The 143,835-nt window shown below is 44.0% G+C and overlaps 4 protein-coding genes across 9 annotated transcripts; 2 read left to right on the forward strand and 2 right to left on the reverse strand.

Moving 5' to 3' along the window:
• The first annotated feature begins 39,384 nt into the window (after window positions 1-39,384).
• On the forward strand, window positions 39,385-63,958 carry CORO2A (coronin 2A). Its single transcript, XM_063128492.1, has 11 exons — window positions 39,385-39,591; window positions 44,078-44,194; window positions 47,458-47,607; window positions 48,485-48,664; window positions 49,872-49,988; window positions 52,952-53,056; window positions 56,745-56,841; window positions 58,066-58,178; window positions 58,285-58,375; window positions 61,388-61,647; window positions 63,487-63,958. The coding sequence occupies exons 1-11, from the start codon at window positions 39,394-39,396 to the stop codon at window positions 63,616-63,618; spliced, it is 1,560 nt and encodes a 519-aa protein (XP_062984562.1). The 5' UTR covers window positions 39,385-39,393; the 3' UTR covers window positions 63,619-63,958.
• A 5,591-nt stretch (window positions 63,959-69,549) lies between these two features.
• Window positions 69,550-86,436, reverse strand: ANP32B (acidic nuclear phosphoprotein 32 family member B). Of its 2 annotated transcripts, none has more exons than XM_063129058.1 (7): window positions 86,138-86,436; window positions 77,058-77,207; window positions 75,439-75,561; window positions 72,645-72,831; window positions 71,238-71,353; window positions 70,795-70,855; window positions 69,550-70,169 (listed from the first exon to the last, which is right to left on the reverse strand). In XM_063129058.1, exons 1-7 carry the CDS (start codon window positions 86,189-86,191, stop codon window positions 70,096-70,098), a joined length of 765 nt encoding a protein of 254 aa, XP_062985128.1. In that variant the 5' UTR covers window positions 86,192-86,436; the 3' UTR covers window positions 69,550-70,095. The 2 variants fall into 2 exon arrangements, with proteins under 2 accessions (XP_062985128.1, XP_062985127.1); XM_063129057.1 differs by having other exon boundaries at window positions 71,238-71,356.
• An 8,747-nt stretch (window positions 86,437-95,183) lies between these two features.
• On the forward strand, window positions 95,184-111,476 carry HEMGN (hemogen). Of its 5 annotated transcripts, none has more exons than XM_063129062.1 (5): window positions 95,188-95,382; window positions 98,732-98,825; window positions 101,125-101,399; window positions 103,850-103,957; window positions 110,781-111,476. In XM_063129062.1, exons 1-4 carry the CDS (start codon window positions 95,301-95,303, stop codon window positions 103,933-103,935), a joined length of 537 nt encoding a protein of 178 aa, XP_062985132.1. In that variant the 5' UTR covers window positions 95,188-95,300; the 3' UTR covers window positions 103,936-103,957; window positions 110,781-111,476. The 5 variants fall into 5 exon arrangements, with proteins under 5 accessions (XP_062985133.1, XP_062985132.1, XP_062985131.1 ...); XM_063129061.1 differs by lacking the exon at window positions 110,781-111,476 and adding an exon at window positions 106,881-107,261; XM_063129063.1 differs by lacking the exon at window positions 110,781-111,476 and having other exon boundaries at window positions 95,184-95,382; window positions 103,853-104,047.
• An 881-nt stretch (window positions 111,477-112,357) lies between these two features.
• FOXE1 (forkhead box E1) lies at window positions 112,358-114,462 on the reverse strand. The gene is made up of 2 exons (XM_063128444.1): window positions 114,164-114,462; window positions 112,358-113,714 (listed from the first exon to the last, which is right to left on the reverse strand). Exons 1-2 carry the CDS (start codon window positions 114,460-114,462, stop codon window positions 112,358-112,360), a joined length of 1,656 nt encoding a protein of 551 aa, XP_062984514.1.
• Between the last annotated feature and the right edge of the window lie 29,373 nt (window positions 114,463-143,835).

Genomic DNA, 143,835 nt, shown 5'->3' on the forward strand with positions numbered 1-143,835 from the left:
CTTCAATTCCCCTTGTTGTTCTAATTTCTCTCTCTTCAACTTTATTCTTTCTATTTCAAGTTTTTCCTGCTGTTTTATCTTTTCTAATTCAATTTGTCTATTAGCCTCCTGCTGTTTTATCTTTTCTAATTCAAGTTGTCTATCAGCTTCTCATTGTTCTCTTTGTTGTTTTATTTTCTCCATTTCTAGCTGAATGTATTGAGACATTTCTACAGGCACTTGCCTCAGAGGATTTACCTCAGTTTCACCTGCAGCATGAACTCTGTAATATTCTATAAGAGCCCATTTCATTTCATCAACTGACTTTCCTTCAGTTGGCAAATTTAAACGCTTACATCTGTCTGAAAGGGCACCTTTCTTCAACGCTAAGATATCCATTTTTATCAGACAGAGACTTAACCTTAATAAATAAAATGGTACTGGGAGTTTTTAATTGAGATCAGGAGTGGTAAACTTGATATTTTATAATATGTATCTCACCACAGACAAAAATATCCTGTCAGAGAATTGTATCAGCGCAACCTCTGACTTAGGTAATATGTGACTTTCACAGCTAAGGACCTCAGAGGTGCTTTACAGTAACCACCCTCTGTCCTGTTCACAAATAAAATCCTTTTTGACTTCTGTCACTATAAATGAACAGAGTCTACTTCGGATCCCGACGCTCCCACAGTGTTAGGATTGCACCCGAGGAAGCCTCCTCAGATGAGGAGGAGGCAAACTTACAAGAAGTAGAGGGTGTTTCCTCCCCCACAGCCGGACCAGAGACCAGTGCGCAGTTGGTAGGGAGACATTCCATGGAGGAGAATGCAGGTCCCGTGGAGAAGCCACGGGCCAGTCAGTTGCTTCCTCTGCCTGTCGCTCCTGAAGCTGAGTCAGAGACAGAGGTGGTTCGACCACCCAGTCCCCGCGAAAGGAGACGAAGGAGAAGGGCAGAACAAATGCAGGTGGTGAGGCGAAGTATGCGCCTGCAGAACAGGCAGGGAAAAGACGCTGAACTGTAGGAGGGGGTTGGGTCAAAAGGTGGAGGAATGAGGCACAGCTGGGATCTGGGTGGGGTCATGCTGGCAGGGTTTGAAAAGGGAGAATCTGACCGCTGGTCTGGTGTAGCAAACACCTTTCGTTCTTCCGGTTGCTACTGTGCCCCGACGCCTTGCCTTTTGACTGTGACTCTGGATTGCTGACCTGGACCGGCTTGATTGACTCCGCTTGAACGTGTATCCCTGGGACTCTGGACGACTGACTCGGCTATTGATTTAGGACTGGACTGGACCTTCACTTACTCCTGGCTCCTTGACGCCCACACCCTCTGTTTTGGTGCTTCGACCCAGACTGATAGGCTTACGCTGCAGAACGTGCCTCTGGCTAAGAACTCTTGGACTCTGTTTAAAAGACTGGGCTGTTCTTAAAACAGCAGCAGCTCCCTCCTGCATTCTTGGCCAGAGATTTATGGCCGGGTAGTTGACCATAAAACCCTAAAGCAATAAAACCATTTAGAGGAACGCTTGACTCGCGGCTGGTCACTGAAAGACTACCTATTATGCCACGACACAGGCTCTGAACACCAGACCTCACATCTGCCACCACTTCTCATGGGGCGACACAGGCTCTGAACACCAGACCCGGCCGAGGCTACTCCCTGCTCAAGCCAAGCACCACCACTTGGTACGTCTGAGGCAAGGGATAAAGCCCACCTCCCTCCAAACTATGTGGAGAAAGGGGTTTAAAATGGAGAATGGATTTTAATATATATAATAATGCGCTGTGAGTTATATCTGCTTAGGAGAATGATTGTCAGAGTGGGTGCTGAATGTGTAAACTTAAGATGATAAACGCCAAACAGACACGTGGGATTTTTGTGGTAGTTTTAAAACAAACAATCAAAATTTATTTTTAAAAGTTCATAAGCTTTGTTTCAAATAACAACATTTAAAAACCTTTTTGAAACCTTTCATACAATCCGGTCACTCATTCACATTCGCGCTTTCCTTTTTCTCACACAATCACTCTTGAACTTTCTTTATTATCAGTATTGATTAATATACTTCCACTACGTGCACACCACACCCTAAAGACACCACGCACTACACTGACCTTCAAATTTCCCAGAACTTAAGTACCATAAATACAGAGAGCACTACAGACTCTAAGAGTACCTAACAAGTCTCCCTGAAAAGGTTCCCTGAAAAGAACCTTGAAAAGAATTTCCAATCCCCTCAGTCATTCCCTTATATATATATCACTCCTCCCCCTCCCAAGACATTCTAACTCCGCCCACTCAGGCCAACATTCTAAAAACCACAGACTTACAAACCGCAGACATACATTTGGAATTGACTTGTGGGGTGTAACGCCACAGTGGTCTTCAGCAAGAGTCTTTTTGAGCCTTACCTGAAGATGCCAGGATTGAACCTGGACCTTCTCCTTGCAAAAGAAGTGCTCTGCCTCTGAGCTATGGCCCTTCGCCTCTGCTATAGCCCTCCACTCCAACTGACATGAAGCCTCAGTACACGTAACTGCTGTCAGTATCCCCCCCACACACATCCCTATCTGGCCCCACTGTGGCCTTCCCCATTGTCAAAAGATTTGATGTAAATTCCTTGAGAAGGACATGTCTTGTGGAGGGGGTTGATCTTAGTCTGCAAAGCACCACCTTCATTGATGACGCTATAATGATGATCACCAGCCATCAATACTAGTGTTTCTGCCTCTTTGATTGATCTGTTTCTTAAGCTGCTTTCCTTCCTTCCTTTTGGAACGCAGAGTCTTGCTCGAAAGGCAATGGGTTTGGGATGTGCTAACTTCTGTTGGCTATTTGTACAATTTAGTTGAGTACAAGTGGAGGCTCAGGGACCAGACTTGGCCTTGAAAGGCTCCCCCTGATCCAGGGTGGATTTGATTTAAATCATGATTTAAATTACGATTTAAATCACTACTCAGAAAGACTCGATTTACCGTATTTCTTTGATTGTAAGACGCCATCGATTGTAAGACGCACACTAATTTCAGTACCAATATCAGAAAAAAAAACCTAAGACGCACCCGTGATTCTAAGACGCACCTCATTTTTAGAGATGTTTATATGGGGAAAAAAGTGCATCTTAGGATTGAAGAAATAGGGTAATCATGTGACTTCCCTGCCCCAAAAGTGCACTCTATTCATTGAATTTTTCAAAACTTAGCACAAGAGGTAAGGGGTTGATTCTGTGTACATAGATTTGCAAAGGAACAATGGGACTGTGATCTCCGCAGACACAAATTCACAGTTTTGAGAACTGTAAAACCAAGCATCTGTGATAATACCTTCTAGATAGAAAAATTGGCCAATAATCTTACTGAAACCTCTGGAAGAGCATGGCATTGTGAATGGATTAATGGAATTCATTTACCAAAAAATTTAAACGTTGCGTGAATATACAGCCTCATGCTACATAATTAAAAGCTAATCCTTATTTCATGATGAATAACCTTTGGACTATAATTTATCTTAAATAGAAAACTGTCTTTAGATACATTTTTCCTCAAAAAGCATTTTATTAAAAAAAATACGATTTAAATTTAAAAAATCTGATTTTGTTTTGTTTAAAAATCATTGATTTTTATCCACCCTGTCCTGATCCCAAGGGCTGCCCCTTATATTCAGTCATTTCCCCCCTAAGCCGTGACACAGGCCAAAGGGCTCTTTAAATCTTTGTCTTCCAGTGTGAACAGCAACTGAGGATTCTCCCTTTACGCACCTCAGTTCCTCACTCCTGTCTATTATTTTATAAGGCAAGACAAAAGCAAATAGTAGTGAGTAGATGACATACCTGTTCAGGCTGGGAGAGAGGGGGTTAATGAGGAATGAGTGACAGAGAGATGTCATTGTTGTTGTCCTTGATTTGTCACTCACTTCAAAATATGGCCACTGGAATAATAGCCAATTTAGGATTTGCCCTGTGTCAAGTCACAGTTTCACCAGTGAGTGTTAAGGAATGCAAAGGGCATAGCCAGTATCCTGTTCAGCCATGAAACTCCATGGATGGTTTGGGGCAACCATAGAGTTGCTATGTGGATAAAATGGGATAACCCTCACTTGTACTACCTTGAGCTCCTTTGCTATAATAAATTAAATAACTATTTGCTGCCTTTTAATTGTGCCTCAACTCTGCTGCCTAAGGCTATTGATTCACTTGGCCCTCAAAGAAGTAGTACGGCTGGAGAGAGTCAGGAGCAGAGTGATGCACTGATAAGTGATATCTGGCCTGGGCAAAGGTGTAGTGATAGAGGAGCTGTTTTCCTTTTATTGCTCTCGCTGCTACAAACTCCCCCCCGCCCCATTATACAGGTTTCTGTATAAAGAGTTGATGTTGCTTATTTCTCTGGGTTGTTTCATAACCCTCCACCCACCCCCCGCCCCAAACACAAGAAAGAAGCAAGTTAGATAAAAAGGCTATATTACAGGGGACACTGTAGTGTCCCCTGTGTTATAGGCGATCAGTAAAAAGAGCATTCCACCATGTTACCCTGTAAATTGGGGGGTGGGTCATTCTAGCGTTCATAAAATGGAAAATGTTTCACCAATCTTTCTGAAAATACGACCTGCCAGAAAGAAATGCTGGTTTTACATACCCTGGCAATTTCAAGAAGTTTGGTGAAATATTGAAGGGGTGGTGGCAGTTGAAAGGACGAAAGTAAAAAAATCCTCTCTGACTCAAAAGTGAAACTGAAAACTGGGGTTGGCGACTTTTTTTTTGCGCAGGGAAAGCTCCGAATTGGGACCCTTACCCTCCAATCCATTGGTGGGATCGTGTTCCCCAGTCCATCTCGTTGATGGAATGGCCTTTCTTTTTTTAAAATTCCCTTCCATTGAATTTTAATAATAAAAAAATTGCCCCATTAAAGTCAATGGAGGCCTCATAACACATCGCATGCGCAGTAGCGGCGCTCTCCCCCCTCCCTCCTGTCTTGAGGGCTATCCGGAGTAGGAGCCAGCCCGGGGGCTCGCTGCCCAGTCCAGGATACACAAAATGTGGCTGCTGCCGCTGCCCCTCCTTCCCTGTCAGCGCGACCCGGCAATTGCCCCAAGATGGCAGCGCAGGCCTTGCAGCAGCAGCAGCCTAGCAACACCTGAGAAGCCCCGGCCGGCTGGGGAGTGGAAGGGGGAGCCGGGCGGAAGCGGAGCAGCAGGACCGGAGGCAGAGCCAGAGCAGCAGCAACCCAACAACGACCAGACGGAGCAGCAGCAGCAGCAGCAGCAGCAACCCAACGACAACAACACAAACGGCTGCCCCGCCTCCTCACGGCTGCTCTCCCGGGGAAACAGGCTCCCATGCAGGGCCTCGGCACGAGGGAGCACAAGGGAGAGAGATCAGCGCGCCACGAGGTCTCCAGGGTGCTTACTTTAAAGAAAGTTCTCCTCGGGTGAGTGCCTGGATCCAGCTCACCTCCTGGCCCTTCTCGTGTTTGGAAGAAGAAAGTCCTACAACTCCCAGCATCTCCAAGCCTTAGACTGGTCTAGCAGCTCCCTGGGAGTTGCAGGGCTTTTTCCCCTTGCCGAGCAAACCTGCTGCTGCTGCTTGTTGTTGTTGTTGCTGCCGCCTCCTGCAATCCTGGGGCTGCAATCCTGGGCATGCCTCTCTGGAAAAAAGCCTCATACAGACCTGCACAGGATTGCCCTGTTAAAAGTATGGGGAGGGGGGGGGGGAGACTGCTTAGGCTTCCTGCTGATTTTAAAACTGGATTCTAGGTCTACTGCAAATTAGATCCTGGCTTCTCATGTTTTGGACTACAATTCCCATAAGCCCTCACCAACACAGCCAATGAGTTGTAGTCCAAAATATATATTGAGGGTAAAATCCAAGGTAAATCCTACTTAGAGTAGACCCATTGAAATGAATGGAACTTAACTTGGTCAAAACTTACATAAGTCTTATTCATGTCAATGGGTCTGCACTACATAGGACTCATGTGGGATTCTACCCTCTGTTGCCTACCACACTTAGAATCATAGAATAGTAGAATTGGAAGGGGCCTAAAAGGCCATTGAGTCCAACCCCCTGCTCAATGCAGGAATCCACTCTACAGCATACTTGACAGATGCTTGTCCAGCTGCCTCTTGAAGGCCTTTAGTGTGGGAGAGCACTTAACCTCCCTAGGTAACTGATTCCATTGTCGCACTGCTCTAACAGTCAAGAAATTTTTCCTGATGTCCAGTTGGAATCTGTTTTCCTTTAACTTGAGCCCGTTATTCCGTGTCCTGCACTCTGGGAGGATCGAGAAGAGATCCTGGCCCTCCTCTGTGTGACAACCTTTTAAGTATTTGAAGAGTGCTATCATCTCTCCCCTCAATCTTCTCTTTTCCACGCTAAATATGCCCAGTTCTTTCAGTTTCTCTTCATAGGGCTTTGTTTCTAGACCCATGATCATCCTGGTTGCCTCCTCTGTCTGCGTCCTTCTTGAAGTGTGGTGCCCAGAACTGGACGCAATACTCCAGATGAGGCCTAACTAGGGCCGAATAGAGAGGAACCAGCACCTCACTTGATTTGGAAACTATACTTTTATTAATGCAGCTCAAAATAACATTTGCCTTTTTTGCAGCCATATCGTATTGTTGGCTCATATTCAGCTTGTGATCTACAACAATTCCAAGATTCTTCTCATTTTTAGTATTGCTGAGCCAAGTATCCCCCCCCCCATCTTGCAACAGTTCATTTGGTTTCTTTTTCCTCGGTGTAGAACTTGGCATTTATTCCTATTAAATTTCATGCTGTTGTTTCCAGCCCAGCGCTGCAGCCTATCAAGTTCACTTTCAACTTTGATTCTGTGTTCCAGGGTATTAGCTATCCCACCCAATTTTGGCTTAGCCTACCTCACAGGGTTGTTGGAGGGGGGGCTAGGAAGGGGAGATGTTATTTCTGCCCTGAGCTCCTGGGAAGGAACAGAAGTACCATAGATGCCTTACGCCAGGTCAGATGATTTCATCACCTATTCCGCTATTATATGTTTTCTACTCTAACTGCCAGCAAAAAAGTTACCTTCTTTCCAGCAGGCTATCTGAAAGCACACCCAAGTCATATGTAATATGCACATTTGATTTTTAAAAGATTTAGAAAGTAATGCTTCCAAAAACTGCATTAGCCTTTTATGCTGCAACATTACACTATTGGCTCACATTGAGAAATTGATCAAAAATGGTCACCTTCTTTCCAGCAGACCCAAGTCATATGTAATATGCACATCTGATATTTAAAAGATTTAGAAAGTAATGCTTCCAAAAACTGCATTAGCTTTTTGTGTGGCTTTTATTCCTGTGTGTCGTTTATTACATACTAACCCTGTTCAAAAGGCATGCTAAACCACAGTGGTTAAGCATTTTGAGCTAAACATTATGGCTTAGAGTGTCATGTGAACCATGACAATTGATGGAATGAGACCCTTACTCATTAATCCAGTGGTGGTGTCTTCTTCGGCCTTCATTGTAGTTGGTGGAATGACTTTTCTTTTTTTAAAAAAATCCCTTCGGTTGATTTTTAATTATTATTGTTTTGCCCTAGAGCCTCAATGTTATTATGTAAACCATTGGTTTTTTGTTTATTGAATATAATATATAGGGTGGCCATCTTGATTTGTAAGCATGCTCAGTAGTGCCTCCTCCCCCCCACCTGCCTCAGCTATATTGGAACATTGAGAGAAAATGGCTGCCTCCTCTAGCAAATATTGTCAGTGTCTTCTCAGAAGTACGTCCCATTGAATGTAATGGTCTTATTCCCTGGAAAGTGTGTAGGGGATTGTAGCTTTTTCCACACTCAGTACACAGAAATGGTTTTTCACCTCGGTGAATTTATTTATTTATTTATTTATTTATTACATTTTTATACCGCCCAATAGCCGAAGCTCTCTTTGATGTAAAGTAAGGGTGAACATAATTTTAAAGCTTTCCCACACTCTACACATTTTTATAGTTTCTCCCCTGTGTGGGTTCTTTGATGTCTACTCAAGGTCCCACTAGAGCTGAAACTTTCCCCACAGCCCATACATTTATATGGCTTCTTTCCTGTGTGGTCATCCGTTACACAAAACCATGAAATTCCATAAACAAAAAACCTACGGTTTACAAAACAACGTTATAGGCTGTACAGTTTTCAACCAAACTCCAAAAAGCAGGGAAATTGAGAGTTAAGGCTCACAGGCCTATAACGCCACATCCTCCCTAAGGAGGCAGAAAGTGCCAGTGAAATTCTCATTCTCCCAAAGCAGATATAAACCATGAGGACAGGATGGAGAATAGGATATGCAGAGGTGACTGTGGGGTTGTGGAAAACTGATGACGAACAACTTAGGGCCACCTACTTTTTGTTTGTTTATTTATTTATTACATTTCTATACCGCCCAATAGCCGGAGCTCTCTGGGCAGTTTAGAGCAGCCCTTCCCCAACCTGGTGCCCTCCAAAGATGTTGGACTACAACTCCCATCATTGCAAGTCAGTATGTCCCATGGACAGGAATGCTGCGACTTGTACTCTCAAACATGTGGAGAGGTGACTATGGGATTCTGGAAAACTGATCGGGGAATGTTGTTCTAGAGCAGCCTTTCTCAACCTGGGGCGCTCCAGATGTGTTGGACTACAACTCCCAGAATGCCCCAGCCAGCTGGCTGGGGCATTCTGGGAGATGCAGTCCAACACATCTGGAGTGCCCCAGGTTGAGAACCACTGTTCTAGAGCAAGGGCAGGCAAAATGTAGCTCTCTAGATGTTTTAGCATTCAATTCATAAAAGTCTCTGTCAGCATGGACAGTGATCAAGAATGCTGTGACCGCAGAAGAATGCTGTGACCGCAGAGGATTTTTCTTAGTGTTCAGCAGTGTGAGATCAAAGGCAGAGCTACCACCTAATAGATTCATGTGTAAGGAAGGATTATTTTAAAAACTATTGATGAAAATGATTTTCGTCCTCACCATAACATGGGAGTTGCAGCGCAGCACATCTGGACAGCACCAGGCTGGAGAAGGATGGTTTATACTTGGGTCCTATACATGTCTTCTCAGAAGCCAGTGCCACTGAGTTTACTAGGGCTTCCCCCCAAGTGGTATAGGATTGCAAACTAATCTCATTTGAAAGGAGTTCAAGACACCCAAACTAATCCTTTTCTGTTCCTCTGTCACTCTGATGAGATGATGTATTGTGGAGGGATTGTGGGGAGTGAACAGTATATTTTGTATGAACACATTTTAAGAAAAAAATTGGTTCTTTGAAGGGCAGGGTATTTACGAAAAGCTGAAAGTGCCAGCTCTTGCTCTGGTTCTACATCTCCAACAAATAGTGCCCCTTCTGTTATCAGTCGTGCTGCTCTATGCGAGATGTGTGTGAGAAAAAAATATTGCGCAGCCCCTGTATTTGGTAAGGATATAGAACAGCATTCCCTCTCCTGCTGTCCCAGCTTTCCTGACCATGGGACATACTGACTTGCAATGATGGGAGTTGTAGTCTAACACCTTTGGAGGGCACCAGGTTGGGGAAGGGCTGCACTAAAAAAAAAATAGAAGTAGGTGGCCCTAAGTTGTTCGTCATCAGTTTTCCACAACCCCACAGTCACCTCTGCATATCCTATTCTCCATCCTGTCCTCATGGTTTATATCTGCTTTGGGAGAATGAGAATTTCACTGGCACTTTCTGCCTCCTTAGGGAGGATGTGGCGTTATAGGCCTGTGAGCCTTAACTCTCAATTTCCCTGCTTTTTGGAGTTTGGTTGAAAACTGTACAGCCTATAACGTTGTTTTGTAAACCGTAGGTTTTTTGTTTATGGAATTTGCTCTTAATCGACACAGATTCTCTGCTATCTTTGTGGAGTGAAACTCACTAGGCTCATAAATTAAGGGTCCGGAGAGTCTGTTGGAGGCAACGTATAAAAGAGGCGGAAGTCTTCACCATTTAATTGTTTGAAGCTTCCCACGAGCAGGCTTTGATTTTTGTGAATGGCATGTTGTTAGGATTATGGCAGCTTGCATGGAATTCACAAGGACAGTAGAACGATAGCGTTATTCATCCCAACCCAGTATACAGAGTGGGAGCTTTTGAGTTACATTAAGGATGGCCAGCTGGCAACTTACAGATGCATCCCAGGTCCTCAGCACCTCTCAGCTGGGTGGCACCTTGTACACTAGGACCATGTTCGGATGACATTCTAAGCCATGCTGGTTAAGCATATTGAGCTAAACATTATGGCTTAGCGTGTAGTGTGAACCATTCCTAACTATGGTGGCTGCATAACCGTGGTTTAAACTTGCTCACTAACTTGCTGCAAAAGGGTTAGTGGCCTAACCATAGTGTGTTGTTTAAACAGCCCCTCTGGGTCAAAAGTAGATCCACTCTCAGGCTTACCTTTCAGTACTAAAGTGGAGAATTCCTCAAAGCCCATTTATTATCCCCTCTCCTTCAGTGCATGAGGCTGCAATTTGCTAGGTGTGTTGCCCAGATGTGTGTGTATGTGCGCATGTGTAGTGGTCTTCATACGAACCTTCTAACACGTTGAATGAACGTATGCGGAGGTAATGGGTCTCTCTTTGCAGATTTAGTGAATTCAAGCTTGGTTCAGATGTAATGCCAAACTGTGATGCGATGTGAATGAGCCTTGAAGTACTCTTTGGAGTGCATACTGCGTTTGCGTTTCTTTCCTGGTGTTACACAGATCTGGCAGGGGGCGGGTGTGTGTGTTCCTTAGCGGCAGACCCCTTCTGTATAAGGGTTCCCCAAAAAAGAATTACTGATAGGTTGGCACCAGTCAGGTAGAACCTCCTGACACCCTAGTCTGTCCAGCTGTTTAGGGAGTTCAAGGCCCTTCAGCCACGCTCTTGGGAAAAATAAAAAGAGAAGGACTTGGATTGTTTTGCCCAAAGCCCAGAAACACCCTTATCTTAACAAAAACATTGTGAAAACTCTTGGAATGTAAGACCTGCAATCATGCAGGCCTGCATGTGGAGTAGGTTTTAGCGAGAAATTCCCCTTTAAAACACAGCCAAATGTCTGAATAAAAAGGACTTCGGCGGGTGGGGAGGAAAGAGGGAAGAAGTCTGATCTTGTTAGATGTTGTTAGGAAGATCCAGAGAGCAAAGCCCCATATATATGGGAACCTGAAATCAGTGAAAGTCAGCGTCTTATGAATGTTTTGTCCAGTAGTGCTGTGCCTTCAATTTCTGTTGTCATTGGTCTAGCCAGCAAATCAGAAAACAGACCTAAACTTGGATCTCAAAAGAGCTGGCTAGTTTAAACTAGGTGGACTATTTTTAAAAAGTGTTTAGCCTGCAGATTTTTATTGGAAAACAAAAAAATAAAATCTGACCTATTCAGGATTCTCAGCATGATGCCTACTTAGCAGATACTGGCCTGGTTCAGACAACATGCTAAACCATGCTGCTTAACCACAAAATGGTTAATGGGATGCATTCCGTTAACCATTTTGTGGTTAAGCAGCATGGTTTAGTGTGTTGTCTGAACCAGGCCGCTGTAGGGGGCATTGTTGAACTACATCAGAACATAAGATTTTTGTCACACCTAGTATGAGGCAAACTTGGTTACCCTGCTTTAGTCCGAACCAGCAATGGGTAGCTTGCGTTTACCCTCCAAACCAGCATCAGAAACCAGGATCCCATCCTGGTTTACAATGGCAGACATGTGTTGTGTTATCGTGTTGTCCAAAAGCAGTGCATTTTTGCAGGATGGCTTATGTTGTCTGAATGCAGTGCATTTTCCACAGGGTGGCTTGTTAACCATGGAGTGCAGTTTATTTTTCTCAAACAAGCCACCTTGAGGACCCATGGCTTGTTGTTGAGTTGTTCAGGGTAGTTAACAAGCCACACTTCATGTTTAACGAGAAACCTTGTGGAAAACGTGCTGCATTCAGACAACATGATAACCCACCCTGAAGAAAACATGCTGCAGTCTGACAACACTATAACCCACCTTGCAGAAAACTTGCTGTGTTCAGACAACATGATAACCCACGGTTCAAAAATAACCTACACTGGGTGGGTTAGCATATTGTGTGAACCCAGCCTTTGCCAGTTTAGAGAAAATGGCACACTATAGTTTGCCTCAAATCAGAAAGGGAGGGAAATCAAGATGTATAAGCGGTGGATTTACCATATCAGCCCAAGAATTCTTCAAGGCTCATTCACAGAGCTCCAAACTATGGTTTGACAAATGTGTGAACCAGCACTTGCTAATATTTAATGATTTGGTAGCCTACAAGCACGGATGTTAAACACTGTCATGACTTTCACTGGGCTGTTGGAAACTTGGCATGACTACAATACTAACTTCATTGCACATTCTCTCTCTACCTTTATACCAGAATATCAAAATAGTGCCTTTAGAGTTGATGTGGGAGGTATTTTTTATTAATGAAAAGTACACTCTGCCCTTGGTTCCTCAAAATTGCTACATATGAGAAAGATTATTGCAGTGTAATAAATATTGTTTGGTTTATGGTACAATAACTGTGTGAATGTGTAGTCTTCTTAAAAACTTTGCTTTAAGAGCTGAAATGTAAAGATAAACAATGTGTTTGCTCATGAGAGCTCACGGGATTTGTCTACTTCAGATATGGTGAGAGCATTGCTCTCCTCAGGGATGAATGCTGAGCCCAGCCTGTGGCTGACTCCTTAGCAACTCTGATAAACAAAGATGATTTCAGATAACTTGTGGTCAGCACTCAAGATGTTCTGCTTGCCTTTCCATCCCTAGTTTTGTTTTTTGAGATAAAACAGCCTATCAGGAAATTAAAGCCCTCTTTAAAATGAAGTAGAAACCCATTAATATTGCTCTTTTTATATTTCCTGAGAAAGGCCAGGCCAGCCAAGGTTCTATCAAGACTTCTATAAAGTTAGTGGATGTCATTCTGGTGGTTTCAGTCTCCATGTACAATACTTGATGCTCTGAGGCAAATACCTTATATTGTTTGGCTCCCTTGTTCCTGAGCAGACTAGACTTATAGAATCATAGAATCATAGAATAGTAGAGTTGGAAGGGGCCTATAAGGCCATCAAGTCCAACCCCCTGCTCAATACAGGAATCCACCTTAAAGCATCCCTGACAGATGATTGTCCAGGTGCCACTTGAAGGCCTCTAGTGTGGGAGAGCCCACAACCTCCCTAGGTAACTGGTTCCATTGTCGTACTGCTCTAACAGTCTGGCTTCCTGTAACTTGTGCCCATTATTCCGTGTCCTGCACTCTGTGTGGCAACCTTTCAAGTATTTGAAGAGTGCAATCATGTCTCCCTTCAATCTTCTCTTCTCCAGGCTAAACATGCCGAGTTCTTTCAGTCTTTCTTCATACAGCTTTGTTTCCAGACCCCCTGATCATCCTGGTTGCCCTCCTCTGAACATGCTCCAGCTTGTCTGCGTCCTTCTTGAAGTGAGGAGCCCAGAACTGGACGCAATACTTAAGATGAGGCCTGACCAGGGCCGATTCACATGATTTGGAAGCTATGCTTCTACTAATGCAGCCCAAAATAGCATTAGCTTTTTTTGCAGCTACATCACACTGTTGGCTCATATTCAGCTTGTGATCTACAACAATTCCAAGATCCTTTGTAGTATTGCTGAGCCAAGTATCCACCATCTTGTAATTGTGCATTTGGTTTCTTTTTCCTAGGTGTAGAACTTGGCATTTATCCCTATTAAATTTCATTCTGTTGTTTGGATAGGTTTTGTTTCCTTTGGGGATGAGTAAGCACTTGAGGCTAGTTCACACAGGCCAGTATATCACAATTACCCTATAGCTGATGACTGGCGGAGGAGTATGTGTACCAACACCATTAAAAGCATTGCATTTTAAGTACTTTGGAAGTTTTATTGTAAGACATTCTGAGACATTTTGTCTGTGGCAGCGTATAAATGTCATAAAATCAATAAATAAAGTCCTGTCTGTGATGTTAGGTCTGTGATGCCCTTCTGTTCTAGGCACTCCCATTTCAATTTTATAAAACTACATTTTATGTTATTAATATTTAATACAATTACGAATTTTAACAGAGTAGGCCACCTGCATTAAGTGCTGTATATTTTGCATTTCTTTATTGCCCCTATCATGCCCGATGTACCTTTAGGCCCTTTCACCAACAAATATTCTGGATACTAGCTGGACCCGACGTAACATACGCCGTTGTAGCATAGCTTAAAGTTTATTAATTAAATATAATTGCGGGGGCGGGGGCTGCCTGGAGGCTACCGATACAGCGCCATCTGGCAGACCTGGGGGCAGGAAGGTCGGGGCGAGGGGGAGCAGGTGTCCCCCTCTCCCTGGGGTTCCTGTCAACCTTGGGCCACCCGCCCAGCTTGCATGAGATTAGGCTGGGGCCTGGGATCACAGCAGGCGAGCGGCCTCTCACCTGGCCACCAAGGGCCCCGGCCGTGCCTCGCTCATGATCTGGACCGTGGTGCTGCCCCCTTCATGGGGGGGAGCAAAGAGGCAGAAAGGGGGGGTAGGATTACCTTGGAAAGCCCGGAGGAGTTGGGCGAGGGGCTTAGCAACCTGTATCAGCTGACATTACACGTTATTACTGTTGCTTAGCAACCTGTATCAGCTGAAGCCTGTACGGAAACATACCTAAGCGTTTTATATATATAGAAGATAGATAGATGGACTAGCTCCAGATGGATGAAAACAGGGTGCAAAGTTGTATATGGCATCTGTGATGACACCTAAAGAACAGAAATAGAAACTAGTGTGGGGTTTCCAGAATAATCTGTTTTGAGCAGCAGAATCTCTGAGATAATTGGCATCTTCTGTCTCTTGAACATCCATTGCAATGAGCCTCTGGATTTGAGCATTTGTGAGAACTGATAATCAGCCCTTTGTTTTCATTTGTCTTTGAGCTCAGAACCCTTCTTCCTAAACTGGTTTCTAATTGGACTGTCAACTCATTTAGACACTCTTTATTCAGTTATCTGCATTTTAACAGATGGATTGAAATGAATTTGTATATTACCAAAGCTTCAATATAGATGTCTTTAAAAAAAAAAAAGGAGTGTGAGATAATTAACAACTTAATGGACAAAAGCCTCTCAGTGATTGTTTGATGCAAAGCAGAACTTTACTATTTTCCCTTTCTGTGTCCTGTGGAAATAACACACCAGGCCCCCGTCTTTATGACAATGGACCTCTACTTCCCTTACTCGGCTTCGTCCTTTTTTCTTCTGCTGCCCCTTACACCTGGAACGCTCTTCCAGAACACTTGAGAACTACAAACTCAATCACAGCTTTCAAAACTCAGCTAAAAACCTTTCTGTTCCCTATAGCTTTTAAATATTGAGTTTGTTCTGACTCTATACTGTTTAGCTTCACCCTACCCAGTGCCTGTTTACACTTCCCTGTGCCTGTTTGCATTCTCTTTCCCTCCTTATTGTTTACTACAACTTTATTAGATTGTAAGCCTATGCGGCAGGGTCTTGCTATTTACTGTGTAATCTGTACAGCATCATGTACATTATTATAATAATAATAATAATAATAATGGGATTGCTCCTCATTAAATATATTGATTCGAATCTAGGAAAAGAGCGTCACACTGCAGCAGCAACAGCAATTTATTTCCTGTTTTTTTATATATAGTGCAGTTATAAATGCGCACATGCGCATGTACGATGCTATGGAGTAGAGGCGACAGAAACTATAAAGTTTATGTGCAGAGCTCCGCAGATTCATATAACAGGGAAACCGGGAGCCGGGGTGGGAGGAACAAGGCAGCAGAGAAGGATGCCTGTTCCCCCTCTTCGTTTTAATAAGCTTTCTCTGCGGAGTTCTGCAGAATCAGAGAATTCAAACTAAAAATGGTGCGAAGGAAGGAGGCAGCCGATTGGTGGGAAATCGACCAATCATGTTGTCCTACCCTCAAAGCTCCGCCCACATGTCAAAATGGGATTTAACTTCCCCCAAAGACACATAACCATAACGCAGTGCAAACTCAAATGTGATCTAAAAGTCACGGTAAATTGCGAATGTGAAGGTGCGCATTACCACTTAAAAAACTCAGCATTACAGCAAATGGACGGCTGCGTCATGTGTCCTGAAATGCGAATGTGCGCATTTAGGTCAGGGTAAACAAGCCTTATAGACAAGCCCCAGAATCAAAGCACCTTCAAAATAAATAGGTAGTGCTGAATTTGCAGCCTGTGGGTCTGACCAGCTGAACGACAGGGGAGCGGGACTGCTTAAATCTTTCTCCTAGGGCCGTTTTTTCCATTCAAAATTGCAACCCTGTAACTTTTTCTCCTGCAAGGGAAAAGAAAAGCAGCTGTGGGGGGTTTTGAATGGAAAAAACCGAAAGGAAAGGAGAAAGGGTTAAACTGCTCCTCATTGCCCATGATTCTTCTGTTCAGACTTGCAGCATACCAAGGCTGGAAATGAAACAAAAGCAAGAGAACAAGGAAAGAAACATGCGAATGGCAAGTAATGTCTAGTTTGGCCCTAACCTCTCCAGTGTCAGCCACAGTGAATGACTACTTCTCTTCAAATGGCTTTTCAGTGGGCAGCACACCCAGCCTGGAGCAAGTCAGGATGATGGTTCTTTTTAATTTAACGATCTGATCATGCCGGTAAAGAGCTCTGCATCAGGAGCAATTAGGCAGGAGGAAGAGAGGCAGAGTGTTTGTAGTGATGATGCAATGCTACTTTCGGGTCTGGGATGCAAATTGGTTTGCAGTAATAGCATATATTCAATAGTCTCTCAAAGTTCGTGCCCTTAGGGGCCAAAGTAGGCATTTTATGCCAGTTCCAAGTTGCCTTTCTCATATTGTTCTTTACGCTTATTGACGTTGATGCTGCTGCTGTACAATGCCAGTTCAAGAAGAGGCTTTTGAATGTGGATGATAAGATTCCCTTTGCTCGTTCCTGCATCATTATCACCTGCTGACTTGTTGAGTGTGTGAATGAATCTTCACAAAGTAATTGCGAGAGGGAGGAAGGTTTCAGTTGCCTTGTCCCATCTCAGATGCAGTGCTTTTCAAAGGATTCAGTTGTACGTTGAATAAACTCAGTGAGGTACATGCATGTGTGAACAAGACTTTGGTCCCTTAATCCTTTCTCCAGACTTTCTTTTAGAGAAAGGATCTCGGGAGGTCACCTGAATTTGTGGCCCCCAAAGATGATACGTATTTGATACTCAGTGAGCTTTTAATTATTTCCATTGAGGAATAAACCTCTCCCTCTCAGGCCAGCTTGCCACCTTTCTATCAGGTTTTGCATTCATACGGTGCTGTTCCCACTCCACCTTGAAGTCTCTCTCACTCTCTTTTTTTACAATCAGTATCAAGCCTGGCTCAAGGCAAGTCCCCCTCCCACCCAATCTGTCTGCCCACCCACCGGCTTACTATTCCTGGTGCCAGTGCACTGCCCATAAAGTGTTTCCACCTTCAGGAACTGCGCAGCGCCTACGTGAGGTCAGACAAAGTATCACTGGAGATCCTGGAACTTCTGGGACCTCTCGTGATACTTTGCCCGACCTTGTGCAGGTGTTGTGTGGCTCTTGAAGGTGAAAACAACTTATGAGATATGCGTGTGCATGCCAGGAAAAGTAAGTCAGCCAGTGAACAGGTGGGGCCAGCTGTGTTGGCTGGCTGAGTGGGGCAGAAGACACATGAGTGGGGCAGGAGATTCTTTGGGGGCAGACCCTTTGGAGGGGGAGACCGCCACTCTTCCCATATTCCGCCACCTGCTGTTCCCACATCCTCCTGCTTCATAGTAGGGCCGGCCTTGATTGTTATTCAGTCTGCATGTTTCAAAGGGGAGATCAGATAGTGGGCATGTAAGAGATAAAACTCTCTACAGCTGTTGACTTGGCCAAATACACAGCCTGAAGCCAGTGAACCAATTTGACCAAAGGGACCTTTGCTAGGCTTCCCTGTGCTTGCAGTTCAGGAAAAATGGCTATTGTTAATCTGCGAAATGTCTAGTGTCAGACATTTATTCTCAGATATTTGTCCAAATCTGAAATGTTAGAGAAATGACTAATGAATTGGAATCATTCCAGCTTTTCTCTCTGAGGAAGTGACTTTTACAGAAGATATTTTCAGCTAGAGATGAGCAAGCCTTAAAACACAGTGGTATGCATGTTGCAATTGGGAAGAATTTAGCTAGCTTTTAAATAACAATGTTACATGCTCCCCGGTTCTGGGCGGTGAAAAGTTCCAGCAGCAGGACCCAGTTTCCTTTGTGTGCGAGAGTATTGGAGACATGGAGAATATTTGTCTAATTTTGATTACATAAGCACAGCATAGTGGGGACAAGTAACCTCCTCTAAGCAGACAGCACCGCAGCTAAACATGTATGAGGTCTTACAAAAACAGCAATTACACCCCATGGATGTTTCATGCAATATGAATCTCTGTGTCTGATTCTCTTTCCATCTAAATTACTTTTCTTTCCTACACACACGCCTACACCTACAGAGCTCTGGTCTTGGATCCAAACCCCTGTGGATAGGTTGCTCACTCGGGAAAAACATCTAACAATGAGTTTCCAGTAAGGGGAATTAAAGCCAATTATACTGGACTGTTAGCAAGCCATCAGCCTACCAAGGAATAGTCTCCCAACATCTGTTAGTATATGGTAGCTGAAGCCCCGCTCTGAGCTAATCTAAATGAGCGATTTATAGCACACTTATGACTGGCCACTCGCCAAAGTTTGTGGGTCATTGTGTCAACACTTGACAACACTTGAGGGAGTGCCTCTTCTTATATATGCCTTCCTGAGACTTGAGATCTGTTGGAGGAGCCTCTCTCTGCATCCCACCAACACAACACATACGCTATGGTGAGACAAGGCTTTCTCTGTGGTGGCACCCCGACTGCGGAATGCCCTCCCCTTGGAGGCCCGACTGGCGCCAACGCTGACTCTATTCCGGCGCCAAGTAAAAGCATGGCTTTTTAACAAAGCCTTTAATGGTTAAATTCACTAAGATGGCACATTGTTTTAACTGTTTTGTTTTGCTGCTTTTAAATTATATATTATTTTAACTTGGTTCATGGTTTAATTTGTTTTTAGCTGTGTATATTTACTGTTTTATATTGTATGCTTTTATCTGTACGCCGCCCTGAGATCTTAATGATAGGGCAGGATATAAATGTTTTAAATAAATAAATTCCTGGATTCTGTTTCTTGGTCACACTAGAGTGTGACAGAATGATGGGGAAAAGGATGGTGTGTTTGGAGCTGGATTTTTCTTATACATAGAAAGGAGCGTGTTCTGTCCTCTAATTGCAGATAGTCGCTATACAGTCCAGAACTGGGACAATGGTTGTTTGTGTTGCACTCGTGGTTGGCAGTGTGAATAAACCCCTTTGTAATAAGTGTGTGTGTGAGAGAGATGAGCTGTAAGCTTTGCTGATCAAGAAGACCTGTTTGGTGTCGTTGTACTTTGGGATTAGGGCTGTGCAAACCTTGGGCCTCGGATTCAGAAATCCGAATCACGAAGGCCATTTTATGGTGGATCCGCCATTTTCTTGCACAGTCCTAGGCCTCTGTAAGCAAGTTACAGCCTACAAATCCCCACTTCCAGTGCCTGGGAGGGCTGCACTTACCAGGGCCCAGGTACGGTGGGTACATGTGTCCTTGCCACTGCTGCCACCGTAATTACCCGCTCCTTGGCCCAACTACTGTCTCCTCGGCATGATCGCCTCCTCCTCAGTGTGATCACTGCCTTCTCGGTGCAATTGATGCTCCATCACAATCCAGGATACTCCAGTGACCCTGGAGGGGTCCCCACAGCCCCCTGCTCCCCCTGAGAGCCGCCCACTCTGGTAAAGGAAGTGGGCGATTGCGCTGAGAAGGCAGTGAATTTCGCCAAGGAGGCAGCGATTGTGTTGGGGAGCGGGCAATTGCAGCAGAGGCAGTGGCGAGGACACGTGCGCCCACCGTTCCTGGGCCCCAGTAAATGCAGCCCTCCCAGACACTGTATACTGGGAGTTGTAGGCTGTAACTTGCTGACAGAAGTCTAGTGGTGTGTAAGAAAATGGTGGATCTGTCATAAAATGGCGGATCCGCCATAAAATGGCTTCTGTTATTTAGATTTCTGAATCTGAGGCCCGAGGCTTGCACAGCCCTATTTGGGACTCTTTCTGTCTGCCTGTCTCTTACTTACCTGAAGTTTCTTCCCTTTAACATAATGGCAGAATCCACCTTTATATTATCATTGCCTAGTACAGTGAGGTCTTTATTGGCAACTGAGCTGCTTAAAAGGGTGCCAATTATGGAGGGTAAGTCTTCCTGCTTGCCCCTCCCTCAGTGGGGCAGGGGGATTAGGAGCGACTTACCATATCATACATTCTGCACAAGCCAGCGCAACTTAAGATCCATCAAGCCAATCTCAGCCCACCAGAGTCTCAAAAGTCCTCCCATTCTTTCCATCTGATTGAGACTGCAAAAATAGGTATGGGTGGGTGATCAAGCACCTGGCAGGCCACCACAATACATGGCTGGTAAACTGTGTTTGACATAATAGGTCATAAGTTAATGCCTTTAGAAAGAAATCAATGGCTGGGTTTGCACATAATGCTTGTTGAATTCTGGGTTGTCATGTTGTGCAAACCCAGTTGCTCAGACAAACCTATAGTTTGTGGTTGGGTTGTGAATTCTGAGATGTTTAAACAATGGGTTGTTGGTACTTGCGAACTGAGAACTATGGGTTGTTCGTGGGTTGTTTTGCCAGGCTACAGAGGTGATGGGCAAGAGTGGTAAAAACAACAACACATCAGCTGCTCTGCATGATAGTACTACAGTGCTGCAAATTCATTTGAGATACAGGGAGAGGGGGGTGGGTGAAGGAGGAGGGAAACACCCAATCCAGAGATTAAGAAAACAAACCACTGTGTGTTCAGTTATCTGCCAGATAAACTCTGGGTAGGGCAACAAACCATGGATTAAATAAACCATGGGTTAGTGTTATGCACGAACTAGCTCTGTACGCCACCCTGAGATCTTAATGACATAGGGCGGGATACAAATGTTTTAAATAAATAAATAAAATAAATAGGTCAGTAGTTTGCTTAACTAGAAGGTGGATCTTCTGTGGGTGGGGTCTGAAAACAGATGATATTGCAAAGAGTTTGAAACATCCAGTCAAGTGATTGTGGTAGAATTTTGCCTTTAAATCTTTGCCTACTGGGGCAATCTCTCTCTGTTAATGCTGCCAAATGATACTGCTTCCTCCATAATCCTTTTAGGGCAGGAATCCAAACGAAAGTACTCTTTGGCATGGGGAAATGTTATGAATTTCTGCCAGTGGGAGCAGCTTGTCTGTTCCTGACAGCCGTGCACTGAGGATCTGCAAGTGATTTATTCTTTCTGAGACAAAGCTCTGTTAGGTCTTCGTGCATTTTTCTCTCCTTTTTCATGCTCAAACTTATCTCCTCACTTTTTAAAGTTGTTTTGCACATGATGGTCTTCTAGTTTTCTGAGTCATGTATCCATCAGACGAGCATTTTATTGCACGCTCATTGCTGGGCACTCATGGATTTTCACAGGCCCCTCTCACGACATCGTCTGCCTCCCGCACACCTCTTGCCCCTTCTGCCCTTTCTTGCGCCACAAAAAAACACCCAGTAATTCCGATATATTTTTTAAAAATGGAAGTTGACGCTTTCAGAACGCCCCACTGAATAGGCTGCGTGCATGTTGTTTGCTTCCTCTTTTGAAGATATTCCTCATATATATCTTTTCTATATATGATATATTCCTCATATATCTTTTGAAGATATTCTTTTGAAGAGGAAGTATCAAGCAACAAGTGTAGGGTTGGAGAAGTGACGGTAGGGAAGTGTGATTTCCCCCGTCTGATGGAGCTCATGGGGGCTAAAAGAAGCAACAGAGGTCCACTTCTCACACAAACTTTTGACGTGATAAGGCTGTTATGAGGTTACAACTGTTTTATTATGCTAAAGTAGTTTCTGAATTCCCCATGTGGTAATACTTTGACATTTACGTAACTCATATTTGGGAAACTCATATTTGCAGTAGATCTCTAGGCTGTATCAAACACCATTTTTTACCACATTTAAAGGGAATCACATTCAGAAGAAAAGATTCACCATAGGGGAATGTGATGTGGGGAGGGTAATGGCTTTACTCCTGTCAACAATGAATGTGCGAGTTGGCTCTATTGTACCCATACCTCTCTGACATTAAGGACTTCTTTAAAGGGAAGCCCTTAAAGGGAAATCGCAATTGCTTATCAGTGCTTTGCGTCCTGCTTCTCTTCTGCAATTGTAATGAGCTGAATTACACGAAAGGAAAGGGACAACCAAGTGGTCTGTAACTGAAAACTTCAGTGTTCATAGCATCAAATGAGATACCACCCTCTAGTGGGGTTTTTTTGTACTGCAACCTCTGCTGCACGCTGTAGGAAATTCTGAGATATTGCAAAAGAATCAGGATATCCATGAAAAAAACAAAACAAAAAAACAACGGAATAACCGGGGGAAGGGGCGGAAGATGTGCAGAAGGTTCATGACAAAGTCAAATGGCACATTAGAATTTTCCTGTGTGGAACGTGGTAGTAGACACAGTAAAGCTGCTACCAATAGGATTTTATAAGGGTTGTTTTTAAAAAGTAGGTAGAGGGTAGTATCAGTTGGTATTGCTGAAGAGTGTTCAGGCCCTTCAGCTTTCTGATGACTCCAAGCCTTAGATTCCTCCTTAGCCATTAAGGGATTCTTCAGATCCATTAAGGAATTGTTCTCTTTCTCCCCCCTCCCCCCTCATTTGGAAGGCATAGATCTGGGCCATTCAAATGGGGGTAATGAGACATAGTAACAACATTGCGAAGTCTTGTGCACATTCTGGTAGATGCTACCCAGTAGATTTGGATCGACCCAGTGCTTTGAAACAGTTTTGCAATTTAAGAATGTGGTAGATGGGGATATGGAGTTAACAGACATTTCTCTAATCTGCCTTTTCTTTTAACATTGTTTTAGAATCCCTCTGATTTTTGAACACTAGATTTTTGTCTACCCAAAGTTCCCAGGGAAGACTCTGGGACACAGAGTCTTTTTTTTTTTATTAGGACACAGTTTTGCTCCCTTTTCCCTGGTTGGTTGGAAGCGTAATGTTTCTTGAATAAGTTCCCTTCAAAGGGCAAGGCCCAGGAGCAAAGGGCCTCCATCAGGAATAATATCATCTCCAAAATTTAAAGGGGAGAGGCAGACCATTTTTTGCCCACACATACCTTTTGGCTATGGACTCGGAAGACCCAGGTTCAGAGTGCCACTCAGCTATGGACTTGGGCCGGTCACTGCCCTGGTTCGCACATAATGCTAAGGCATTATTTAACCCATGAGTTGTTGAACTCTGGGTTGTTGTAATGTGAGACCCCGTCTGTGCTAACAAACCATGCTTTGTTAACCATGAACAACCCAGAAAGACAACCTATGATTTGTTGATGGGTTGTGAACTCTGGGTTGTTTAAACCATGGGTTGCTGCTATGTGTGAATGCAGAACCATAGAGTGTTCATGGGTTGTTTTGCTAGGCTACAGAGGTGGTGGGCAAGAGTGCTAAAAAACACACCAGCCACTCTACGTGCCAGTACTACAGTGCAGCAAAAGTATTTGGGATACAGGGGGGAGTGGATGAAAGAGGAGGGAAAGAAGTAATGCAGGGAATGAGAAAACAAACCATGGCTTGTTCAGTAGTCTGCGAGACAGACCCTGGCTAGGGCAACAAACCATAGGTTAACTGTAAACCATGGGTTAGCATTATGAGCGAATCAGGTCATTATCTCTCAGCTAATCTTCCTCCCTTGATGCTATATTTGAGGAGGGGTTCAGGGTCACACACTCGTTTCCATGGTCACCATTTCGGGTTTCAGTGGGCGGTGGGGTAAATGATTGGGGGTGCCCTATAATAGTTACAGCATTGTTGTCAACATCGGCACCCTTTTATTAAGGTGAAAAGAGTTGTGCATTTGGCATGCATACTTAGGACACAAGTCCTCTTTACAAACAGTGGACACACGGTGTATAGAACCAGTGAGCTGGCCAGAAATAGAGGTGTTCCTGAGAATAATCACACGTGATCTGAAGCACAGAGGGGTGGGAACTCCTTGCCTTCTCTAAAGGGTCCATCTGCTTTTTGCTTGACCTAATTGAACATTTCCCCCTCCAGGTGACTACATAGATGTCATTCTGAGCTTCTAGGGAGAAGGGCGTGAAAGATCAGCATTTTTCACACGGTGGGCGAAAACCACCGTGCATCTCAGCAGGAGTGGGGGGGGGAATGAAAGAAAGTGGCAGTGTCGCATAGGTTGCAAGTTAGAGGAAATCAAGCAGTCAATTAAAAATATTTACCTTTGAACCCAGTCATCCAGCCTGGTTGTGAAGAAAGGGCCCACATTTTTAAACGTGGGTTTGAAAGCGGGTTGCCAGGTTGTGACCTGGAGATCGTCAATAGACCTTTCACTTTCTCCTCCTGCAGCAGGAAACAGTGCTGCCGCCATGCTTCCCATGCTGGTATTTTGCACGGTCCTGCTGCTCACCCCTATCCCCTGCTCCTGCAGAGCGAGGCAGGGGCCCTATTTGCTTAAGCAGCCAGAAAAGGAGGCTGAACGACAGGACTGGATAGGAGGTGCAACACCCAACATTATCATCATCTTTGGGTTGTGGCTGGGCAACTCCTATATGGAATCATTAGTGCATTTACTCAGAAGTAAGTCTTTCTGTGTCCAATTGAATTTACTAGGGTGACCATATGAAAAGGAGGACTGGTCTCCTGTCTCTTTAACAGTTGTATTGAAAAGGGAATTTTAGCAGGTGCTATTTGTATATATGGGGAACCTGGTGAAATTTCCTCTTCATCACAACAGTTAAAGCTGCAAGAGCCCTGCCCTCTTTTAAATCTGGTCACTCTAGTATAGCTCCTGCAGCTTTAACTGTTGTGATGAAGAGGGAATTTCACCAGGTTCTCCATATATACAAATGACACCTGCTGAAATTCCCTTTTCTATGCAACTGTTAAAGATACAGGAGCCCTGTCCTCTTTTTCATATGGTCACCCTAAATTTACTCACTAGGAGGTGTGTTTACAGTTGCATCCTTAATCTCAGCCCTGTGGAAAGAGGTGGTGGGTTTTCAAGACTTGGCAGCCACAAGCAATTGGTGTTGCTAAAGATGCAGCCCAACCATATTGCCAAGGGAGTATTACAGAACAAACAGGTAAAATGAACTATTTTCCATGGCTTTCAGGGAATGGGGTTAATATTATTTATTATTTATTTAGAATATTTATATACCGCTCCCCATTTCGGAGCAGTGTACAAGGTAAAATGGAAAAAAAAAAACCAGAATAAAATCAGTTAAAACAAAATTTAAAAGAAGCAATAACAGTAATCCAAGGCTGCATGTTAAAGAAAATCTTCTTGGAATAAAGATGTTTTCAGGAGGCACCGAAAGGAGTACAAGGTTGGCGCCTGCCTGACCTCTAGAGGCAGGGAGTTCCACAGGAGGGGGGCCACCACGCTGAAGGCTCTTCCCCTGGTGGATTCCAATCGGAGGATGGATCTAGGTGGAACCACCAGGAGCAGGCCCTAGGATGACCTCAGTGACCGGGCAGGTTGGTAAGGGAGAAGGCGCTCTCTCAGGTATCTCAGGTATACCGGCATTAATTGTGAGAGCCAGTGTGGTGAAGTGGCTAAAGTGTTGGACTGGGAGTTGGGAGATCCGGGTTCGAGTCCCCACTTGGCCATGGAAGCCCTCTGGGTGACTTTGGGCCAGTCACAGACTCTTAACCCAGCCTGCCTCACAGGGTTGTTGTTGTGAGGATAAAATGGAGAGGAGGATTATGTACACTGCCTTGGGTCCCTTGGAGGGAAAAAAGGTGGGATATAAATACAATAATAAATAAATAAATAATTACAAATGTGCATGATCAGACCTACACATGATTGCTGTGGCCAAATTTCTTCAATGAATCCTCCAATATTATTTATTGGTGTGTTGTAGTTGTGTGCATTTTGCCCATCTCCGGGGCTGTCTTTCTCTCTGCAGCAGAAAGAGATTGCATGCCATATACTCTGGCCTGCATGTCTTACATTTCTCGCTGTTTTTCCCCTCACAAAAGGCGCCTTCCCTTTAGGTACAGCAACCAGTGTAATATATCAAGCTGCAAGCGAAGGGAGCAGATGGCAAATGCCTGGCAATTTTGTAAGTATTGCAGCAGCCTCCGAAGGAGTCAAACAGCTGAAGGCTGCCGTGTTACCAAGCTGCCAGGGTCATGTTTATGCTGAAGTGTGGGACACTGAACCAACTATGTCCAGGTGCTGCACATGCAAACAGTGCTGTTTACTCTGATACTGTCTTAGCATCCATGAAGGCATCTTACATTATAGTGGTAAATCAAGACCCACAAGTGGATCCATGGTGGGTCACGCACACCATTGTGCTGTTACCTACCTTTTTTAAAAAAGAAAGAGAAGAACTTTTTTCCTCCTTCCAAGAGGAGAAAGAGTGGCAGAAAATGGCAGGGAGAAAAGTAGGCGACAAACGAGGGAATATCTACTACAAACTGCTATTGGTATATAATAGTTCAGCTGTTTTATACTTTGGCTTGCTACAAGGAATCCTGGAAGCTGTTCCTTGGTGAGGGTGTTAGGAATTCTCTGCTAAGAGATCCCTATTTCTCCTCAGTTCCCAGGGTTCCTTAGGGAGAGGGAATGGCATACACCTAGAGAAAGACGAACAAATGCAGGTAAACAAAAAGTGCCCCATGTTGCAAGTTGGAGTTAAAGGTGGGTCCTGAATTTGAAAGGCTGCGGCATTACAGTTCTGTTCTGCTCCAGTAGTTGGACAATGTCTAGAATGAAATAGAAGTGACCCTGAAAAACATAGGACATCACCACAGATTATATATGCAATATTTTTTAACCCAAATGGTGGAATGATTAAAGCTCTCTCAGCCCTTCTTGCCAGGAACTGTTCTACATGAGTCCCATCCCAGTTTCTGTTGGTCAATGTGCCCGGCGGCTTATGTTCCTCCTTGAAATGAAGGCTTCATTGTATGAAATGTGATGAATTACTTTTCCTGTAACTATGGGACGTACAAACCCCATGGTATCAGGGAATTATTTCCTTCCTATCCTTTTTGAAAAACAAAATAAAAGCCAGGAGACCAATCTTGTCACACTGGGCATGATTCTTTACTTCCAGGCAATTCTGCAAAAACAGAAGTAAATAAAACGTCTGATCCCAGATTTGCAGCATTCAGTGGACATTGCTCCTTGTCTTTCATTTTATGAAATACCCAGTTGTTTTGTATTTTTACAGCCTACAATTCTTTGAGCTGTGCAGCCTAATAGGGGTTCAGTCTGTTACTTTATGTTGTTTAACTGGGGTCCTTTTTCTCCATTTGTGAGAAAGTTTTGCCCCCCCCCCCAAAAAAAGTGTTGGTCCATGCCAAATTTGGATTCTGGTTTGTGGGACGTTGATAAAGCCTTTGGCTAATATTAGCTGATGGCGTTGTACGGCTAAGGGGAGACACAATAGAGAGAGGTTGATCAAGTTATGAATGGTGTGGGGGAAATAGATAGCAATGCATTTTTCCTCCTCTCTCATAATGCTAGGCCTTGGTGATGTTCACAATGCATAATTAATTTAGGGAATCCACCGTCAACGTGCAGTGATGGGCGCTGGCTTAGATTAGCTGTCCCCAACCTGGTGCCTTCCAGATGTGTTGGACTACAATCTCTGAGCCTCTGCCATAAATATGTTGGCGTATCGTGGAGTCACACAAGTGCCCATAGCAGTTCCATTGATCTGTAGATATAGGTTATCCCCAAATCTGAAATAGTTGTGTTTGAGTACAAAGTGGCTTAGTTTGGTAGCCAAGTGGGGTTGTGACATCACTGATGGTATTGCTTATTGCATGTTGTCCCATGTATGTTAGTGTAAAGAGCCTCTACATCCATGGTTGCCAGGGTGGTGTTCTCAGGCAGAGGGTCAATAGACTGCAGTTTCCTTTGGAAGTTTGTTTGTCAAGTTTAACACATTGGAACTTGGCCTGAACAGATCATCTGAATGGCTTAAAGCTCCATCCAACAAGGGTTTTATTGCATGCTCGTTACTGGGCACTCATGGAGTTTGCTCAGGTCCCTCACATGACATTGTCTGCCTCCCGCACGCCTTTCACCCCTTCTGGCCTTCGTTGTGTGACACCCCGCCCCCCGAGTAAGTCAGATGTATTTTTAAACACGGAATTGCTGCTCTTTCCTGCTGTGTGCAGGAGAACCAGTGCCATTAGAACAGCGGACTCAATGGGCCTCGTGCTCCTGGTGTACTTCCTCTTTTGAAAGAAGAAGTAACTGAAGAATGAAAACACGGGCAGAGAAGCGAAGGTAGGGAGCGTGTTAACCCCCGGTGTGATGGAGCTTTTAGTCAATACAGTGTGTTGAGTTCACGTCCCATCTTGCAGTTCACTTCCTTTAATATTGTAAATGTCTCTTTAAATTGAAATGGAAAGTTTGTGCTCTACCTGCCTGTAACTGACTTTTCCATCTTGTTTCTAGCCATTCCTGCATCTGACGAAGTGGATTTAGCCCACGAAAGCTCATACCTTACTAATAATAATTTAGTCTTTAAAGTGCCACAGACTCTTTATTAAGCCACAGACTTAACACTGGCCCTAAAAAAAACTCTCCCAGAACTTCCTGGTGCTCAGGGAAGTAGGAATCGTAAAATATTATATTTTTGAGGGGGGTATTTTTGTACTTAATGATTTTGGCCAGAAGGGGGCATTTGCCAGCTGAAGGAATCAGTCTCTCCTCAGTAATGGCAAATCATGCCGTTATTTTGATGCATTTCCTCTAAAACAGTGGTTGCAACTACAGGCTTCAGCATAAGGAAAATATCTTCCCTGGTTTTTCTGCAATGTACCCAAGGAAAGAAACAAATCCAAGCTGATTCACTTAGTGGGGTTGTTATTGTCCATGCGTGGAGGCATCCAATTAAAAGAATGAGAGAAAGAACAATCTATATTACATATGCTACAGTGAATGTCAAACTTTTGATGCATAGTGACACTCACTTGCGAGTACTGACAATCCCAGATGAATGTTGTGTAAACGCGCACATAATTTCCCCTGCTGTTGGACATCCACTGGTGGAAACTGGCCATGTTGTGACCTGTCAAAAGACAGTAAGACTCATTAGGAAGCTATTGGGAAAGGCCTGAGAGTAATAGATTTTCCATCAGCAGTACCTCAGGCCTGCCTATTGATCCTGGGAAATTGTCAGCCAGCCACTAGCTGTCCCCAGAAGCAGAGAGCTGACGGTGCTTAAAACTTCCTGTTCAGCAATCCACAATGACCACAAAGTCAGCATCTTTCTGGAGGTGTTTGCAAGCAGAAACCTGCCTCATTCTACGTCAGTAAATGTTCAAGGAAGGCGTGTGCGTGAGTGTCTGTGATAGGAGTTATTCTAATGGCAATACATTGGGCTAAACTTCCCAGCAGTGATCTGGGGGGGGGGGCGGTATAGCTCAAGGGGAAAGCATATGCTTTGCATGCGAAGGATTCCATAGCTATAGTATAGCTATAGCTATACACATATGGATACACACACGTACGTACACATACATACACTAAGGGTGCAATCCTATTGGTTGTGGCTTTGCCGCTCGGACGTCCCCAAACTCAGAAGCAAAAAAAAGCCTCCCTTGGTTGTAGGGCAGTCTGGACTTTCGAGAGGTAAAAATTCCTACATGGCCCCAAATTGAAATTGGTGACCAGGATATGCCACGCTGTATCAAGTGCTGATGGTCAAATGAATCCATCCTTCTGACTGCCGACTCGGGTCTGACTTATGCCAAAGGAAACGTCCAAAAGTCAGCACCCACTTGGGAAGCAGCAGCAGCAAGTGATGTGTTCTTTGTTTCTTCAGTACACCCACAGAACCACCACATGCATGCACAGTCCTGGGCTGATTGGTAGCGTTGGCAAAGCAGGGTCAAGCCATTGCAAGCACCTTAAATCCCAGGGAAGGGCCACTGGAAATCACAACACCCTCAATCCTGCTCCCACCTACTTGAGCCTCTGTAAGGGCCGCTCCTGCCTGGCTTCACTTACCGGTCCATCAGCCAGAGAGGTCTTTGTACTCTGGTGGACATCTCTACTGGTTACAGCCTACAATGAAGTGCTGAATGGCGGCGTGGCGGGAATGTAGACGCAAGGCCTTCCTCAGGGTCTCCTTCATCTGGAAAGAGGCACACCCAGTTCTGGAGAGCCTACTCAGTCCTGGTCACTGAGTAGGATCTCCAGAACTGGAGAAACGCAAGAGAAGGGTATCTTACAGAGTGGACACTGAGGGGACCCTCCCCGTGCCTAGAAATGCACCACATAGAAAGGGCAGGGCCTCGGAAGCAGTCAAAGGGAAACTTGGGGCCCATTTCACCCCACAGACACCCTGATAGTGTGATGAGGAGAAACCCATCCCAAATATCACAAAATGCCTATGATAATTAGGCGCACCCCATCCCTATCTGTCCTCCCCAGCTCCACCTGCTTGGAGGGAAAGTGGAAGAAAAGGGATCAGAGCCGTTAGTAGAAATATGGGCTGAACTTTCTACCAACTCGTTGATTCCACCTATCCACCTGTAGGAATATTTTGCCTGTTCCTTCCCACCTATATTTCCTCACTTACAAACGTGGTAAGTGTACATAGTGTCTTCAATGAACATGCTGCCATTCTTATGCATCAGGTGTCCTGGAGGAATGTGGGAGCACAGTCTGAGCCATTCATGCCCACACAGTCGGTTTCCCATCCTTCACAGAGGTAAGCTCCAGAGGTCCCTACCTCTCTGACCCCTGTGAAATCCGAGACAACCTGAACAACATCTCCAGAGACTCGTATTTTGCATTGGGCCTTTGGGAAATTGCACAGGTGGTCCTATCCAACCATGTGGTGTGTACTTTTTTGGACATACCACATCCTCCAACCCCATGCCCTAAACTCAACTTTGGTCTGGGGCTGCCCCCTAATGGAGACCCAGAAGTTATATTTCCATTACCAAAGAACATTCCATTACTTCACTGCGGAAGTACGTCAGGCACAGTGTAAAAGATTTTAAAATACATTAACAGATCTACAAAAAATGGAAACATCCTGGCTGAGAAGAATGGGAGTCACATCTGGAGGGCACCAGGTTGTAGAAGGCCAGACTAGATGGACCAATGTTCTGACATACTTGGTCAGCTTCCTATGTTCTTGCTGAAGCTGCTTTCATATTTGCACACAGAAAGGAGCCATGGAATGGCAGCCAATTCAAAAAAGTGTGCACTTCACCAGACATTTTCAAGAGAAAATATTGTTACATATTTTTTTGCTGTGGAGAAAATTGGAAGTCCGTCTTAATTTTGTATGTGGTTTATGGTTTGTGTGTGTGTGTTTTATTTCTCTATTTGTCTCACCTTGAGTATTTTGTGTTTGTTAGCTTGTTATGATTTGAAATAGTAATAATATATATATATATATATATATATTTGAAATAGTAAATATTATGAAAATATAAATCAGACATTTTCAAGAGTCTCCAGCCACCCTTGAATGTAGGTCCCAGAATCATTAAGAGGTGAGATGTGAGCTAAGGAAGTTACTCCCGCTCCATAGTCCACAGAGTAGAACATTGACCTAAATAAATGAATAAATAAATAAATGTATATAGCAATATTTGAATGCCCAAAGACCTTCACATACATTGGTGGCTTTCTACATCTCAGGAAATCCTTTCCACATCAACTCGTCATGCTGACGACTCCTTGCCCATTTCAGAGGATTCTGGGAAGGTTTTTTTTTAACACATGCCCACAATTTATGCATAACACTGGCCAGGGCTGAAAGACCTCACTGTTAACTGAACTGCAACGTTCCCCTGTGGGAAGCTCTATAGCTGTGTGCACAGTGTCAAGGGAACTTGTCTTCCATTGATCTACTCATCACGGAAACCCTGATAAGCTTCTGAGAAACCCCAGAATTCCCCAGAAAAACAGTTAAAAATCATTGACATGTGTTAAGGCAGCAATCCTTTTTTTCGGATTTGCCATCACATTTCTGATATTGGAAAATACCAGAGAAAAGTGCTTGGGTGGGACAGGCTGCAGAGAGTTAAGATGTGTCAGGCGGAGAATTCTACACTCCTTACCCCTTTTGCCATTAAAAACAGTCCTCCACCCTCTCTTTTACTACGATTGGACCAGTTCTGTGTTTGGACGCACCAATCTCCTGTCATCATTGCTAGTTTTGTTCTTATAGGTGCTAAAGTGAAGTGAGAGGCCTTTGCGTATAAGTTGCAGTTGGAGGGAGAAGTGATTTGTATTATATAATTTATGTTTTGATGCCCTCCAAATCACTTACCCCCACCCACTGAAATCAGAAATGGTGATGGTGGGAAAAGAGAGAATGTACCTGATCCCCCATGGCATTATGGGAGGCCTCTGTGCTGTGTGTCGAATGGAGAGTGACAGTTGATATGCCACTGGTTACAAAGCTGTGTGGTTGAATGGTGAGGGGGTTCTGGGTGTGAGCTTTCAAAATTATGACCACATCAGAGATATAAATGATTTTACTCTACATCAGACCTGTAGAACCTGCCACACCCTGCCCACATCTGCACCGTTCCTGCTTTTTTGCAGGCCTAGATTGTAGCAAAAACAGGAGATATATAGTCTCTTGTGGGCAATCTCTAGTGGTCAATGTGCTGAATGTGACTTGGTGCGTGACAAATTTTGCAGGCCTGATCTACATGGTAAATTTAATTCAATCTGGAATAGATTGCTGCACATAATCTTGACATTGAGGTCTTTTGGGCAGTATCGATACTACTGCTCCTAGCCCTATAGTAGGGTGTCCATATGAAAAGGAGGACAGGGCTCCTGTATCTTTAACAGTTGCATAGAAAAGGGTATTTCAGCAGGTGTTCAGCAGCATCAGAACAGTGAAAGCTGCAGGAGCTATACTAGAGTGACCAGATTTAAAAGAAGGCAGGGCACCTGCAGCTTTAACTGTTGTGATGAAGAGGAAATTTCACCAGGTTCTCCATATATACAAATGACACCTGCAGAAATTCCCTTTTCAATGCAACTGTTAAAGATACAGGAGCCCTGTCCTCCTTTTCATATGGTCAGCCTACCTATAGGAAGATAGCACTTCCTAAAACGAAACCTGGAAATGAGTAGAAATGCTCATTTCTGCAATGGGACAGGTCTGCGAAGCTTCTGTGAGCTTGTCTTACCTGCTCTGTTCTGAAAACAAGTTTTTCCACTCGTTTTTGTTTGCTAAGGATTCACTAACTTCCTGTTGCACTGGTGGTGGATCGCACTTATGCACAGGCAGCATTGGATACTGCCCCTTGGAACACCCTGCAACTACTTTTGTTGTCACTGCCATGTCTTAGCAATGTGGATAAACCAAAAACCTTATTGCTTTCAGCATGTGTGTATATTTACGTAGGATATAGCATCAAGGGAATTAATTATTCTACCACCACCACTGGAGCATGGATGATTTAATGTAATCTGCTTTATCCTTTTGCTTGTATTAGGAAAAGGAATGACGGCGGGGGCGGGGAGAATGAAGAGAAAAATGAAAAAATGCCATCTACCGTGTACAGGAAACTGGCTGGCCCAAGGTGTGCCTGTCTTGAGGAGCAATCCCTGCTAGAAGCCCTTGGCATTAAACTTGAGCTTTGGCTGATGCCCTCAAGCCGGTTAATCAAACAACAGGGTAGATAACTGATACCCTGAGGTCACAGGTAAACACGCAAAGACTGCAAACAGAGCTGATTCACCTGACTGGCAAGGAGGCAGCTATGGCCACGCCCAAGCAGACAAGGTTTCAGGTTCCGATTTCTTTGTTTTGTTTGCTCCATACACACTGGACGAGCAGCGCAGGCCGAGGGTAGACGCCTGTAGTCAGCATGGGCTGCTGAAGTCCTCTGTTCCTTCTGATCTTTTCCTTCTTTTTTATTTTATTGCCATTCAACCCTCGTTTTCTTGAGAGTTGCACAGCGTAACGAGTTGGAGCTTCTAGAAACTCTTAATTTGTTGTGAATAGATTGCAAATAAATGAAAGGTAAGTGGTTTCCAAAGGTACTGTTTTTATTTGGGCTATTTATCATCAATGTAACAGAGGCCTACACTATTTGTGACCCACAAGGGCCGGCCCACCAGCCTTCCAGGGGTGTGATAAGCTTCCTGTTTTTATTGCTGGCCTGAGGCTCCAAGAACAGGGCAGCTACTTGTGAGGCATATGGTAATTCACAACATATGGCGAATAGGTAGAGTTGCCATAGGACTGAAAAAAGCCTTACCTGGCCTGCTCTTGTGCCTTTAACTGCAGTTTGAGCTGCAGACATTAGTAGGGCAGGTGAGGTTTCACCTGCTCACCACCTTGTCAAGGGCCGATAACTTATTCCATTTTGCAGGCTCAGGTCCGAAACAGACATTAGTTCAAATCCATATCTAGCAGCTACATCTTTTGTTCATTTTCCTCTAGAGTAGGCACAGGGCCCCCTCGGATCTGAATGTTAAAAGGCCCCCTAATGTTATGCTGGGGCCACTATGTCTACTCTAGAGTAAAAACAAAAAAGCTGTAGCTGCTGGACACAGATTTAAAGTGATGTCTGTTTGAGCCCTTGGGGAAGTAGCCAAAAATGGGGCGTTTACCACCCTGGTAGTGGGCAGAGTATGGCTTGATGGATCACAAGATGTGCAGTACTGATGTAACATAAGTTAGAAAGGCAGGTCCCAGCCCCGAGGAACTTACAATCTATATTTTAACAATAGGGGGGAGATAGTAAAGGGAGAGATTGAAGGAATGGGAGGATCAACCTTAGCATAACTGTCTTCTCTTAGTTATCTTGACGAGTAGTCTCCAAAGCGCTGGTCTCAAATTCCCATTGTCTGTGTGAAATAACCAACGACGAATCGAATTTACCGAGTGAAAATGTATTTGAGAGTTGCCGGTTGAATGAGCTGTAAATCATCCAGAAACATTGTTACCTGCGTAGAATGCCAGTGACGAAACAGGCAAAAGGGGTACAAAATATAGAGTCGAGAAATTGGATCTCTACTTGCTGGTTGCCCCAATTGCATCCATTTTGGGGGTTGATAGTTGAAGAAAAGGGCTCTAGTGAGAACAGTAGCGAGAACTACTTGGGGCCAAACTAGACTTGGGAAGCAGCCTTGTGCTATGCTCTATTCACATATAAGGTGGGAGTCGGGTTGGTCTGTTATTTATGTGAAGAGGAGTGGGCAGACTGGGGGTGTAGTGAAGACGGCCCCTTCCACACCTTATCTTGCTCTGTTGCATTATGAGGCTTTCTGCCAGCTTTGGCTCACTTCCGGTATTAGATCTGGACTGAGTGAAAACTCTTTAAAGCAGTTGAGCAAATGTACTTTTTTCTGTATAAAGAGTAGGTGGGGTAGTTCAGCCCACAGGTATCTAGTTTGGTCCTCAGATGCTTGAAAAAGACAATATGGTTTGGGTGTGGTTCCACGCTGGGCTTTTCAGATGTAACTGTTCTGGCTTGCAGAACCATGGTAAAAACAGGCCAAGAAAGAGCTTTGGGCCTGCGCACTTCTGCTCCCCTCACCTTCCCCATTCACACCTGGGGCTTGTCTATACGGCTTGTTTACTCGCGTTTTAGGTTACATGACGCAGCCGTCCGTTCGCCGCAGCGCCGGGTTTTTAACCCGATAATGTGCATCTTCGCATTCGCGATTTACCACGACTTTTAGATCGCGTCCGAGTTTGCACTGCCTTATGGCTATGTGTCTTTGGGGGGAGTTAAATTGGATTTTGACATGTGGGCTGAGCTTTGAGGGTAGGACAACATGATTGGCCAATTTCTCAATTTCGCACCAATCGGCTGCCTCGTTCGTTCGCGCTGTTTTTAGTTTGAAGTCTCTCTGCGGAGCTCTGCAGAGAAAGGTTCTTAAAACAAATTTATTTATGTATTTATATATTTATTGCATTTCTGTACCACCGAATATGCGAAGCTCTCTGGGCGGTTCACAAAAACAAAGAGGGGGAAACGGGCAGCTAGACGAAGCACACATGTTCTGCTGCCTTGTTCTTTTCCCTCTGCTGCCCCATTCCTCCCCGCCCCTGGTTTGTCTGCCCCCGTCTATATATGAATATGCGGAGCTCTGCATATAAAATGTATACCTTCGCTCATCTCTCCTCCGTAGCTTCGTGTATGCGATAATGCACATGTGTGCATTTATAGCTCACTATTAAAAAAAAAATTCAGGAAATAAATCACTGTTGCTGCTGCAGTGTGATGCTCTTTACCTACATTGGAATCAATGAAAAATTGGGTTTATGTTTAATAAGGAGCAATCCCGTTGTTGTATAGATGGGGGCTTAAACTACAGTTTCCCATGACACCCGAAACAGAGAACAGTGGTTTAATGCTGGTTTGCAAAGGCTTTTAAAATCCTGGTTAGTAACTCACCGGGGCCATTTGAATGACATGGCAGCCCATTGTGAGTTATTTAACCCATGGTGAGACTGTGGTGTGTGCGGAATGTGTGTGTGTGTGGCTGCCATTTTGAATATGCAAACCCAGCAAGCATGGTTTATGTGAGAGTTTAACAACCCATGGTCTTTTTTAGGGTTTCACGAGGGTTGTATAACCCTTGCATGATCCATGCTCCCCACGTTTGCATGACACAACAATCCCTGAGCGGGGATTGGATATGCAACCGATGAGCTGCAACATGTCAGCAGAACCTGGTGACTTTAAAGCACAGTTTCCCAATTTGGATGTAATTGAAAGCTGTAGTTTCAGCTTTCCAAGAGAGAAAGGAGTAGGCAGATTGAAGGAGGGGGGAGTATGTGGGTCTACATTAATTCCCAGCTTAGCAGCTGAGGATGTTGTGTCCAAAGTTCTTCCAAATGAGGGTTTTATTGTGCAATTCCCCTATCTCATTCACAGAATTTTACAGGGAGTCTGGATGACATCATCTTCTGTTTATAACCCTCCAGTATTTTCCCTAAATTTCCTCTAGATTTTGTCTTTCCACAAAAAAAATCTAATTTTATTGATTGATTGATTGATTGATTGTATTTCTATACCACCCAATAGCTGAAGCTCTCTGGACGGTTCACAAAATTAAGACAATTCAAAACAAAACAGCAGTATAAAACCATAATATAAAATACAATATAAAAGCACAGCCAAGATAAAAACAGCAGCAATGCAAAAATACAAATTTAAAATACAAATTTAAAACAGCAAAGTTAAAAATTATTTATAAACTATTAAAATGCTGGGAGAATAAAAAGGTCTTCACCTGGCATCTAAAAGCATATAATGTAGGTGCCAAGCGAACCTCCTTAGGGAGTTCATTCCACTGCCGGGGTGCCACAGCAGAGAAGGCCCTCCTCCTGGTAGCCACCTGCCTCACTTCCTTTGGCAGGGGCTCGCGGAGAAGGACCCCTGATGATGATCTTAGGGTCCGGGCAGGTACATATGGGAGGAGGCGTTCCTTCAGATAGCCTGGCCCCAAGCCGTTTAGGGCTTTGAATGTTAATACCAGCACTTTGAATCGGGCCCGGACCTGGACTGGCAGCCAATGAAGCTGGAAAAGGACTGGCATGATGTGGTCTATTAAGGAGGAAAACTAGGAATAGCTGCACAGTGCCTTTTGATTGGTAGTGCTACGTGCTGTCTATCCAGAGGCACCCCAGGTTTCTGTATCCAAAATCAGCCCCTCCTGAGTTGAGATGTTGCCCTTGATAGGGTGACCATATGACAGGAAAAACCCGGATTCATCAGGATTTTTGGTAACAAATCTGGGAAGGGGGAGGAATTATGAAATCAGAAGAAAAATCCGGATTTTCCCATCCTCCCCACCCAAAGGGCAGCTCTACTTTAATGGGAATTAACAAATATGCTTACAGCTTCACCATTTTTAAATATAAAGACATGAAACTTGGCACCATGATAGCTCTTAAGTAGGACTTTAGCCATGCCAAGTTTAAAGCACATCTGTTCATCTGTTGATTTTTTAGGATTTTTTTTGAGGTTTTAAATTTATTATTTTTAAAAACCGCTGGGGCAAACAGTCTACTCTCTTTAAAGGAGAGATAACCACCTGTTCTCTGTTTAGTGCCAGGAAGTCTTGATTGTTACATTCCTTTTTACTGTGTAAAGAAATCACCTAGCATATTCACAGTTGCAAATCATAAGGAGGGATTAAGAAAGATGTTGGAATTTAGCCTCAAATTCTACTTGACCTCTTCAAGTCATAATATGCTTCTGAATAATTTTTAAAAAAACTTATTCAGCTAAGCCCATTGGAGAAGGCATGGGGTGGGCAAAGCACTTAGCATGGTGTTGCCTCCCCTACCACCTAAATCCTAAAAGGATTTCCCACTGTTATCTCCAATCACTGATTGGAGATAACAGCAGAGGTTCCTCTCCCTGTTGCCTTTGGGTGCTTGGGGTGAGATGGAGATGGAGAACCTTCTAGGCTGGCGAACCTCTGTAGGCCTGCAGGCTGGAGGTTTCCCAACCTTGGGTTAAGGCACAGTGGTATGTATTCCCATGCCACCACCTTGCTCGCATGAGGACCTGGTCTAATTACTGCAGTGTACTACATGTGACTGCCCTTGAAGACTGTCTTATTGGAAACTTTAGTTGACTCAGAAGGCAGAGCTGCCTGACAGTTACTGGAGTCAGATGCATGGAGCATATTATATCTTCATTGTAAGAGTTCTACTGGTTGCCAGTCAGTTTTCACTCACAATTCCCGGTTCTGGCATTGACCTCGGTCTGTAGTTTCTTGGGGAGCATCTTTCTCCTCCACAACACCATATATTAAGTTCATCAGTTAGTCTGATTTGGAAGACTGCCTTCCTGATTCCTGATTTGGAAACTAATCCAACCCATCCAGCTCAGTGGGCCTTACTCCCAAGTAAGTATGCAGCATATTGCAGCTTGGGTCTGTTTTTAACACGCCTGCTTCAGAAGCCAGCTTGGGTCAGGTTGTTGCAGGATGAATGAATACAGCAGTCAGCAAAGAACCTTGAGCAATGTTTAGTGGTGTGTGTGTGTGTGTGTGTGTGTGTGTGTGCTGGAGAGGCTCAGGCACAGTGGAGGCTGGTGGCGCCAATGTCAGTAGGGCTGTGAATCTGCTCTGGGTTTCAGACAGAACTCTACTTCCACACGTTGGATAGCTCCTTTAGAGTTCAACCCAGAGCGGATTCACCGTCCCGCTGGCATCAGAGCCACCAGCCTCCACTGCTCAGGCAGTAATCAGAGATGTAAGAATGGTAGTTTGTATTATGCATACAGAAGAGTGACCCTGTTTTCGTCTGTGTGGAATGTTAAGAGGTCTCATGGCTTCATGCTGGTATTCTATTTGTACATTGCAGATGTCATGGTATCCTCAGTATCGTTCAAAATTCCGCCATGTTTACGGCAAGGCAGCCAGTAAGGAGAATTGCTATGACTGTGTGCCTATCACCCAGAGCGTCCATGACAACCAGTTCTGTGCTGTGAACCCACATTTCATTGCTGTTGTGACGGAATGTGCAGGTGGAGGAGCCTTCCTTGTTATACCAGTAAATCAAGTAAGTACCACATAAGTCTGTTACATATAGATCGTGTGCATGGCAGAGATGTAAAACCAATTTCTTCTAAAGCCAGAATTGACAAGTTATTTTTAATATGGATCTTGTTTGGAACTGAGCAGGGGCTTGAAAGTCTCACAATATTGGCTCCATCTACTGACACGCTCTCTCATGAGCCGAGACATAAGCAAAGGGCTCATTCACCCCCTCCCCATATGAACCTCATATACACTTCATGTGTTCATCACACATGGCTTTCTACATAAGGCATTTATTGTATGATCACTTCTGTGTCTAACGAGCACTTTAGGCGAAGTTTTTTAAAGCAGGGGAAATGTATTTAATTGTGAGAGCAAAAGTAACTGCTTTTTTCACTTGTGTATTTGCTCTATTCTGCTATACCATGGTTCCATGCAGAGGTTATGTAGGAGGAAAGGAAACTCTCTCCACGTAGTGCTCGGATCTGAACTCTGTGATGAAACTGAAAGTAAATATAGTGGATTAACAGCTGATTAACAGCCTCATGTAGAGAAGCTGAGAATTTCCTGGTATCTGTTGTCCCCAGTATGAACAGCAGTAGAATTCTAGCAGAGTTGCTGTTCGCTTGGGCGAGGAGTCAAAACTAAAGAGCCCTTTTCTTTTTGCCTAACTGAGCAGCTGAAGTACAGGATCTGAAGAGCGCTCTGCCAACGCCTCCCTTATCCATCATACTCGTGAGCACTACCATTTCGCCCATCACGCTCCGCAATCTTTGATCAGAGGCTGCTTATGCAAAGTGGAAGAGGCGCATGTGCAGCACGTAGCCCAGCAAATGAATCCACGATTTGCTGCCGTTCTGTGCAAACAGTGTCAATCAATGAATCAGTCAGTCAGTCAATACAGCATGTACACTTCCATTGTATAACAGAAGAGCACTAAGCCTCTGAAGAAGTAAAATATAAATTTCAGCTAAGAAATCCTGATGACTGCATTTTCCATCATTCCTTCGCTGCACTTAAAAACTCCTGTAGTTCCTCAGAGAAACGCACCCATCTTTTTTACGTTCCTTGTGCTGCTTCTAGCTCCCTCATGCTCCCTGTGCCATTTATTTATTTATTTATTACATTTTTATACCGCCCAATAGCCTAGGCTCCCTTCAAGCCATTTCTGCCCGGCCCACAGTGTGACATACAGTGCTGGGCTTAGACTAGAGAGGCTTGGGTTCAAATCCACAACCAGTCATGAATATTTCTTTATTTCTTTATTTTTATTTATTACATTTTTATATTCCCCAATAGCCGAAGCTCTCTGGGCGGTTCACAAAAATTAAAACCATGAAAAGCATAATAAAACAACCAACAGTCTAAAAACACAAATATAAAAAGCACAACCAGGATAAAACCACACAGCAGAAATTGATATAGATTAAAATACAGAATTAAAGCAGTAAAATGTAAATTTAAGTTAAATTAGGTGTTAAAATACTGAGAAAATAAAAAGGGTCTTCAGCTGATGATGGAAGGAATACAGTGTAGGTGCCAGGTGGACCTCTCTGGGGAGCTCATTCCACAGCGGAGAAAGCCCTCCTCCTAGTAGCCACCTGCCTCACTTCCTTTGGCAGGGGCTCACGGAGAAGGACCCCTGAGGGTGACCTTGGGGTCCGGGCAGGTACATATGGGAGGAGGTGTTCCTTCAGATAGCCTGGCCCCAAGCTGTCTACGGCTTTGAATGTTAGTCTTGCTGGCCAGTCCCTGTTAGTAAACGTGTTGCCCTGTTTTGTACCAGCTGAAGTTTCTGGACTATTTTCAAAGGCAGCCCCACGTATAACGCATTCCAGTAATCCAAATGAGAGGTTATCAGAGCATGGATAACTGTAGCTAGGCTGTCTCTATCCAGATAAGGGTGCAGTTGGTATATCAACCTAAGTTGATAAAAGGTGCCAATGAGTTCACCTGTGCCTCAAGTGACAGTTCTGGATCCAAGAGCACCCCCAAACTATGGACCCGATCCTTTAGGGAGAGTGCAACCCCGTCCAGAACAGGGTGAACACCTCGCCGGACAGCTGAACTACCCACTAACTACCTTGAGCAAGCCACCCTCTCTCTCTTTCTCAGGCCTGCCTACATTGCTGGGTTATTCTGAGAATAAAATAGGTTGGCCCTGTGTATTTGACCCTGAGCTCTTCAGCGGAAACACAGGTGACAAGGGTGGCCAGTAGCAGGGCCTTAACTAGGAATGCTCTGAGGTTATGGAATGAATTACCTCCCTTTTTGAAGCTGGATTGCTCTTGTGACATTTCAGACAGGATGTAAAACCTTCCTCTTTCGGAAGGTCTGGGGCTGCTGAATAGGGGTTCCCATTATGTAGTACTGCTGCTGTTGAGTGTATTGTTTGTAGAGATGACTGTTCATAAGATTCCAGAATCCACTGTCTGGCAATGCCTTTTTTAGGAACAACAAAAATGTCACAAAATAGTGAGCAAGCTTTCAAGTCCTCCTGAGCTCTTCATCAGGCTGGACGTTAAAGGAGGGAAGAAAGTTGGGGTGATGCTGAAGCCACAAACAGCCCTTTTATGTTACTCACTGAGTTGCAGAGGCAGCAGGGATGCACTGCTGTCCCCTGCCCCTGATATCCATACACTGATGTATGAGTACCGCACGGTGGGGCCTTAAAGTCTGCATTTAACAGCAGCCGTAAGGCAGGGTGACCCTATGAAAAGGAGGACCGGGCTCCTGTATCTTTAACAGTTGTATTGAAAAGGGAATTTCTGCAGGTGTCATTTGTATATATGGAGAACCTGGTGAAATTCCCTCTTCATCACCACAGTTAAAGCTGCTGGAGCTATACTGGAGCTGTACTGTGACCAGATTTAAAAGAGGGCAGGGCACCTGCAGCTTTAACTGTGGTCATGAAGAGAAAATTTCACCAGGTTCCCCACATATACAAATGACACCTGCTGAAATTCCCTTTTTTAATACAACTGTTAAAGATACCGGAGCCCTGTCCTCTTTTTCATAGGGTCACCCTACGTAAGACAGAGTGTTGGCAATGATAGCCGACTGAATTGAATCAGGCTCTACCTACTACTTGTTATGCAGGTTTCAGGTTGCACCTAGGACTGTTGGGAAAAAGCAGCAAATAATGGGTGATCAGGATCTAGATTTTATATTTTCAAAAGTGGGGGGGTCGACCATTCTTTTCTCCTTTGTCCTGGCTGTCCTAGGTGCAACCTGAAACCTGCATAGCACCTAGTAGAGACTTATCCAATTAAGTCTGCTATTTCCTCCTACACTCCATGCAGTCTTTATGTCTTTATACACATCAACCCGGCTTTTTCTCTCTTCCGCCATGCCCTGCTTTGCTTCACATCCAGACACCCCCTTCTCTTCCTCCCCCCAACCTGGTATTGTTCTTGTTATTTTATTTTGCCAGTCTCGTTTTTATATCTCCCAGGGCCATACGGTTAGGAGTGGGTTTTTCACTAGAATTGCCTTCTCTCCTGGTCTTCCTGAGACGCACATGCAGCATCTGTGCTGCCTTTACCCAACAGATAAATGGTGTAATCTAAAGGGCCGTGGTATGCAACCGCCTTTCCTTACCTATTCAGTGTACTCTGCTTTGCCACACCCCTAAACGCCTAAGTCTACTACAGAGCCCTTGTGATAAAGAGGGGGAAAAGGGGGTGTGTGTTAAGAAACATGCTTTAACAATACAGTTTAGTGCGCATTAATGTTAAGAGGAAATCATAAGGCCACATAATCCAGATAATGTTGTTGCAGCAACAAAAACTGCCCACTCCAAAACAGAAATTGGACATTTGCCTTCCCAGTACTTGAGATGTTTTTTATTCTTAGTAATGTTACTATGTACTAAATTAGATATAAATATATAAATAAAACATTTGATGATTTAAAAAACAAATAATAAGTCGACCTACTGTGACGCTGGTGCTTGCGTAAGACTGGGAAATGGCTCTGAGGGCACAATCCTATGCCTTTTTAAACAGAAAAAAAGTTCTACAACTTCCTGCATTCCCCAGCCTGGCATGTGCCCACCCCAAGAAAGAAACTGGACATTTGCATTCCCAGTACTTATTTATAATATATGTAAATTTATAATATATGTACACTCCTTGCAGCCTTTATGGCGTCAACAGCAACCCAGACTTTTTCTCTCTCTTTGCTGAACATCCACCACCACCTTGTCTTCCTGCCCTCCGTTGTTATTTTATTATTTTATTTTGCCAGTCTCATGTTTATATCTCCCAGGGCCATCTGGTTAGGAGTGGGGTTTTCGCTAGAATACTTACTGGGTAGGGAATGTTGGATGTTGTCAGACTTTTTTTTCTTTCTAGGATGGTGCCTTAAGAGATGTATTAAGGTGTCGGGATAAAACCAAGGAAGATGGTACGCTTTGGAAAATCCAGCTTTGTTTTGCTCATGGTCAATTGACAGGCTTCCTCAGAGACCTTGTAGTTTGGGGACTAAATCTTTCTATTTGTTTCCAGACAGGGAAGCTTGACCCGCATTACCCTCGCATCTGTGGGCACAAAGGGAACGTTTTGGACATTAAGTGGAATCCCTTTGATGACTTTGTAATAGCTTCATGCTCCGAAGATGCCACTGTAAGTTTCTGGAAACTCGTGCAGAGCCATAACACTGCCCAATCTCCCAACCATGTTTAGAAGATCAAGAGTATCCTAGAGGCCAGTGGAGGGCAACCAAAATGGGGTGGAGTGGGTGGGTGGATGACACCCCACCCCTCCGCCGCCTGAATGACATAATTGGTGGATTGTCCTCCCAGCATGACAGCTAAGAACTGGCTTCGCTGTGCCTGGCCTGCACCCTCTCCCATTGGGGACATAATGTGGGGAAGGCAATGGAGGAGCAGGGCTGGCGCTTCCATAAAGGCCAGTTAGGCGGCCGCCTAGAGCGCCAAGTTTGGCGCCCCCGGAAGTCGCCCTCCCACTCCCAGAGCCGCTCTGGCCGAGTGAGGGCAGCTTCCGGGTGCGCCGTTCCAAAGCCTTCCGCCCTGCTCCCCAGCGTCCCTGGCTTGGCTTCAGCTGGGCGCCCGCCCAGCAGCCGAAGCCAACCTGGGACACTGGGGGGCGGGGGCGGGGGGCTCCACGTTCTGACTTCCGGCACGCGCCGGACGTCAGAACATGGAGCCGTCTGACTGCCCTCCCCCAGCTTCCCGGCTTGGCTTCGGCTGGGGGCTCCCAGCCAAAGACAAGCAGGGATGTTGGGGGCGGCGGCAGCGGCGAACGGACGGAATTAGAGCTGCCCGCCCACCCCACCGCAGCGTCCCGCCAAGCTAGGAGGACTTCAGGCGAGGGACAGGTAACCTGTCTCCGCCTACCTGGGGTGGTGGGGATACGGTGGGGTGGTGGTGAAAGCAGCTCACCTTGCCTAGGGCGCAAAAAAGCCTGGCACTGGCCCTGTGGAGGAGCCAGCTCAGTCCAGGATACTGGCAATAGGGAAGATGTCCCATGGGCAAATTCCCTGTTAACTTGGAGCTGTGATCAGAGATAACAGCGCAGAGCATTCCAAGAGGCGGGGCTTGGAAACTATGGCAACAAGGGAGAGGGCCTTTTCAGTGGTGGCCCCCAACTATGGAATGATCTCCCTGACGAGGCTCACCTGGTGCCATTGTTATCTTTTCAGCGCCCTTTTAAGACCTTTCCCTTCTTCCAGGCAGTTATCAACATGGGCTGAGTTTGTTTGTTTCTAACTGACCCCAGAACAGCTGTTTTTACAAGGATACTGTTGTTTTTATGCTTCTTACGTTTTTAAATTTTGTATATTTATTTTTAATGTTTACTGTTTTTAACTTTTGTAAACCGCCCAGAGAGCTTCGGCTATGGAGCTGTATATAAATGCAGAAAATAAAATAAATAAGTCCAATATGGGGAACTCCATGTGCAGGGTTAGGCCCAGGGCTGGAGGTTCTCCTCCCCTGCTCTAGGCTCCGTCTTCACCTTTGCTTTCATAACCAGTGTTATGGCACCACTAGCTATTGCCAACCATGGTTAGCTCAAACCACAATGGGGAAAATTTGTTGCTAACCATGGTTGCAAACCACACTTTAGAGCTAACTACAGCTAGTAAAAATGCTGATGGAGGCAGAACACTGGATCATGGTTAGCTCTGAAAATGAAAAGATGTGGAATTCATATGGGAGGGAGAGGGGAGAGGTTAGGAGACTGGGGAGCTTCACATCTACCTTGGTTCTAGAGGTGACATTCACTAGGAAGGTTCAAATCAATAGTTGCTAATGAACCAGTGTAGTATTATGGTTAGAGTATTGGGTTTTGATGTTTCAAACCAAAATTCTTACCCTTATGATGTCTCCGCCTAACCTATCTCCTCGGGTCGTTGAGAGGCTAAAATGCCGTTCTTTAGAGGAAGGCTGAGAAACGAATGGTGACAAAGAATGATGGAGGAAATATTTCAATTGGCCAGGGCATGTGCCCAGAGAACACGTCTTAAGTACTCTTCAAATACTTAAAAGGTTGTCACACAGAGGAGGGCCAGGATCTCCTCGATCCTTCCGGAGTGCAGGACACGGAATAACGGGCTCAAGTTACAGGAAGCCAGATTCCAGCTGGACATCAGGAAAAACTTCCTGACGGTTAAAGCAGTACGATAATGGAACCAGTTCCCTAGGGAGGTGGTGGGCTCTCCCACACTAGAGGCCTTCAAGAGGCAGCTGGACAACCTACTGTCAGGGATGCTTTAGGGTGGATTCCTGCATTGAGCAGGGGGTTGGACTCGATGGCCTTGTATGCCCCTTCCAACTCTGCTATTCTATGATTCTATGATCTTTATTTGGTGCTTCCATTCTAAATCAGAAATGTAGCAGATCCAACAAAACAGGACCACCACCACCCAGACCCCAGTCTCTTTGGGTTGGATGTAAAGCACAGTTGCTGCTGTACAGGTGGAAGCACGCTCCCTCTCTCCTCGTCTACATGAAAGGTTTGCCCCAGGTTGGCTTCACAGTAGCAGCACGTCATCTACATGATGCAGCCGCCATTGCGAAGCCATCCGGGGGCAAACCCTGGAAACTCTGCTCCAAAAAAGCCGGGCACTTACCCTGACTTTTTTGTCAGTGAAGCCCATGGCGCCCCCTGATTGGTCGCCATGAGCAGCCCCATGCCTGTAAAAGTAAAATAAAAATAAAAACGGGATGTGGGGAGGAGATGAATAGGGCTGTTCTTTCTACCCTTTTAATTTTTTATTATTATCTGTACCTCCGCAGCTGCGCAGATACACATAATAAAAATAAAAAGAAATGGCAGGGGGAGGAACGGGCAGCCAGAGGGAGTAGAGGTGGTTTGCTCTGAGTCCCTGCCCCCTCTTCGTGTTCTCCTCTGGCTGCCTCTTTCCTTCTTGCCTGTTTTTTTTTAAAAAAATTATCTGTATCTCCGCAGCTGCGCAGATACAGATAATGTTTTTTTTTAAAGGGGGAGCAGTGGCCCTGTTCCTCTCCTCCCCCCTTTTTTTTCCCCTTGTAAAGAGGGGAAAGTTCACACTTGCGTTCCTTCCTGTGTGTAGATGCCCGGAAGGAACACCAGTGTGGGAGCAAGGCGTCTCGTGGCGCCGTAAAGACAGGGGCTTGGTTGCCTTTGTCTTTGTAATGGACATGTGGTGACAGTCCGAGGAACCAGAACTGGATGAAATTGTGAATCTGTGCTGGGTATGCACCCTTCTGTCCCCCTGCCACCCCCTTCAAACCATCTCTCCATCCCACATTCCTTCACCCTCATTTGCTGATTGGTACCGTTGTTAATGCGTGCTGTTGGTCTTGAATGCTGCTGCTTCGACTAACGGCGGGTGTGTTGATTAATGGAGCCTGCTTAGACTGGTGCACCCTTGTGTCTCTTAGGTTAAAATCTGGAACATTCCTCAGCACATACTAACAAAAAGCATCACAACTGCGCAGAAGGAGCTCCTTGGCCATGCCCGAAGGGTGGGGCTAATCGAATGGCACCCGACTGCAAGTAACATCCTTTTCAGCACCGGCTATGATTACAAAGTGAGTTACGGTCTTGTGAATGTCCACTTCAAACCTGAAAGGCTGTGATTCTGTCTTGTTTTCCTGTGGGTCCTGTGTAAGGTGTCTGAGATCTATGTAATATAACCTTCCCTACCCTGACGCCCTTCTGACATGTTGGCTGGGGATGCTGGGAGTTGTAGTCCAACACAACTGGAGTGTGCCAGGTTGGGGAAAGCTGAATTGCGATGGTCAAGAGAGGTGGCATATTTGAGCCAGAGGGAAAGAAATGTTGTCTCATAGTTGCTTCCTTCCTTCCAGTTGACTGCTACCTGCCATGTTGGTGGCCTGTTTGTGCAATTTGTCTTGGGCCAGATCCACATCTTGTATCAAATCAGTGTGATCCCATCACGGTAGCTATATCCCTCTTGCGCATTTATTCCTCTTAGCACACATAATGACATTTATTGCGGTAGTTTGGATAATGTGAAATAAAAGGCAGGAAGTAACTCCAGGAAAGCAGTATATGGAACGAGATTTGTGCCCCAACGGTTATCAGTGTACTTCAGTACTGCCATAAAGCAGTAATGTAGATCTAGCCCAAATAGCAGAATCCTGCTTTTCATGTTGCAAAACCTGACCATCTTTGGTGCAGAATTTAACATTATTTCTTGTGTAACTGCCGTCCAGCTTCCTCTTCCGCATTCCTACTCCCTCTCACCACGCAACAAATTGTATTGGAGCCTGTGTTTCTACCCTAGGTGCATAGAGGGAGCAATGTGGTTTCTGGTTGTGAGCAAATTATGCATACCATTGGGGCCTAGTTGCTGCACAGTTGTGTTTTTTTTTCCTGCTTTGTCTATCCACTGTGGGTGGGTCGCTCGGGAAACATTCACAAGTGTGCATCCCTCTGCCTCAGATCATGATCTGGAACCTTGACACCAAAGAGTCTGTAATTCAGGCCCCCGTGAAGACAATCAACTTCCACACGGACGTGATCCTCTCCATGTCGTTCAACACGGATGGCAGCCTCTTAACCACAGCCTGCAGGGACAGGAAAATCAGGATCATCGACCCACGAGCAGGAACTCTCTTACAGGTATGCCGGGCTGGTGAGATGAATTGGCAAATGAAATGCAAGGGCTGCTTGCCGTCTCACCCTGACAGATGGCAGAGAAGAGGGGTTTTTCCCCCCTGTGTGCAGGGCTAGAATAGGTACAAGTGGCACACTGCTTTCTTTGAAGCAGCATAAAGCTCCATCACACCGGGGGTTAACACGCTTCCTGCCTTCGCTTCCGCTGTTCTAATGGCGCTGCTTCTCCTGCACACAGCAGGGGAGAGCATCAATTCCGAGTTTAAAAAAACATCAGACTTAATGAGGGTTTTTTTGTGGCGCAAGGAAGGCCAGAAGGGGCGGAAGGTGTGCGGGAGGCAGACGACGTCATGGGAGGGACCTGAGCAAACTCCGTGAGTGCCCAGGAACGAGCGTGCAATAAAATATTCATTGGATAGAGCTTATAGTCAGGGGCAGGATATTTGGCTCAAATCCTAGAATAGGGCCAGGTCTACACGAAGCAGGATATAACATTAAGAAAGCGGTTTGAAAACGGCATATGGAATGTGCCATGGGACCCAGTGCACTTCAAAACCGTTATAAAGCAGTAGTGTAGATCCTTTCTTGGTCTGTTTTTATGGATACCAGCCTGATAAACTGGGATTTGCAGCCTTGTTCTGTTCTAGAATTGGGCAGTGCTTTTAAAGCTACCTCCTGCCATTCCAGTAATGAGAAGAAGAAGGGGATTGTAGGAAAGTTTGTACTGAAATCCTTCTCTTGACCTCTTCCAAAGTGTAAAAGGTCAAATGGTACAGTAGACCTAGAAGAAAGACTAAAGGAGGAGTTTGTTAGATTACATCTTTGCAATAAACCAGGGATTGTCAACCTGCAGCCCTAGAGCTTCAGATGCCCCTTAGCCTGACTTCAGAAGTCCTTTGCAAGTGATCAGGCTGTTCTGCAAGTGTTGGGAAAATGGTGATGGTGGAGAGTCTTCAAAGCTTTGAACTGTTACCTAGGGAGGTTGTGGGCTCTCCCACACTAGAGGCATTCAAGAGGCAGCTGGACAACCATCTGTCAGGGATGCTTTAGGTGGATTCCTGCATTGAGCAGGGGGTTGGACTCGATGGCCTTGTAGGCCCCTTCCAACTCTATTCTATGATTCTATGATTCTATGATTCTATGAGCTTCACTGAAAGAAGAAGTGTGTGGTGTGCTTGGTTTCCTGTTAGTAACACGCGTTGTCTTCTTTCAGGAAGCAAACAACAAGTCTCACAGAGTGAATAAAGTTTTGTTTCTAGGAAACATGAAAAGGCTGATCTCCACAGGGACGTCCAGGTGGAATAACAGGCAAATTGCACTATGGGATCAGGTGAGTTGCACGGCCGTCCACCGCACGTTCTCACCAGATTAACAGTCCCATTGCAGATTATCCCTTAGTCCTGTCTTTCTGCTGTGCTGCACAATCACAGCTGATGCCATGAATGTTTGGTGCTGTAGATAGATAGATAGATAGATAGATAGATAGATAGATAGATAGATAAGGAAGAGGATTTATTTGTGTAGTCTGAAATGCTGGTTTACCAACTCAATGAAAAATACACTTCTGTTCCCCCTTTCAGAGTAAACCAGGCTGAAAAGCACAGCTTCTTCCCTGACATGTTGTTATGCTGTTTTTCTACGTGGAGGGAAGGTTGTTGTAGTAGTAGTAGTAGTTTTGATGGAGGAGCATTCAAGCGTTCACCTCCACCCCAAAGTCTGAAATGTTACAGTCCGGGAAAAACTTGACCACTTGATTTGGTTGATTGCATATACTGACTCTTTTGCACATGGGTTTGCTTTGCTCTCAGGGCCTGTCGGTCAGATGTTGGGTTTGAATGGGATTTCTCTTCAGTTGATATTGCCTAGTAACCTCAGAGTTCCATTTGGATGATCGCCTATGTAGCTTGGCTGGCTGGCTTGAGTGTTCCGGAGCATCGGCGTCCCTTGGTTTATAGTGCAACACAGGCAATTCCTTCCCCACCCTCATGTTTATCTGAAGTGTTTAATCTAAATTAACCTTCCTTGAGTTTTAAAATCCATTGCTTCAAGCCTTTTCCTCAGGGAATAGGAACAATAATTCTCCTTCCTCTTTGTGGCACATGGCGTTTATGCATCACTTTTGCATTTTAATGTAGACAGACCAGTGTGTGGGGGGGGGAGCGGAATCAGGTAGCAGGGCTTGGGACAGGCCATTTGGAAAATAGCAGCGGACAAAGGGAGAGTGAACCAGGGATGTGGGGAAGACAGGACACCACACCGAATGTGGTTCCATTAACTCCTGGAGGTTGCAACCCCAAGAGAGAGACGGAAGAGGAGGGAGGCTTGTGCCTGACTCAAGATAAACAGGAGGAGGCCGCAGCAGTTTGCAGCCCCAAGGGGAGGCTCTGCTGAACTTTTCGTAGGTTGGAAGCCTCATATAGGGGCTAGAAAGGGTGGTGTGGAGGTGCAGCACTGCCATGCAGAGTATTTGAAAACGGGCAATATAATCTCCCTGTACTATTTTCTGCTGGCACATTGCACTTGGTTCCTTCCGCTGGCAAATCCTTGCACCTTTCCTTTTGGCCTTCATTGAGCCCTTCCCACATCAGTGTGCTTACTCCAAATGTATGCTGAACAGTGTAGCACTGTCCTGAGTGGAAATTGGAAATTATGGGAAAGACAAGCAGCCTTCTTAGAGTAGTAGGCCACTCTGGCCCTGTTCAGACAATACGCTAAACTTTGGTGGTTAAGCGCTTTGAGCGAAACATTATGGCTTAGTGTGTTGTGCGAACCGTTCCTAACCATGGTAGCTACATAACCATGGTTTAAACATGTTCAGTAACCACTCGCTGCAAAAGGGGTAGTGGCCTAACCATGGTTTTGCGTGTTGTTTGAACAGGCCCTCTGTGTTCATTTCAAGTGTACCTATTTTCAGTAGGGTAAGTGCAGGCACTCATCATGACAGTCCCCATAACCACCTCCCCAGGAAGAGTCCAAAAATCCAGGCAGTTGTGTGGATTCGTGTCAACAAACCAGTTCTAGCAGTTTTCATCTCCACCAGAAGCAGGTCTTTTGTAAAGCAAATGATTCTTAACTGCCTATTCGAGACCAAGCTATCCCAAAACAACTATATATTGGTGCTGGGAAACTTAATTTCCCTCAAGCTACTATGAGGATTGCAGTTAAGATGAGACGGAACAGGGGAATCTGAGGGGGGTGGCAGATGACGTCAGCATGCCTGCTCATAAAAAAGTCCCAGCGCTGTGTCTCTGCGTGGCCTGGCTCCACTAAATCACTGATTATTTCTATATGGGGTCAGCTCTGGGAGGAAACCCCCTCTCCACACACACTTCTGCATATTTCAAGCTGGAGTCAGATGCACTGATTGGCCAGCATCTATGATGTCACCTAGAAACTTTCCCTCAGAGCAATTTTGCACATTAAAGTAATAAGACAACAAACAAATAGGCAAGTACATGAATGTTCCTGCAACACTTTTTAAAGTAACTGTGGACCACACACATGAAGGATGGCAAGAGGGGCCAGACTTCAGCGCACTGGTATGGCCACCTGTCATTTAAAGTGCAAAGCAGAGAGGAGGCAAGGCTGTCACCCCACAGCTTGTGCATTCACTGTGGGCATCCTTGTCTTGTTGTATCGTAGGCCATCTGTCTCTGCCAACCTGGTTCCCTCCGGATACGGTGAACTGTAACTCTCATTGTTAGCATGGCTGGAGATACCGGGACCAGTGGAGCCTGGTGGCTCCTGTGTCAGTGAAGTGGTGAACCCGCTTCAGGTTTCATTCAGAAGCACCTTGGCTAGCTCCCTTGGAGTTCTGACTGGTTCTGAATGAAACCAGGTTCACTGCCCCACTGACATCGGAGCCACCAGCCTCCACAGACTGGGACTTGTAGTCCAGCGCATCTGGAGGGTGCCAGATTGGGAGAGGCTGATCTGCACATCGGCGTTCCTCTTTACGCCACTTGTGCGGCTGAGAGATATTGTTTCCTCGGGGACAGCTAGGCCCAAGCTCTCGCTGAAGTAATCTAGTCTGCACTGCTTCAGACTGCAGGTGGGGGCTCAGAAGACTGAAGGCATCCTCCATATGATGGCATTTTGGGGCCCCACTGCTTTGGCCCCGCCCACCACTGGACTGCAGCCCCCAACAGCTCGGGGGCTGAAAATGGGATGAAAACAGTTTAACAGCCCTGCTCTAAATCCTTCTTGAGCTGCACTTGTTGTTCTTGTTGTAGGAACATCTTTAAATAGTTGCAATCTTACAACTGCCGTTTCTGTTTCTCTTTTGGCCTGAAGGGTGATCTTTCTGTGCCTTTACTGGTGGAGGATGTGGATGGCTCCTCAGGTCTCTTGTTTCCTTTCTATGACTCAGACACGCGCATGCTGTATGTGCTGGGCAAGGTGAGTTCCTGTCCGTGACACAAAGTCTGAATACAAGGCCATCTAACTCTCTCCTCTGAGTGGACCTCAGTGCAATAAAAATCATCCCGTAATGAGCAATTACTGTGTTTGATAGTGGCTCCCAATTCTAAACGCCTCCCTCATTGGAACTGGCGTGGTGCATCATCATCATCATCATCATCATCATCATCATCATCATAATCATAATTTTATTTCTTACCTGCCTGCCCATTCTGATTGAGGCAGGGAACAACAATAAATGATAAAATACATAAAACTGAATTAAAACATAATATACATTGTTAAAAACATTCTAAAAAAAATCCTAAAAACATCTTCAGCTTAAGTGAGTTGAAATGAACTGTCAACCTTTAAGGGGATTGTGCTGAAATTTCACATTCTCGCTGCTCCAGATCAGATTCCATGCATAGAATTTACTGGCTGCTGCTATCCAACTTTGCACTTTTCTGATTTTTCCTCCCCCAACAGCAGTATCCAGTGGGTGAATGTGCTTTGCTGTGTTAGGCTGCAGGCACAGGGCAAATAGAAAGCCATTATGGTGCCAATCTGCCTATTGCCCTCACTATTTTTCCCAGCCAACAAGCATTCCATAATTTAATGTTTATTTTAATAACTGCATAGATATGTTACACAATCTTTGCCCATTTTGCACCTCTGTTCAGGTTATCTCCAGGGCACATGCCCCGATTGCTGCACCCTAGTTATGCTTCATGCCAGTCTGCAGCAACTTCCAGTAGCAAACAGAGCCCTGTCCTTAGAATCTAGAGCAGAGCTTTCCAAACTTTTCAAGTTGGTGACACACTTTTTAGACATGCATCATTTCGTGACACAGTAATTCAGTTTTACTAGCAAACCGGAGGTTAAACTAACCCCTTATAAGAGGTACGGACACATACATAAATTGTAATAATGAAATGTATGGGGACACAACATATCTCATGAAAACCTTTCATTTATATTTTGAAAAATATATGATTTGCAAGATAACATACATTTCCAAGACTTTTCACACTGAACCAATTTTGTCGAGCTGCGATCGAGCGGCAGTTGAGACGGTGTTCTATCAAAAAACTGGGCCCATGGAATTTCTCGAATGCGTCACTTCAGGTGCAGCCTCGTCACCAGAAGTGACGTGGAATCAGCTGTTTCGACCCGATTATGCATACTGTGTGTGCACAGTACCTGTATGATCCCTTGACCGTGGTGTGCATACACGGATACAACGGAAGGGGAATATACTAGTGCACCATACTAATCGGCCCCTTTGCTGCGTAAAAATGCATGCAAGTTGGTATTGCTTATTTCACATAGACTCAGAGGTTTCTCGTTATATTCACGTGACACACCTACACACTGCAGATGACACACTAACGTGTCGCGACACACAGTTTGGAAAGCTCTGATCTAGAGGCTTGACTGACAAGGATCTCTCCTACCAGGGAAGGTTACATCAACTGGGATTGTTTAGCTTGGAAAAAAGGAGGCTAAGGGGAGACATGATAGAGGTGTAGAAAATTATGCATGGTGTGTAGAATGTGGATAGGGAGACATTTTTGTCCCTCTCAAAATACTAGAACCCAGGGTCATCCCATGAAGCTGATTGGTGGGAGATCCAGGACAAATAAAAGGAAGCACTTCTTCACACAGCGCATAGTTAAATTATGGAACTCACTACCACAAGATGTAGTGATGGCCACCCATTTGGATGGCTTTAAAAGGGGGTTGGATAAATTCCTGGAGGCGAAGGCTATCCGTGGCTACTAGCCCTGATGGTTGTGTGCTATCTCCAGTATTTGAGGCAGTAAGCCTGTGTGCCCCAGTTGCTGGGGAACATGGGTGGGAGGGTGCTGTTGCACCTGCTTGTTCATCCCTGGCTGACAGCTGGTTGGCTACTGGTGAACAGAGATCTGGACTAGATGGACCCTTGGTCTGATCCAGCAGGGCTCTTCTTATGTTCTTCAGGATGGCACTGGATAGTGGAATACATCTCTTTCTGGCCATTTTTGTTTTTACATAACACAGCCATAAAAGACTCGGAATTTGAATGGTAACATGGCAGGTCAGTGGGGTACTTAATCCTTTCTGGCATGAACTGTTTTTCTGATCAACCCCCACCCAACAGCTTTTCTCCTTTTTGTGAAAAAGATACCAGGTTCAAAGACCTTTTCCTGTGCTAGGAGAAAAGTAGTTTGGCTGGGGGACAGTTTTCAATGGGGAAAGGGTTAAGCAGGCCCGTGCCCTGCTGCTTTTCTGATCATATTCAGATTGCTTCCCAACCACAATCATAGCTGCATTAAGGTAAAAATGTTTTGTGCCAGGGCCATTCCTCCACCCCTTTTTTTAAAAAAATATTATCTGTATCTCCGCAGCTGCACAGATACAGATAATAAAAATAGGAGGAGGGCCTTCTCTGCTGTGACACCCTGGCTGTGGAATGTGCTCCCTAAGGAGGTTCGCTTGGCACCTACATTATATGCTTTTAGACGCCAGGTGAAGACCTTTTTATTCTCCCAGCATTTAAACAGTCTATACATAAATTTTAACTTGGTGTTTTGAATTTGTAATTTTGCATTGCTGCTGTTTTTATCTGGTTGAGCTTTTATATTGTATTTTATATTATGGTTTTATACTGTTGTTTTATACTTCGAATGTTTTTCATTTTTGTGAACCGCCCAGAGAGCTCCGGCTATTGGGCGGTATAGAAATGTAATAAATAAATAAATAAATAAAGTAATGTGGGGGAGGAACGGGCAGCCAGAGGGAGGACGCAAAGAGAGGGGGCAGGGACTTGGGGCGAACCGACTCTCCTCTCCTTCCTCTGGCTGCCCGTTCCCCCCCCCATTTCTTTTTATTTTTCTTATCTGTATCTGCGCAGCTGCGGAGATACAGATAATAGTTCTTTTAAAAAAAGTCTCCCCCACCCTATTTGTTTGTATTTTTTACTTTTACAGGCACAAGGCCACTCATGGCGACCAATCAGGGGGCGCCATGGGCTCCGCTGCCAAAAAAGTTGGGATAAGTGCCCAGCATTTTTGGAGCGGAGTTTCCGGCTTCGCAATGGCGGCTGTGTCATGTAGATGACGTGCCGCTACCGCGAAGCCACCCCGGGGCAAACCCTTCATGTAGATGTGCCCCTGGACTACCAGAATGACTTGGGGTGCTTCCAGAGGGAGGGCTCCTATCGCTAACAGCCAGCAGGCATTGTGCCGCTCTTCTGTCTTTTCTTCCTTATCGGATCATTTATGTCAAGAAAAAAGATGGAAGAAGCAGTAGGGAAACGTGGGAGGGCTACAGAATGAAGACAAATGTTATCTGGAACCCCACCCCACCCCACCCCTCATAAAAAGTTGTGAATGAGGCGGAATAAACACAATAAAAGCTGTATTTATTGCACAATAAAAACTGCATCTGGAAGCAGCCTCGCCCAGGGCCTTGAGTGAGCCCCAAAGCCAAGTGGGGATTTGAACCTGGGTTTCCATATCAACATCCATCAGCCAAGCCACAGTAGCTTCCTTTTGAGAGGACGACACACCCACAGCCCAGTTTCTCCCCATGGAACAATAAAATATTGTACATAATGGTGACAGGAGTGAAGCCTCTCTCCTCAATGCCTCTGGGAAACAACACTGTGCTTTTTTTCCCCTTTTGTCTCTCATGTTATGTCCAGGGGGATGGAAATATCAGGTACTATGAGATAGATCAGGAGAAGCCTTTCCTAAACTACCTGATGGAATACCGCTCTGCTTTGCCCCAGAAAGGAATCGGTGAGTTTGCAGCACTTTCATTGCTGGCTAAATATCCTGGGATGGTGCTTAAAGGGGGCCTCTGAACAACTGATACAACAAGGGAAGAGCAGCTGGTCATGGGCAGATAACAGGCCTCAGCCTGTTCTCCCTCCCCTCTGTTTTGTCTCAGCTGTTCCCGCACGGCTGAGGGACTTTCTTTTGCCGCCTCTCTTTACTACCACAGGGAGTACTGATTTAAAACATCTGTCAAGTGGAGAAGAGAGTTTTGTCAAAATGATTGTCTTTCTTTCGAAGTTTAAGTACCCTTCTGAGGTGACTTCTTTCTTTCTCCGTTCTCTTTGTCTGAACATGCAACTGTAATATAGGCTGACCATATGAAAAGGAGGACAGGGCTCCTGTATCTTTAACAGTTGTATTGAAAAGTGAATTTCAGCAGGTGTCATTTGTATATATGGAGAACCTGGTGAAATTTCCTCTCCATCTCAACAGTTAAAGCTGCAGGTGTCCTGCCCTCTTTTAAATCTGGTCACGTTAGTATAGCTCCTGCAGCTTTAACTGTTGTGATGAAGAGGGAATTTCACCAGGTTCTCCATATATACAAAGGACACCTGCTGAAATTCCCTTTTCTATGCAACTGTTAAAGATACAGGAGCCCTGTCCTCCTTTTCATAAGGTCACCCTATGTAATAGAGCCCATTTCCTATTTTGGAAGCCCAGTTACACCAACCTGTTTCTCCAGAGGTGACGTGGGCAAACCCTTCTGTCTCTTTAACAGCCCTGCAGCCGCAGAAGAGGAGGCAGCGATGGGGTTTTCCTTCTCCACTCCTACACGAGTTCCCTCTTGCTTGCTAGATTTTGCTCTGCAGTAAGGGAAGAGTGGGCCAACAGGACCGTGGGGGAGGAATAAAATGGCGTGGCTCGGGCCCTGTTAAAGGGGTAGGAGGGATTCTGGGATTGTGACCTCACACGAGGTCAGAAATAGAGACGGGAATGTTCAGAGGGTAGGAGAATTTAAGTTATGCACAGAGGGAAGCAGTGTGTGCTCTGATGGTTGGAGAAAAGCACTGGGGAAAGGGTTCAGAGGGAGAAGGGTGATGCAACCCTCTCCCTTCTGTTTTAGCCTTGCTTGTCTCCCGGCCGCTTTGCATGGGAGGAGGAGCAGCTGGAGTCCTGAAATTCCCAGCCTGTGTTGCTGCTGAGTGTCCAGCTTGACCTTGTCCCAACCTTTTTCCTGGTCTTTAGGGATCATGCCAAAGAGGGGTCTGGACGTCTCTTCCTGTGAGATCTTCCGATTCTATAAACTGATTCCGGTCAAAAGCCTGATTGAGCCAGTTTCTATGATCGTGCCTCGGCGGGTGAGTGGGCGCCTCGACTGTGGCGCGGCAGCTTCGGAAGAGGATGAGGCTGCCCTTGAGGCTAGTTGCTCAGATGTAGTGAATGTGGTCTGCTCTCTCCCTGCAGTCTGAATCGTACCAGGAAGACATCTATCCAATGACAGCTGGAGTCCAACCAGCACTGACGGCACAACAGTGGCTGAGCGGCGCTAATAAAGGTCAGTGGTGCTAATAAGTGAAGGGCCAGAATGAAAATAATTTCCTCAGCACTCGGGTATCTCCACTGAATCCCGTGAGCTGTAGACCTACAGAATAAAGGGGCTTTTAAGAGGGCTGAGAGTAACTTGAGAGGTGATGTTTCCCAAGAACATGGGGACACTTGGCTCAGCAATACTACAAATGAGAAAGATCTTGGAATTGTTGTAGATCACAAGCTGAATATGAGCCAACAGTGCAATATGGCTGCAAGAAAGGCAAATGCTATTTTGGGCCGCATTAATAGAAGTATAGCTTCCAAATCACGTGAGGTACTGGTTCCTCTCTATTCGGCCCTGGTTAGGCCTCATCTAGAGTATTGCGTCCAGTTCTGGGCTCCACAATTCAAGAAGGACGCAGACAAGCTGGAGCGTGTTCAGAAGAGGGCAACGAGGATGATCAGAGGTCTAGAAACAAAGCCCTATGAAGAGAGACTGAAAGAACTGGGCATGTTTAACCTGGAGAAGAGAAGATTGAGGGGAGACATGATAGCACTCTTCAAATACTTAAAAGGTTGTCACACAGAGGAGGGCCAGGATCTCTTCTCGATCCTCCCAGAGTGCAGGACACGGAATAACGGGCTCAAGTTAAAGGAAGCCAGATTCCGGCTGGACATCAGGAAAAACTTCCTGACTGTTAGAGCAGTGCGACGGTGGAATCAGCTACCTAGGGAGGTCGTGGGCTCTCCCACACTAGAGGCCTTCAAGAGGCAGCTGGACAACCATCTGTCAGGGATGCTTTAGGGTGGATTCCTGCATTGAACAGGGGGTTGGACTCGATGGCCTTGTAGGCCCCTTCCAACTCTGCTATTCTATGATTCTATGATTCTAAGATAAATAGAGAGAGAGAGAGAGAGGGGTGGGGGGGAGTATATGGGCCTGTTCAGACTACATGCTAAGCCATAGTTAGGCCACTTACCCATTTACAGCAAATGGTTAGTGAGCATGTTTAAACCATGGTTATGTAGCTACCATGGTTAGGAATGGTTCACACGACACGCTAAACCATAATGTTTAGCTCAAAACGCTTAATCACTGTGGCTTTGCATGCCACCTGAACAGGGTCATTGTCTTTATGATCACAGAGGATAAGGCAGAGCATGTCTCTGAATGGACAGATTCTCTGTTGAGAGAAGCTGAACTGCACAACCTGTATAAATGATACCATGCGACCGTCCTTATTATCACAATCTGAGTCTCTTATGATTATTTTACTCCAGGGCACCAATAAGCCTATTACTGAGCAAGTAGCCAAATTTCTGCGTCTGGCTATTCTCATTAGTCCACTTATGGATGTCTGATCATTATTTTAAACCTTCTGATTAGCGTTTTTACAGATTTTTTATCCTTTCTTTTTACCCTCATGTATTTTTATTAACGTCTGTGTACTTATATGCTATAACAGTTGGTCTGTTGACTGTAAATAAAGACGGATTGATTCTTCCAAGTGCAGCCATGCATTCTGAAATTCTGCACGAGAAAGGGGAGTCCAGATTTCTACCCGCTCTCAGGCTGTTCTGCGGTAGAGAGCTGTTAGCCTTTCCCCCCACTGCCACTGCGAGACGCCCTTTATAAATTAAAGCAGCAATGCAAGAACCACTTTCCTGTGGCTGCATGCCATAGCATTGCTCCTCCCCATGTTTAAGGCTTGCTGGTGGGCTGCAAATTGCTCAGCCCACATGATAGTGAATCTCCTTCCAGCCTAAAGAGAAACTCTTGGGGACCACATTCCAGTTTTGGGCCGGGCAGAAGGGGCGGGGCCAAATTACCAATCATACCAGCATATTTTTGCTTAAAGCTCTTGCTGCCGATAACTAAAGCCTTAAGAGAATGTGGGGGGGGGATCTCTTAGAATAGAGGGCAGGGAAACCTGTGAAAAAGCTGGAAAACCACCCAGTGATCAGCAATGAGGCATGGCCAGAAAGATGCCTCCACTGAAAAAGCCCTCTTCTGAAAAGGCCCACCTCACCCCCTTTGGTTGTGGCACACATAAAGCCCATAGACCTGGCTTGACATCTCCGTTCCATTCATCAGAAGACCTTGGCACATGGAGGAGTCAAACTGTTTGGGCCTAGGTGGTTGTTGGGATAGAAGGGCTCTGAACTCCTTGGAAGAAGGGCAAGGTACAGATGTCACTGTGATACATACAAGCAGGAGGAGGAGAATCCTCCCTGCAGTGCGTCTGGTGATGGGATGCTCATGCCTCCTTTCCCTGTTAGAGCTCCTGTAGGGTGACCCTATGAAAAGGAGGACAGGGCTCCTGTATCTTTAACAGTTGCATAGATAAGGGAATTTCAGCAGGTGTCATTTGTATATATAGAGAACCTGGTGAAATTCCCTCTTCATCACAACAGTTAAAGCTGCAGGAGCTATACTAGAGTGACCAGATTTAAAAGAGGGCAGGGCTCCTGCAGCTTTAACTGTGGTGATGAAGAGGAAATTTCCCCAGGTTCCCCATATATACAAACGACACTTGCTGAAATTTTATTTTCAATTTAATTGTTAAAGATACAGGAGCTCTGTCCTCCTTTTCATATGGTCACCCTAGGCATCTATTAACTCTGCCACAACTGGACTTTAGCAGCAGGAACAAGGGAATCATGTTGTGGACCTGATCATTGCACGGCTCTTTGGCCCTCCCCTTGTCTAGCAAAACCTGAATAAATGATGCGAAATGAGTGAAATGATACAAAATTACTTCATTTGAGTAATTAATGTGTGTCATAGTAATCAGCTTTTCTTGGATCGGAAATCTGGATTTTCTTGGTGCAGAATTTCAGGATGGTTTTGCTTTGTTTTTAAGTGCAGGGTTTATCAGCCCTGCATACAAATGGGCTCTAGTTACTGGGATGAATAAGACCTGCTTGTTTCTGTCCTTCATGGGCTTGGTTATAAACAGCCACTGCAAGTACCCTGAGTGTTGCTTGGTCCTGAAGTCTCTGATGTTCCTGAAGGTTGTGTTTCTGTTGTCTCCAGGACCTGTGTTGATGTCTCTGAGACCAGGCTCTGTGATTTTGAACTCTTTGCCGCCATTCCCGGAAAAGGAGGCATCATTGGCAGCAACAGAGCCGGTGCAGTACCAAAGCAGGATGGCTGATGCTACTGAAAAGACAAGCAGGACCCAACAGAAGTGGGGACACAGGAAGACCGAGGAAAGGGGACAGGAAGACAGGCGAATCGGGTTGTCGAACGGCTTTGACGTGTTTGAGTGTCCTCCGCCCAAAACAGAAAATGAGGTACAGTGGTCTGACACAGAGCAGGCTCGTGTCAGTCAGGAAACTGGATTAAATAGCCAGGGTTAGCTATTTCAACTAGGTGTTTGCTATTTCAACTAGGTGTTCAAGCTGGACATGAGCATGTAGAAAGCTTTGAGTCAAGAGTGAGGGAAGCCCAGTTCCTCAGGGTGTGTTGCTGGGAGCAAGGACATGCCCAGTTGGGTCTAAATCAGGGGAGCAATATGTGGGAAACATGCAGTCCCGGACAGACCACTGAATTCAGTGACAGCGAAACACCTCCACTCCCACGGCAACCACAGTGCTATGGAGCGCTACACGGGTCAAATATAGCTTGTTTTCAAGTTAAATTTAACCCTTGTAATGCTGTGGAGCAAGTTGCCACCAAATATTAAAGTCAAACTGCCAATTTATTATTGCTATTTTTTTCTGAGGCTGTGGCGGCGCCCCGTCGACCATGGTCCACAGGGGGAGAGTGTTGGGGTAGGGCCCAATAGTGGCCACTGAACCTCCCACAGTTACCCATCCCTACTCTAAATAATCACAACATGGGATTATTTCTCAGGGCATGTTTATCTGCTCGACTCACCCAATTCTACACACTAGAGCATGGCCTTTCATGCATGGAGTGTGGTGTAGTGACTAAGGTGTTGGACTGGGAGTCGGGAGATCCGGGTTCTAGTCCCCACTCGGCCATGGAAACCCACTGGGTGACTTTGGGCCAGTCACAGACTCTCAGCCCAACCCACCTCACAGGGTTGTTGTTGTGAGGATAAAATGGAGAGGAGGAGGATTATGTACGCCACCTTGGGTTCCTTGGAGGAAAAAAGCAGGATATAAATGCAATAAATCATCATCATCATCATCATCGAGGAATGAGCGTGTTCAGAGGAGGGCAACCAGGAAGATCAGGGGTCTGGAAACAAAGCCCTATGAAGAGAGACTGAAAGAACTGGGCATGTTTAGCCTGGAGAAGAGAAGATGGAGGGGAGACATGAGAGCACTCTTCAAATACTTAAAAGGTTGTCACACAGAGGAGGGCCAGGATCTCTTCTTGATCCTCCCAGAGTGCAGGACACGGAATAACGGGCTCAAGTTAAAGGAAGCCAGATTCCGGCTGGACATCAGGGAAAACTTCCTGACTGTTAGAGCAGTGCGACAATGGAATCAGTTACCTAGGGAGGTTGTGGGCTCTCCCACACTAGAGGCCTTCAAGAGGCAGATGGACAATCATCTGTCAGGGATGCTTTAGGGTGGATTCCTGCATTGAGCAGGGGGTTGGACTCGATGGCCTTGTAGGCCCCTTTCAGCTCTGCTATTCTATGATTCTATGAGTACAGGAGAACTCTGTTCTCCTCCTCTCTTGGACTCTAACTTCAAATAAGTTATACTGCACAAGTGTGGGGACTGGATGAGGGGCAGCAGGTATGAATGTGTTGCAATGCTTGCACTCTAGAAGAGGAATGAGGTTCTATTGAACCTCAAGTCACTCTCTCTGGGTGGAGGTGCCTATAGAATCATAGAATAGTAGAGTTGGAAGGGGCCTATAAGGCTATCGAGTCCAACCCCCCGCTCAGTGATAGATTGTGCCATAAGTGTCTTATAAAAACTAAATGGGTCTGTTTATGAATTGCCAGGAGCTTTCAAAACATGTTACATAACCTTTGTTTTCAATATAGCACTCACCTTTTGATATTTGTATTGCCTTCCTTTCATCCCCAATTCACATTTATGCATATTCGTTCATGGTCACTTTTTCTCCTCGCCTTCTTGGTTCTGCAGTTTCAAATAGACATCAGGCCGTTAAAATTCGTGGTGACATATGAAATCTCTGCTTTCCAGCTGCTGCAGATGTTTTACCGACAGCAGGAAGAAATCCGGAGGCTCCGTGAGGTTCTAATCCAGCGCGACGTCCAGGTCAAACAGCTGGAGCTGGAGATCAAAAACCTTCACATGGATTCGAGCCGGATCTGACAGGACGTTGCTTGGCAGCCTTTGGAAGGCCACTCAACTCCAGGACAGCTGTTGCCACGGAACTTTATCCTTGGAGGATTATGGTCCAGAAGGAGGAGAACTTGGGATTTACCGGCAACCCATTGCCTGCCTTGAGTGCCCCATTGCCTGCAAGCTGGAGACTGCTGGGTTTCTTACAGGTGCTTTGTTTACTGGTCCCCTTCTTTGCAAGGAACTCCTAGATTAAAAGTGGCCCCAGAGTCCCTCTGTGACTAGGAGATGTCTCAAGGTGAAGATAGAGGCTCCTGCAGCCCCCTGTCCCTGTGTGTGCCTGAAGCTTCATTGAGGAGCAGAGCGTCCTTCCAGCCCCCAGGGCCCACCTGAGCTTGGCAGTGTGGTAGCTTGGACTCTGCCTGGCTGCCCAGCACTGGGCTGCTGCAGCATGAAGATGAAGCCATCAGGAGTGGCTCAGGGCTCTTCCCTATCCCTCTGCAGGCCTGGATGGAACAGAGTGATACAACATAGAGTTGCTTTTGTCTCCTGTGGCCAAGCTGGGGGCGTGGAGGGAGCGTCTAAGTCATCAGCTTTATGGAACTTCCTTTGCGAATAGGGTTGTGCCTAAGAGGTAAGGGGCAAAGGAATCAGTTAAGAGAACGAAAGTCAGGAATGTCAAAAGTCAGGCTTGTGAAATGAATGGTTAGTTGTTGAGCACCGAGAGGACGGCAGCCCAGTCTTGCTGAAACGGAGCGCGTCGGAACCAGAGGGGGTCTGTAGCTTCAGTCAGTACCCAGCCATCTTCCAACTCCACCCGTAATCTTCCGTAAGGACCGCTACATGCCTTAAGCCAGCAGTGGAGACTGAGATGGCTTCTCTCCAGCTGCCTCAAACTCAACCTTCCACTGATTGCTTCTTCTCACCGTTGTCATCTTGTCTCTGAATGTTGTGCCAGAACCAATGTGAGGCGTTGAAAAACAAATAAATCCAGACTGTGGCCATGGCTAGACCAGGCCTGTATCCTGGGATCATCCCTGTGCATCCAAATGACACACAGGGGATCCCGGGAGCAGGCAGGGACGACCCCTCCATTTGCCTGGGATAATCCTTAGGTCTAGCTAAGGCCATAGAATAGCAGCTCATTCTAATCATCTTCCATCCTTCCCCATTTTATCAGGTTCAGTATCTGATCTTACTCGATTCCAGATTTCCACCATTGCAAAACCACAGTGCTGCTCCTTTCAAACGGTTTCCTACCTTCTGCTCTGATGCCTCCAACCAATGCTTTGCCTCACCTTCCATTTGTTCCTTTCCCTGCCGATTGCTAATTTCCCTGCTAGCCTATGCAAAGCACTGCCATCCAAGCAATTGTCCTTGATGGTCTCAGGTTCGACAACCTCACACTTCCAAAGATTGCGAAACCCTGAAGGGGTAAAACACCTTTCAGAATCTTCTGGGTGTACGCTATACTTTTAACCATTTCTCCCTAATCATGAAAGTTAGAAAGGTTGATGAATGAACAAGAAATGGTTGGGGTGCCGTGCTGGCAGTAGCTGGGGCTTGAAGACAATCTTACAGCAGCACTGCTTGTAATAAAACTGTAAAACACGGCTGTCCCTGGAGAGTTTGTACTAACGCAAGGTTTGCCCACGACTTAAGAGCAAGGCCAAGAATGAGAAATGAAGGAGTCTAGGAGCAACAAACAGCAGAGGACTGAGTTGCAAACAAAGTGAGGGTTGTGACATAAAGCATTTACGATGGAGTTGTGTATGGAGATAGCACTCTCTGCCTACTCTTGCTAACGTATGTAGGGCTAAGCCTACAATGCTTGCATTCTTTTATCTTGAATTAGATGCTTCCCTTTCATTCATCGTCCTCAGAGCCTCTCAGAAAGGCCGGCAGTTCTCACTGCTAAAATCACTCTCAAGAGCTTACTTTTCACGCAGTTCTCCCCAGGAGTCCGTCTGGGCACGCCTTCCCCAAATTGACTTTTTCTAGGCTTGTTACCCCTTTGCCAGTGTTAGTTGCTTGAAGAACACCTCTCATAGCCAACCTGTACATGCAGCAGAAACAAATGGTGCCATTTCCTCTGGATTGCACTATTCAGATTGCAGGAGGTGAGGTTATGTTTATGAATGCTTCGCTAAATGTGTGCGTATCTGGTGAGAGGAAGCTTCTCTGGATGTCGCAGGCATGGTCCTAGACAGTAGGCAAAAGGGTGCTGCTAATGCCATTCAGCAGTTCTGATGCACATGGGGTAGCTATTTCCCTGCTGCTAAGAGGGGCAGGAAAACAGCAAACTGGATCAAGATTGCTAAGGGAGGAATGAAGTTTTAACCTTGCGCCCCTAATAATCCTGATGCAGAGATTGCTGTTGCCCCATTGCTAACAGCACCAGGGAAACGGTTCCCTGGACCAGGATCATTGATGATGGGGAGAGGTTTAGCACCCCTCCCCTCCCCACAGGCTGACCAACGCTGCCTTTGCCGTCTGACCAATGCTGCCTTCCAAGGAATGGCCGTAAATCTCCTGCTGATAACTGGCAATAAACCCATCAAGGCCAGGAGAGATGGCACTAAGTAAGGCTTGGGAGTTTACCGGGTCTTCGAAGCTGATTCACTAAGGCAAAGAAGGGTCCTTGTCCAGTCCAGGGTCCAAAATCCAAAGAAGTCACGGTGTCCAGATGGGGCGAGGTTCAAGGTCTAGGAGCAGGTGAAGGAGCGCCAGCGGGTGATCTGACATTGCACTTCAGTGCCGTCCTGTGGAATTCCAGCAGCTTTATCGCCAGCGTCCTGGAGCAGCTGCTGTTAATTAGTCCCCCGTCTCCTGGCAGGCTTTTTCCCTTAAACGGGCCGACACTCTTCTCTGTTGCTCTTTTACATTAAGCCTCCTTCACTCTGCAGGGGTCAATGGCACTTGGTCCTCTGAATCGGACAGAAGGGCTGCGGCACTGCTGCAGGGCATTGGTCATTCTCTGGCAGTGAGGGTTCTGGAGCTGTTTCTGCGCTAGGACCCTCACCCGGATCTGCCCCCTGCCCTTCCTCTTCATCCTCAGACGAATCTGAGGGAGGCATGACACATCCTGACCTCAGCAGGCAGGAGGGGAGGGTTCACCCTCTCTATCCCTGTGCACCAAGATACGTGTGTGTGTAAGAATGTGTACATATGCATGTGTGGGGTGCAGCATGGCACCCCTGACCCACATGCAGCCCTCACAGCCAAAACATTGCCCGCCTGCTGTATGTAGGAAACTACCATGTTAGGGAAAGTTGGCTGTAGCCTAGGTTTCTCCCTGACATTATAGTTTTCTAAGTGCACGTGTTTATATGATAGCATTCAGAGATGCAAGTTCCCTATTTGCATTCTGAAGCCGTTCAATCCAGGAAAATCTGTATTATTTCATTCTGCTGCTTAAGTCGATTGGTTTTCACTCTAATGTTCAGAATAGTATAGGGGGCATCATGAAACCGATAGGAAAAGCTGGACCATATTTAGATACCAAGTTTTACACTTTTAGATTAATTGACCTCTGAATAGTAAGACTGTTTTATATGAAGCGCTATGGGAATTTTAACCAACCCCTTTTAAAATGAATGTCTGAGACATTTACCTAGATTGCAGTGGTGATGGGGCACCTTACGAGTTGCGCTGATCACCCAGTGATCAAACTAGATCCATCATCATGTGGTCTGTTGAATGTGGCCAACCAGCATGATCACAGACAGGGCATAACAGCAATAACCATCCTCTATTGCTAATCTCAGGCATCTGGGTATCAGAGATCTACCCCACACACCCGAAGTTGAGTGGTCAATTTTATCAAGGTGACTCTTAACAGTTTTTGGTCCCAGTTCAACTGTGTGTGAGTACAGCATCCAAAGTTATTGCTGCCTTTTTGCAAGGGGGACTGAATCTAGACCCCCGGGTTCTCCATCTCGAACAACAGATAGGAGTCCAGCTTTTATTTTTAACAGATAGTGGGCATATGGGATGGGGATGGAGAATCATGCATCGAGCATCTGTTAGCACAGGTAAGAATCCTTTCAGCTACAGACCTAAGTGCAAATGGCCCCTATTGGATTGAAGATAACAACACCTTGCAGTTTCTGGGATTTCTCTCTTTATTCTTGTTTACATGCAGAATAAATTATTTAAAGTATTTGTCGGCGAAGGGGAAAAAGTTTTAAAATGCATTTTAAAAGTGTACTTTATTATTATTGTTTTTGCTTGTTTTTATGCATTGGTCTGATCAGCAGTCAAAAATGTTAGCCATTTATCAAAGGGATACACTAATCCCAAATCTACTTGAAAAAAATTATATATATATCTGCGTTTTGTTTACCAACAACATTTCCGCAAACAATGGCGATCTAATCAGCACTTGATTTTTTTTTTTTTAAAAAAAATCTCTTCTCTATTAAAAAATCTTTTGAGATACTACACGTAAGAAGCAAGACTTTGCTCATGTATGTTTTCTGGAGGGGGGAGGAAAGAATCTATACAGCAATGGCAAACTGGATATGCTTTATTAAACAGTGCCTAATTATATTTAAAGATTAATGATTCATGGTGTTTCTTCAGGTGTTTTTTTGTTTTTGCTTATCTTTACTTTAAGGAAGAAAATTCAGAATGCAGTGGCAGGAAAACTGTAATTGAAAGCTATTTGACTGGTAAGGATTTTACTTAAGAGTTAGAAGAAACAGTTAAGCATGGATGCCTCACTAATTTCAATAGGAAAGTGGATTCAACGGGAGTAAAGCGTATACTTAAATTCAAATAAGCGGTATCTAAATGTGTGTCATCTTGATCCAGCTAGGATCTATGCCAGTCATGAAATCAAGTCTACAGTTACTAGGCTACAGTTACTAGGTGTGTATATGGCTTTTTGTCCATATACACACAATAGGAAACAAATATTGAGATGGTTTGCTGGTTTATGTATCATGTGTGCACGTGTACACAGACAATATAGGATGGAAACCTACACTCATTAACTAGAAGTCCCACTGACCACAGTGACCAGATTTGGATGAGCTACAGTGCCCAAAACAGGTAAGTTATGCAAGGGTTGTTTAACCCTTGTATAAGCCATGCTTGCTGGCTTCACGTGACACAAACCCAAGCAGGGGTTGCATTTTAAAAATGGTGGCTGCACAAGCTGAAGTCTCACCATGGATTAAATAACCCACTGTGGGCTGTCGTGTTGTACGAACAGCCCCAGTGAGGGTTACCTCTGAGCAAATACACAGAGAATTGCACTGAGTGATTGTGCAACTCTACTATGCATAAAGAAGGTCTGGGCTTGTGATCATTACCATTCTGTTTTATCGAGCAGCTGTGGGGACATCTTTTTTTGTTTATGGTCCAAGGAAGATGGAGGCAACGGTAGAGAAATTTATTCAACTAACTTCTTTTAGAGGGCAAAAGAAGGCAATATGCCGTTTGAAATGTTTTTGCAAAATGGCTATAAAAATACAAAGATAATTACTGTGGTTAAAATAAAAGCACATCTAGATAACAAAGCCACAACCTTTGTGTTTCTTGCTGTGAACACCAAAAATCCACAAAATTTGGCACTGGCCACAAAACTCAGCAACCTGACAATCTGAGCTTTCATTTTTAAAAGGTTTCTTAATCTTTATGGCTAGTTAGGCTTTAAAGTGCATGGGTAATGCTTGGTGACATCTCTGAAGCCGTAGGGGGATAAAGTTTGCAGTGGTCAGGGTTTCAACATCCTGGATACAATTAATTGTTCAGCCACTTGGCTAGCAGAAGCAGAAACAATTATGTAACCTAAGAAACTTACATGGTGAAAGAATTCAGCTTCTACTCATGCAGAAGGGTTCCCCCCTTTTTTAAAGTGCAGCGTATACATTACCTTGCCTATATTGTGGATTTAGCGAAAGGAAAAGGCCACACAATTTCTGGTTAAAGTCTGAACATAACAACTTTACAAGATTAGTTTTACCAAATAACGTTTATTTCATTCAAGTTCTTAAAAATACTTTTCTGTTGTTGCATAAAACATCCTAATGTAAAAAATATCCAACGGCTTAGAAAAGGAAAAGAAGGCAGGAAAAGCAAAGCATGAAGAACAGTCCCCAAAACATCAGGACTCTATTTACAAAGCCTCGTTGCACAGAAAGTAAAAAGGGGACTACAGTCAGTGGGTAGTGTGTAGCCCCTGACAACCAGGACTGAGCCATCACACTTGTTCTTCTTGCTATGGCAACAGTGGGAGATGAAGGCCTGGGAACCCCAAGAGGATAAGTGAAGGTGCTAGCCCCAAGAGGGCTAGATCTGTAACCACCTGGAGAGATCAGTTGCAGGGTGTGTGGAATGTCACAGGAATGGCCGACTCTTTGGCTCTTTGAGTGCTGCACCTGGAGGGGGGAGGGGGGTTGTTAGACGACTACAGATGTGCCTCACGTGCTTCTCAAGTTACAGATCATCCAAGGGGTGGCCCGAGCAATACTGAACAGTCCTTTAGGGGCACAGGAGGCCTTAGTCATCTTCTTCATCCCCTTCATCATCTGCTTCTCTTTTTCTCTTTTCACCTTTCCCAGTATCCTCTTCATCTGTATCATGACATGGAGAGAGAAATATTTTGTAATGACTGTTGAAAAGCAGAGATATAGCTCTGTTGTTCTATAAACCAATTCTAGGCTCCACAAAAGGAGAGGTTCTGGACAGCAGACTTTCAGAGTCACTTACTAGATGGCCTAAGCTTTGCCGTCCTACAGGTTTTAAGGAGAGACAACCCTAGAAATGGGGGAAGATATCAATCAGCAGAGATTGCTTAATTGACTGGTACACACCAGTCCTTGGCTTGTGACAGCACCACTCTGTATCCATCCCACACACACACAAACAGCTGCAGTACTATGTTCTTAACATCACTGTGATAGCAGGCATAAGGTTTTGTAGGATTCATCAATATTATATATAATCTAAAACCTGGGGCTCAAGTTAAACTCTGGGGAAAATGAAGAAATTAACATTATTAGATTTTATTTCGTTTTGCTCTGTGTCTTTTACCTTCGCTTACCTATCCTAATCTTTTGGATGGGGGTGGGGGTTATGCATCTAAAATATTTGCTGTCACTTTCCAAACCTGCCTTGCGCATCATCCTATTGGCACCCTTATCTTCTCATCCTGAGGTTTCCTAAAATTAAGGAGCTATTATGAAACTCTGAACATACCTTCCTCCTCCTCTTCATCTTCCTCCTCCTCTTCCTCACCATCACGTCCAAACTCTTCCTCCTGAAAATAATAAGAGCAGGTTTGCCACTGAAAGGGTAGTGCTTTCCCTCCAATTAGCATAACCACTGAAAGGGTTCTCAATTTCTGCTGGGTAATGAAGCACACCAGGTGACATATATAATAAAGCACTGATGCCATTATAGCTTTACTGTCCCTTCATGTGATGCTTGCTACCAAGCCCCTGCCAGAGAGTGTACACAACTGAAGCAGAGCAATGGGGGACTGAACAATCCAGAACTGCAGATTTCATTATTTCAGCTGTCCTGCATATTGGGCAGTCTGCTCCCTGTTCCAACTGCCAGGCCATACATTAAGGGCAAGCTCAGATAATATTCAGCACACAGGAATTTCATCAAAAAGGCCAGAAATACTTATAACCAACCTCTCCGCTTATTTCATCTTCCTCATCTTCCCCTTCTTCTTCCCCTTCATCCTCATCCTCCTCATCAAACTCTTCCTCCTCACCATCTTCCTCTTCATCTTCATCTTCTTCCTCACCTTCTGAGAAAGAGAAAATATTTTGAACGGCTTTCCTTGAAGTTCAATTGTCCTTAGGCAAGTCCACTAGATGAAAACAGACAAAACTTGTTCCCATATGTATATATATTTATCACTCCAGATTGCAGGAAATCACCTTGTGAGCCACTTTAATTTCTCACACTCTTTGCAAACATAAGACAAAACCATTAAGTTGGGGAAGGAGATTTAAACTTCAATTCTCATTAAGGAGAGCTCTCTATGGGGGGGGGGGGGGGCAATTGCCAGGCAAGATCCACCATGATTGACCTCAACCAATTAATTTAACACTGTATAATGATGCTCATATAATCAGTCTCCATGCCAACCTCACTGAGTTGCAAGCCCGTCAGTGCAAATGATTGTGTAGTGTGGGGAAAGTAATCTGCTTGAATCAGGCCTGTAACATACACACAATTACTACTAACTGCAACCTTGCAAATAAATGAGAAATAGACACAGTTTACTCTCATGTCTCACCCAGAGTTGTCCTTTAAAGCCACTGAAAGTAATGCTGCCTCAAGGGAGCAAGAGTGAACAGCCCTTTAATTTATTGTATTTCTATACCGCCCAATAGCCGAAGCGGTCTCTTTTATAGCTCTGGCTAAAAGGAAGAATGTCTGCCACTACAAATGTAAACTTATCTCTGCAATCAAAGCAGGCTAAAAATTATTTTTCTTTGTTCTAGTGACTTCAGGAATCTGGCAAGAGTCCACAAAATGTGTAGCCCGTTTAGACTGAGTGTTGCACACTACTTAGCATATAACCTACAGTGAGAGAAACTAGATTTAAGTCTGGTAGTTTACTGATGTCAATGAAGCATTGGTGGGTATTATCACAGTCCTGTAAGCTACTTTCTCATGTCAAGTGGCAATTGTTCTTAGGCTAGCGGAAGAACGAGCCAAAATTGGAATGAGTGTTTTGCTGTAGTGCTGCTGCCACAAATGCATGTTCCAGGTACATTTCTGATGTATAACAATTTGCTCATCTTTTAAGCTTAAATTTACACATGTACTAGCAGGACACACTAGCCTTATTTCTTTACAGTGTCACTTAAGAGTGATCCTTCTCAGTAGCTGACTTCAGCCATTTTTTGTTTGTTTGAGGTGTGGCACAGAGAACATTTCAGAAGGACAAGAGGATACATTGAGCCATCGTGGCACTCTAACACAGTTCTTCTGCAGCTAAATGCCATTTTTAGGTTGGTGAGACCTTGGCCATAGCCAGGAACAAGCCATTTCCAATCCACCATTAACATTGCTCAGTCTCTCACCTTCCTCGTCTTCCTCATCAACACCATCTACTTCAGCATCTGAGTCAGAAGCTTCTTTATCTTCCTGATCATATCCATCCAGGTAGGTGAGCTGGGGGAGAAGTTTAAAGACGCTCTCTCGGTAGTCATTTAGGTTTGTTACCTCACAGTTGAACAGATCAAGGCTCTTCAGAGAGTCCAATTTTTTCTAAGTTAGAAACAAGCTGATTAGTACTGTGTAGACAAGTCATAAACAATGGTCAATTAGAGTACAACGATCTGTATTTCACAATTCTGCTACAACTTTTACTGGTCTCCATCTGCAGTATAGGATAATACTGATCTACACTACAAAGTTATTCTAAGGATTGAGGTATGTATGACTGTTTTAAGCATTCTGTAGCTCTATATAAATATGTTATATACTATCGTTATTACACTACCATCATATGAAATTATGGCAACAGTGGAACGAACAGATTAATAGTGTATTGATATATCACAGCTTTCTTCATTTACCTCCTGCATCATCTTATATAAGAATACATTAGTGTAGCGCTTATTACTTGAATTTTGCTCATTTTTGTTTTAAACTGAAGCTTGGACAGTGTAGACATTCAGAAAATTTTGAAACTTCAAAGCTTAAGCTTTGGCCAGCTCAGGAAGGGAAAGGGATGAGGTAAAGGGGAAGTAAATACATATGCCTCACACTGTGCATATAATGAAGCATGTGACACTGTGTGTGTGCACGTGTAATAATGCTTACTCCTGTGAGCTCGAAGAGTGCTGGGCCAATAAAAGGACAGGCACAGAATTTTAGGAAAGGGGCTGAAGAAAAGTCAGTTGGTGATAGTCAGAGTAGGAGGAAAAGATAGTGAGGAGAAAGAGCTGAAAGGACACCAGAGGGAGAAGAGAGAGAAAAATCTGACATCACATATTTTCATCCTCAAACTTCAAGAAAGAGCATCCGAACTTTTCCGGTTTATTTTGAAAGTGTAAAGTTGTTCAAGTCGCAAGGCAAACCGGTAAACATACTTTTATTCAATAATTCTCATACTATTAGCCCCCATGGTGACACAAGGATTTGCACTAGTTTTTGTATTGGTGTTTTTAAACTGTTGGTTGTTTTATTATGGTTTTAATTTTTGTGAACCGCCCAGAGAGCTTCGGCTATTGGGTGGTATAAAAATGTAATAAATTAATAAATAAGTAAGTAAAGAAAGAAAGAATTGAAGACAATGCCATTAATCCCATTTTCTTAGACCAACCGCACAAGGAAAACAAAGAAGTTTTTCATCAATGATAATAGTCAGAACTTGTCATATGCGTTTCCTATTTGGAGTCAATGTCACAAGAGAAATTAAAAGGAAAGCCTACTCCACACATTGCAATAATATGTTTTTCTCAACTATTTTCTATGAAAAGAGCTGACAATTTAGATGAATGGGGATTCACCTGGGAACTAATTAGTCATTAATTTCTGAACTCCCTGCATGTCAGGAAGGCTAGGCTGAACTGTTCTCTCTGATATACTATTTTTTTACATGACGAGTACCCCCTTCCTGGCTACAGGCTTATACCCACTTATCTAGGAGTAAGCCTCATTGACATCAAATAGAACTTACATCTGAGTAGACATGTATAGGCTTGCATTGTTAGGAAAGCATTCAAAAATGCACAATACCTGCCACTTGCATCCTCAAGTGGTACAGCCTAAGAAAGGCTTCACTTGATTCTGGAGGCTGTATAATCAGGAGTTATCTGTTCTTTTTTTGCATGGAGAGATTAAGAGTAACTTCAAACGACTTCGGACTGCTACGTGATTTTAGGAAATCCTTAAAGGAATAGGGTACAACTAGTTTTCTTCAATAAGAGGGCTTCCCTTGTCACACTGACTCAAGTTATATTCCATATTTAACAGCACTGAAGTTATATTGCATGTAGGCAGAACTTGCAATTCTTATTTTAACTCATTGTGCTAAATGGGTTAAATACTAAGAGAATTTGTAGCAATTAAGTTAAAAGTTCTTGACTGTGCTGCATTATGGTTGAACCAAGCAACTATAATGCTGTGAAAACATGGCTTTTGGTAGACAATGTATGGTGTAATGGCTAGAGCGTTAGACTGGGTGTCAGAAGATATGGGATCTAGTCCCCACTCGGCAATTGGGTGACTTTGGGCCAGTCACAGACTCTCAGCCCAACCAACCTCACAGAGGATAAAATGGAGAGAAGGATTATGTACGCCACCTTGGGTTCCTTGGAGGAAAAAAGGTGGGATATAAATGTAATAACTACCTACCTAATAAAATAAATAATAGACAAAAATGGAAACTAATTAGATGGAAACCAACATACTAAAATGTTAGCATGCAAACATATCTATTAATGTAAATAATTTCATAAGGGCTTAAGATCTAAATGTTAACTTGGCTTCTGCATATGCAGTTGATGCAAATTTGCATCTGGCATATGCACACACATCACAATGCTCACTTAGCCACCACTGAACTGGTCAGGTGCATCTTCTGACACAGATAGGGAAGCATATCCCCACTGAGGGGCTGTTGTAGGACCAATATGTTTAGAACTAGATCACCAGCTATGAAATATAACGAAAGGGTATATTGATTTGGACCGCATTTATTTAGTACCTATAATATTCAAGCACAAGTAAGGCATCTGATGTTGGTATAAACTACTGTTTGCCTTTTTTTAGACTATAGGGCATGGGGTAACCTTTCTATGATAACCTCTGATTTTAAACCTCACTGAGGCACAAGAATAATCATAACTAGATAACCCATTAACATACCAATGGCTCCAAGGTACCAATATCCTTCAGCTTGTTTCCACTGAGGTTTAGATGTGTGAGGTTAGGAAGTTTTTCTGCTAATACATCAAGACCTCCAGAAATTCTGTTGTCACTGAGTTCAAGCTGCAATAGAAAACACAAAATAATGAAATCACCAGCAACCGCATGCTTCAAATCCAAGCATTGTAACTTAAGACATTTGTAATTAAGTATTCATTAAGATAAAATACTTTATAATAACTGATATAGAGATGCTGTAATTCTGTAGCTACTGAGGTGCAGTGTGATACTGTCAGGAATATGCTCATATCTGCATTATATTTTTGGATCAGTATTCTACCAGTTTAATTGTCATGGTTTTCCCTAAAGAATCCCAGGTACAATAATTTGTTAAGTGCTGAAAATCTCTGGTTAGAGAGATCCCTTGCTTTCCTCACAGGACTTGAATTCTCAAGGTTTTCTTGGAAGGAGGAGGGTTTATTAAAACAGTTTAACAATGCAATCCTACACATGTGTCGTCAAAAGTAATTCCTATTGAGTTCACTGGGATTTATTTTCAGGTTAACTGTTCATGGGAGGCTAAGGCTGTAATCACATCCACACATACTTGTGAATATGTCTTCAATCAGGCTTCATTTTGAGTAGACACATATAGGAATGTGTTGTAGCCTAGATAAGCCCTACATCTTGTCCATAGTTGTTCAGAGACAAAATCAATGGTCCAAGTCTTTTAAGAAATCACTTCATGAAATGTAATCCAACAGAAATGCAATTCACTTGCTCCGCCATTTTCTTAGCACAGCCTCATGACCAGAGATGGACACATAATCACACAGCAAAACTCAGGTCATAATCTAACCAATTAAGCTTTTTCAAACCCCATGGCTTTCAGTAGTGTTAAGCAGGTATGTTGATTTAAATTTGATACAAGGTTCAATATTTAAATTTGAACAAGGTTATTCACGTAGATGCCAAGATTATTACTGAATACATGTAAAGCTGAATCAAAGACCTTCCTTAACTAAAAAAAACTTTATGAAGTCAACGGACTTGCTTTTGCCAAGAACAATTTTAGAATTCCTATAATTAACTATGTGAGGGACAGAAAATTCTAAAACAAAACATACCCACATTTTTGGAGGAAAGATGGCTAATTGTCAACCATATATTTTTCTCATTCCGGTAACTGTTTAATGCTGCTGTTATGCTTGTCTGATACATACCTACCTTAAATCTGTGAAGTGACTATACAGCCGCCTCAATCAAAATGGAAAAAATAAATATTTTTTATTATTATTAATTCTAATCAGTCCACAGGACAATATTTTTTAGCTTGTAAGCTCCAGCAAGAGGGGAAAACAAGGTGGCTTGCTAAGTATTACACATTCCTAATCTAAAACTATTGAAATTTCCCATTTTTTCAAAAACAAAATTTGTAAGTTCCTTTGAAAAACATGGGGGGGGGAGAGTTTTTTCCCCTGTATTTTCCCAGTTTTAAATATATTTAATTTAATTTATGAGTCACCCTATAGCAGCATATACGATAAATGCAAATATAATAAAAACACATCTCTACTTCCCATCCACTCATCTACATTAAAGAATAGACAACACCTTACCTTTTTCAATTTGGGGAGTTTAGGGAGATTGAGGACAGAGGTCAGTCCAACATTTATTAAGCTGAGAAACTCCAAGTTGACAAACTCTCCTGACAGCCCCTCAATTTTGCCTTCATTTGATCTGCAGTTGTCAAGAACAAGCTCTTGGACCTGAAGCAACACACAAATACAATTCCTTTAAAAAATATATATTAATTAGCGCCTCAGTGTAGAGAGAACTACTCCTGGTAAAACACAATACGAGTGCAAACATATAAGTCTGTTGCTACACAATTATTTATTTTGATTTATAGCCCACCCAATCTCAAGGACTTGGAGTACATCAGTCCCAAAAAAAACCCAGGTACGCTGATCAATCACCACCACCACTTCTGACCACCAGAAACCAATCTGAATAAAAAGGTCTCACATTGCTTCCAAAGGACACCTAAACTTGGGGCTTTAGTGGCAAAAGGTTTCAGAGTTGAGGGCAGGCACTGAGAATATGTCTCTGTGCATCCTTGTGGACCTGAATCAGTACAAAAATGGCTAAATTTAGGAAGGCTGAACATGTGTAATTTGTTCCAAAATCTCATCAAAATCCTCACAGTGCATATTCACTCAGAAACATTCATGTTCATTGTGTTTAAGATTACGGCCACAATTGTCTACACTGTAAATGAGGTATTTGTCAGTAAACAGTGCTACAGCACTAAACCAGAAGTGCAGAACATTTCTGTGCAGATTATCTCAGAAATACCACATCTACCAAATTGGTGGATGAGAGATGCATCTGAGTAGAGAAGGGATAGGAAAAACTACGTGTACTGTACTATGTGGACAGTGAACGACTTGCTCAAGGCCATCCTGAGACTCTACACCAGAAGAAACGAAACCCAGGTATAAGCAGAATACTTTATGTATGAATATTGATTTGGGAAATGTCAAAAATCCTTTATTTTAGAATATGTAGTCTGCGCACTGCAATTAAAAGAATGGGTTACCATGTATCACTTTACCAAAAAAAAAAATTCAATAAGCAGTGAATTAAGATGAATACCTGTGTATAATGCATATAAAAGTAGAACATTAACATGTTTTAAAAAATGCAATACAATAATGGCAAGATCACACAGTTCCGCTGTGTACAGAAACTTCTAACAGGCAGTTTTTCTGTAAAGGTTGAGCAAATCTTTCTGTGACCTGTACCACCGGATTTAGCACAGACCCAGACCCAGACAAAAAGGGCTGACAAACTGAGGTAGAAGACTTTATTAAGACTAAAGGCAGGGTAGATACATGGGAAGAATAACTAAAAGTAACTTGAAACATGCATAGCATAAAAACCCAGTAACGGATAAAACAATAACATCTTAACTGTGACTATTCACTCCTAAGAGGGCCTGCGCATTATTTGTGCATAATAATACCAAACTAAAACCACCCTTTCCCAACTACATCACACATTTGTCCTCTGCCCAGCACAGTCTATCTGCTCTCCTTCACACCATCTATCAATTTTGACAGTTGCTACAAGGCACCAAAAGACCCTAGCACCACCACTTGCCTATTTGCCCTCATCAGCATCACCTGGCTTTTTTGGGCAGCAGAGAAGAGGAACAGGATGTTGCCCAAACTTTCCTTATCTGCAACTTCCTTGATCCTCTTCTGGGCCGCCCAAAGAAGCCAGGAGATGCCAAAGAGGACTGCAAGACAGCTCTGGGTGCTTGTAGCAACTGCAGCTAATTCACAGCATTGTATATGAGCGAATCAAAGGACAACACTGTACAATTTTAAAAATGTCCAAATGGTATTTCCAAGATCAGAATGAAAGCAGTGCTACATTCAAGGACATGTGTCTGCTGAAACCTCACTCAGTCTTAGAAGCTGAAATGCTTCCACTTTAGGGAATCAAAGCAGTAAGCCCAGAGCAATGTTCTAGTTCTCCTGGCTGGAAACACTGGGAGAAAAGTGTATAGAACAGGCAACACAACAGTATCAATCTGGTTTGCTCATATACTCATCTCCAAGAGACTGATTTAGATAAATGCACAACAAGTTATTCACTGACTTACAGCTATCTGTCTGAGGGAAGAGCAAGAATAACTTAAGGAAACTTGTCATGAAGGTACAATGTTCTAAACATGAAGGGGGAAAGTTACAAGACTTTATGTTAATAAGATTAGTATTAAGACCAGACTTTAACTGTTGCTAAACAAAAAACGTTCACCCAAATCTGACCATTATTTTACCCAAGTCACCTGTGATGTCTTGCTGTTTCATGCCTATTATTATTATTATTATTATTATTATTATTATTACTTATTTATTTATTTATATAGCACCATCAGTGTACATGGTGCTGTACAGAGTAAAACAGTAAATAGCAAGACCCTGCCGCATAGGCTTACAATCTAATAAAATCATAGTAAAACAATAAGGAGGGGAAGAGAATGCAAACAGGTACAGGGTAGGGTAAGCAGGCACAGGGTAGGGTAAAACTAACAGTAGAAAGTAATGTAATGTAATTCTGTAATGTAAGCAGTTAGAATGTGTTCAGAAATGTTTACTGTTTGAAATAATGTGTATGGTTTAAAAATATATACTTACTGGGTTTATGCTGCAAGAACCAGGAGGGTAGTCCCAGAGGGAGGGGGAGTGAGTGACTAGGATGTGAGAGTGTGTGCTGATTGGCTGGTGGTTGGAATGGCTGGATTGGTAGATGGCAGGGAATGGGAGGAGTTAGCTGAGTGTGGAGGGATATTGAAGTGCTGTGAGAGAGTGAGAGAGATTTGGGTTTAGGTCTGTCATGATTAGATTTGAGAGTAGGAAACACATTATTATTTTGGGGGAGTAGCTTGAGGGAGGAGTGATAGGGCATGTCTACACCATAGGGTGTAGAGGGAGGGTGAGGGGACGATCCTGGACTTACCAGGATCACCCCTGGTTGTCTAAATGGAAACACAATGTCCTGGAAGGGAAAAGGAACATCAAGCTTACCATTTATTTTTTTAAAAAGACACTTGTGCTCTAGTGAAAAAGTAAGTAAAAAAAAAGTGGTCCCAGAAATCCCAGGAAAATGGAGGGATCGTCACTGCCTGCTCCTGGATCCCCTGTGCGTCATGTGGACGCACAGGGACGATCCAGGGAAAAGGCATGGTGTAGACGTGCCCATAGAGTAGCCTAGAGGGTAGGTTAGGCAAGGTTGAAATTGAAGTTGAAGTTGAATCTGAAGCAATATTTGAAACGTTTTAAAACACTGAACTGAAACCATTACACTTTGTGCCTATTGTAACCATCATGCATTTACCTGCGGAAACCAGTACACTTTACAACTGCAACTTACATCATGTTAATAGACCTTTATTTAATTCACACTGGTGTGGTTTATGAGGTACTTTGGAGGCGTACATGTTCAATTGGTGACAGCGAAAGGGAAGGTGGAAGTTTAGGGTGCTGAGCTGAGCTGCTGTGAGGCCTGAAGAGAGTGGCATGTCACAGAGACAGTGAGCAGCACCCCAGATGCCCATTCCAGAGCTGGGTCCTTTGATTCTAGTGCCAGAAATAAAGGAGCAGGAAGGGGTGGGCATCACATCACCCAGTTGTTATTTTTGCTAATAGGTTGTTCTAATTTAATTCTGTATCAAACGTCTTCGCACATACCAATAAAAAATCCACACTGCCTCCAAGCAAAGTAAACAGCCACTACCCATCACCATTTTAATAGTATGCAGCTGTTACATGAAACTCTTACAACTCATTGGGTTGGATCCAGATAAATATGCACATAACAGGGATGGGAGAAGATGACTTCCCCACCCCCTCCAAAAAGGCTCCACGTAGGTCAATGGCCCATGCAGTGGGGGAAGGGGAGGAATCCCTGAGCTTCTCTTCAGAGTACCACAGCCTGCAACATTCAGCAGGGTTCTCAGGCTCCAGCCCTCGGAAGATCCATTTTAGGTAGCGTGGAAAATCAGCTTCTGCCAGCCTCATTATGCACACATTTATCTGAACCCACCCATTAACCACTTGACTACAATACTGTAAAAACATGAAGACTGGACAGAAGTTTACATTTCCTAAGTTACCAGTCCTTCCTTCTAATATCAATTTCAGTCTCTCCATGCTTGTACTTGCATAGCCCCAAAACACACTACCCTCACACAAAAGAAATCATCTCAGAGTTTGCAGACGCTCAAAAACCTTTATCAGGAAAAAAAATGATGGAGAGAACACCAGAAACAACCCCATAAGAACGCAGTGACACAGAATATTGAGTGTTACTGAGAGGAAAAAGAATGGGAGTGGCTGGAAAGAGGAGATAGAACACATAGGTATTTAAAGAGGTAGAAAGAACCAACACATTGATATTTAAAGAGGTAGAAAGAACCATCACATTGTCCAGATAGGTCACTTGCTGGTTCACATTGAGAAGCTTTTTTAAAATATCCCCAGGGATGCAAATGAGAGCTGACTTTAGATATCAATGGGGAAATCAAAGATTTAAATGTAGCTGGCATTGGGCACAAGTGTGTCTACCCATGTTCCCCCCCAAAGAGAAACAAAACTCCAGAACAGGCCAATGAGGGCTGACTATACTTAGTGGGCACAGAACATTGTCTATTTGGGGGTGGGGGTGGGGGTGGGAATAGATTAGAGTGGCTGGAATCCTGAAGAAAAGCACTTCACACTGCAACAATTTTGTACATGCTATCACACTAGATTTGTGTACCTTTTTGAAAATGTTAATGCGTATTAATTAAGCAGCAGCATTATGTGCAGCAATTGATAGAACTGCATAAAAAGCCCCTGCCAAAACAGTCTACATCTAAATTTTGACACAGTAAGAGAGAAAAGAGGATGTGAAGGGAGAGACAACAAGCAACATTCTATTGAAGGCGGAATGATGAACTAGATGGGCCCTGAGGTTCTGCTGTGTTTTTATGAACTAGCCTAAATTACTTATATTTGGGTATTATTTTGGGTAAATAGTATTGTAGTCCAGGGGTGGATAGAAAATAGATCAGGATCTACTAGCGGATGTCTGCATGCTTTGCAATGTATCGTCAGCAAGGATGACTGGTTTTCGACAGTTAACAAAAGCAAATAAAATTACAAGTAAAATTCAATTGTTGCTATGTCTGGTCTTGTGCTAATTACTAATCTCTTTGCTTCAGAGTACTTCAACTGTAAATATATGAGTATTAATTGGTTGTTGTTTTTACCATGTCTTTATGCAGCTTTACTAGCTAGTTTTGGAATTTTACATAAGAATCTCTGATCTGAAGTAACTAGATGTGTAGTTTCATATGCAGGTCATCCCAATGTGTGGCTCATGAAGTACAGAAGGTAACTGCCCCTTGAGCTAATAATTTCTACCATCTCAAGACTATTTTGTACCTACTTTGGTGAAATCTTGGGGATGTAGTAGAAAACAGATTCTGTACCTCTGCCCACCTCTACCCTAGACACTACAGATCAACCATGCAAGAGGCTCTTCAGTGATATATATATATATATGAAGTATGGTGTGAGGCACTTTCAAAACTTGACTATTTATTTATTTATTGCATTTTTATACCACCCAATAGCTGAAGCTCCCTGGGCGGTTCACAAAAATTTCAATGGAAATAATAACAAAATTAAATGGAATTATACATATAAGAAACCAACTCAGAGGTCTCTCATAACAAATAAGTGCTAAGTGGATGTAAGATGCTTTAGGTATCTCAGTGACCTGGTTTGCACATAAAAACAACTGAGATACAAGCGGAATAGAACAAGTTATGGTTTTCACTTGTGGAAAGTGAAAAAAAATGTACAAAACGAGAGGGTGTGCTAGGAAGTTTTATCTGTTCATGCCAAACCTGGTCCTACCCATGGGGTGTGGGGAGAGACACACACATTTTTAAGCGCTGTCTGGTATCGCAGCAGAATGCATGTATCAGCACAGATAATTTTGCAATGAGTTCATAAGAACTAGAACTTGAGCCATAAAATTGAAGGTACTAAAGCAAAATATTTGCTTGCAAGCCATCACAAGACAAATCTTATTTGCCATTAAACATACTTGCAGAATTAGCTATGCTTTTGTCATCAGTATTTCTATTTGTTCTAACAGATAGGAAATGCTAATATTCCTTCTCCCTGATAAGAAATTTTAATGGAGCCGAAACAAGTCCACCTGCTTGCTTGAGAGAGTTTCATAAGCCCGATTATGTTCTGAGAATAGTCTTCCAAAATACTTTTAATGGTAGCTAGATCCAGTACTAAAGAAAATAATTAGTAAAATTGTATAAAAAGCATGTAACCTCACGATGAACTGTTAAATCAGCAAACAGACTGCTCAGCACATTACATGATGAGTTTCCTAACTGGCTTTTTAAAAGTTCATGGACAACATGGTAATGTGTCTTTTACCACAGAATCACAAGAAAACTGATCAGTGCTAACAGGAAGCGCCCTCTACTACTGACCCCCAATAAGCAGGTACTACTTCGATCTACCATAACATTTGGCTACACATATATATATATCAGTTTTGTATGAGTAAGGAATTTTAGATGTGGTTCTAGCTCTCAGGCTTCTAAATAATTAAAAGAGCAACACACACACACACACAGGAATAACACTATAGATATTACTCTTATCCAACTCAGGAATATTCTTAATTTTTGAAATTCCAGAAATAGTTTTGCAGCCTGGTGAATGACCATTTTTGTACAGTTCCATTGTCTTACCCAAGGTGGCGGTACTACTTAATCTTCTCTCCTCTTCTTCCTCCTTATCCAGACTGTTAGTAATAATCACATTGATCTAACTTTGACCAAATGTCTTGTTCAAACATATTTTTAGTGGATATGGAAATAGGATCTGCATGGAGCTGTGGTTGGTGTCCTTGGAAAATGCAGCTGGCACAGTACAAGATCAATAGAAGCACATTCCCTGCCTCGATCCAAAGGGAGAGGCGGGTAAGAAATAAATAAATATATTATTATTATATCAGTGCTCCAACTCTGCTATATGATGTGTAGGTTGAGGAACATATGAGCACTGTACTGTGTGATTATAATATTGTTGGCATGACAGCATTAAGGCACTCCCAGCAGCAATTATACTGCTGAACCAGTAAATGCAACAGGAAGTAGCTCCAGGATTGTGATCAGCTCTAGGACTCTGTAATTCTGATTCAGAGCACCAATACTGCAAAATAATGGTAGTACTCAATTTGAATTTGTGGCACTCATCTAAACAGTAACTTATATGTAAAGCTTTTTTTTGTGATGAAGTTCCACTGCTAATAGAGAATAGAGCCAGAAATAAACAGGCAAGCAGTCTTGATGGAAATATTTTCATATTCAAAATGCCAGTCTTTTTAAGGACTTTGAAGACAGTTTAGCAGCATCACATCAACACCACTTTCAGGAAGAGTCTATCCTTGAAGGAAGGAGAGCCAGTAGCCAAAGTCTCCATGAGCCCCTGCAATTTTGCAAGCCCAAGGGCAGTCAACCAAGCAAATATTAAATAACTCTCACAGCCAAGGAGATAAGTGCTTTCAAATGGCCTTGAATCCTGCCTGGGGCAGATGTGTACAACAATGGAGAAATAAATCAGGGTTGATTGCATTGCATCGCATCTCTCAAAAAGGGCCTCCAATTTTACTGGAGAAAAGAGGTGCTTGACTGGTTTGAACTACTTGTTCTTTTTGAAAGTTGCAAGGATCCTTATTAAAAGTCCACCCTCCATGTTTATCCATTCCTTTGGACGTGCCCATCCTCTTGGAGGGAGGTGGAGTGCTGCTTTCTATTTTTTCTCATTTAGATTTTTCGGTGTACATTTATGATGCTGTAAAAGCACCTAAAAATGTAAATCAGGAATATGACCACATTTGTAACATATTGGGGCTCTCACTGAGACTGCTGCTCCTGTCCCTTTAACATCTTAACACCAAAGAAATCAAACAGATGAAGCCTCTTCTGGCAATAAAAAAGCTTAATATATAGGAATACTAGCACTCCTATATCTGATAGGGTGGAAATGGGGTGGAAAACCTAGGTTTACCGCCACTTAACAGCATATGACAAGGCCCTTGAGGACATTAGTATAGCAGAACCACAGAAACATGTGTTGATCTAGCCAAAGCTGAGTACTTTCCAATGGGAAAGACTTGAGCCCACACATAACCCTGGTGCCATCACTGTTATTTTTTAGGTTCCAGAAGTTCAATCTTCTCGTGTTTTTAATGGTATTTAAGAATTCCTTTCTACTGCTTTATTTTGTTGTTTAAAACTTTTTTTAAAATTTATTTGGAAGCCACGTTGCCGGCTTTTAAAGTTCAAAGGCGCAATATAAGTCCTTTAAACACAAGCAAACTACTTCCTTGACTCAGTAGGGCTTTAAATGCTTAAACTTTGGCTTGATTGTACCCTTAGTTTGCTTGTGAGACGAATGAAGCGGAAGGGAGAAGAAAGTGGGGGGGGAAGCAAGTTTTTGGCGGGAATACGAGCTGCTCCGATATGGTGGGTGAGAGGAAGGGGGGAGGGAGGGAGGAAACAAGCGCGCACCCGCCCGCTCTCGCGCTCTCCCTCTGCAGCTGTCGCCCGTTTAAAGGGGGAGGGGGGGAGAACAAGCGAGAAGGCTTCAGCGCGCGCGCGCGCCAGCAGGAGGAAACGAACGCGTCACCAGGAAGAAGCGCGCGCCCTTTATGCAGCTGTTGCCCGTTTAAGACGGCAAGAAGGGTGCGCCAAAACGCGCGCCACTGGCTGAGAAAAAGGCGAACGCGGCGGCGGTTGTCGCGCGCACGCGAGACACCAACCGCCTCTCTCTGCAGGCAGCCCACGCTCTCACAGTATAGACGCAGCAGCGGAACAACATGGCGGCCGCCGACTCTCTCCTCAGTCAGTCGCTCGCTCGCTCACTCTCCTACACGCGCCAGCTTTGCCTTCCCTCTGCCGTAGGCCGACTTCGGCCGCCCTCCGTTCCCTTTCTCCGCCATCCCCTCAGAGCCTTGATTAAACCCCGCCGGCTCTCCCCAGGCTGGTGTGTGGTGTCGGCGTCCCGCCTCCCCCTCCCCGGCTTCCCGCTCTCCCACCCATGCTTACATCTGGCGGGGTCCGGTTCCGCAGCTCCAAGTGGATCCGCTTCTTCATGTCCATGGCGGCGGCGTGAGGTGGAAGAATGAGCGGAACGGGCCCGGACTCAGGCCCTGTGCGCACGGCGCCGAGTTAACTCGCAGGGCAGCAGTTGAGGGGGAGTTGCAGGCAGCAGCAGGAGGAGGAGGAGGAGGAGGAGAGGGCGGGAGCGCTCAGCGCCTCCTTCGCAGCCGTCGCGACTGCAGTTAAACTGGCAACGAGGCCTCCGCCTGATCTGAGCCCAGCCGAATCACCCGACGGACTGACCGCCAGGGGGCGCGGCAAAGGCGCCGAAAAGCGACTCCCCGGAACTCCCTCGTCATAACCACTCCCCTCCCGCCTAGCTGACGAGCCGCAATGTCTCCCCGCCAGGACTGCAGCTCCTCGCGGCCGTCGGGCCTCTCCTCCAGGGACGCGGTTCTCGTGGCTCATACTCACCAACGCCCCACTCACCCCCCCCCCGCGTGGTAGATTTCGCTTGTTTTATTCCACGGGCCTTTTGGGGTCCCATTTCCAGAACGTCCTTTGACCGGAACATAATGGAAGGTGTTCTACTTCGATTCAGGTCTGCAGAACTTGTGACCTACCAAAGATGCAGCACCCTTACCAAATGTAGGGCTTCTCCTACCGCTTCAATGTGTGCGGTGCCGACATGGCAGCAAAAATAATAATAGAGGCTTCAATACATAGAACATAAGACTCCTCCTGGATCAGGCTAAACGCCCTAGTTCGGCGTCCTGTTTGCCAAAGTAGCGAACCAAATACTTTTGAGAAGTCCGCAAGCGAAGGCAGTAGTCTGTGCTATTGAACCCACAATCAATCAAAAGTGTACTACTGCAAACTCTGAAATCCAAAGGTCTTAAGTTCCATTTAGCCTTTGTGACTAAAGCCGTTGATAGGCTTTAGTCACTTTTTAAAGTCATGTAAACGAGTGGTCGCCATCACATCTTGTTTCAGTCAATTCAATAAATGAATTCTTATCCGAAGTGTTTGTCTTCAGTGTACTGCTACCCAGTTTCATTGAATGCCCTGAGTTCTTGGGTGCTTCCAGATGAAGCTTTTATCTTTCATAGAATTTTATCATCTTCCACTCAAAACCCTCACATCATTCCCCACAGATTATTCCATTTTTTTTTCTTTCCACAAAGAAGGAGAAAATGATGGAATAGTTGCACAATGTCTTTTGATTGGTAGCTGTTGTTTAAATGGATACTTTTGTTTTATACTATTTTTTACATTTTTGATGGTTTTAAATTTTGTATACTTTTTAATGTTCACTGTTTTTAACTTTTGTAAACCACCCAGAGAGCTTCAGCTATGGGGTGTTATATAAATTTAATAAATAAATAAAATAGCTCTCCATCTGGAAGCAACCCCTCGTACTCAGAGAAAGAAAAAAACTTCTTCCTATCCACTTTCTCCATACTAGACATAATTTAAACTTCTATTATGTTCCCTTCTTAGTCCTCTTTTTCTAAACTAACACATATGTCCCATTACTGTTGATAGCACTCCCTTGTCATTGACAGATTGCTACTACCAGGTCTGGTTTAAATTTAGGATTGCTTTTCCAAAGGGATGGGGCCCATTCTTGGTGACTGATGGGGCCAAATATCTTTTGATGAATTTTTCTGCTGACATGGCTTAGCTGTCTTGTTGATGCTCTGGTTGATCTCTGAATTTCAAAAGATGACTTGCCTGTTGGACACCATAGACCCAGGTGTCATCTTCCAACTAGTAAAGCATATGGCTCATTAATTAAATTAATGGAACAACTGTTAGATCAACAAGACTGAATGAAAATGGGCTAGAACCCATTTTAGGCCCTCCTTCTGGAGTCCCCAGTGTGACCGTGAACACTAACTTAGCCTAGTGTGCTGCAAAGCACTGCATTGGCCTCAAGCTTTATCTGTTTCCTCATGACCACCATGTGACCCCCAAGGGGCATTCTTAGAAATAAAATGGGCAACAAGTCCAGCATTTCATTTTGAAGCATGCTCAGCCACCCAGAAAAAAGGGAATAGTAGGCTAAAGGTGTTGGAGAGCATGCTGGAGGGCTAGGAAGTAGAGGCAACATCTTGGGCTAGATGTGACAGAGAATGAGGGAGTGTTTTGTTTGGTTGTGTGTGTTAGGTGGCCTGTTTGCTTAATTTGATGTATGTGTTTTGCCTGGTGTCCATATGCATATGTGTTTCTCTCAGCATCACCAGTTACGTTCTGTGAAATGGGTCTTCTGTTGTGCTTGGTGGGTGGGGATATGTCATTTGTAGTTACCTTCTTGGCCAAGTTACTTGTTTCTGAACCTCATCAGTTTTCCTTCTGTGAAACAGAGCTGAAAACTGGATTCAGAAGAGTTGGTTTTGTGTTTTGGAGTTCAGATTGTACCTCTAGCTTGTTCTTGGGCATGTTACTTTTATTTTAACCTAACTAGTTTACCTTTGCCAAATGGGTGTTTTGTGACTGGCCATGCCCACCATGACAGCCATTTTGTGAATGGGCAAGCTCTGTCATGGCAGCCATTTTGTGAAAGTGCCTGTGGCTCTCTCTAAAAATTCCAAATATGCCCACCAGCCCCAAAAGGTTGGGGACCATTGATCTAGTCCAACATCCTGTTTCCCAGAGTAGTCAGCCAGATTCCCTCAAGAACGGCATGAATGCAATAGCCGTCCTGTTGTTGCTCCCCAGATAGTTGCTTGGTAACCTAATCCTTGATTTTCTCATATGTGGTTACTCAGTTCAAAGTAGATGTCCTTCTAGCTGTGGGCATATGGGCAAGAGTAGTGTCATCTGAGTATTGATAGTGGAGGGGGGTTCTTTTTGGCCAGGGTTCTGTGATTTAAAAATCAAGTTGAAAAAAAAAGGGAGCTGACAAGTGCAGCTTGACCTGCATGGGTAAGAGAAACTGCACCTGTTGAAATTCCAGTTCTGCACAGCTATTAAACGTTGTGAAGATTTCCTTAGCCTTGATTTCAAAACCACAGATAATAACTGTGTTATGCTCAAAACATAGTTGTTTTCATCCACATTCTTCCTCTGCATCTCCTCACCCTACTAGAGGAGACTTGACAACCACGTTGTGCAAAACAAAAGCAGTTTGGGTAAATTAGGGGTCCACCACTAGACGGCCTGGGCTGAGTTTAAATCTGGCTCCATGCGTTTACTGCTGTTTCTTCCCCACTATACCATTTTCAATTTGAGAGGCAAGAGTTACAGTACGTGGTGGTATTGGTGCTGTGACAACAGGATTTGCTGACAGCCCATTTTGTGGGATGGGAGGCTTGACCTATTGTTACTCCACCTTTATTTCAAAGCGTGAGGTCTTTAAACCAGTTGGTAAACAGTGAATTATATCCCTTGGCCTTTGGCTCCTTAAGAGGGTTGTTGCGAAAAATAATTCTGGTCCATAGTAGGCTGTTTATTTCACTGATCCTGTCTTTAGACTGGTCGGAGGGTGCTTCCTGGCAAGGCTTTTACCACTCTATTGCCCTGCCTCATTCACAAAATTTTATAGATCTAGACAACAATGACGCCCACTTATAGCCCTCCAGTTTCCCCCACCACTTCATCTGTCTTTTTCCTTACTGAAGAAAATCAGGGGGGGGGGGGAGATGGAATTGCTCCACAATGCCTTCTGATTAGTAGCACTAGGAGTCCTCCATTTGGAAGTACCCAGTGTATTATTGGTCTCATGTGACTTCTAATGTATCTCCACAGGTAGGTGCAACTTATGCTCACACACCTACAACCTATATGAAGTATAACACGAATTACACTTCAAAGAGCTCATTCAGTAATTACTCCAATCGTGCTCTGTCACAGTATTCCTGTTTCACCAGCAGGTGATGCTCATGTTAAATAGTTGACATCTTTTTTGAAAAGGGAGGGGGGAAGGCTGAAAGGAATATGAAAGTGCTTAACCTTGGCTAGTTTGTGCCCTTAGTAATTTATATCTCACTAACAATAATAAATTATACCCTTAAAGACAGCCTAAAAATAACTTTAGATTATATTTATTTTACTTAATCATAATTATGGGCAAATTACTTTCAAAGCAGTGTTATTTGCATACTAATGATTTAGGTACTGATTAATGTTCTTTTATAATTTGAGGAGCAGCCCAGAAAACTCAGAAATGTTCCTCTCTCCTGGTTCTCACAGGAAAAGAGACACCATATTGTTAGAAGCCTCCAGCCGGCTGCAATAACCATTGTTTTTAATAGATGCCAGAGAGCCCCATTTCTGCTCGCTCTCTGTAATTCTGTTGCCACCATCCATTCCCTGGCTCACCCTTTGGAAAATCTCCATGCACCATGGAGAGTGATCTGGTGGCACAAACAGAAGGAGGAAAGAGGTTCCCCAGCCGGCTGTAATGTCTCCCAGAAGCAATTAAATAGCCAGCCAGAGGCTTCTAACCACAGACCTGTTGTGAGAAAAGGATTCCTCTTAGAGAGAAAGATTATTTAATAAATTGGGTAGAATATCGCAGGGGTGGAGAAGGTTTTTCAGCCTGAGGGCTAAATTCAATATTGGAGAAGCTTTTGGGAGGGGGGCAATCTAGTGGACAAGGATGAAGGCAAAGGAGATGGAACCAAAATACAAACAATATTAGCATATTTTAGTTTATGGCCTGTACTGCCAGTAACTAAGCCTTAGAAGAGGCAGTGGGGGAAAATGCCCAGAACCCCCTGAACAACTGTTAGGGGGAAAGAGATGGAACCAAGGGAAGGGGGCATGGCCATCTGGGGAACTCCGGAGGGCTGGGTGTTTGGCCCCTGGGCCTGAGGTTCCCCACCCCACATATTGTCTTGATTATATTTTTCTGTCACTTTGTAACATATAACTAGGAGCAGAGAGCTGTGTGCCCCTGTTCATAGGCTAGAAGAAAAAAGGCTATCTACTTTGCCCTGTCACCTCTGAATATTTTGCTGAGTCATAGTCATAATGTACTTACGACTTTATCAGGCTTCAGCAGGGGTGTAAGAAAAACTCAGCAATTCTTGCTCTGAGTGCTTTTAAGAGTTTCAAGCAGGCCTTCATGTGAAAGTATATAGGTGCCTCCCCCAACCTGGTGCCCTCCAACTCTCATCAGTTCTAGTGTAAAACATCTGGAAGTCATCAGGTTGGGGAAGGCTGGTGTATAGTGACTTTGCCTTATATTATTTTATTTATTTATTTTATTTTTATTTATTTAAGGATTTTTATGCCGCCATTCAGCCAAAAAAGGCCCTCATGGCGGCTTACAAAAGTATTTCTTGACAGTCCCTGCCCACAGGCTTACAATCTAAAAGACATGACACAAAAGGAAAGGGGATTGGGAGGGAGGAGGAGGAGGAGGGGGGAAAGGAAAGGAAATTCAGGCACTACAATCTTAGTTGGAAAGTTCAGCAGTTACAGGTGACAGCAGGAGGGAGGGGTGCTCTCAGCTGGAGCTGGACCCAGGCACGGTGGAGAGGTGCCTGGCTGCTGCTTCCTCCCTCACTGGTGGCCTCTGCAGAGACAGTTGGTAGCAGGAGGGAGGGGGCTTTCAGCTGGTATTAGAAGGAAGAGTGGCCCAAATCCAGCAAAAGTTTTGAAGCTGAATTTTAGATTCTTGTGAATTTTGAAAAGGAAGTTTAAATAATGAAAGAAGGTAAAGACTAAAGTTTCTCACTTTCATATTTCTAACTGAAGTGCATAATGCACACCACATGAGAAAATAAATATTGACTGTCCTGCGAAGTGTTGCCACTAAAGAACAAGGCATTTATTTATTGCATTTGTATATCATTCTTCCTCCAAGGAGCTCAGGGTGGTGTGCACAGGTCTTCATGCCTCTAATTTTATTTTCACAACAACCCTGAGGGGCAGGGTTGGCTGAGAGATAGTGATTTGCTCAAAATTACCTAGTAAGAGCTTCTTGACTGAGTGGGGATTTAAACCTGGAACTCCCCTTTCCTAGACTGACACTCTAACCAGTATACCACACTAGCTGCCAGGAAGACTATGGCATGTAACGGTGACAAATTGAGGCTTAGTTAATCTACTATTTGCCAGGTTGCATGCTGCTTGCAGGTTGCTTCGACTGCTTAATTAACCAATCATAGGTTGTTGCATGGCATGTGAATCTGGTCACCTTGGTTGTTCATGGGCTAAACAACCCAGAGTTAACCAATGACAAGTTCTTAGATAAACTCTGGGTTGTTTAACCCATGAGCAACTCAAAGTGTCCAGGTTTTGCTTGTCACGCAACAACCTACGATCAGGCAGATCAGAGGTTGATTATGCAAAGTGGAAGTAACTAGCATATAACATGTGACCCAGCAAATCATGTGTTAATTTGCCTGTATTACATGCAGACAGGGCCTATGGGTTAGAATCTTGCTATAATTTGGGTATTCTATTGAAAGCTATTTTTAAAATAGGATAGGATGCAGAGAATTAAAAATAAAATAAAAGCTTTGTTAGTTTTAAAGTGGGTAAAGAGCCAGACATATTTCTTATCACGATGGAAATAACAGTTGTTTTGATCAGGATATGAAAGGAATTTAAAGATTGGGGGGCGGGGGCAGAACAAAACTTCAATTTTAGCCTATGAAAGAAAGTTTAGGGGTCTATCAGATGACAAATAAAAGACATACCCTTAACAGTGAAGGAGCCTGAACATAATAGAATGGCAAGTCATGGCTTCTCGCTCAGGTGTACTCTGTCAATCAGTAGGAAATGACTGTGTATTCAGTGAGATTCAACCTGGGTGTTCCCAGTCTGAATCCAGCCACTGCACAACATATATTTTACAAACGAATTAAACATATAATGGAATGTATCCAACGGTGCCTGTTCTCCAGTGGAGGGGATATCACTGGTTGAATGGATTTGCCTCCCCCTATAGTCCGCTCTTTATTTGTTTATTTATTTATTTATTTATTTATTACATTTATATAATTTATATTACATTTATATTTGCCTCCCAAATATGCTGCAGAGGGTTAGGGGACTCTCCAGAGTAGATCCGGATGGTGCAGGAGAGTGCAGAGGGGAGGAGAAGAAGGAAATGTCTTGTGACATTAGCAGAAGTCTGCTTGCACAATGTGGGATGTTGCCCTATATTAGAAAAAGAAATACAATACAGTTAAGAGAGGACGTTTCATAACCAATAGAGAAGCAGGTCACTTTGCCAAAGACCATAAAGTAATTTCGCACAGTGGAACTCGGGTACTTGACTGCTATTCGGACCAATGAGCACCCATACATTCCATTCTTTCTTTAACCAGCCCCAACTGTGTATGTATGTGTGCGTGCATGTCTATATATGTGTGTGTGTGTATGGAGCTCAGGAAAACACACCATGCATCATGGATTCTATTCCACAAACATTTATATCATAGTGTGTTCATCTTTCAGGTGCCACAAGACTTTGTGTTGTTTTGTGGAATGTATAGTGGATGAGCTGATGCAATAAGGAATCTGGTGAGATTCCTTGTTAAATTCTAAAATTTGAAGCCTACCACTGTGAGTGCCTTGGCCCTGCCTATCACAGAAGGCAGGAGGTGGGCTTGGCACCCTTTGCCTCTGCCCTGTTCCCATTGTCACTTTAGAGTGTGCCCCACCTTCCCAGGGCATCAAAATAATCTGCATCAAGCACAAAGGGTGGTATCCCAAAAGATAGAAGGAAAGGCAGTCCAAATACTAATTTAGAAAGGTGGTTGCAAATACTGATGAACTGAAAAGTAGTTGCAAACATTTTTAGTAAGGCAGGTTTAAAGGTTTAGTAAGAGAGAGAAAAAGCACCAGAAAATTAGGATTTAAAATTAGGAAATGTTATCCTTAGACTTAATTTTGTCTGGTCATGCAAAATGTTCTAAAGTATTTGTAACATTAAGAACTAATTTATATCACTTTTGATATGAAAGAATCACCATCATGAGATTATTTTTTCCTTAGAGTTTTTATATGGTGAAGGATTCTTGTGAATGTAATTTCACATGGTAAAGTCTGCTATTTACCATGACCCAGAAAACATTTTTGTAGAATGCTACTGGTCATGCTCTGGAAAACAAACTCAGCACGAAGAGACAAATTTACAAGACCATTTTATCAAGTGGAAATGTGCATGGACAAATGCACACTGTGGTTGAGAGTGGGTTGTTGTTTGAGTATGAGTTGTTGAACTGTGGGTTAATGTGTTGCCCGAATCTAGGAACCTTTCTGCAGGGTGGCTTGTTAACCACCCTGAACAACCCAACAACAAACCATGAGTTCTCAAGGTGGCTTGTTCGAGAAGAATAAGCCACACTATGCAGTTAAGAAGCCACCCTGTGGAAAACGTACTGGGTTCAGACAACACATTAACCCACTGTTCAACAAACAATCTCTGGTTCAACAACAACCTACATTCAACCACTGAATATGGACTAGTGTATTGTGTGAACCTAGCCCATGGCAAGCTCAACCCAAACAACCCAAGACATAGGGGAAAAGGATCTTTATGTGCAGACACACACACACAACATGTGAACAGACTTTGCCAGAGCCCTCTCCTTATGAGTGGCTTCCCCAATATAATACCCTGCAGATATTTTATTTTTTAACTATGGTAAGTGATATATAAATCTATTAGTAAATCATTGTCATCGTCATCATCTCCTAACTCTCATTGCCTCAGCCAGCATGGAATGCTGGGAGTTGTAGTTCAAAACCTTATAATGCCTACTTAAATGTCACTTACAAATGCCTATAATAAATCCCTGATGGCTACTTTTCTTTTCGTTTAAAAGAAAAACAGCTTGGGCAAGGGGGTGCTGTTTTTAACTGTAGAAGATAAAGTTTAGCAGGGAGACTCACGCTACAAGTATTTGAGAAACAAGGTGTTATTTCAGAAAAGCCATATTTGTTGTGGGGAAAAGAATGTTTTCATGTTTGAGCAGGGATATGTCAGGCCGTGAGCATGAATTTAAACACCTTTGCAGCATGATAAGGAAAAATAGTATTAACATACCAGTGTCCAGACCAGATAAGATGCTTTGGGCGGGTATTTTTTTCTTTCTTTTTCAGAAACTCTCATTTTGCACTAAAGTGGTAGATGTGTCAGATGATTCTATGGTGGAGTTAAACTTCTTTGTATATATATATAAATATATAAAATAAACCATTGCAAATGGCGAACTTAGAAAAGGACCATTCATATTCTGGAAATCCACAGCAGCCAGTGGCCACAGCTGAGGAGTCTGCAGTTCCAGGTAATGGCGTTTATTCTGGGAAGGGGAACTTTTTAATGGTCACAGATCTGCAGTTCTGCTAGAATTAGATTTTACTCTAGCTGTACCTATTTTCTGTTACTTGTCCTCGATAAAGCTCTGCTCCAATTTGGCCTCAGGGAAGAAACATTGGAGATGCATTTTCCTAATTTTGTCTGCATGCAGCAGGACTCTTCAAGCTTCATTCCCTTCCCCCTGGGTCTTTAAAAAGGGGTGACCATTGAAGTAACATTTTAATAACGGTGGAAGGCATTTGAACAGACATTTCCGCTGCCCTGAGAAAGTGTTGGACCAGGAACTGGGGAGATCTGGGGTCAAGACTCCACTCAGTCACCAAGCTCCTTGGGTGACCTTAGTCCAGTCACTCACAGCCTAACTTCCCTCACAGGGTTGTGGTAAGAATAAAATGGGTGAGTGACTGGAACCATGTACACTGCCTCAAGCTCCTTGGAGAAAAGGTGGGATATAGATGTGAAATGTCTAAAATTTGTCCACTTCCACTTAAAAGGCTAGATACAAAAGAGGGCAGGGCTCCTGCAGCTTTAACTGTTGTGATGAAGAGGGACTTTCACCAGGCACTGCATGCATACAAATGACACCTGCTGAAATTCCCTTTTCTATACATCTGTTAAAGATACAGGAGCCCCGTCCTCCTTTCCATACGGTCACCTTAATTTGTATCCTGCCTTTCCTCCTGCACAAACATGGATCCAAAAAGCCAGTGCTGCACTTCCCCCTTCATCTCCTCATTACTCACAACTCAGATAGTCAAAGTTATTGAGGGCATTTGAGCCCCAGCTATTCCATAAGGTTTTTATTCCCCCCCACCCCGGAAAGTGAACTGTCATTGTCAGTCCTCTTTTGCATCTGACTGCACTAATTTGAAAATAGGCTTTCTTTAGGAAAACCATTATGGCTGTGTTATGCTCTTCTGATTAAAATATCCAATCAGAACTTTGTTTTCTCTTTATTTTCAAAAAGGAGAGAGCTTCAGTAATAAGAAGGAAATATGGGGCACATAATGGCAGGAAGAATTTCAGCAGTTACAATTGACAGAACAACTCTAATAATGCCTTGCCCATGTCATGTCCAAGGAGCTGAAAGCCATTTTCAACTAAACTGGTGCGATAACCAAATTAAAGTTTTGATCAGGTTCAAAAAGAGCTCCAATTAACCACAGAAGTCTGTTCTGAGGCCTCCCATAGCTAATGATGGTAACTTAATTGGGTTTTTCAGCATCAGGAGTTCTTAATTAATATATTTTAAAATATATTAAGATTATTTACAATGCACAAAATCAAGACACCATCTATACAAGAGACAGTGTGGTGTAGTGGTTAGAGCAAGGGTACGTGTGGGATTTGTAGTCCAAAACTTATAGAGGACGTCTCCTGTCTACTCCTGTGTTAGAGTGTCAGATGAAGAAAACTAGGAGAATGTAGGGCTTATCCAATCACTTTTCTCAGCCTAACCCATCTTGTGAAAATAAAATGGAGCAACCATATATGCCTGTCAGCCTGAGCCGCTTGGTAGAGAGATGGGGATATAAATGCAATAAATGAATAAATAACAATAGAATTATAAATGGATAAAAACAACTTGTAAAACCAGGATGTCATGCTGGTGCAGCAATGCAGGAAGGTGCAACTGTACCAACAGTGGTCACTGATGACATGTGCAGGCCACATATGACCCAAATTGTTGATCTATTTCAAAAGGGTGGAAGAGTAGGAGCATAACAGCAAATGCCTCTGCTCCCTTCCTTTTCACGCCCTATAGAAAAGAACAACAGAAATACTCTTAGTGTCTCCCTCCAATTTATGCAATCTTTGGAGACTCACCAAAACCAGAGCTCAAGCATTACTTGGAAGCTTTGTAAAACCTCTTTATGTGGTTTGTCTTTGAGGTTCAGTGAGCAAGGTTGATGAAAACCAACATTATCTTTGAGCTGTTATTGACTATTATTGACAATTAGTATTGTTTCAACAGAAAATTGCATTTTAATCTCTTACTTGTAATACTCATTCTGAGGTGTGGAGCATGGCAATAAGAGATAGGGCTTTTTCGATGGGGCCCTCTCTCCCGCTCTGGAATGCTCTCCCAAGAGAAGCTTGCCTGGTGCCAAGCTAAGGCATTCCTGTTCTCCCAGGCTTTTAAAGTCATTTTCAGTCCTTTTAAATATTTTAGAGATTATAACCCTCCTTCTGTCTTATTGCATTGCTGGCAGGAACCAGGCAGGGTGGGAGGAATGATGGAGGATTTTACCTCATAATAACCAGAGATACAGATGTTCTGGAGAAATAAACACATGTAGTTTGAAACACAATGCAAGGGGCAACTCCCTGACTTTCCCCTTTCCTAAATGGTGCCTCTCCAATCCCTTGAAATACTTTAGTCCTGTTCACATGACCGCTCATATACAAGTGTGGAGGGATGATCATGACCAATGTGGATTCAGTGATCAGGCCTGGTGCAGAGACAGATTGCAAAAACACGGTCAGAAACCCTTCAAAAAAAGGACTTTGATTATTTGGTCAAGCCTATGAATGTTCTAAAGCCAGAAAAAAAGGACCAAAAAAGTATAATATAGTAACTTACAAGGCCAATACTGCTAGTGTAAATCAAAGTGTAATTATAAAGTTCGCAAGAATTGTTCTAAAGTATACTTGCACGTTGCGCTGCCTGAGATCTAACAGTGATAAATGCAGTCATATCCAGTGAATAAAGTTGTCTTTACAACCCAAATTATCTTAGGTGAATTTTAACAAAAATAAAAGCGGTCATCTATAGTAATTAAGGTCAATACAATTATTTTTTCAACCCTGATTATCTTAGGTGAGTGACCTCTAAATTACAGACAGCGCAATGTGCATGTGTACTTTAGAACAATTCTTGTGAACTTTATAATTACATTTTGATTTAGGCTAGCACTATTTGCCTTGTAATTGACTATATTAGCCTTGTAATTGACTATATTATACTTTTTGTGGTCCTTTTGTTTTAGGCTTGAGATTTCTGTTAAAGGTTCCCCTCCCCTTGTCTTATTTGGTCAAGCCTATGACTGTAAAGTTTGTGTGCACTTAAGGGATATGTAGATTGGAGTCAGGGCCTGTTGATGGAATCCTGTGTTTCCCCACATGAAAGTTCACTGTACACAGCCAGTTGCATGAGCAGGGATTTTATGTTTGGCTACATGCTCTCTGATTGGCTGAAGAAGTTCTGTTGTTGCCTTGTTTGAGTGTCTTCTACACCTGCAACCGTCTCTATGGATGTTATTCCTACTGTTACTGTAATTGGTTCCACTGTACTTCTGGTTACTTTGCTCTTGCAGAGGTCGTCATCACACGCCGTTTGAGGGATCGAGAGCTTCTCAGAAAAAGGAAAGCAGAAGCAGAAGAAAAAGACACACACCAGTGGGTTCTGGGGTAAATTAGGATGTTAATTGACAAAGTGCCATTTTATTTTAGAGGCAAAGGAATCTATTAAACCCTTTATGTGCATATATCACTGTGGGTTTTTTTAAATGATGATTTTATATTTAAGTAACAACACTGACATTACTATTGTCCATGACCTGATCCAGAATAACTTAGTCATACTTAAATCTCATTGATACCCTGGCCTCTCTTGCCTCTTTGATATTTTCTTACCTTGCTTCTCTCTCCCATCCCTCTGTTGTCATAGAATCATAGAATCATAGAATAGTAGAGTTGGAAGAGGCCTAAAAGGCCATTGAGTCCAACCCCCTGCTCAATGCAGGAATCCTCTCATACACACTGCTGACATTAAGGCCCTTTCTACACCTAAAGGTTATTCCAGGAAAACTGAGGGATTGTCCCTGCCTGCTCCCGGGATCCCCTGTGTGGCATTTGGATGCACAGGAATGATCCCAGGACAATTCTGGAATATAGAGCTGGTGTAGATGTGCCCTAAGAGGGCAGAAAGCTCTTGGGGCAAGTATCTCTCTCTCTCTCTCTTTCTTTTTTTTTTTTTACTTAGCTTGGTTCATAGCAGTATCTATTCCACACACAAACACACTTCACCTAGGGAGACCAAATTCTGTGTCAAGAAAAGCATGTATAAATTAGGCAAGCAGAGCAGATTTGTAAAATTTATTTTGCCATGTTTAATTTTGCATAATTTATCCTGGTTTTGATAGAGGGAGGGGCAAGACATTATTGATGGCATAGAAGCCTGATCACTGACAATTTTATCACACTACCCCAGGTTCCAATATTATGGGAGAGGGATATTTTGCTCCCTTTCCCATAATAGTAGAACCCGGGGTCGTCCCATGAAGCTGATCAGTGAGAGATTCAGGACAGATAAAAATAAGTACTTCTTCACACAGCGCATAGTTAAATTATGGAATTCACTACCACAAGAATTCACTATGGAATTCACTACCAATGCCACCGGTTTGGAAAGCTTTAAAAGGGGGTTGGATAAATTCCTGGAATAGAAGGCTATCAATGGCCCTGTTCAGAAGACACTTTAAACCACGGCTTAAACCACAGTGAATAAGACAAAACGCCTTATTCACCATGGTTAAAGCTGTACTTTAAGGAGTCTTCCCAACAGAGTCAATGGCTACTAATCCTGATGGCTATGTGGCTACCTCTAATATTCAAGGCAGTAAGCCTGTGTGCACAAGTTGCTGGGGAACATGGGTGGGAGGGTGCTGTTACACCATGTCCTGCTTTATTGGTCCCTGGTCAACAGCTGCTTGGTCACTGTGTGAACAGACTGTTGGACTAGATGGATCCTAGGTCTGATCCAGCATGGCGTTCCTTATGTTCATATAAAGCTGCATCCAACTAGTGTTTTACTGCACGTTCGTTACTGGGCTCTCACGGATTGCTCACATGACGTTGTCAGCCTCTCATGCGTCTTCCGTCCCTTCTGGCCTTCCTTGTGCCACAAAAAAACCCCCAGAAAAAGTCCGGTTGCTGCTCTCTCTTGCCGGACTGAATGGGTCTCGTTATGTCCTGTTTTCAGGAAGCGACGATGGAGAAGCGACGGGAGCCGTGCATTTCTACCTAGATGTGACGGGGCTCATATACCCTTTGGCTTCTTTGCTTTCACTAGCCACTAGCTTCATGTTTCAAGCATGTCTTTGCAGCATAAGGGCTAGAAACTTTAATAATAATAACAACAACAACAACAACAACAACAACAACAACAACAACAACAACCAGGTCTCAAGCCACATGTATTACAGTGCAGTCAATTTGTAATGTTAGTATGACTGTCCCTTTGCCCTTATAAAGTATCCTCAGGAGGTAGGGCTTTGGAATGGAGGAGGTTTCAAGAGGGGGGGAAATACCTTGCAGGGCTACATCTCTGCTGCCAAGTACCCCCTCCTGATTCAGCTGCAATGGAATGTATATTTTGGCCCTACAATTCTCAAAAAGCTGAACCTCTCACCCAAGAGCACATCCTGTGTTGTAGCATAGTAGTACAGCCTTTACAGAAGCAGGGCTGCACCCAAAGCAGCTATACACACAGCCCTGCTGATGTTAAAATGTAAACGCACCAGGAAAATAAGAAATCGTCATCTCAGAACCCAAAACATTAAAAACTAAAGGGAGAATTTACGAGTCATGAAAGAGGTCCACTACCAGCCACAAATTCCCATTATGGTTCCTGCAAAGGACCCTCCAGAGTAATCTATTATCTCCCAGGACTTACTTGACCCAAACACCTTCCTGTACTATTTGACAGGCAGCACAAAAGGAGCAAGCCAGCGCCAGCGCGACGGGGAAGACGGGCCGGGAGAGGACGAGGCCGGCACCAGGCTCCAGAACCACAGGCAGAACCAGATCCAGAGGTAGCAGAGGAGAAGCATGAGACACCAGCGACTGAGCTGGAGGGAAAAGCCCCGATGACTCTGGATCTCCAAATAGAGCCTTCTGTCCCTCTTCTGGAAATTGATGAGCTGTATACCCAGCAGCAAGTAGCTGAGGCAGCCCCAGCTGAGGGGGTTGTTTTCTCAGGGGGTACGTAGCCTTGGGAATCAAAGTTCTTTTGGGCAGGGCCAACCCAGCACATTTTGTTGCCTGAGGCAAAGATAAAAAACCCTACCTCATTCCATGGACAGAAAATGACAGGGTGGGCATTGAATCCTCTTTCAACACTGGCAATGGGAGGGCATCTACCATGGCACCTGTGGGCAGCAGGCTAGCTTAAGGGGCACAGGGCCGTCTACATATTACATACATAGTACGTAGAGAGTTCTGCCCTATAACAACTTGTGACCCCTCCTCTCCCCTGAGACCTGCAGCCTGAGGCAGCCACTTTTCTCTATATAATTGTGGGGCTGGCCCTGCTTTTGGGGGTGAATCATATTATTAAAACCTTAACGAAGTTGGGCCTGTGTGATGCCTTGGCAGCCCAGTCCTTTAGAACATTTCTCCCCCTCTCCTTATCACGGTTTCTCAGGGATCACTGGTCAATTGGATCAGAAAAGGGTGTAGTTATACCAGCTTCACAGATAGGACTATATCCATCATAATAAATATGAGTAGTTGCTTTAGTTTAACCTGGATTACCAAATTATTACCCAGATACCTTTCAGTCTCTAATTCTCCAAGGTTTTGTCATACTCTTCCATAGTAACTTGACTAACAAGACAATGGCATAAATATGTGTGTATGTGTGTTTGATTTAGATTGGGGAAGTGCCATGAAATGAGTTAAACATTCCCCTTCCTCTGAACCATTGCTCCACGTTCAGAACCTCCCACCACTGATTTTAAGTGAAAATAAAAACATCTGTGGATATGAGGACAGCTCTCTTCTTGCATAATATGTAGTTTTCCCTTAGAATCTCAACAGATCAAATCACAAACTTACTTAACCCAGAGATTAAGTTTATTGATTAATATGCAAAAAGATCATAAAAGAAAAAAAACCTAAAAGTTAAATTTGTGATTCAGTGGAGCTGTTTGCATGTAGGTGGCATTCCATGGCAAATTGTATGTTAATTAACCCAAGTTAACCTAAGAACAAGCCATGGGTTAATTTTGGGTTGTTTAACCCACAAATAACTGAAAGTGCCTGCATTTGAACATCATGCTAACAAGCTACAAATGGGCTTTCATAGGTTGATGCTCACAAATAGCACACATCCCTGCAAATTATGGGTTAATTAACCCATGATTTGTCACTGCTGCTGTTACGAGCAAACTAGGTCAGTGCCTGCCCTGGGTAATTATTAGTGACCTAAAGCAAGACGCAGTTGTTGCTGGGGTTAGAAAATATAAATCCTAATCTGCTTCCTTGGTAGAAGGTTCACTTTTGGTAGAAAGTTCAAAAATATAGGTTTTGCTAGCTCCACATTGAATAGGGTGACCATATGAAAAGGAGGACCGGGCTCCTGTATCTTTAACAGTTGCATAGAAAAGGGAATTTCAGCAGGTGTCATTGGTATGCATGTCTCACCTGGTGAAATTCCTTCTTCATCACAACAGTTAAAGCTGCAGGAGCTATACTAGAGTGACCAGATTTAAAAGAGGGCAGGGCACCTGCAGCTTTAACTGTTGTGATGAAGAGGGGATTTCACCAGGTTCTCCATATATACAAATGACACTTGCTGAAATTCCCTTCTCTATGCAACTGTTAAAGATACAGGAGCCCTGTCCTCCTTTTCATAGGGTCACCCTAACATTGAAGATATTTTACAACTGATGTAGCTTATATACTTACAGGAAAATACACTGGGGAACTAGCCTGAAGGTACAAAAATTATCCCAGAATATGATACAGTAGACTACTGAGACCTATTAAAAGCTCTTATTTAGGGACTATCCTGAAATACTTTAAAATTGAGCAATTTTCTCAAGCAGGGGTGGCCAGATGCAAAACAGGGCAGGGCTCCTGCACCTTGAATTGTTATACAGAAGAAGGAATTTCAGCAGGTGTAGCTTGCATGACACCTACTACAATTCCCTCTTCTACACAACTATTCAAGGTGCAGGAACCCTGTCATCTTTTGTATCTTTATTTATTTATTTATTTATTTATTACATTTTTATACCGCCCAATAGCCGAAGTTCTCTGGGCGGTTCACAAAAATTAAAACCATAATAAAACATCTGGCAACCTTAGTTTTCTCCTTCAATAAAACTATATTCCAAACACTTTTGTCCTATAGGAAGATATAATATATCTGTTTCCCCCCATTTCTGGTTGTAATATTAGTTATAATTATTCATATTGTTATAGGCAATGAAAACTCTTAAAGAGGGGGAAAATTGCTTGGGCCATGTTTTATATCAGGGCCTGTCTTTTATTGAATCTGCAGTGCCTAGTTAATATTAGTAGAAGCCCAAAAAATAATGACCATAGAATGATGATGTTTAGTGACAGGTCCAGCACATTTTAAAACAGCCCAATTAAAATATTTGTATCTAATATCTTCTTTGTTTCCCCTTCCCACCTTGGACTAGAAGAGGCATCACATTCAGAAGAACCAGAATTCCCCCAGTCTCTGGAAAACGATCATTTGGAACAGGATCCCTGTGGCTCTACTTAATTCAAAAGTTGGAGTGGAGACGGTAATTGTTGCTTTTCAACTTGAAACATTATTAGAATATATGAGCCCTGGCCTGCTAATCCTCTGTGAGCAATAAAAGCTAGTGACTTTGGCTGTTGCCTTTCTGCAACTTCCTTGTCCCTGAAATGTTCAGTGGTTACCTTACATGCTTTCCACTTCCCCAGGAGGTGAGAAGGTCCAGAGGCAGCAGCGCTACTCAGGTCTGGCTTCCTTTGGAGGCGAGTGCCCTGGGACTTGTGGCATTTTTGTAATATTTGGCTTGTGTATAAGTAGAACATTAGTGGAAGCAAGCAGAATGTGTACACCTACCAGGCAGCACAACCATTCACTTCCTCACATCGGACCTCCAGAGACTGGCATCTTGCACCCAAAAGGTGCCTAGCTCACATCTCTCAATCTCTCTCTCCAACCAAAAGTGTCTGTTGCATCTCTCTCTTGCTCGCTCCCTTGGCACGCATGCCAGCCCTCTCCCGAGCTGAAATGGGAAGCAGTGTCCTATCACCACCCAAGCTCTGATAGCCTCCCCATTCAAAGCACTCCAGAGAGATCTCCAACTGCTTCCTAACCATTAGCATCCATTGGAGAAACATCTACCAGTCACTCTGGGTGGTTAATAAGCAATCTCCCCCACAAAAGAAGTACCGAGCCCAGTAATGTATATACCAGGATTCACTTCTGGAGCTTACTCTGTACCAACAGCCTTTCTCCTCTTCCAAGGGGGTCTCTCACAACTGCACAGCACAGAATCCAGACAGCTTTAGAGCAGCTGTTCAGCAACTAATCTTGTCAATTTGAAACTGTGAGGGGTGGAGAAGAAGTGGGCCCTGGTCCTACAAATAGCATGGGGGCAAGAGTCCAACTGCACCTCCACCCACCCCACCCACTTAGGTAGCATGGTGGAAGAATTAAAATGAGCAATGGAGAAGAGTGACTTAGAACATAAGAACATAAGAAGAGCCCTGGTGCTGGATCAGTCCAAGGGTCCATCTAGTCCAGCACTCTGTTCACACAGTGGCCAATCAGCCATTGGCCAGGGATGAACAAGCAGGACGTGGTGCAACAGCACCCTCCCACCCATGTTCCCCAGCAACTGGTGCACACAGGCTTATTACTTTGAATACTGGAGATAGCACACAACCATCAGGGTTGACAGCCATTGATAGCCTTTGCCTCCAGGAATTTATCCAACCCCCTTTTAAAGCCATCCAGATTGGTGGCCATCACTACATCTTGTGGTAGTGAGTTCCATAATTTAACTATGTGCTGTGTGAAGTACTTCCTTTTATTTGTCCTGGATCTCCCACCCATCAGCATCGTGGGATGACCCCGGATTCTAGTATTTTGAGAGAGGGAGAAAAATGTCTCCCTGTCCACATTCTCCATACTTAAGAAGAGTTCTTTTTCCTTTCATCTCCCCCTTACCATCTTCCTTGTCAATGAGAGTTGATGTGGGCCAGCTCTCACTGGGGCAGAAAACCTCCTGGCTGTACCACCTCAGAGTGCAAGTGGGAATTCACACAACTGAATGCTCTTCCATCACTGATTTTAAAACCTGCATACAAAAACTAGATGTTAGGCAGATGTATTCCATCATCTGAGTCTCCAGCAATCTGAAGAGGTACAGGAGGTTTGCTGCCTTCATGTGAACTAGGCCCATGTGGGATACCGTAGTTCAGGATAGTTCCCCTCACGCTGCTTGTCCCACCTGTTTTCCAGCTCCAAAAAGTAAAAGAGAAGAAAGAGTCTGAAAGAAATAGATCACTTCCTCATCCAACCTTCTGCTAAACACAAACCACGGTACATACATACCATCACCCTTTTTGCTTTTCTGAGCTGAAAGACAACGGGGAGGGAAGAGCGCCATCTAGTGTTGCTATCCTATTTGCATTCGGACTCATGACTCTGTGCCCTGCACCACGCTAGACATTGACTAGAAAATGGGAATTGTATCTTAAAGGGAACTGAGCACCCTCTGGTGGCAATGTCTCCTGGGCGTTGTTCGCCTCTGACATATTCTGGATGTGGGTGGACTCCAGGCTTCCAGAGCCTGCTTTATTTATGTTTTACTAGAACCCCAAAATGCACCAACCAGAGCCAGGTACAAAGAGAATTGAAGCATTCTGAGCCCAGAAATTTTGAGTACCAAAACTGAATGGAGTTCACAACCATTCTGCACAAAAATCCACTTCTGATTATTCCAAGCTTTTTTCTTCTTCATTTCAGCAATATAATTTAGGGTGGGAGAGGGGTCATTTTGTTGCTGCTGTTGTTAAACAACGGAGTCAGAAATCCTTGCCAATCTACTGCATATCATCAAGACATCTTCTAGTAGATTCAAATCTTATCTTCTTATCGGGGTGGGCAGACTTCAGCGTTCCTGATATACTTTGTTTTTACTAGAATCTCAAGGGTGTCAGGTGCAAAATAGAGGTACAGGGCAAACATGTACCTAGCAGAATGAATGAACAGGACGCCTCTGAGCACACTCTAAGGCAAGGATTTGTTTTCAGTACCAGAATCTCACAGCCTTTTCACACCAAAAATCCACTTGTGATTCCTCGCAACCAAGTTTAATTTCAGCAGCCTAATTTGAGGAGGCAAAAGCATTTTTTATTGTTGTTGCTCCTGAAAAATTGGGAGTCAAAAACCCTTACAGATCTACACAAACCACCCAGAGATCTTCAGTAGATCTCAGTCTTCCTCTTGCTCACCCTTGCTTTAGAGCAGAGGTTTTCAAACTTTGTTGTAGGGAACACAGAGGTTCCTTGGGAGACTGACTGTGGTTCTCTGAAATAGCATCTTTGCCTATGGCATTTGGTGTAATCTAGGGTCTCCTCCCAGTAGAGCCCCATTCTGGCCCAAGAGTACTGGTCATGTGTTACAATACTTCCCAGAATGACTTGCAACATGGCATTCCTTGGTAGAAAAGCTGATATGGAAATGGTTGCCCAAAAGAAGAAAGCTGGAAAACCACAAATTTTCAGTAAGTATGCAGTGGTATAGAGAAACAGAACTACATCTGGGGACTGGCGTGTTGAATGAAGGCAAGATGGTGAGAATACCTTGCTATTAGCAGCAGCCGGGAATAAAGTGAAATCTCATCTGAGAAGGAAAAGAGCCACCTCGAAGTCAGGACCAAGTAAATGTGTGTTATTTACCATATGGGTCATCTTTTCCATGTGTCTCAAAACCCAATGCCTTCTCTTTACAAGCATCCAAGATATAATACTGTGTTAGGTTTAAAAGGGAATTTTTTAAAAATAAAATAAAAATAAAATATGGACAGCCTTGTTATGGCCTCAAGACATTGCGGCACGAGCACTGTTTTGTAGCAGGCAGGGTTAATAGTTTGCCATTCCTGGCTGTTGTTACGAACAAAACTGAACACTGATGAAGACTGTGGGTATATGTGACCAGATGGTTTGAAAATAAAAGAAAGAAACCTGGGTGATTCGGAGAAGCAGAGGGAGGTGTAAAATTGGTGTGACTGAGGCTTAGCAAAGAACTGAGGGAGAGAATGATCTTTCAGGGAAGAAAAAGGGATCAGGAGAAAGGAAACCAGACTTACGGTTAGGCAAACAGGTGTTACTCACCAAGCACCTTCCTCTCTTCATACATGAACAGGTCAAACTGAATTGTGTTTGACCAGCCTGGGCTTTACTGGATAGTCCTATTATGACCTGGGGGCTTTATGACAGCGTGGGATTTTGAGACCTCATCACAAACCATGTAAAATGCTTTTTGACTCTGTTTACCCATCATCTTCCTTCCAAATGACTGAGCCATTAAATTTGAATAAATGTGCATATCGGCCAAATGTTAATATAAGGGCCTGTGTGATATTGAAGGACAGTTTATATTTAATAAACCACAAGCTGCTATTCATGGCAAGAAGAAAAGAGCATCTTTAATACTTTGTGGCATTTTGGTTGGACGTAGCTACTCCAGGTATTGCCTAATTGTGGATTTGGGACTTTTCCCCCCTTGGTTTTTTGTTTACTCATGGATCAGTACATATGTTTTAAAATATTTTTGTTTTCCTTTACTATACACCGGAATCAAAATAGTCTCAAAAATAAGCAACCATGCCCTTAACAAGCAGGAAATATTTCAGAAAGCAAATGTGGTTCTCAGCATCTGATAACATGTTCCCCCTGCAAGGCGGCCTGTGAAGCCCTTACTCTGTAGGCCAAGTTCAGTGGTCGGGTGAACTGAACTTCAGTGGGGGGAGGATTGCAGCCCCCTGACCCCTGGAGGTTGCCTTGCCCTGCCTCACTGCTTGGTGATGCCAACTATATTAGGTGCCAAATACTTCCTGTAACCCCCCCACCCCCCCAAAAAAAACAAAATCTAGGAATCTTCAACTTTTTTGTGATAAGCTATAGTAAGGGACTTTTTTATCACTTAATGCTCATCTTTGTCCTTCTCCTTCTCTTACACTTTGAGCTCCATCACACCAGGGGTTAACACACTCCCTACCGTCGCTTCTCTGCTTGTGTTTTCCTTCCTCAGGTTCCTTCCTCTTTCAAGAAGAGGAAGTACCCAACAAGCCTGAGGCCCATTGAGTCTGCTGTTCTAATGGCGCTGCTTCTCCTGCACACAGTGGAGAGAGCAGCAATTCCGAGTTTAAAAAAAATCAGACTTAAAGAGGGGTTATTTTGTCACGAGAGGAAGGCCAGAAGGGGCAGACGATGCCATGGGAGAGACCTGAGCAAACTCCGTGAGTGCCCAGTAACGAGTGTGCAATAAAACGGTTGTTGGGTGGAGCTTTTAATTTCTCTCTCTTCATTTTTATTTCCTCCTAACAAAATGAAAAAGGGGGAAAGAAATGATGGTGGGGGCTTCCTGTGACTCACCTTAGACCTGAGCATGGCCCCACTAGAAGATGAGCAGTCTAGGGACCAAGATTGGTCTGCAAGAACCCTGTCTTACGGTGCAATCATATACATGTTTAGATAGGAAAAAGAAGTCCTAAGCTCCCCACATACTGGCTGGGAAATGATGGGAGTTGGGACTTTTTTCTGCCTAAACATAAATAGGATTGCTTCTTTAACCATTTATGGAGAATTAAGGCCCTCCTGCCTCTCACTCTGGTGCACTTTCTTTGCTAGTTTTACCCTACCCTGTGCCTGCTTGGTGCATTCTCTTCCCCTCCTTATTGTTTTATTATGATTTTATTAGAATGTAAGCCTATACGGCAGGGTCTTGCTATTTACTGTTTTATTCTGTACAGCACCATGTACATTGATGGTGCTATATAAATAAATAAATAAATAATAATAATAATAATAATAATAATAATAATAATAATTCTGTTACAAGTAGCCTCCAAAATAGTGGCCTGAAAGAATAAGGGGGATGACTGTGCCTTCGGTGCTTTACGCGGGGGGGGGGGGGGGGAGTAATGGATTTGTTAAAAGGGAGTAAGAAGACCCACAGTGACTGTCACCATGTGCACGCAATCTAGAGCTGTCAATACCAACAAGTTCTGCCACTGACTTCAACAGAATGTGGATTCCGTTCTTAAACGTCAAACCTGGTTGAAAATTCATCTCAAAGGTTTTACACGTTTTAACAAGGGAGAATTAGAAGCATAATTTACTGCATCAAAATTCATTTGATCTCTAATGCAAAATCTGATCCTTCTTGTGGAATCCTCTGAGCTTTCCTTTTTTTTAAAAAAAATAGCATGGCTAGGGAGGGAACAAGTAGGAAGTGTTTTTTGTTTTTAATTTTTTTTTTAAAGAAAGCTTAGAAGTGTAGAAGACTTGGATACTTTTGGGGGGACTATTTTGTTTCTGGTGTATTCCACAACTTAAGGGGTGGAATTTCTTCATTCAGCATATCTAACTCTCTCTCCCACCCATTGACCCACCACCACCACCATCTCTCTCTCTCTCACACACACACACCTGTGGACCAGCATGCCTCTTTAGGCCCATGGCCCCAAAAAATAGATGAAATGAAATAAATCCAAGTCATTGAGGGGAAAAAAACACTTGATGAAATTGTGTGGCCAAAAGCATGGAAATAATGTAAGAATATGCAAAATTATCCAGTGCCATATAATTTATTCATATCACAGAATCCAGTGGGATATTGGCATAAAAGTTTGCAGAATTTTTGTACAGTGCAGACTCCTAGACCAGCAATCCATTCTTCAGTACACACATCAAGTGGGATGTAAGAACATCAACAGGACTCATCTGTGGTTGAAGAAAAACATCTCCATCTTTCAGAGTACTAGAACTCAATGAAGTTTACGGGTAGAAGGTTCAGGCCTGACCAGGGAAAGTAGTTCTTCACACAACACATAACTTATGGAATATAGGTGTTGCCCTAAGGATTGGTGGTGGCCACTAGCTTAGATTTTTGAAAGGGTTAGAGATTAGACACCTGTTTGGAGAACAACAAGTCTATGCCTGATTATTGCTGCTATAAGTAAAGGAATCCACCATAGGTGATTTATCTTGGAGATGCACAGATGCTGGGGACGAACAACAGAGCAAGACCATCATAAATTTCATGTTCTGTGTGTAAGTACCCAGCTAGTCCCTGTCTTAAGAATGCTGGACTTCAATGACTCATGTTTCTTATGCCCTTAAGGAGAAATACTCCTAGGAGTGCTTGCAGACCTTTGCATGTGAATTACATGAATCTTATGATCCAGAATTCCTGCAATTGAATCATTTCAAACTGCATGTGAATGGGGATTGCATGCTTCCTGTAAAATGAACTCCCTGCGGATAGAAAATTAGAAGATGGCTAGCTAGAACTCCCCTACTTAACAAGGAAGGTGTTGATTTTATTTTTTTTATTCGTAGGGGCATTCAAACATGCGACTCCCTATTTCTGAAGTCTGAAATGGTGCAGCACGGAAGTTATTTTTCTGCATGTCTGGATCTGTCCTTCTGTATTTCAACAGTGCTCTGTTCACTGGATCCACGATCACAGCAGTTCTAATAATACAGCTTTTGAGTTAGGACTGCCACATTATAACCCAGAGAACCTGATTTTTACCTTTCATGATGCAGTGACAGATTGTGTAGTTCTTGCACCACTCACCCCATTCCTTCTGCAGTCTTTCTATTCGCCTCTTCCCCAGCCAGTTGTGGGGCAATATTAAAATCCTGCTTCCAACAGTAAGTACGGGGAAGGAACAGGTAAGAGGTTCAGCAACTGTGCAATAATGTTAAAGTTAAGTCTGGTTCTCCAGGTTGCAACCTGGCAACATTTTGGGGGCTGACTTTTCCAAGAAAACTTTTGATATATATCAGACAGATGATAAAAACTTCTATACATTAGTCTTTGAATAAGTATTCCTAGACAAGAACACAGAAACTGAAAAATGGAGGAAATCGAATTATGGGATATCTTCTTTCAAGGCATTTGTTTCGTAAAGCAAAGAATACGTGGGAGTGGATTGGAACTTTTCCTATATCTTATCTTCAAAATCTGACTATATGGCTGCTAACTACAAATTCCTAAACACAGTGAAATAAAGAAGAAATCTGACTCGAGGCTAAATGCTAATAAGGGAGTCACTGAACAATTAGCACACTGAGATTTGGAGAAAGGCAGCTTTGCCTGTTATAACAAAAAATTACCCAACTAAAACATCAGCTAAAATCAATAGAACTGTCCAACAAAATCTATTTCAAAAGCTATTTATTGCATTCCCAAAGCCAGCAGAAAACAGAACCATATAGAACCTTTGCCTTTTGTACCCAAAAGGAAGTGTGAATCATTGACCCCGTGTATTTATTAGTTCAAATGAATTTGTGAGTCACTGAATACTTATAATCGAGGGTATTAAGCACACACCTACTAGTTATTCATAATTTGCAAGTAATCCAGTTAGGCCAAAAGAATAGAAAGAGAAAAAGAAAGACGGTCTATTGCTATTTACTGAAACTACTGCTGCAGCACATAATTCTGGAAAGGCAAGGAGTCCATGAGAACTAACAGGAATGGGAAAGCCCAGGAAAAACCCTAATATTTTGCAATTCCTGTAAAAGGCTGTTTCCACACTTCACAAGCTTGCCTAAAAAGGCTCCTCTGTGCCCTCTAAACACCCCTTCCCTCCCCCACAATCACTAGCTCCATATCATATAGTGCACTAGTTTCTCAGATCTAGGTCTTTATAGCAGCCGAGAACTGTGGACCACATCTCCATCATCATCCTGTTCCTCTTATGCCCCTTAACTATGGTTCTGATGAGAGCGTCCAAGTGCAGTCGCATTGGGCAGAGGAAGGCCGTAACCCTCCCCACAGCGCAAGGTAACATGGTTATATTCTACGCACAGGGAAAGACAATGCGGGCTGCCAGAGGGACACAGCAGATCCGGATCCCTGCCCTGCGTCGCTGTCTTCTTCTCCCAGCCTGAGTTCCTCCTTGGCTTCAGATGGCAGAAACAAATCTTTCCATATTGCTGGAATAGGTGGCATGCCGCAGGTAGGCACTGGGGCCGCTGAGCTGCCCACTGGCATTGTACCCATGGGCCAAGGAACTGTAGGAGCTAGGCGACATCCTGCCATAGAAATCCATAGTGTCATTGCTGAGTGGGGGCGAGGTAGGCATCCCTAGGCGGGCAGAAGCCCCAAAGAGGTGGTTGCTGCTGCTGCTCTGAGAGTAAGAGCCTTGGTTCACTTGGAGCTGCTGGGCGCTGGGGAGCGGGTAGGAATAGGGCATGGCATTGTGGGGCCTGGGGAGGCCTGGGCCTGCCGCGCAGCCTTGGCTGGGGTAGGCCGCGGGTCCCGCGAAGGAGCAGGCGTTGCCAGGAGAGGGTGTGACGTCCGGGCTATGTTGCTGGGCCAGTTCGGGGCTCGGCTGCGCCATGAGGGGCCCCAGGCTGAACAGGGGCGGCTGGGACGGGTAGCAGAGGGCAGCGGGAGGCGCGTAGGCCGTGCTCAGGGGAGGCCCGACGGGCTGGGCCTGCGCTTCGTGCATGTAGGCCGGGTAAGTGGAGAGGTCGCTGCGCTTGAAGCGCTTCCTGCGGCGCAAGAAGCTGCCGCTCTCGAACATGTCCCGGGCGTGCGGGTCGAGGGCCCAGTAGCTGCCTTTGCCCGGCCGGCCGGGCTCTCGGGGCACCTTGACGAAGCAGTCGTTGAGCGTGAGGTTGTGGCGGATGCTGTTCTGCCACTTGCGGGGGCCGTCGCGGTAGAACGGGAAGCGCTCGGTGATGAAGCGGTAGATGCCGCCCAGCGTCAAGCGCCGCTCCGGGGCGTGCGCGATGGCCATGGCGATGAGCGCGATGTAGCTGTAGGGCGGCTTCCCGCGCTGCACCGGCCGCTTCCTGCGGCGCCCGGCAGGCCGCGATCCCCCCAGCGCGGCCGCCTCTTCTTCCGACGGCTCCGGCTCCAAGGCCTCTCCCGGAGGGGCCGGCTCCACCTTCACCAGCGCGGGCAACCTGGGCCCGGGCCCGCCTTCGGTGTCTGCAGGGCCCGCCGCGCACGTTGACGATTGGGGGCTCTCAGCCGTCATCCCAGGCTCTGGCCTTCCCACCGACGGCGGCGGCGGCGACGGCGACGCGGGTTCCGGGAAAACAACGGGCAATCCTTGCGGTGGGGACGCGCCAGCCTCGCTGCTCCTGGCTGCCGTCCGGAGGAGCGTCTCCAAGGCAGCCCCGGTTGTCAGGTGGCTGATGGAGACGGGGTTGGGAGGAGGGTCTCTGGCGGCTTTGGAGTCCGACGTGTTCGGAGGACGAAGCCCGGGGACAAGCCTGGACGTCTGCGGCGCGCTCTCGGGGTCAATCAAACTACAGTACAAAACGCAGCGTATCACCGAAGATCGCGGCTACCGCCGGCGGCGTTGGAACCCGTAGCCAGGAAAGTTTCCACTGCGCCCCAGCTTGCCCCAAAACGGAGTTGGGAAGCGCCGCCGTGGGGGAAAAAGCGTGGCACAGGGAGTCGCTGGGATCGGATCCCCTGAGCCTAGACAACCTCCAAGGGTCCTATGACGGGAGAAGAGATGGAATCCGGCGCCGGGAAGGAGCCAGCCGCGCTGAAGACGGGGTTCCCCCGAAGCTGGCGCGTATAGAGTCCCGATCGAGTGTCCGCTTAATGTTCCCCAGAGAGCGCACAGACAACGCGGCGGCGGCGGCCGTTTCCCAGGCTCGAGCCGCGACCCTCGGGTAAAGTGAGCCCGGCAGGGACCCTCCGCGTTTGCGCTGCCTGCCCGCCCGCCTTCCCTCGCAGCTGCCTGTGCCTCCGAGGGCCGGGTGGAGACGCAGCTGGCCGAGCAGCAGCCTCCCCTGGTGAGAATGCCGGGGGCGCAGCGAACCCAGAGGGCTTTGCTGAGAGGGGTGGCTGAGGAGGGAGGGGCCTGGCCCAGGGCAGGAGCCGGCGAGAGGTGTCGTCAACCGGGAGAGGTGGAGGCGAACCCGGCTGCCAGGTCTTTCCCCGCCTCGGCAGAAGGAACGCAGCGAGAGACGCCCAAGGCATGAGCGGCGGCGGCAACTCCATCGGCGGCTGGTGGCTCCGCTTTTGATGGGGCTGAGGATCCATGCTGGGTTTCAGTCAGAACCAGCCAAAGCTCTAACGGAGCTCTCTAAGGTGCTGATCCTAGTTTGGCGATAGGATCCAGCACCTCGGATAGCTCCTTTACAGTTCTGGATGGTTCTGACAGAAACCAGAATGGATTCAAAGCCCCACCGAAATCGGAGCCACCAACCTCTGCTGAACGCTCCGACGGCGCGCAAGAGGCGAACGCGTTGACTTCGGCCCGTCTGGCCAAAGAGATGCGGCTCCTGTTCTGACAGAGAGGGCGATCTTGCCACTGGCGCCCTCCCCGTCGCCCCAACCCGGGCGCCTTTGCTCGACAGCAAAGCCCGCGAGTTCAGTCAACGGAACAGTCGAGCCGTCTCACGCGCGATGCGGCAACGAACCCGGGGTTGCCATTAGCTGTACACTCAGACGGAAAGGCCAAGACTCACGGATGCGTACCTAACTTCTCCACGCTTGAGACCTGGTTCAGAAATTCAGTCTACCCAGTGGGTGGGTGTGGGACTCTTACTCCTAGGCATGCCTGCCTTGCCCACGCTCAGTATGGCCGTTTGGCCTCTGAGTCGTGTCCGGGGAAGCAACTCTGAAATAAGCCTAGCTTGTTCAATGGGACTTACACCGAAGTAAATGCCATGGTGGCATGAAACTCTGAGGCTGTGATCCTGTATTTGCTTACCTGGGAGTAAGCCCCACTGAACACGAAGGGACTTACTTCTGAGTAGACATGTATAGGATTGCACTGTGGACTTTGCAGTGCATCCACACACACCCCTATCAATCAGCCAGGTCTTCAGCAGTTGCAGTGAATTGCTTTACAAATAGGACTAAGTTGTGGGTGATATAAGTCCACAGGTGGTTATTGGCTGGCATAGCCAGCAAAAGGGGATCTCCGGATTCAGAAGTAGTATACAACCGTGGCTTGTGGGCTTCTCAGAAGCATCTGCCCAGCCACTGTCGGAAAGAGGAGGTTGAGCCAAACCAGCCTTTCCCAACCGGGAGCCCTGCAGATGGGTTAGACTACAACTCCCATCATCACCCCAACCTGTCTGGGGTCTACTGTCTGGGGATGTAGGAGTTGTAGTCCAACCCATCTGCAAGGTGCCTGGTTGGGGACTGCTTCCATTTGAAGATGGTCTGATCCAGCAACACTCCTTCTGGCTTGCTTCTTTACTGTGCAAATGTTTATGTTGCGTCCCAGCCATAACACTCAAAGTACCTTACAAGAATAACAAAAAATACAACGTGACCGTAAAATATCAATCAGCCACTGCATAGTACACAGCAATCAAACCACATGCTACATAAACTCCTGCAGAAATGTTAGTTACGGTATGAATGTCTGAAACGAAGTCTTAGAATTCAACTTACCAGAAGAAGTGCCTCTTCTGGAATAAAATGTGAAAAGTCTTTGAACTTTTTACAATCCCCTGGGAAACTAGGATTCAGTTTGGTTAAAATCTGGAAAAGCGAGTCTCTTCTATTAGTTAATTTCCTGGCTGAATAAAGTTGAAATCAGTGAAGTGACCAAGAGAGGTGATCAAGTAATGTGTGCCCAAGAGACTGAACTGGGCAGCCTCTATCTTGCAAGGATGACTGAATAAATATATGTAACGTATATTTGAACATTTTAAAGAAGATCCAATGAACTGAATAGGTTTTGTTTCCTTACGTATGGAGAATAGTGCACAGTAATGTGATGTAGATATATTTTTAAATATTTATAGCCAGTCATTCTTTGTATAGTCCAAGACAGCTAACAATGAATAATGAAATACAATAAAAGCCAACCAATAAAACAACAAAAGTTCAACAAAAATAATGAGCCAGCAGTTAAGTAATTAAAAACGGCAGCAATAAAAATGCAATAGAGAGCAACGAGAGTAATACCAAGTACAGTAAGGCCAAGTAAACTGAAATCCTATATACACTCACTTGAGAGAAAATAACTCAGTGGGATTTATTTCTGAGTAATGTAAAGGATTGTAGCGTTAGGATAAAATCCACCATAAGTCTTACTTAAAGACTAGACCCATTGAAATGAAAGGAACTTAAATTAGTCATGACTAACTTGTCACATCCATTTCAATGGGGTCTATTCTAAGTTGGATTTATATTAAATTTTACCCTTTGCCTTTAAATGCCAAAGGTCTTCCTGAACTCGATAATTCAGCAGAAGTCCATCAAAGGGAAACAAAGCAAACCTCTCCAAAGTCTGAGCTGAGAAAGCCTTCTTCCAACCAAATGTAGGTTCAGAACAGATAGGAGGGCCTCTCTGGATGACCTTAATGAGCAGACAGGCTCATTATTTATTTCATTTCTATCCTGCCTTTCCTCCAAGGAGCTGAAAGAGGAGTACACGATTTTCTTCCCCTCGTTTTGTCCTGTGAGTTAGATTAGCCTGAGATGTAATGGCTGTCCCAAGGAGCTTCTTGGCTGAATTGGGATTTGAACCTGGACCTCCTGGGGCCTGGCCTGACACTCTAACCCCTATATTTCACTGATTTTTAAAACCACCTAGCTTTGGTTCAAACATGCCCACAGTAATTGGGGTGTTTTTTTAATGATCTGGTTTGCTATTTAGGGTTGGGGTGTCATCTGTGGCTCAATTTGGGAACCACACAGACTAGCATCCATGCTGCTGGTTCCGCAAACCTATTTCAGCTTCACTTTAGAAGGATGCAGATGTGAGTGGGCTAAGTTTGCATCACAAAGTTAACTGTACCCTGCACTGTGGGAGGACCACAGGCCAGAGCAGAGAGAGCCTTTTTCACACTGAAAGGTCTCTTGTACTGTATTTGCTGGAGCAGAATACCTGCCTCTGCCCTTGGATCAGACAAAAGCAAGTAATAATCCAGATCAAGTAAGGAACTATATTGGAGGACATCCTGGAGTAGACAGCTGTGATGCTCTACAACCAACAATGGAACCCTAAGCATGTTAGTAGTAATAACCATGTTTACTCAGAGGTCTTTCCCATTGTGCTCAGTGGGGCTTACTCTCTAGTATTATACTTGAGATTGCACCTTAAATGGAACTTCCATGTCTGTCAAAGAAGACAGACAACACCAGGGAGTCTCTCTCTGTCTTTTAAGCACTGTATGAGCTTCACAGAGCCATCTGACTCCTTGTTTAGCTTGATCTTATTCATGTTTATTCAGAAGTAAGCTATTGAGTTCAGTAGGAATTGCTTCTAGTCCATATGATTGTAGCTGTTCAGCCTGATGTGATACATCTTTACTCAAAGGCAGGTGGCACTGAATTGCTCCCCTGTTACCAGGTAAATTGGCATAGGATTCCAGCCTCAACCTAGAGCAAAATCTTTAGTATTTCAGAATACCCAATAGGAAATTAATTCAGAAATAAGTCATTAATTTAATTCTCTCCAATTGCACAAATATTTAACCATGATCAGTAAAAATTCAAAGGATTGACATGATGTAATTATCAAATTGCTTTGGCTGGATGCAGCTGGAAAAATCCAAAGGTAGCACACATAGATTCTGGGGAAAGGAAGTAGAAAAATATCTGCCATCAAAATAAGAGGCAAGCAAGTCTTAAGGATTAGATGAAGTGGGGATAGATGCCATACGACAAGAAAGACTGCAGATTAATACAATTAGGGTGCAATCTTGTTCATGTGTAAACAAAAAAAAAACTGGTTCATGGAAAGTTGGGGATTGTAGGACTTTTTTTCTACCTAAACGTCCATAGGATTACGCCCTTATATAATTAATGGGACTTAATTCGAATAGGCATGTATAAGATTGCACTGTTAGTAATATTTGCAGCTTTAAAGAAATGTAATTCACGCCTATCGACCCACCCACCCACATTAATTTATATTTGGTTACTTCCCATCCTAACCCTGTTTACTCACAGGAAAATCCCACTGATTCCAACAAGGGCATTCCCAAAGCCAAAAGAGAACGAAAGAGCAATCCTAAATAGGTGTGTATTTACTTAGAAGTAAGTCCCATTGTATTCAAGGGGAGTTATGCCCAGCTCAGTGTGCATAGGTGATCGCAGCCTGGAAGTGTTCAGAGATCCAGGTTGTCCTGCTTTACCATTGACACTTTGGCCACAGCTAGACCTAAGGTTTATCCTGGGATCATCCAGGGTTCACCCCTGCCTGAGCACTGGATCCCCTGTGTGTCACCTAGATGAACAGGTTTGACCCCTGGACGATCCAGGGATAAACCTCAGGTCTAGCTATGGCCTTTGAGGAAGACCATTGTAGCTGGAAATAAACCAGAGTTCAGGGGGCAATGTTAGTTTCCAACAACCCAGGCAGCCTTACGATTTTTATTATCTAGTGAGTTTAGACCCACTGCAATTTTGTTTTAGATTTTTCGGCCAGTGTAGAACTAAACTAGTGCTTGTGGGGTGGAAAGGGGAGTTGAAAAGCCATCAGTAAGAAACAAGCTGATCTATAAGGAACTTCAAGGTGCTGCTCTTTTAGATTCTAAATAAAAAGCAAAGCTAGCCGAGATGGTCCATGTGAAAAAATTCTAAAAACTCCAAAAGCCACTTAAGCCTACACCGATAAATCCTGGCTGGGAGCTGCAGTGCCAATAAGGCATTTCGATTGATGAAGGTCAGTTCCTTGGAGTTTAGGTGATGTCAAGCTAAACAACTAGCTGGAGTCTACAAAAGCATATGCCAGAATAGCTGTTCTAGAGCACATTCCTATTAATGATTAGGCAGGAGGGGAAAGTCCTACGACTGGGAGCATTCGTGAATATTTATTTATATAGCACCATACACTGATGGTGCTATATAAATAAATAAATAAATAATAATTGTAGGACTTCTTTCCATCTAAACATGCATAGCATTGTGCTCTGAGGGTAAAAGCCAACATAAGTCCTACTTAGAGTAGACCTATTGAAAGAAAGTTAGTCATGACTAATTTATGACCCATTCATTTCAATGGGTCTACTCTAAGTAGGACTGACGTTGGTTTTTACCTTTAGAATATGCCACTACAAGGTGTTTTTTTCTGGTTTGTTGGGGGGGGGGTCCCATCTTTCAGAGTTCTTTTGTAAACACACCCTCTTATTTTTGCAGATGGGTTGTTTTTATTACTAGAAGCCCGTTAAAGGGAATCGTGTCCTTCCCGTCGATTACACTGGAAGAATTTTGCTTCTTCTCTTTTTTGGCTTGAGGTGGGTGGAGTTGGGGGGGTTGTCAAGAGTATACTGTGTTTGCGTGGGCCGGGAGGGTGGTGGTGATACACGTTTCAGTAGCGATCATGTAGCTCATGAGAAAGGCAGAAGGAATAGGATGAGAAAAATAGCCAAGATTTTTTCATTTGGAGATTGATTATCTTTCTGACTGAAAGCACCCTGCAATCGCTGGGCGTGTGTCGGACAGTATAATGTTTGCAAATGAAATACTTGTTTTAAACACTATTTCCCCAGTATTAACAGGGCTGAACAAGTGAAATGTATCCCGTTTCCAAGGCATGCAAAAATAGCACAGGAATACTGCAAATGTCTGTTGTCAAGATCTACAGCATACAAAAACCAGATCCTGCCCGAATTCATGTCTACAAAGCCACATTTTTTTTTCTAATGGGCCAACAGAGCTACCTACGTCTTGGAATAAAATACAGTGCTATTTCTTTTCTATTTCAGAAGCCTTTGATGTAGCGATAGATGCGCTTTTTGCAGATTATTATTTTATATATAACGCAAATGTAATAGTATCACTATTATAATTGCCACCAGATCACAGTTATCACTGCAATACAACTATAATAGTATTTTATATTTATAGCTTCAAGAACTCCAGCGGAACAGACCTGGAGCCAGATTTAGAAAACAATGTAATCCCCGAAGCCTGGATTGAATTCGATTTAAAGCCCGGACCAAGACTAAACTCTATACAATACGAAGTAAGATCCACTGATAATACAAAGTCTGATCGGGATGCCGGTTCCATTACATTACTTGCCATAACAAGTGTCTTTACCTCCACTTTTGATCGGGTCACCCTATTCTAAAAGACATTCATTTGGAAGCTGTATGTTTAAGTCTTCCGCCTCTTCCACTGTTGTTTTAGTACTCGTGCACTATTTACACGCCTTACCTTTTAGCTCTCTTCATCGGCCCTGTGCAACACGCAGGCTGCATAGCAGGCGATCACAGTATCTTACAAAACTATTAGCCATTTATCTGGGATTGCTAAAATGTGCTGGATTTGATCAATTCCCATTGGAATCTTCTATGAAGTGAGCGCAGATCCAGGCCATCTTTACTCGGAAGTAAGTCCCACAATCGGGCTTCTTCCCAAATAAGGGTGCATGGGATCACAGCCTTGGATAAGCACCTCACAGTCAGGGTTGCCAAATTTGTAGAATTTGTAGAATAACAGGAGATGCTTTACAGAAATAAATGTGTTGGACTGTAAATTATCTTATTTTTGTAGCTGGGCTTACAGTGGGTTAGATTGCGATTTAGTCATAGTTAGAGTATAGACCCATTGAAATCAATGGCACAGTAAGTCAGGACTAACTTAAGTCCCATCGATTTCAATAGGTTTACTTTAAATAGGGCTAAATCCGACTCCGACTCCATATCTTCATTTTAGAAAATGTTCTTTTGTTTTTTATTACAAACATAATGTTTTGTGTGGCTTTTTTTAAAAAAATATATTTTATGCGAATATCGTTGTTCATGACCTGTTTAATGAAACAATACATTGCTTATGAAGGGATCCACGGAAGGAAAAAAGAAGGCCCACTAATAGCAGCTGACACTTATTTTCAAAGCGGTGTGTTTAGGTTGAAGGAACAGGAGGCTGAGGACATTGTCAGCTCGTGGTTAAAAAGAATAATTTTAAAAATGGGTGCACATTTACTTGGGAGAAAATTCCATTATAGTGGAAGGGAACAATCCCATATACCCACTTACCTGGGACTAGGGACTTACCTCGGTGTAAACATGCATGGGTTGGACTGCACTAAGGAACTCCAAGGTGTTTCCTTTTTAGATTATATGATGGAAAAGAGAGAACAAGGCTTATTTATAAAGATTTATTTTTTAAAAAAAGTCCAGTGTAGTACTTGAAAGAATAAAATGTTACTTTCCTACATCCTGACTTGTTCACTCTTTTCCATAGGGTTATTTTGGATTTTCTCCAGGTTTGTCTGACCACCCACTACACTTTTCTTTTACATTATAAAAAGCAAAAATAAAAGCACTTGTCCATTAAAAAAACACACTCCCCCCCCCAAAAAAAACCCCACATAGTTGGGCAATACCTTTATTAGAAGCAACCTGGAATTTTGGTTGGTATAGCCTTTATTATTTTAAATAGGATTTACTAGCAGTGGCAACTAAAGCTGAGAATGCTGATCAGGACAAATTAAACATTTTGTTTTATTTTATTTGTCGGCAGGTGGGGTGGGGGGAACACGAAATCACTCTTGGTTTCGTGTGTATTTATCGTTAGGATGGTTTACTTTATACGATTTGAAGAGCTGTGTATGCCATTCATTCAATATAAATAAAGACACGCCTATTTAAATTTATTTATTTATCTAGGACGGCGAGTGCATACGTCGTTTTTCCTTTTCTTAAATCCCATTTTTTAAAAAACGGCAAAGCAAAAGTATTTGTATTTCTTATTCTGGGAAGCAAATCTCATTCGAATAAGCTTTTCCACTGTTGGTGATCTCGAGACCCCTTTGCCAACTTGATACCAAGCCGAAAGACAAAAAGCAAAGAAGAACGAAAGAAACCCTCACTGAATATCCATAAAGCAGTTAACAAGACCCCCTAACCTGGCTGTGAATCCTCTTTGCTTTCCCGGACTTGCTTGGAAGTAAATCCCTCCCATTCATGTCAATGGGACTTTATTTCCCCCAATGTGACTCTAAGGGCGCCGATCGATGCCGTCCCCCAAATGGATCTGCTTCTCCGACACTCAGTCAAGTTCTTAGCAATGGAGGTCCCCTTCACAGTCAAAATGGATTTACTTTACAAATGGATCCTTTGCTTTTTCACCCGGCCGAATGATATACTTTTAGTTTGATTTGTAGGACAGGGATAGGAACCGTTTTACAGCCGGCTTCTATCCAGGCTTAAAAGGGGGGGAGGGGAGGAGAAGTCCTGCTGAATTCATGGGACTTACTCTCGGGTAAGTATGTATACAGTGCAGTAGCCAGTGGAAGCTGGTGGCTCCGATTTTAGTGGGGCTGTGAATCCGCTCTGGGTTTCAGTCAGAACCAGCCGAACGCTAAAGGGGCTATCCAAGGTGTTGGAGCCATTTTGGGGATTGGGTTTGACGCCTTGGATGGCTCCTTGGATGACTGAAACCCAGAGCTGATTCACAGCCCCACTGAAATAGGAGTCACCAGCCTCCACTGCTTCCAGAGGAGATTGGCAAGATATAACAGAGAGGCGCGATAGATCACTGCCAGCCAGCTGGAGTTAGGGGGTAGTTCAGCTCGTGTTTTAAAAAAATGAAGTGGTGCCTGCTTGTCTGAGGAGAGATGAAATTTGTATACTGGATTGGATTGTAACAATGTTTGTTTGTTAGTTTACTTTTTTAAACTAGTTTGGGATGCCAAAGACACCTTTCCTGTGGAAAGTGTTTCAGTCTGTCCATTTATTATTTGTACCACAGCTTGCTTTTCAGCCTATTAGGCACTCGGAGTAGCTTCACAACAAAAGGCAGACTTTCAGTTGAAGCCAAAAGGCACAGAGAGAGAGAGAGAGAGAGAGAGAGAGAGAGAGAGAGAGAGAGAGAGAGAGAGAGAGAGAGATTCACAGGGAAAGTATTCTAGGACCATGATGACTTCACCACTGAGAAAACCCTGAAAAGACTGGCAATATGTGGGCATCCTGCCCCCTTTTTAAGATGGCTATTAGGAAAAAGAGGCGACTAGCTCTGGTGCTATGAAATGTCAAAAGAGGTTTCTTTATCTTATCAGAAATATAAAAAATGTTCAAAAAACTTTAAACCAAACTTGTAGAATGCTCAATGTTTTGGATCTGGGGATTGTTCATCAGGAGCTTGTAGATACTTTTTACAAGACCGTAGTCATGTTCATTCTGTCTCCATCAGCAGTCAAACTGTTTCTCTTTTTTCTCTCTTCCTGGAGCGGGCAATCTTCTGACAGACAATATTAGCAGAAGGTCCAATTGTCTTTCTCTGTCCTTCAGAAAGGCAGCACATATATGGAGGCCCATTGGCCTGCTTCTTCTGGCATTGTGACCTGCTGCTGATGCTGTCTGCTCACTCTCTCAGCAGGAGAACACATTGGTTGGTCCCTCTCCTTCAGCCAGGCAGCATCAGCAAGATGTCACAATGGTTGGTCTCTCTCCTTCATCCAGGTAGCATCAACAGGAGATCACAATGGTTGGTCCCTCTCCTTCAGCCAGGCAGCATCAACAGGAGATCACAATGGTTGGTCCCTCTCCTTCAGCTAGGCAGCATCAGCAAGATGTCACAATGGTTAATCCCCCTCCTTCAGTCAAGCAGCATCAACAGGAGATCACAATGGTTGGTCCCTCTCCTTCAGCCAGGCAGCATCAGCAGGAGATCACAATGGTTGGTCCCTCTCCTTCAGCTAGGCAGCATCTGTAGGAGGTCACAATGGTTGGTCCCTCTCCTTCCGCCAGGCAGCATCAGCAAGATGTCACAATGGTTGGTCCCTCTCCTTCAGCTAGTCAGCATCAACAGGAGGTCACAATGGTTGGTCCCTCTCCTTCAGCTAGGCAGCATCTGTAGGAGGTCACAATGGTTGGTCCCTCTCCTTCAGCCAGGCAGCATCAGCAAGATGTCACAATGGTTGGTCCCTCTCCTTCAGCTAGTCAGCATCAACAGGAGGTCACAATGGTTGGTCCCTCTCCTTCAGCCAGGCAGCATCAACAGGAGGTCACAATGGTTGGTCCCTCTCCTTCAGCTAGGCAGCATCAGCAAGATGTCACAATGGTCCCCTCCTTCAGTCAAGCAGCATCAACAGGAGATCACAATGGTTGGTCCCTCTCCTTCAGCCAGGTAGCATCAACAGGAGATCACAATGGTTGGTCTCTCTCCTTCAGCTAGGCAGCATCTGTAGGAGGTCACAATGGTTGGTCCCTCTCCTTCAGCCAGGCAGCATCAGCAAGATGTCACAATGGTTGGTCCCTCTCCTTCAGCTAGTCAGCATCAACAGGAGGTCACAATGGTTGGTCCCTCTCCTTCAGCTAGGCAGCATCAGCAAGATGTCACAATGGCTGGTCCCTCTCCTTCAGCCAGGTAGCATCAACAAGAGATCACAATGGTTGGTCCCTCTCCTTCAGCCAGGCATCATCAACAGGAGATCACAATGGTTGGTCCCTCTCCTTCAGCCAGGTAGCATCAACAGGAGATCACAATGGTTGGTCCCTCTCCTTCAGCCAGGCAGCATCAACAGGAGATCACAATGGTTGGTTCCTCTCCTTCAGCCAGGCAGCATCAACAGGAGATCACAATGGTTGGTCCCTCTCCTTCAGCCAGGCAGTATCTGTAGGAGGTTGCAATGGCTGGTCTCTCTCAGCAAGTTATGTTCTTAATATTTCTCCCTTTCTCTTTCTGAAGCAGACAGAAACAAGCAACTGTTTACTGAGGTAGGCAGCAGCAGTCCATTGGATTCCATTTTTATATAGAAATGTTTTGCAAAAACTCAAAGATGCCTGCTCTGAAAGCAGACAGACGTCCCATACCATTTTGTGGGGGAGAGGAGAAGAATCAGAGATTAACAGTGCGTTTCTATGCATGTCTAATCAGAAACAAACAAGACCCCCCTGAGATCAATGGGATTTATCTCAAGTAAATATATTGAAGAATCAGCAAAATAATTTGGAGGAACAAAGATGGGCGAGAAGCCATTTATGAAACCATTTCGGCTTGAATTACTGGGTCAATAATTCACAAATGTTTGGACAAATTGCTGTTTTTTTTTCCTTGCCCTATCTGGAGAAGCTGGGGGTTGAATCTGGGACCTTCTGCATACAAAGCTTGTGCTCTTTAACACTGAGCTATGGTGCCTTCTTGGGCTGGTGACATAGATTAGACCCAGAGGGAGAAAACAAGTAAACAGGCAGCAGTGAGAGCAGTGAGGAGGAGGTATACTTACTTCTAGAGAGGGGCTCAGTTTGAGTTTCAAGGGCCTCTCGAAACCTGGAACCAGTGCTGGCCACTAGTGAAAATGATATAAGACTTTAGCTGCAATCCACAGGCCATTTCTATCAGAAATATTTCCTTGGTTTTAACAAGACTCCTCTGGTTTATGTAGACTGCAACTTGAGCCCAATTTTCAACTTCAATGGGAGCTGCTTGTAAAAAACACACCGTGGATCAGGCCCAGTGAGGCACTTGCCATGTCCTCGCACCCAGTCAAGTCCTGCCAGTTCTTATTTCCTGCGTGGCTCAAAGCAACCACATTGGCATCTGCTGAAGTCACATCCATGACGATTGTTATGACGATCTGACACGGCTTTTGATGTTTATAATATCAGTCAGCGCTGAGTTAAAGTCAATGTATATATAAAACAACGTATATATAAAACTGTGTGCCATTACAGTCTAGCACTGCAAACTCATGGAATCCTAGGCTATGCAAGGGAATAGGTTAGGATAAGGGATTTATTTTTTGGTTCGTTCAGTTTATGTATTGCCCTGTAGACTCAAGGTGACATAGAAGCAGGCTGGTTCTCATTAAGGACAGGGTGGGCTGTCTTCAGTCTTGAACAATATACTTTGTTTCAGTAAGAATCACTGTGATCCACCAGTGTCTTTTGAAGTTGCAAAGCAAGAGTACTGAAGAAACAAGATCACTTAATATTTAAAGAATATCTACTATGTGGCCCTGAATATGGTTAAGAACATAAGGATTGTCTCATTGGGTCAGACCAAGAACCCACTAGACCAGCATTCTTTCCAAGGATCCCAGCAACCAACAGGCACTGGGTGGTCCAACAGTGGACAATATTCTGGCTTTTGCCCCTCCTTGCTATAGAACAAAGTCAATGGGCTACAACTGGGATGACTCTAAAGCCATCCAAATTGGTGGCCATCACGAAGTCTTGTGGTAGCAAATTCCATAATTTAACTATGCACTGCATGAAGAACTACTTTCCTTTTTCTGTTCTGAATCTCTCAGTAATCAGCTTCAGAGAATGACCCTGGGTTCCAGTATTATGAGAGAGGGAGAAAAATATCTTCCTAACCACTTTCTCCACACCATGCATAATTTTCTATTTCTACACCTCTATCATGGCTCCCCCTACTTTTCTCTGAATTAAACAATCCCAACTGCTGTAACCTTGCCTCATGGGGAGCTGCTCCAGGCCTTTGATAATTTTAGTTGCCCTTTTCTGCATTTTCCCCAAATCTACAATTTGTTTTTTTTAGGTGTGGTAACCAGAATTGTACACAGCATTCTAAGTGTGGTCGCACCATAGATTTAGGGCAGTATGATCCTGGCAGTTTTCCCCCTCAATTCCTTTCCTAATTATGGGCTCCATCACACCTACTTTTTTTATCCAGTTTTCATCCACGGTTTCCACCCTCCATTTCCTTAGCAAGTCAAGTGCTGGGCACTTTCACGTCTGTGCGTTGTTGTGCTCTTTCAGCTCATGTATCTTTTCACCTGGAGCACTACTACGCCAGCAAAATCTCCTGCCCCGCCCCCTACATTCTCCTTTCCCCTGAAGTTAATTTTTTATTTTAAAAAAATATTTCTTTATTTCTGCCAAATACAATAGTACAGCAGCCTGAAACTGCGCAATTACGGTAAAACAACACACTATGCTTTCCCCTAAGATCATATCAAACAAACTCCAAGGAAGGGAGGCCGTTTGTAGGAAGCCAGGGGGAACTCACGGGCCCAGACTGTTGCTGCCCCTTGGCTTGGGAAAGGTTTACAGGTGAGGAGGAGCAAAGGTTTGTTTTGCTCATTTCAAAGGGTGGGCAGATGAACAATCGTTTTAACTAATTTCTTTTGTAAAGGTGGTCAGGTCCCCTCCTTTGCTCCAAGGTGACCAAAATGCTTAGCTCTTTGTATTTTTTACAGATAGAGATCAAACTTGGCATGGTGATAGCTCTTAAGGAGGGCTTTAGCCACCCCAAGTTTGGATCACATCTGTTCATGCCTTGATTTTAAGGATTTTTTAAAATGGAAATTAACAAAAATGCTTACATCTGCAAAAAAATTAAAGATAAAGAGTTCAAACTTGGTATGGCGATAGGTCTTAAGGAGGGCTTTAGGCATGCCAAGTTTGAATGAGATGGGTTCATCCTTTGATTTTTTAGGATTTTTAAAATTCCCCCCTAAACCCTTTTCCTGATATCCCACCAGTACGAAAGTCCACCTTCTTGCAATTGTGATCTATTTTCCTTTACTTTGATCATGGAAGCTGTGCATCTCCAGTTCATAAAATAATCTGCTCAAGAGTAAATCCCATTGATTTCAACTGCATTTACATCCAAGTCATACTAAAAGCTTTAACTGCTGTGATGAAGAGGGAATTTCACCAGGTTCTCTATATATACAAATGACTCCTGCTGAAATTCCCTTTTCTATGCAACTGTTAAAGATGCAGGAGCTCTGTCCTCCTTTTCAGATGGTCACCCTAGTTAAGCCAAGGATCTGGTATGGTATATTATAAACATTTTGTCTTTTCCTTTGTCAGTCGAATTGGAGCGGGTGGGTAGGAGGATTAAAGTTTTTAAAAGGGACTAATAAACCAAACACTTTTAGCTATGCCTCATCTGCATCAGGCCTTTTGACTTTACAAATGTGTTGAATGGTAACTGGGCTGATGAAAGAAAGAGAAGAGATTTTAGGGGGCAGAGAAGGCACCAAAATGTGCTGAACTTGACCTGGAGAGATGCTGAATACACAAGCATGGCTATGTTTTTCAGGTTTTCTGACAAATAAGAACTTGAAAACCTAATTTAGGCCAACATTGTCAGTCCAATTTTCTCAAAAACATACTTGTGCCAGAATTTCCAGTTATTAAACAATCAACGGCTCTTGCTAGCTCCAGGGCCTACATCTGGCCAAGAGTGCAGCCAAACTAGGAGTTCTCCTGAACAAGCCCCATTGAAGCGAATGAATATCCAAGGGGCTTCAGGTGTTGTGTGGATTGTGTCATGGTATAATTTGGTCACTTGGAGGCACTGGACTTAATTGTATCAAGATGGAGGCAGGCGTTTCCCTGTTGCTGTTCTAATCTAGATGGAGAGAGAGACAATAAAGTTCTTCTCAAAAAAAGAAAAAGAGGGGAGGAAGCTCCACAGGTGGAAAACCTCCTGGTGAATTGTGCCCCAGATCTGTTCGTGAACATTTATCGCTGGTATACCAGAAAGGTAGTTGATTTTTCGTTTTGTTTGTAAGGTTAGAAGTATGTAGAAACTGGCGGAACAACAAGGCTGAAATGAAGGGAGCTCCAATTTTCCAGTAAAGTATTGCACTGATAAAAATGTAGATTTATTTATTTATTAAAAAATATCCTGCCTTTTAGAAAGCTTTCCCTAGATTTGTGCTATTGGAGAACAAATGAAAAACTGGAAAATTGTAAATTGAAGCCCTAGGACAGTTGTTGTCTTATAAGACATCTCATTGTCAGCTCCCATTGGGGGTTTATCAGGCTTCTTCTTGCAGGTCTTCAGGAAAACTCTGGAGACCCGCATGTTTTCACTAGCCTTAACAGGAGTCTCCAACCTTTTTGAGCCCATGACAACATTTGGCATTTTGAAAAAGTTTAGGGTGGGGTGGGGTGGAGGGCCAATTACAAAAATGTTGGGAGCATCACCCTGTGTTTGAACCACATACTGGCCTGGTTCAGACAACACGCTAAACCATGCTGCTTAACCACGGTGGCTTCTCTCTCTCTCCTCTTTCTTTCCCCCCTTCCTTCCATCCTTTGGCTCCTCTCTCTCTCTCTCTCTCTCTCTCTCTCTCTCTCTCTCTCTCTCTCTCTCTCTCTCTCTTTCTTTCCTTCTCTCTTTCTTTCCTCCCTCCCTCCATTCTTTCCTTCTCTCTATGACCCTGCCTCCCTCCCTCTCCCTCTCTCTGGCCCTTTTCTCTTTCCCCCATTTCGTCTTTAAGCTTCATCCCACATACCTGCTTCCCTCGGATTATCCCCGTAGCGCTAAGCTTTCGAGGTTGTTTTTGTTTTTGCTACCGGGCGACAGCGATCTTTTGCATACCAGGAAGTGAGTTTAAGGGGGGAAATGTAAAAAATCATTTAAAAAATTAATGGATGATCCAATTCAATTCAAATTTGGTATGCTTAAAGCGCTCCCTAATATCTATTACTGTGCCAATTTTGGTGTCTTTATCTTTAAAGCTTACACAGATGTAAGCATTTCTTTAAAATCGTGCTCCTGCGCCCCAGCTGCGGCTCAGAAGATACGCTCAAAAAGTAGGGGCTAAATACGGCAATTCTTTTGGCTTCATTGCACAATTAAAGCAGGATGCCTGGGAGTACTTCACAATCAAAGCAGATTATAAGGTGGAAAACCTCTGAGTCCTTTGCATGCAATTTGCAGTGATTGCACAGAATAACGCTGGTGTGACAAAGCTCTTTCCTCTCCCTCTCTCCCCATCCCCATGCAATTTCTCCTTTCATTTGCATGTGGTAAGAAAAAGCTCCCTTGCCCCAAATCAGCTGGAGGGACGCAAAGTCTACCCCCATCCAAGTATCCTGTTGCCCCAAGGGGTCCTTGCTGGTGGATGGCCATTGCCCCCTTGCTCTGTTCACTTGCACAGGGGTAATATAACTTGGTGGGTGCCTCAGCCTGGCCTTGCAGGTGTAATGTCAACTGGGTGCTGTGTTGGGGCTGATGGTTTTATTGGTGATATCTGTTTTTATTGCATCCACTTTGTATGGTTTTTATCCTGTATGCATCTTTAAGAGAGTTTTGCCTTTAGAGGCAGCTGAAAAATAATTCTAAATACATTTGTTTAAGATCTCTATTTCAAAGACACTTTGAAGTACCTATTTCAAAGGTACTTTGGCTAGAATGCCTAATAGTATAACAGTATCAAATACCTGTCAGCCCGTTATTATGAGGGACGAGTTGGTATAGAGAGGGGGACTATGGAGTACAGAGATCCCTGGGTGGGATCCCTTCCTGTGGGGGCTCTCTCAATGGAGATTGCGCCACCTAGTGTCAGGGAGAGCTTTTGCCCTCCCCACCGTGGAACTGCTTCACTTTCTCCACTGGGAGTGAATTGCAGTCATTAAATGGAAGAAAATAAAGAAATGCCTTTTGGGTGGGCCCTAAATCTTCTCCTTGTCCCTAGTAGCCACACTCTTGTTGCTTCCCCAACGGTCCTGCTTGTGCCAGTCCTATTTATGTTGTCCTTTTGAACTTAAATGTGAAGCCACTGATGATCAAGTCCTCTTCTAGTGGTGTGCCTGTGTACATGAATGGTGTGTACATGTGAGTGTATGAATGGAGTGCGTGAATGGGTGTGTGTCCAGGCAGGCGAGCACCGACAATGTGGACCACATGTCAGTAGTGGGGTAGCCCACCTACCTTGGGCTTTGGCCCGTCCACTTGTGGCTGATCGCATGACTGGCATTTCCCCTAATTACATGCATGGCATTGCAGTTTCCCATGCTGTCCAAACCTGGCACATGGCCCAGTGGGGATGGCTTCCTCCCCACCCTAGAATCCGTGGCTTGCAATAGGGGTTGAGGAATGGGACAGAAGCTTCCCCCGCGGCACAGTGTGCCCAGTTTGGATGATGTGGCAACCTGTGATGCGGCATGGGTAATTAGGGAAATGCCAGTCATGCGTAGCCACTGTGTTCTCTCCAAAGAGTTGGACGTTAGGGACCAGCTTCTATATATGTCATGGGTAGGAAATCTCTGGAGATCTAGGGGCCAGTTTTGTCCCTGCGTGAAGCCACCAGTGCTCACATTCCTGCCCCCTGCCATTGTGCCACCAAAATTCAGCAGTGGGGCAGACATTTTTTTGACGGCTTGAGTGGTGGCGGAGGCAAAATAGGGTCTTTTTGATGCCTCTGCCACCCCACCCAATTTTGGTGGCAAACCAGTTTTTTATTGCCACTGCAGCAAATTCAGTGGGGGCCAGTGGTGGGGGCCGCACAGGTCAGGGGGCCTGCACACTGCATGTATATATGATATACAATCAAGGTATTATGTGGATAATAGGACTTTTCAGAAGAATAGCCCCCCAAGTGTTCAGTGAATGGCGGAGGGGGGGAGGTGTTTAGTGGGATGGTGCCCACTAGGCCTGTACAGCTGCTGGCTCTGCCCTTCTGTATATGAGTGTGTCAGCTGAGAAGATGGAGTAGCAGGTGTGCCCCCTCACACAGCCACTCACCATTTGGGGGCGTTTCTTCTGAATAGCTTGAAAGACCTAGGGAGGTTGTGGGCTCTCCCACACTAGAGGCATTCAAGAGGCATCAGTCAGGGATGCTTTAAGGTGGATTCCTGCATTGAGCAGGGGGTTGGACTCGATGGCCTTCTAGGCCCCTTCCAACTCTGCTATTCTGTGACACGATGACTCCATGAGTCTTCTCTACGAGCCCATGCTGTATCACACGTAACGATAAACAGGGGAAAACGGCTACTTCAGAGTGGTTATGATCTGCCTCCTTTTCATAGCAAATCAAGAAGAGATACGCAAATGTCAGTGCTAAACAGAGCTTGCCTTCTTCTGGGCAGGGAAATAAACATTTTCCTAATCTGCTCGCTGTGCTTGGCTGCTCACTTTGCAAGTTTTGCGTCAGCCCTGCTCAGTTCCAGGCTCCCGAGGTCAGCACCTGCAACAGAGTTTAACCTCTTGGCTGCCAGCCTGACAGGAGGAACTCTTCGTTTTTTGACTGTCAAATCAAATAATGCTGACTCTGTCTTTGCAGCTGTGAAAGACATACGTGCGTATTTTCTGAGAAAAACGAACAAACAGTGTTTCAGTCCTAAACAACTATGGGAAATGCATTTGTCTCACTTCGAAGCAAGGCTGTAATGCAAAGCCACTTACTAAGAAGAAAGTCCCATTGTACTCAAATCGATGTACACTTTTCTCTGCAGGATTGCTGATTATTATTGCTGATTAAACATAGCAACCTGGATTACATCAGTTTACACCTTTTGCTTCCTCTAGTGAATTTGGAGCAGCATATTAGCTTCACTACAATCCTGCAAGGTAAATTAGGCTGAGAAATTGTTACTTGCCCAATTGTGACAAAACACATTCTATAGCCAGTCTGGACTTGGCTGTGGAATTTCCCCGTAGCCAAGCCCAGCACCCTGCTAGCCCAGCACCTAGTCTCCTAGCTTCATTCCATCTTTGATTTCTTTTTTCAAGGTCCATTCTGCTTTAATTCACATTTGTTTAAGAGGTTACCATATGATTTCCAATCATGTTATTTCTTATCCTGCCACATTAAAAATATCTATCTATCTATAGGGAAATGACTTAAGAATGTATGCAAAAATATTTCTAAAAATACCAGCCACTGAGATCTGGGTTCCCCCCCTCCCCCATCCAGCTTAAGATATTTTGTTTATCTAGGCTTGTCTCTCAATGCAAATTTGCCAGAGAACCTCATTTACCATCATTTCATTCAGCAAATGCTTATGGAGGTTGGGGGGGCAGGATCCTCTTAACCCCATGTAAGAGTCTTTTTGCAGATAGCGCACCTCCACATGGGCCACATTCACTGAAATGCTGGGAATAGCTCTTTGTGTAGGAGTCCATGCCTGCTCGCTTGTGCACACACGCTGCATATGGATAGCTTAGGGTGACCATGGCCAGATCTATACCAAGCAGTATGTAACACTTCGAAAACGTTTTGAAGCCTGTATAGGGCAGAGCTTTCCAAACTTTTCATGTTGTTGACACACTTTTGAGACATGCATCATTACGCGACACAGTAATTCAGTTTTACTAGAAAACCAGAGGTTAAACTAACCCCTTATAAGAGATATGGACACATACTGTACATAAATTGTAATAACGAAATGTATGGGGACACAACATATCTCATGGAAACCTTTCATTTATATTTTTAAAAATATATGATTTGTAAGATAATAACGTACATTTTCAAGATTGTTGTCATTTATGAGTAACAATATGTAAATATGCGCAAGAATTTTTAAAAATTGATTAACACCAATAACTACTTACCATTTTAATGAAACGTATGAGGTTGATGGGATGAACACAGCTTTTGAATATTTGGTGGAATATTAGATAAAGACACTCGCATTTCATCATCAAGCATTTTTAAGCTTCGACGTTTCAGTGCCTTTAAGTTTGTCATCGTTGAAAAGGATACTTCACAAATGTATGTAGCAGAAAACTGCAGAAGAATTTTTAACGCTTTTTTACCTATGTTTGGATGCATTTTTGAAACGCGAATCCAAAAGCTGTCTAAGTCACCCTCTTCATACATCATTAACAGACTTCGTTATGTTCGCGCGACACACCTACATACTGCAGACGACACACTAATGTGTCGCAACACACAGTTTGGAAAGCTCTGGTATAGGGAGTGTGTCCTGGGCCCTTACAGTTGTCACTACTGTTATAAACCATAATAAAGCAGTAGTGTAGATCCTGCCCATATGAAAAGGAGGACAGGGCTCCTGTACCTTTAACAGTGATATTGAAAAGGAAATTTGAGCAGGTGTCATTTGTATACATGGGGAACCTGGTGAAATTTCCTCTTCATCACCACAGTTAAAGCTGCAGGTGCCCTGTCCTCTTTTAAATCTGGTCACGCTAGTTTAGTTCCTGCACCTTTAACTGTTGTGATGAAGAGGGAATTTCATCAGGTTCTCCATATATACAAATGACACCTGCTGAAATTCCCTTTTCTATGCAACTGTTAAAGATACAGGAGCCCTGTCCCCCTTTTCATAGGGTCACCCTAGGATAGCTGTTTCCTGACACTCCATGGAAGAGGAGACCAGTGATCATCAGGGTCTCTCTTAGGCAAGACAGCCTGGCTTCCTCTCATGCCTTTCACAGCATCTTGATCTGCAGAGTTCAGCAGGAGATGATCAGCTGATTTTAGAGACTCTGGGAGATTGTCTATATGCCAGGTGAGCCTCGTCGGGGAGATCATTCCATAATTGGGGGGCTACCACTGAAAAGACATCTCTCTCTAGGACTCCCTCCCAGTCCAGAAAGATTGACGGATACCTTTACATTGTGGAAGATAATGAGTTCTGTGGAGTACATGGGGACAGACCACTTAGGGCAGGGGTGGGCAGGAGATCGATCTCCAGATGTTTGGGACTTTCACTCTCAGAAGCCCCTGCCAGCATGGCCAATGGTCAAGAACGCTGGGAGTTGAAGTTTTCCTGAAATTGGGTGGAGGCATCTGGGTGTAGCCCTTCCATTCCAGAAGACAGATCCTTGATTTAAGTCATAAAAATAGCAGACCATTATGTTCTAGTATGTTGTTGTTGTTTTCGCTCCATAAAAACAAAAATCAGTTCTGCTGTAGTTCACTGAAATCAAGAGGCAGAGGGTTATGCTGCACGTTCAGTGTGAAGAACTTTAATATTTATATGTGCCTTGTAGGATTCTGAGGTTGTTAAAGAAAATACCACCACTAGAGGCAATCAGCGAGAACCAGAACTCCAAAAGTGCTCCAGTGCACACACAAAAGATGAAGATTGTCAGCTTTTGTTGATCAACTCCTGTTTCTCTGCCTTTAACAGCAACTTGATCTGCAAACAGTTGGGGGTGGGGTGGGGGGAGAAAGTGAAAGAAGTGATAGGAATGCAAATTCTACTTTGAAGATTGCATTCTGCTGTTTATGGTGGCCCAAGGTCACATGAAGGACATGACAGAATCAGGACCATTGCCTTTGGCGGACTGCTGCTGGATCCACTGTTCTAAGATTAATCCAGAAGTAATGCCATCACTTTCCATGGCTCCATCTCCAAAGTGGGCAATTGCCTCCAGGTTTAATTCATCTAAGGTGGCCAACAGACTTTTGCCTGCATAGCTGGTTCTTCTGTCTGTCCTCCAGATTTTAACTCCTTGCCTTGCTTCTTCCATGCTCCTAGTTCCTGCTCTCACCTTCATGCTGGTTCTTTACCTACTGACCTAGGATTTCCCTAAATATAAGGAAAAACTTCCTGATGGTAAGATCTGAACAACAGTGGAACAATCTACCTATGGAGGTTGTGAGTTCTCCATCTCTGGAGGATTTTAAGAAGAGGTTGGACAGCCACCTCCCATTGATGTTTTAACTGGTTTTTCTGCACATTGCAGAGGATTGGACTAGATGTTCCTTATGGTCCCTTCCAACTCCACAATTCTATGATTATATGATTCCTTAAACCATCTTCCTCTTCTATGTGCGGGAGAAGTCTACAAGTGCTAATCTTGGCTCAACCTCTGTCTTGTCTCTGCTGCTTATTCATGGAACTTACCCCTGACCCTCTACTGCCCTTGATATTGCAATGTATATGCACCTCTATGCAAGGGACAGAGATTGTCTAAAACTTGGCTTATAATGGTATTACAAATGACTGCTGGAAAAGGTTGGACTCGATGGACTTGTAGGCCCCTTCCAACTCTGCTATTCTATGATTCTATGATTCTATGAAAATGCAAGTGATTGAGAAGATATGGTCATAAGTGAGCTATTTCTTCTACATATCCCCTTAAGCTTCTGGTACTGCTGCAAACAAAATTATTGGATAGTATTATTATTATTATTATTATTATTATTATTATTATTATTATTAATAATTGCATTTATATACCACCCCATAGCCGAAGCTCTCTGGGCGGTTTACAAAAGTTAAAAACAGTAAACATTAAAAACAAATATACAAAGTTTTAAAACATAAAAAGCATAAAAACAACAGTAACTTTATAAAAACAGCTATTCTGGAGTCCGTTAAAAACAAACAAACTCAGCTCATGTTGTTAAATGCCTGGAAGAAGAGAAAGGTCTTAACCTGGTGCTGAAAAGATAACAATGTTGGTGCCAGGCGAACCTCACCGGGGAGATCATTCCATAATTGGGGGGCTACCACTGAAAAGGCATCTCTCTCTAGAATTCCCTCCCAATCCAGAAAGATTGACGGATACCTTTACATTGTGGAAGATAATGAGTTCTGTGGAGTACATGGGCACAGACCACTTAGGGCAGGGGTGGACAGAAGATCGATCTCCAGATGTTTGGGACTTCCACTCTCAGAAGCCCCTGCCAGCATGGCCAATGGTCAAAAATGCTGGGAGTTGAAGTTCAAAACATCTGGAGATCTTCATTCTGCCCACCCCTGTTCTAGATGTTTTGGACTACAACTCTTAGCAAACTTGACCATTGGCTATGCTGCCTGGGGCTGATGGGAGTTGGTGCAAAACATCTGGAGGTTATTTTCTGCCCACTTCTGCTTTAGGGCCTTAAAAGTCATAATCATTTCGAGCTGGCTCAAGGCATTCGACTGCCTGAGGCAACTACCACCACTGCTGCCACTACAGAAACAGACTGAATGGACTAGCGGTTGAATTTTATTTTAAAACTGGTGACTGGGGGGTATGGTGCACACACAGCTCTCCTTCAAAAGCTGGCCACTGCTCTGTGCCCCCCCCGCACCCACCACAGTTGTCTGGCTCTGCCTAATTACAGGTTGGGCCTCTTATCAGCACCATGAACTTTAGTTGAATCACAGAATGTCTCTTGAGCACCATTGCCTTGGAAGAACAGCAAGGTATAACTCCAACAAACAAACAAATAAATACAGTAAGTGGGGAATGTGAGGGCAAGGCCCCATGCTGACATGATCACAGAAGTGGCCATCTATTTGGGAATAGATGCTTTTGCATCTGGAATCGGCCTGGACTGCCATGGCCTGGTGAAATCTATTCTACAGAAAACAACGTTCTAAACACTATCAAAAGAGACTCTCAAGACATGCAAATAACTGCTGTCGGCCTTGGCAAGCCAGTAAGTGCAGAATGTAAAGCGGAGAGATGCATGATCTTGCCAGCTCCGTGTAAATATCTCAGGACTTGTAGCTGTTTCTTCCAGTCATTTGTAATAGTGTTCCATTATGTGGGGAGTGTCACTACTTCTTTTAAAGCAAAAACTAGTCTGGGCAACACCGAAACAGAAGGACAGAGAAAGAAGAGCTAATCCTGATGGAATGAGTCACGTTGGCTCTGGGATTGGCAGAAAGAGGTGGCAGGGATGAGAAGTTCAGCTGTCACAATGCAATAAGACTTTGCGGCTTGCTAGATGACAGTTTGACTGCTGTACAATCAAAAGAATGGGGGGGGGATAACAAATTGCTATATTCAAACGCTTGGCAGCCATTGTGGCAGGACAATAGCTCCTCGGGTTTAATACAGGAGGAAGAGGAAGAGGAAGAGGAAGAAGAAGAAGAAGAAGAAGAAGAAGAAGAAGAAGAAGAAGAAGAAGAAGAAGAAGAATCTTCCACCTGCTAATAGCAGGGTGAGCACACCTTCCCCCCCCCCCAGGGCTAGTTTTATGGGGCAATGTGAATGCACCCATGGTGGTATTAGTATTATACTCATGAAGATGAGGGCTTGGGCTGGATAATATAATATGTGAAATTCAGCTAGCTTAATTAGTGAAATTATTAATTTGGAACCCTTTGTCTCAAACCTCAACATTCTCAGTTTTGATTTGGGAACAGGGAGTGGGGAGTCCATCCATAGCTTCCTCCTGCATCCCGCCTCTTTCAATATTCAGAGCAGCCACCTCACCTCAGGAAAATTGCGATAACGAAACAAGCTGTCAGGTTCCTCGGCCTTCTCACCTTAGGCAGAAGCACCCCCAGGCTTATCTCTTGGCCCACTCACCTAACCTCATTTAATATTGCTGCAAGTGTCTCCACACACAACCGGACTACTCTGCTCTGTTTCCAAAATGCTCTCTGCCTTTTCTACTCCACTGCCTGAGCAGCACTGTCAAGAGGGAAGCAGCCCACAATTTATCTCGACCCGGGTGCAGAACTTCAGCCTTGGCAAAGTTCCAGTCTGGCCCTCTGGTTTTGCCAAAAGGTCACACCCCTTTCCCCCCCAACCATCAAGCGTTTGGTGGCTTCCTGGCTTTTGTGCAGTTTTTTTTACCCCATTCTAAAATGTTTAAATGCCTCACCTAAGGCTCAGTTATAGGCAGTAAGAGCTTTAAGCTACCAGATCAGATTTTTATTATGCGGTCACAGACCCAATAAAAGCAATACCAACAATCATTAATTTAAAACCATAAAATCACAGTCTTTTGTTCAACAGGCTAAAAGAGTTATTTAAAACATACACATATTTAAAATATATAGGCATAGTTAGTAAAATTGGGAAAGTGGGCCCCATGCTGCAGGTTGGGAATCCGAGGTGGATCCTGGGTCTGGACCAGTTGAAGACCACTAGCACATGAAATATTCTGGCCTCTGACCACTGAGGGCAGGAACGTCAAATCTCTTTCACCCTGAGCACGGAGTTACATACATTTTATTATGTGGTCACAGACCCAATAGAAACTATACCAACTATACCAACAATCATTAATTTAAAACCATAAAATCACAGTCATTAGTTCATTATACAAACAGGCTAAAAGAGTTATTTAAAACATACACATATTTAAAATATATAGGCATGGTTATCTTGTACAAAAGATAAGCAACAGCAGCCTGGGATAGAAGTTACAATTAAGATAAGATCAATTTGCGATTCCTTTGTATGGAGAGGAGGAACTTAGCCACTAACTCTGTTGTTAACTTGTTTGTACCTGCCAGAAAATATTCCAAATACTGTTTGGGTGTCCTTCCAGGGCATTTTCTCATAAGAGGGCCAAGAAATCTATTTCTCTCCTCCCTGTGGAAGCTACATTGGAAAAAAAACATGGTCTAGTGTTTCAACTGCTTTGTCACCACAGGGACACAAGCGGTCCTCATATGGGATGCCCTGATAACGCCCTTCCAAGATTGCAGAAGTAAGGCAGTTAAATCTAGCCCTTGTAAAAGCATGTCGGTACTTGGGGATGGTCAAATAGTCCAGATATCTAGCATATCTGGGAAATTCAAAAATTAGACCAGAGTGTATTGGTGAGCAGGAACTGCGTGCCTTTGTCATAGCATATTGAAAATCTATATCTTTAATCCGTTGTTCTACTATGGATTTTACCACAGAGTAATCTTGTGTATGTAGAAAATCCATTGATAGACCTAATATGCACAATTTGACAGTAAAACCTTTATAACATGAACTGGTAAAAACATCCCTTTGCAAAAGGTAAAGATAGCTTTGGGATGAATTGGCATATACAACCTTTAGCCAATATCGAAAGGCAAGGGACCAAGCCCTTCCTTCTATAGATGCTAGGCCAGCCTCCAGGCGCAATGCCGCAGATGGCACACACCTCGGCATTCCAAAAAGTGAGTGCAAGAAGTTTGACAGAACACTCTCGGCAGTTGTATTAAATCCCTGGATCCATATTGGGATAGCGTACAGCAACTGGGCCAGAATTTTAGCCTTCAATACTTGTAGGGCAGCAGGAATAAATTGTCCCCCCTTGATATAAAAAAACCGAAAAACTGCCTTACTGATATTCTGGGCAGCTTGAACTGCAGACTGCCTATGGGTAGCCCAGGAAAGTGTGGAGGAAAACACAATACCCAGATATTTATAGTTCTTAACTTGCTCTATGTGCTGTCCCTCTATTAACCACTTGTTTGTTGTTCTACGCCTGGAAAATATCATAATTTTTGTTTTACTGAAGTTAACTGTGAGTCGATTATCCTTACAGTAAGTCATAAAAACTCGAAGTAAGCGTTTAAGGCCTATTTTGGACAATGCCATTAAGACAGCATCGTCTGCATACAACAATAGAGGGACTTTGGTCTCTGCCAGTTTTGGTGTATGAAAGTCAGATGCTAAGCAGTTCCCCATCAAATCATTTAGATAGAGGTTGAACAGTGTAGGGGCTAATATACAACCCTGGCGGACCCCCTTGTTGGCTAAAATAGGTTTTGTCAGGTTACCCTCCAGCCCACACCTTACTCGGAGCGTGGTGCGTTGATATAAACATTTAATAAGGTGCAACAACCTTTTGTCTATGCTAGAATGTTGTAACTTAGTCCATAGTCTTTCTCTTGATATTGTATCAAAGGCAGATTTAAGATCTATAAAAGCAACAAACAGACCATTTCCATAAGAATTCATATATTTTTCTGCCAGATGGTTTAGGACTAAACAATGGTCAAGAGTTGATCTGCCCTTCCTAAAACCGGCTTGTTCTTCTCCCAGGATATTTTCCTCTTCTATCCAAGTGGTGAGCCTTGTATTTAAGTAACTGGCATACAGCTTCCCCACAACTGACAGTAAATTAATAGGCCTATAATTGGATGGATCCTCCCTGTCACCTTTTTTAAATATTGGTATCACAACAGCCTCCAACCATTCTGAGGGGAGCTGTCCAGAGTTGTTAATATGTGTAAAAAGCTTGGCTAGAAGGGGAGCCCACCAATCTAGCTTGGCCTTCAGGATTTCAGAGGTTATTAAATCTAATCCTGGGGCCTTTCCTGGTTTAAGACATTTAATTAAAGTCTTTATTTCAAGTGGGGAAACTGGGTCCCATTTTGGTAGGTAATTTGGTTCCAGAGAAGAAAGTTTTTCAATTGACTGCTCCCTAGAGTCCATAAAAAATTTGGAGAAATGGCTCTCCCAGATATCAGCTGAAATATTACAGGTAATTGAGCCTGAAGCATCACCCAAGGCATCAGTGACCAGTGTCCAAAATAATTTGGGTTTGTTATTTAATGAGGAATCTATCAGAGCCTTCCACCTTAGTTGCACTGCTTCCTTCTTCTTTTGAGCTAGCAGTGTCTTATAGTATTTTTTAATCAGATAATATTGATGGGGTAGAACAGCCTGATTTTCCTTTCTGTATTGATTGTATACATCTCTCAGATGTTTTTTTACTACTTGGCATTCCTTGTCAAACCACTTGGGAGGTCTCTTCTTCAAGACATTTCTCGGGCGGGTTGTTTCCGGCTTAGGGCAGATTTCAGAATAGATACCAATGTGGAGTAATTGTTTAAGACAGATGTAATTTCAGTGGCCCCTATGATTGAGTTTTTCAATTCTTCACCCACTGTTAGAGTTTAGGAGGCCAGTGATTTTAATATTTATTGCTTTAGACCAATAAACTCTCTGGTACCTAAGAATTAGATCTGAATCTCTGTACTGGTAATTGGAAGCAATGTGTACAGAAACAGATAATAATAGGGTGAGATTGAGAGGTAGATGATCACTTTCAATCCTATTTCCAACAGAAAACTCCTTAATCATGCTTGATAAACAAGAGGAAAGCAACACATAGTCAACAACACTACTACCACGTCTGGAGGCAAAAGTGTATTCTGCACAGTGGTCAAAGGAATGGTTTCCATTCAGAATTGTGAGGGCGAGGGGACCCACCATTTCTGTCAGGCATATACCACCATAATTAACTTTGGGATCTTTTGAACTTCTGTTATAGCTAAAAACATAATTCTCATTATCATGTGTCCCCCATAAACAAGATGAAAAAAGTGCCTTATTATTAGGACCAATTCTAGCATTAAAATCCCCCATTAAAATGAGGTAAGCCCTTGGAAATTTTGATTGTAGATCTGTTATATAGCTTTCCAAGTCTTCCCAGACCTTTTTGGTACAGCTTCTACTCGGAAGTGGAGGAATATACACATTAATAAATAAAAAAGTCTTAGTTCTAAACTCCAGGAGGCCCGCTACAGCAATTTTGCCACAGGGGATGAGCCATTTAGTTGTTGCTTGAAGGGAAGTGGAGATCAACAATGCCAAGCCAGCCTTTGGTCTGCTCTTTCCTTTTCCAGACTCTGCAAAAATATCATTTACTAAGTATCCATTAAGGACAATCTTTTCAGTAAGCCAAGTTTCCTGTAGTGCAATCACATCATAGGATCTGAAGTAGTCCAAAACTTCAGGGTCTCTTTGCTTAGACTTCCAGCCAGCTATGTTCCATGTCAAGATTTTCAGCTGATCATTGTCCCTGTCCAGTTCTTTATGTTTTTCCCTGGGTCTGTTGTTAGCATATTGATTGGATATTTCAGGTGGCTGTTCAGTGTGATGCACCAACTGTCAGTCCAACTCTATAATTTGGTCCAGTGCTCCTCTTGTATCCACAAAGATGGATCCATTTCCTTTCTGGCATTTCAAGTGTTCTTTTTTAACTGTTGTATTTTGTTGTCTGAAAGGGGATTTGTATGGGTGCACTTCTTCCTGGCTAAGCTGTCTACTTTGTAGCCATTCTGTGTTGGTCATGGAATTCCTAAAAGGCACACTGGAATCATCTTCTTTGCTGTGGAAATATTTCTCTCCTGCATTATTGTCTAGATGTGATGGAGAATTATTTTCCTCACTTATCACCTGTTCTACTCTCATTTGGTGATTTTTTACTTCTAAATCCTCTACCAGAGTTGTTTTGGTTTTGTCATGGGCTCGGAAATGGATTAAAGTATCTCGGAGAGCTGATATTCGGTCAATTATTTCATTCTGTGCCTGATAGGGTAAGGCTAGGAAAGAGTTCAGAAGTTTGTTGTCTTCTGAAGCAAAAAAATCTTCACTCGCGAATTCTAAGCTACAATATGTTGGCATTTTGGACCTGCCCCTTTCACCTTGAGCTCCGCCCCTTTTGCCTTCAGCTCCTCTGGAATGCGGTCTTGAGAACTTCTGCAAAATGGAATTTGGCTCTTGACATCCCTGACGTAGACAAACTGAGAGGAGAGGAAGCCCTTTCCCACATACAAGCCACATAATTCTGCAGTGCAGGACAGCAGGGGAGGCGTCGGCCACACCAGGGAGGGAGGGCAGTGGGGCCACATGGAGCCCGCAGCCCATCCCTGCTACAAAAACACAGCAATATAATCGGATCTAAAAGCAGCAGATAAAAAATAGCAGCAGATAAAACCGTCAAAGATTAAAATTTTACATTGGAAAGACTTGGTGCCAGGTAAGCCTCCCTGAAGACGGTGTTCTGCAAATGGAATGCCACCACCAAGAAGGCCTCTCCTTAGTCACTACCTACCCACTGCAGCTCAGGTGGCAAGGTACCCAGAGGATGCCCAATTTAATTGGTTAATCACCTGCATTTTAACCAGTTAATCAATTATATTGAAATAAATATCACTGTATGTATATACCCTTTTGAGTGTATAACCTACATTATTATTATTATTATTATTATTATTATTATTATTATTATTATTATTATTTGTATCCCACCTTTTGCCCAATACTGGGCCTACATTGAGGTTATAGTAATATTTATTTCAATATAATTAACTATTTAAAAGGCAGATGATTGAGTGTAAGGGTGCGCAGAACCTATCTGGCAATTTTTTA

The sequence above is a fragment of the Elgaria multicarinata genome, chromosome 6 (genome assembly GCF_023053635.1).
Source record: "Elgaria multicarinata webbii isolate HBS135686 ecotype San Diego chromosome 6, rElgMul1.1.pri, whole genome shotgun sequence".
Taxonomy (NCBI): domain Eukaryota; kingdom Metazoa; phylum Chordata; class Lepidosauria; order Squamata; family Anguidae; genus Elgaria; species Elgaria multicarinata.

Excerpts from the sequence above, each read along its gene's own strand:
- CORO2A (XM_063128492.1), top strand. The coding sequence starts at position 39,394 with ATGTCATGGTATCCTCAGTATCGTTCAAAATTCCGCCATGTTTACGGC. Across the intron at positions 48,665-49,871 it reads GAGCAGGAACTCTCTTACAG|GAAGCAAACAACAAGTCTCA; the intron begins GTATGCCGGGCT and ends GTCTTCTTTCAG. Across the intron at positions 56,842-58,065 it reads TTTGCCCCAGAAAGGAATCG|GGATCATGCCAAAGAGGGGT; the intron begins GTGAGTTTGCAG and ends CCTGGTCTTTAG.
- ANP32B (XM_063129057.1), bottom strand. The coding sequence starts at position 86,191 with ATGGACATGAAGAAGCGGATCCACTTGGAGCTGCGGAACCGGACCCCG. Across the intron at positions 70,856-71,237 it reads AAGATGAAATAAGCGGAGAG|GAGGAAGAGTTTGGACGTGA; the intron begins GTTGGTTATAAG and ends TATTATTTTCAG. Across the intron at positions 70,170-70,794 it reads AGATGAAGAGGAGGAGGAAG|ATGAAGAGGATACTGGGAAA; the intron begins GTATGTTCAGAG and ends GTCATGATACAG.
- HEMGN (XM_063129062.1), top strand. The coding sequence starts at position 95,301 with ATGGCGAACTTAGAAAAGGACCATTCATATTCTGGAAATCCACAGCAG. Across the intron at positions 95,383-98,731 it reads TGAGGAGTCTGCAGTTCCAG|AGGTCGTCATCACACGCCGT; the intron begins GTAATGGCGTTT and ends TTGCTCTTGCAG. Across the intron at positions 101,400-103,849 it reads GGGGGTTGTTTTCTCAGGGG|AAGAGGCATCACATTCAGAA; the intron begins GTACGTAGCCTT and ends ACCTTGGACTAG.
- FOXE1 (XM_063128444.1), bottom strand. The coding sequence starts at position 114,462 with ATGGATCCTCAGCCCCATCAAAAGCGGAGCCACCAGCCGCCGATGGAG. Across the intron at positions 113,715-114,163 it reads TCTCCACCCGGCCCTCGGAG|TTTGATTGACCCCGAGAGCG; the intron begins GCACAGGCAGCT and ends TTTGTACTGTAG.